The sequence below is a fragment of the Neofelis nebulosa genome, chromosome 13 (assembly GCF_028018385.1).
Source record: "Neofelis nebulosa isolate mNeoNeb1 chromosome 13, mNeoNeb1.pri, whole genome shotgun sequence".
In the NCBI taxonomy this organism is placed as follows: domain Eukaryota; kingdom Metazoa; phylum Chordata; class Mammalia; order Carnivora; family Felidae; genus Neofelis; species Neofelis nebulosa.
Window position 1 is genome coordinate 87669505 of NC_080794.1, and position 144179 is coordinate 87813683.

Below are 144179 nucleotides of genomic sequence, written 5' to 3' on the forward strand. Positions count from 1 at the left end.
CTACTCTTGAATTCCACAGAAAGATAATAAGCTATTGAGTTTTGAGGTGATTTTCTACACAGCAGTAGGCAGGCTCTATCAGGCAGGGGAAAGAGCAAGTTACTTGGAAGAAGAGAAGCAGGGCCTTTCTCACATCCTTTTCTGACTCTCTGCACATATAGCGCTCCCCAAAGCCTCAGAATCCCCCTTCAACAAATGGGAAGACTGCCATCTATTTTGCAAAGCTGCTGTTGACATTTAATGGAACAGTGAATGGCAAGTATGGGGTCCATAGTAGGTTCTCAGTAAACAATAGCTATTGGGACTTGAGTTCACAGGGCACGTGAGAGGTGGGAAATCCTATTTACGTCACCTCAGTCAAAGTCAGTGTGGTCTTTTGGTTACTATGCGATACAGTCTAACCCAACATCTCACAGTTTGAGGAGCCCCAGGATATCTGAGCTAGAAGGGATCAGAGAGCTCTTTCATTCAATGCCTTCATTCAACAGATGTGTACGCTAAGATCTGGACCGGCTAACCAGTTTGCCCCAAATCCCCACCAGGTCAGCCGAGACTGAGCCCCAGAGAGCTGACTCACAGCCCAGTGTGCCTGCTCTGAATACTGATCTTCAAGCGTCAGACTGATGCGCCGGGCACATTTTCTGTGCCTGAAGAGATTTCATTAGCTCTGCAAGGGAGCCTGTTAATTACTCCCATCAGCCATCCTCTGCTGTGCACCCACTGGAGCCCCTTCTGCGTGGACGTGCTCGGACTGAATCCACACACAACTTCCCAGATGCTATGTGGCAGAAATGAAATGAAGCTGTGCCATTAGTCTAGCCTATACCCGTTCGTCCGTGCCCACATATCGCTGTAAACAGACCTTTGCCTTTTGACAAACCCTTTCCCTGCTCTACTCCCTTCATTGCTCCTCTGCCCAACACCTCAACGGGGACCAACACGTGACAATTCACCAGGTATCAGCAAGAGTCCGTGTCCTTGACCGAGGCCCAAAGGCTCTTCCTCAGTGGTTAGGGTCAAATGTTCAACTTGGGTCAAGGGCCCAAAGAAACTGCATTCTGCAGAGGCTTTTTGAAAACTCAGAAATTTTAATGGAGTTAATCATCTCTAATACCCGAAATCAACCCAATGAAAGCATTTTTGCAATTTAAGATCTTCTAGATATTTATTTATGAAGGGTGATGAATATGATTTCTCCCCCCTTTTCCTCCCTCCGCCCTTCCCTCCTTTCTTCTTTCCTTCTTTCCTTCCTCTCCTTTCCTTCCTTCCTTCTTTCCTTCCTTTCTTGTTGTTTCTTGATCTTTATACCCCAACTTTTTTTATCTTCTTATTTCTTTTTCTTTTAGCTCGTTATTTATTCTCCCTTATTTCCTACAGCACACTTCTGGATTCATTTGTCTTCTTACTGTAGAGTATGTCCTTCAAGGGTGTTTTCAAAGAAAATCTTGCAGAACTAAGCTTTCTGACCCCTATATGCCTAAGAATATATTCTCACCTTAAAATTATAATTTAGCTGAATATGAAGTTTGTTCCTGCTCCCAGGACACTGCTGTTAGAAAATCTAGAGTCAGTCTGATCCTTATTATCCTGTGAGAGATCAGCTCTTCCTACGTAAACGCCTTTGGAATTTTGTATTTGTCTCTGATGGCCTTAAATTACAAGTATGTAAGGGGGCGCTTGGGTGGCTCGGTCGGTTAAGCGCCTACTTCAGCTCAGGTCACGATCTCGCGGTCCCTGAGTTCGAGCCCCGCGTCAGGCTCTGGGCTGATGGCTCAGAACCTGGAGCCTGCTTCCGATTCTGTGTCTCCCTCTCTCTCTGCCCCTCCCCCGTTCATGTTCTGTCTCTCTCTGTCTCAAAAATAAGTAAACATTAAAAAAAAAATTACAAGTAGGTAGGGGTTGTCCTTATGTATAGTGTGCATTCTATGAGCCTTTGCAATCTGAGATTGCTATCTGTTTACTTCTAGGAAATTTTTACTCATTATTTTTACGTATATTTTCTCTTTTATTGTCCTCTTTTTTTTCTGGGACATCTTTTGTATATATTATGCTAATATAGAGAAAATCTTTTACAACTCAACTTTGTTTTTTTCATCTTTGTAGTCCTTCCTGATGCCTTTGGGAGAGTTCCTCAGTCTGATTTTCTAGGTCACTAATATGTTATTTGCCTATACCTACTCTTCTATTTATTTCCCTGCTTGAATTTTGTTATTTTTCACCTGCAGTATGTGCCTTGGTTCTTGTTCAGAAGTGCTTGTTCCTGCTTCGTGTTACTGACTTCCCTTCTCTGTTCTTGTTGCATTGATTTTAAGTCCTCCGTCATTCTGCTCCATGAGCTCTGGCTTGTCTAAGACCTGTTGTTCAGTTTTTCCTTCCTGTTTAAGTACACGCCACACCCAGCATGGAGCCCAACGTGGGGCATGAACTCACAGCCCTGAGATCAAGACCTGAGCTGAGATCAAGAGTCAGTCTCTCAATCAACTGAGCCACCCAGGAGCCCCACTTTTTCCTTCCTTTTAATCTGAGAGTCTGCTCAGACATCTGGTTAACTTTACCATTTCTAATCATTTTCCTTTGGGAATACCAGCATCTTACAAAGGTAATTTTCACCCTGGACTATGGAACCGAGGTCATTGCTTACCCAGATTCTGGTGGGTTTAAGAAGTGTGTGTGGGGGGGTACCCAAGGACTAGAACTCACAGAGATACGATCTAAACTTGACCACCTGTGATATTGTGATTAAAATAAGAAATGTCTATTTGGCCCTCATCTGTCTTCTGGCACAGATCTCCTCAAACATGGGAATTTCCTGGAATGACTGATCAAGACAAGTTTTGCTATGCTAATGAGGTGATTTGGGACCAGGACTAAGGATGGGGGCTGACTGCCAAGGGATTTAAAGGGTTGAGTCTACCCCTGACCTTCTGGGAAGGTTCCAGGAAGTTGAATTCAGTCATCAATGGCCAATGATTTAATCACACTGGCCTACATCAGAACCCCAAATGCGGGAGTGGGGTGGGGAGGCACCTGGGGGGTTCAGTTGATTAAGCGACTGACTCAGGCCCAGGCCATGATCTCACAGTGAGTGGGTTTGAACCCCTCATTGGGCTTGGCTCTGTGCTGACAGTCCAGAGCCCACAGCCTGTTCAGATTGTGTCTCCCTCTCTCTGCCCCTCACCCACTTGTGCTCTCTCTCTCTCTCTCTCTTTCTCTCTCAAAAATAAATAAATAAACATAAAAAAAGCAAAGGGGAGAGTTTGAAGCTCTCCTCCTAGGCTGGTAAACATGTGGAAATTGGGGAAAGTGGTCTCCCACCAGAGAGCATGGAAGCTCGGCTCCCCTTTGCCCTATGAATCCCTTCTAGTTGGCTGTTCGTGAGCATGCTTTTATCATAACCTGGTAATCTATTAAGTAAAATCTTCCTCTGTGTTCTGTGAGCCACTCTAGCAAATGAATGGAACCCCAGAAGGGGATTGTCAGAATCTCTTATCTATAGCTGGTAGGTCAGAAGCCCCAGTGACAGCCTGAACTGGTGATTGGCACCTGACATGGGGTTTGGGGTGCAGCCTTGTGGCCTGAACCCTCACCTACAGAGTCTGAGCTCTCTCCGGGTAGGCAGTGTGAGAGTGAAGTCGAATTGTAACTCACACAGCTGGTGCCCAGGGAATTGCTTGTTGGTGTGGAGAGGCCCCCATCCCCAACACTGGAATTGGGTGAGTGCAACCTTTCGGGGACCCTCATACCCACAACGTCTCTTTCCCCCATCCCCTTACCACTCTCTTTAGAGAGACTTTCCCTTGTACTTTAATCACCGAGCTTGCTAAGGATGATTGCTAAGGATGATCCCGAATGCCCACCCCTGTTACAGGAAGGCTTTCCTCTGTTCCCAGATGAGGGTCCCACCCTACCCCCGTGGTGCTGGGCTTTTACAGCTGTTTTTCTGTCCCACGTTGGCGACCGGGGTGGGGGGGTGGGGGGAGGGTGTGCAGCAAAGGGATGAGAAGCAATGAACAGCCTTTGCCAACCTGCTCCCCCCTCCAGCCCGGCCCACCCTCTGCTCCTTCTCTACCTACCCTCTATTTTCTCCCCAATCAGGTCACAACTCCATCTGAGTCCCCAGATTCATTCTCCTTCTCTGAAGGCATACAGTTTCCTTTTCCCTGTTTGGCAACTTCAAGTTGGGCCAGCAGCCCGCAGTAGCTCTCTCTTCCGGATAGTGAGCATTATAAAATAATATTAACTGTGCATCTCCTTAAGTAGCTATCTTCAAGGCAAGTTATTAATTCAGCCAAGGCCTTCTGCATTGACTGGAGTGAGTACACTGATCGAGCTTCAACGCATAGAAAATCCCAGCATGCTTGTTGAAAGTTAAACCCTGCTTTTATTTACCAAGGAATGGGCCTGAACCACTCACAATTTATTCATCCAATCAATGTTTATTGAGCACTTACTAAATGCCAGACACTGGTTTAGCTGCTGGGGATACATTAGCGAACCCAAGAGTTAAAGTCCCCTGTCCTGTGGAACTTGAAATAAACCATAGACATAATAAATAAGTTTTAGCATGTTAGAAGGCGCTAAGTGTTGGTGTTTGTTTTGTTTTAGAGAAGAACCAGGAGGGAGGGTATGGGCTGCAACTTTAAACAAGGTAGCAGAGTTGTTTCAATGAGAAAGTGACATGGGCTAGACAGAAGGAGAAACAAAGACTTGAAGGAAACCTTGGGTCCCCCCGAACATTAAGGTCAACTAAGAGCTTTTACTTAATTTTATTTTTTTAAAGTTTACTTGTATTTATTTTGAGAACGACATAGAGGGTGAGTGGGGGAGGGCAGAGAGAGAGGGAGACAGAACCCCAAGCAGGCTTCATGCTGTCAGCATACAGCCTGATGCGGGGCTCAAACCCACAAACCATGAGATCGTGACCTGAGCTGAAATCAAGAGTCAGACGCGTAACCGACTAAGCCCCCCAGACACCCCAACTAAGAGTTTTGAGGATTACAAAGACACAAAAAGAGGGGAAGTAAAATGTTCAGCCTTTCAATGCTGGTGGGGTGATGGAGACCGAGGTCTCGTGTTGCGTCTCTGCCTTGTAAGGAGAGCTTCTGATGGAAGGGAGTAGAACGAAAATTTGTCAGAGTAGACTGAAAGTCAAGACAGGGACACATATTATTCTTAGAAAGAGAACACTAGGATGCTCTTAAAAATGCCAAGTCTCCTGCCCAGGCCGTCTGTGTAGTAAGCCCGTGGGTGGAGGAACACGCACTTCTCACCTCTTGCCTCTGGGGCTCCTCCCTCCACCCCCACGATGTAGATCCTGATGGGAACCTGCCTGTTGCTCTCATCCTGCAAATACAGGGGGTTAACACTCATAGGGGACAGAATGCTTCTACTTTGACCCCAGGTGGGTGGTTGTGAAACGTCTTGCTGGCTCTGAAGAAAGTCCCAGTAGAATGGAGCATTGCCTTCCACACCACTGGCCAACTCAGTAAAGCATCTTTATTCCTGCCCCCCACCCCCGGCTTTGGTCCCTTAATCTTGCTTCATGGGATCACTTTCCAATTAAGCTGCCTGCATGGAAGCCTTCATCTCAGATTCTGTTTGGGGAAAATCTAGGCCAAGACAGCACTCAGCTGGAAAGAGGGAGCATCTGGATTTGAGCATAAGGAGCCCAAGTTTACAGCCTGCATGCTTCACCACCATGGTGTGGCTTCTTCCTCTTGGGGTAAATATGGCAAATTTCTGTAAGGTTTTCAGACAGCAGAAGAAAGGGGACCTCAACATCATTCCAGGATGAGACGCTGGACAGTGTTACCAATGGGTCAACTTGATTCCATCCATGAGAGTCAGGGTGCTCAGGGCACCTGGGTGGCTCAGTGGGTTGAGTGTCTGACCTCAGTTCAGGTCATGATCTCAGAGTCTGTGGATTCAAGCCCCACATCGGGCTTTGTGTTGACAGCTCAGAGCCTGGAGCTTGCTTCAGATTCTGTCTCTCTCTCTCTCTCTCTCTCTCTCTGTTTCCCTCCCAAACTCATTCTCTCTCTCTTTCTCTCTCTCTCTCTCCCTCATAAATAAATAAATAAATAAATAAACAAACAAACAGACAAACAACAACAAAAAAAGGGTCAGAATTCTCTGAGAGAATGGTAAGTCACAAGGTCTCCATGACAGGGAGAGTATCTTGTCCCCTTGGTATCTCATGTGCCTGGAACATGGTCCATGATATTCTGGGTAGTCAGCAAAAGTTTGTTGGAGAGTATCAGAACACATTAACTGTTTTAAGACTGTCAAATTTGAGAACCTTGAACCCTTAAAATTCTTAGAGACAATGTAGAGAAATATGGTCTGGATGTCAGTTTTCTTTCTTTCTTTCTTTTTTTTTTTTTTTTTTAATTTTTATTTTTGGGACAGAGAGAGACAGAGCATGAACGGGGGAGGGGCAGAGAGAGAGGGAGACACAGAATCGGAAACAGGCTCCAGGCTCCGAGCCATCAGCCCAGAGTCTGACGCGGGGCTCGAACTCACAGACCGTGAGATCGTGACCTGGCTGAAGTCCAACGCTTAACCGACTGTGCCACCCAGGCGCCCCTGGATGTCAGTTTTCTTAAGTGATTGTTTAAACAATCAGACTCATTTAATGCTATCCTCTTTGATATTGATGGAAAGACTTCAATCAACACAGAGGGAAGTTTCTCATTTGATTTTACCTCACAATTGTATCATTTCTATCCATTTTTATCAGCTTTGATTCAGAAATTTCTATTGAGTCAGTAACTCTAAGACCTAGAGTATAAATATAAATCGCATGTTGCCAGCCTGCGGTAACAGAAGGAACAGACTAGAAGACGGGGGAGAAAGAGGAAGAAAATGATGCTTACCAAGAATTCAGTTGTTTGCACTGTACCAGCCTTATACACATTATTTCACTAAATCCTCTTGATGGTTAATAGGTGAGGACACCGAGCTTAGAGAGGTCTATCTGCTGGCCCAGAATCCACGCAGCTAAGGCCAAAGTCCCTCCTCTTTCCTGTGATCCAGTGTTTCCCAAAGGGTGACTCACCTGAGGCGTCCTGCAACAAAATCTCCAGGGGGCCTTGTCCAAACTGCAGATTCCGGGGCTATTTTCTAGGTGTGCTGAATACTAGGAGGGACAGGAGAGGGCAAGAAGAAGGGACCGGGCCACAGGCAGGCTTGTCGAAGCGGCCTCTTCTCAGCCCAAAGCCAGGACGTCGGCTTACACGCTGGGTTGTGACCTGCAGTTCTCCGCCATATGGCCTTATCTCTGCCCTCTTCTGACCTGAGACTTGGGGCTCCAGGCTTCTCAGGGGCGGGGCAACCAACAGTGCTTTGAAGGAGAGCTCCACGCCATACCTACTCTTTCCTAAAAACAGCCCTGTGAATGCAGGTTCTCTTTTCTTTGCTTCTTTGAACTCTCGACCACCTTCCCTTTTTCACAGAGGCGGGGGGAAAGGCACACCTCTCACTATGGTATATTACTTCGGTATATACCGAAGTATAGGTATATACTTTGTATAGGGCTGGAAACCCAGCCCTATACAAAGGGGCGATTGAAAATATTCAGGTCACTGTGGGAACATGAATGAGTCTGATGAGTGGGTGTCAACTCCTTTTTCAATTCAGGGGTTTCCCAAACCTTTGCTTTGAACAAAGCTGAAGGAGAAATTAACAGAGCTGGCAGCCAATAGATATTTGTTTAACTTTCGGTCACTACGATGTTTGGCGTATAATTCAGAAGTATTACAATGAATCACGGTCACGAAAACTCCTTTATTTATGTTGACAAGATCGCTCAGCATTCATATCTATTTTATTTTATTTTTAAAAATTGAATGTTTATTTGTTTTTGAGAGACAGAGAGACAGAGTATGAGCAGGGGAGGGGCAGAGAGAGAGAGAGAGAGAGAGAGTGGGAGACACAGAAGTCAAAGTGGGCTCCAGGCTCCACACTGTCAGCACAGAGCCCTATGCAGGGCTCGAACTCAGAGCTGCGAGATCATGACTCGAGCTGACGTACGACCCTCAACCGACTGAGTCACTCAGGCGCCCTGTTCATATCTATTTTAAAATAGATGCTGGGGCACCTAGTGGCTCAGTCCATTCAATGTCAGGCTTTGGTTCGGGTCATGATCTCATGGTTCGTGGGTTTGAGCCCTCTATCAGGGTCACTGCTATCAGCATAGAGCCTGCTTTGGATCCTCTCTCTCCCTCTCTCTCTGCCCCTTCCCTGCTCCCTCTCTCTTTCTCTCTCACTCTCAAAAATAAATAAACATAAAATAAAATAAAATAAAATAAAATCAGTGGTGAACTCTGCTTCATTTCTAACAATGTCATCTTTAGCCATATTCATTTATGTATATTTCAACCAATTGTAGAAATCCCTACCCATTCTACCAGAAGATGTGTTTCCAACAACATTTTATATGTTTAATTATCGCTTATTGAAATCTATACCACTTATTATGTTCTGTTGATCAATTACATATTCATAGTATTTTTAATAGCAGCTCAAGCCAGGATAAATTTCTAAACACAGTTTTAGGGCCACAAAAACGATTTTAAAATTATAAATTAAAAATAATTTTTAAATTAAATTTAAGTAGTGGCGCCTGGGTGGCTCAGTCGGTTAAGTGTCCGACTTCGGCTCAGGTCATGATCTCACAGTCTGTGAGTTCGAGCTCCGTGTCGGGCTCTGTGCTGACAGCTCGGAGCCTGGAGCCTGCTCCCGATTCTGTGTCTCCCTCTCTCACTACCCCTCCCCACCTCTCTCTCTCTCTCTCTTTCAAATTTAAATAAACATTAAAAAATTAAAAAAAAATAAATTAAATTTAAGTATATGTTTTTCACAAAGAAGCTTTAAATTGATTAAAGGGTGTCTGGGTGGCTCTGTTGGTTGGGCATCTGACTCTTGATTTTGGCTCAGGTCATGATCCCAGGGTCATGGGATTAAGCCCTGCATTGGGCTCTGTGCTGAGTATGGATTCTGCTTAAGATTTTCTCTCTCTTTCCCTCTGCCCGTCCTCTGCTCACACTTGCTCGTTCTCTCTCTCTCTAAAATTAAAAAAAAAATCATCAATAAAATACTTTCAATCATAGAGTATATTAGAGAAAATTCGGTGTCAGAAGTGTAATGAAAATGCAAGTCCAAACAGAAACATTAAAAAGGCAAAATTTCTGACCCTTAAAGCTTAGGTTGTGCATTTTGTAAATGGATGATGATGACTATCGAATCACTGTAGTATCAGATTCCACTGGATCCATTACCTAGAATGATAGACTTACATCTAAAATATAAATATTTACAAAATTCTGGAAAATTACACCTTGTTTGCACCTTTCACACATGTGATGAAAGCATTTGGAAGTTGAATTAAAAATATTTGGTGGGGTGGGGGGGTTGCCTAGGTTTCAAAGTTCTTATTTTGGAGTGAATGAACCAAACCCATGGGAGGCCATTATCTCCATGTCCAATACTCACGGCCTGTGGACCTCCGACTGCTGGAACAGTGATGGTTGAGCACCTAGGGGAGGGCGGGGAAAGGAACAGGGCACACACGCAAGACGTCCTCGGGACCCCCGAAGGTAGGTTCTCATGGCTTGAGACCTTATGCGGGAGGCCAGGTCCCAGAATTCGGGAAAGACGAACGACCAATGTTTGAAGTCCTTAACTTTAAGAGCAGTGATGTAAATCTAGGGATAGCAAACGGAAGATGTTGAAGTCACAAATACTCCAACAGAATGTGTAATAGCCGTTAAAGGGGCTGAAGAAAAAGGCGTAGCTAGAGCTTACATTTAAGAAAGTGGATTAAAATAATAAAGTGTTATTAAAATTAAATGCACATCAGAGTTCCGTCAAGTTGTAGATAGGGGTATCGTGAGATGTGCAAACTCTTCAACGTGCGGGGACACACGTTGTAGTCTAGTACACGATGTAGTGTACTACTATCCGCTTACTCTTTTCTAACCATTTTTAGCTTCTCACATGTATCATAATGCGTCCACCCAGGCGTCCAACCCCCAGGAAGTGAATTTCTCTGATGAGAAGAATTTCAGCCAGAATTCTGGAATCTCAGTGATTCCGTTTTTGCCTGGGTAGCTACTTAGAATGCTGGCAAAGCTATGTTCTGATCTAAGTATAAATTGAAAGCCTTACCATTCCAGGAAAGTAAACATAATGCTTATCAAGAAGCATATATATCTTTTGCGTGATGGGCGTGCTGCATACAGAAAGATAACGTGTCTCCGCACCTGATTTATTCTCACTTTTAGACCAGTGGAAAAAAGAGAATTTTTATACTTACAAACTCGGATCAAAATATTATTTAAAAACATCCTGGAGAGACCCATATAAAAATATTAATTGTCGCTGTCATTTTAACACAGCAAGCAGTAATGTGACCTAGAGTATTTGGACCTGAATTTTCAGATTCCAAATTGCTATCTTTGAAAAATGCATAAAATGGATTCTAATAAATCAAGGGTTATACCATGTGTCAAATATCTGTCTGAAATATATTCCTCTGGGTAAGCTATGAATCTAGAAATTGGGTCTTAACTTCCAGTGCACAGTTCCTAGTATAGTGTAAAAGGAATAGCATCATATAACTTTACTCCTTTGAATACTTTCTCTGAAATAGTGACTTTACAGCCCAAATTATTGTGTGAGTCGGTATAAAAATGCTGTGAGTCACACTGAGTCTGTCTAATGCCGTGAGAATCTTCTAATCCTGTGCGTGTACCTGTATATACTCGCCCATGCTGGGTTTCAGATCTTAGGACCAGACCTTCAAGCACTGGCCTTGCTTAAAGAAGTCTGACTAGGGATTTAAAACTCATAAAGTTCTTATTACTGACCCTTCCTTTACAGGAATCAAATCTGATTCTTCCTTGGGTGAAAGTAATAAGTGTCCATTACACACGACAAAAAATAATATGACTTTCTGTGTGCACTACTTTGACATGGAAAAATATACTTTGCCCCTGTCTTTAAGATGGATTTTCCATAGTGGAAAAAACGGAAAAAATGATTTAGATGAATGTGTCACAAAGCGTGAGCACTGGGTTCACATTGATCTGATCGAGACTTATGAACAGAGGTGGAATTTGGTCCAGAAAACAGTTTGGAAAGAAATGCACCCAAGGACTTCAGACATTAAAGGCTTCGTAGGAAATTGCTAGCCCTCTATGGACTGAGAAATGGTTAGGCATGCATGGTTTTAGAGGCCCAGTGTGGCAGGGAACTTTTGCTTTGTTGATAGAGCGTGCAAACTCAGCTTTGTCAGAAAAAGGGGGAATCTCCAACCAGCCATGGGTTTGTGTGAGTATTAAATGTTTCATCTGGAACGGAGTGCTCAATAATTGATTCCATTCCTTCATTCCTTTTTTCCTCGTCCGCACCCATTTCCCGAACCTCCCTGTGAAGTGAAAACAATTTAAAGTCTAAGTCGGTGAAGATGCCTCGGTTCTGAGTGAAGCTTTAATCCTAGCTTCCTAAATACAATCTAAATAGAGAATGTTTCATCAATTCGCAAGCGATTAAGTGGAGGAATGTACAGCTCTTCCTCGTTATACGATAAGGTCACGACCCAATAAACTCATTGTAAGTGGAAAATCTTCCAAGTCGAAAATGCATCGAATACACCCATCCTCCCAAACACCATAGCTGGGCCGGGCCTACCTCGAAGGTACGCAGAACACGTCCAGCAGCCTCCAGTGGGGCAGAACCGCCACCAAGAGCCTACGTGTAACAAGGTGTTGAACGCCTCATGGAATTCAGTGAATGAATGGTGTATGGAAAGTGAAAACGACACTTTTCAAGGGCTGGTGACCCTCGTGATCCCTCGCTCCCTGGGGACCCTAGCTGTGCCGGCCAGCACCACGAGAAAGGATTGTCTGCATGTCGCTAGCCTGGGGAAAGGCCCAAATTGTCCAAATTCAAAATCTCAAGGACAGTCTCTACTGAATGTGTATGGCTGTCCTACTATCCTCACGCGGAAAACTCGCAAGTCGAACCACGGTAAGTTGGGGACCATCTGTAGGTTGCGAGGACACTGACTGAGGACACAGGAGACCTCTGCCCCAGTCCTAGTTACCTACTCTGGGCAGCTGACTTTAGCAAGTCTTTCTCGGGGGATTCTATATATTCTGTGTACTCTAGATTTCTGTATATTCAATGGGTGACGATAATACCTGTTCTGCCTAATTCACGGGTTGTAGGTGGCTCATAAATGCACATAAATGCATTTTATGACATTAAAGCATCACAGAAAGTTTTTGCAATTAAAAATTTTCTTTCCACCCGCCTTCATCACACCTGCTCTCAACATTTCAGAAAAAAAAAAAAAAAGGTGTGATTTAATAGGAGGGGAACTGATCTGTAGCCAGCACTTAATGTCACACGTAGATAGTGACTTTTTGACAGTAAGTTTAACCTCCTTCCTCAGGTGACATTAAACTAATTTGAATCACACCTCTCACGAGGAATTACCAGGGCCATAAGGAAGATCCATTTAATCAAGATTTCTCTGTGACTGGGAAGAAATACTGCAGAAACCTTCCAGTCGCCAGATGTTGTTCAAAATCACTTTAACCTGAATTCGTGCCAAGCTCAAAGCGTCACGCAAAAAAGTATCACTTCGACTTCTGTTCCTATATTTTACATGGACAAGGACTTCCTTTTGAGTTTAAATTTTCCTTAGTCCCAATTTTTAATGGTAAAGCTAGAACGCAGGCCATTTTATTGTTAGGAAGATAATGCTTGTGATCTCTACTGCCATTACTATCCATGCTAGTTATTATTATCCTCACAAGGCGTCTGTTCGTGTGTGGATGTCTGTGCGAATATAAAATATGTGTGTATTTAACAGGAATGTCGCACTCTGGGAAAAAGTCAAGGAAGATGAATAGGGCATAACATTTCTAATAACAACAGGATATTAGAAGAAAATAGGAGAATAATTACTCGAGTACATAAGCAATATGGTTCACACTTATTATTTTGCAATTTTTGAGTCCATAATTTATGTCTTTAATAAACTTCAGCACTTTCTCTAAAGCACATCCCAGTTGTCTGTATTATCTGTGTAACAGGAAAGACTCATTATGCAATATAATTCTTTTGTATAAACAAACTTCTAATCACTGTTAAGAACTTCTTTATGAACGGTAACGCTCAAGAAATCGCAACAAGGTTAAATCCTGTGGATTGTGTCGTTTAATCTCTTTAATTCCCTTTGGTTGTATTGCCGTTCCCTATTTCTAGAAAGCATGACCCATACCGTAAGAGTCCCGCGTTGAGACGTAGTTTAACTACTTCAGAGAGGGTTCGTACCCAGGCCGGAATTTCAAATGTCATGAAAGAGAGAAATTTTAACTAAATGATGATTCAGCGTTTTCCTATAGACGCGAAAACAATATTGACTGCTATTCCAACTTGAAGAGCAATTGAGTTTATATTATATGCGAATTAAGGCTTACTAAACACATTTTGTATCTTATCAGGTATTTTATTGCTTTACACAAATCAAGTTTTGGAGAAACATATTTCCACTTACTCCATAAATATAATTTATTCCCCTTACGTAAAGACCCTGCGTGAAGGGACAAAGCTAAAGAAGGGGTAAGTGTCAATTAAAACTGCATCAGAGGGTTTTCCCAGTAGCCAAGGTACCAAGGTAGTCAAGGAGACTGCTTAACTGTGAGGATGTCCACACATTTACCACAAACGTTACCAGTCAACAAGGAGAACAAATGAAACCACATAAATCTCATGCTTTCCGAAAAACAACAAGCAAAAAGCAAGACACGCAAAAAAGCAGAACGCGAGGAGCTTCTAATTAATGTGAAAAATAAACATCAAGATCCAGCAGACCTATCTTTCAAACATTTACCACAAACCTTTGCCAGAGAATTGGCAAAGTCTCTGGAAAAAAGCTGCACAGAAACGAACCCAGGGGCTGAGAGAAATTACTATCAGAAATAGCAGGTTCACAAAAAGTGTGAAAATCCTGAAAAGGAATCCTTGCAGATAGGAAAACTGCCTAGACGTGTGTGGGCAGTTTGAAAAGTAATGTTTCTGAAGGAAAAGGATAACAAGGAAGAGAGGCTGGAGACTGGATGATGAGGGAAGAAAGGGAGTTTGGGGTTCTACAAGACGGAATTAAATAAGAAGAAAACCAAAGTATGCACACCCTCTCTCCAAATAGAAGCCACCCATTGAAGAAACTACAGTACACATAGGAAAAGCCTGCTCTTACAATCATTACAAATAGCTAACTGTGTGCACGGAGGATGGAAACATAAGAAATCTTCATCTGAAAGCTCCCCAAGAAAACAAAAAAAAATAAATAAAAATCACATGTCAGCTGATAACAATTCTCCTCCTCTCTGTCCCAAACAACCATAAGACAGAAGAAAAATGTAAGAAAAATCCCTAAACTGAATTAAATATCATTAAACAAGCATTTGGGGGACATGGAAAACCACCATGAAACAGGAAAAAAATTTTTTTTAATTTAATAAAAAAGGATGTAAAACAAGATGGGGTCAAGTTAGAAAAGAAATACGAATCAAAAATGGCAACCATGCTTCACGGTGCCCAAGAGAGAATATATTTGAGTAAAAATGTGATGAAAAGCATACAGGAAAAGGAAGTATGACATACAGAAGGAAAACGAGATTAAAAAAAGAGGAAGCAAAGAAAGAGGAGGAACGTTCAGAGGGAAAGTGTTTGAAATGGACGCCAGGTAAAAAAGCTGTAACATCCATATAATTGGTGCCCCTGATGTCTGGACAGCAAATAAGGACATAGGACTAATAGCTAAACTATAATCCAGCTCAACTTTCTGAAAGGAGAAGAAAACCTGAGTCTAAGTAATGAATGAGCTCCACAGGTACCTACTAAGACTGATCCGGAATGGTGGCCTCTGAGATACACCTAAGGGAAATGGTTAGATTTTAAAGGTAAAGGAAAACATCCGAAAAAGGTCTGCAAACAGAAAGGTCAAACTACTTACACGGGCAAAAGAACGCAACTACTCACTTTTCTAAAAAGTGTGCAAAGCCAAGTAACATTGAGCACTACTTGTAAGAAACTCAAAGAAAGAATTTGAGTCTGCCCATCAACTATCCAAGAAAAACATAGACAGATCATTTTAAACATCTATGAATTCAGGGAATTCTGTACCCATCAGTCTCCCCTGAGAAGTGTCCTAGAGAATGAATTTTCTACCAAGAGAAGACTGGGGGGCGGGGGCGGGGGGAGCAGGAGAACTAATTATGAGCACTGAACAATCGGTGTGAGACAAAAACAAAGGTGGGAAAATAATATCCAGATGTGATATGTTTGGATGAAGTAAAAACGACGCAACTAAAAATGAGGACACAGGGAAGAAGGAAAGCGAAAATAGAATAAGTTCATTTCAAATTGTATCTGTGCTACGTGACAGGCAAAGGATATTATGAAAAACGACAACCAGAGAGCAAACATCTAAGGAAAACAAGCAGGGAGCTAGGGGCACTCAAACAAAAATATAGACTGTCCTAAATACTAGAAGAAAAGAGTAATTAAAACACATTTTATACGGCAGAAAACACAGCAAATATTCCATAATACACATAGAAATTCTAGAACGTGACCAAGTGGAGACCAAGCTTATCAGTAACTGTAAATGGATGTAATTCACCTATTAAAGAAGATTTTTAATTTTGCTCACAAAGCAAGAGCCAGCCCAGTGATGTATAAACAGGACACACATAACAATACACCTGAAGCCCTGTGATTTAGGAAGGGCTCACATGGAGGGTTGGGCAAACGAATACTAGGAAATGGAAGGAATAAGAAATCGGGTTTCCCTCCTTATGTTTGAAAAAAAAAAAAAAAAGTAGAATCCAAGCTAAAAACATTGAATTTGACAAAGGACACTTTTCAGTATTAAAAGCCACAACTAATGATAAAGCCATAAAAAAAAGAAAATGCCTGTGCACCCAAACCATAAAGCAACCACATGAATAAAGCATATGCGATAAGAGATGGAGGGAGATATAGAAGGAAACACACTCATAACCAAAACTGTAAAAATACTCTCAGTACAAGTCAAGTCAAGGGGACAAAATGAGTAAGGATATAAAAGGGTGCATCCTCTGGACACCTATCAAACTTTGTCGATTAAAATAAAAAATACACCTTCTCAAATGCATAGAGAATGTGTTCCCACCGAATTCCTATGCTGCATCCCTCACTGCCAGTGTGATCGCGTTTGGAGATGGGCTCTTTGTGGAAGCGATTAAGATTGTATGAGGTCATAGGGTGGGGGTCCTAATCTGATACAATTAGTGCCTTTATGAGAGGAGACAGAAGAGAGCTCTCTGTCTCTCCTTGCACCCAGAGCAAAGGCTGTGCGATCACCCAGTGCGAAATCAACAGTGGGTCTTGCAAACAAGGAAGAATGAAAGCCGTGCTGTCACCTGATCTCAGACTTTCAGCCTCCAGAACTGTGAGAAAATAAATTTCTGTTGTTTAAGCTACCCAGTCTATGATATTTTATGATGGCGGTCTGATCAGACAAATCTAATCCACAAGCGTTAATCATATACTGGCTAATGAAGACAGATTCGGTAACTTTTCTGAGAAGCAGAGATATTACAAACAACACTGTCATCATAATTCAACAAGACCAGAAATAATATCAAAGCTTAAAAAGATCCTTCCACCTGGAAATGAAGAAGTCTTCTACAAAACAATTATTGAATGGAAATGCAAATACAGTCAGGAAGTACAGAATCTGAGAAATAAGGTTAATGAAAACACCACATATCAGTTGAGATGGAACACATTTGAAGTGGTGATAAAAGGGAAATATACAGCCTTAAATGCTTACAATGTTTAAATTAAAGGATAAAAATAAATTACCCACATTGCCAACTCAAAAAGTTGAAAAACAAGAAAAAGCAATCCATAGAAAGCATATGAAGGAAATAATAATGATAAAAACAGAAATGATTGAAATAGAAAAAGACAACCAATACATCAAATTAATAAACCAAAATCTTGTTTTTAAACTAGCTGACACACCATTAGCTAATATAATCAAGAGGGAAAAAAGAAATAACTTTACAAAACAAGGAGTAACAGATGGAAATAACCATTGAAATAGAAGTTTACAGAAGCTTAAGACATGGCTTGACTGGCTTCTAGCCAAATGAATTTAAAACCCAGATGAAATAAACAATTAACTAGGAAAATAACATTTGCCAAACTTGACCCCATTAAAGAAAAAATGCTTAATCAGAATGATATTTGCGAAAGTAATAGAAATAGTCCACAAAGAACTAACTCACGAATGGTTATTGGGATCAGATAGTTTCACAGGGGAATACTGTGAAGCCTCAAAAATCTTGAAAGAGAGAAAAAAAACAAAGTACAATATCAGAAATATAAGAGAAGCCATTGCTATAGTCGAACGTAATTATATCAAAGGAATACTGTAAGCAACTTTAGGGCAATACATTTGTCAATCAGAGGAAATTTCTTTAAAAAAACAACCTCCCAAAATTGACACACGAAGAAATTTTCAAAAACATAAACAGCGCTGTATTTATTAAATACATTGAATTTATAACAAAAAACTTTCCACAAAGAAAATTAGGCTGGGATGAATACCTTGGTGACTTACATTAAACGTTTAATAAACATAGCACGCCAATACTACACAAATTCTATCAGAAAATACAGGAGGAAAGGTCACATCTTCATTCACACCTTAACTCATTTTATCAAGCCAGTATGACTCTAATACCAAAACCCAACTTCACAAAACAATTAGATCAATATAACGCATCCATGCAGATCAGTAAATGCTACATAAAATATCCGTAATTTGAATTCGACAACATATAAAATATAATGCCATGTGACCAACTGATTAAAATGTATATCTAAATGTAGGGAACCTAGGATAGCCAAAATAATTTTGTACAAGAACCAAATCGAAGAATCTAATTTGAAGATTTACTGTAAAGCTGTAGTCATCAAGACAAACTGAAATTGCTATGGGGAATGGCCAGTGGGAAAGAGTGTAGCCTCCAGAAATAGACCCAAAGGTAGGTGGTCAGTCGATTTTTGATAAACGTTTCAAAGAAATTCAAAGAGAAAAGGATAATTTTTTTTTAAATGGCACCAAATCAATTGGTCATTCACATGCAAAAGTACAAACCACATTCTTACCTCACGCATTTCACCAATACTAACTTGAACTGCATCACAGATCTAAACATAGGAGCTGAAGCCCTAATATTTGTAGACCACTTACTAGCGTATCATTGTGACTGGGGGTAAACAAGTCAAAATGCAAAAATCATTTAAAAAATTTAGGTAGGGGCTCCTGGATGGCTCAGTTGGTTAAGCGACCGACCTCAGCTCAGGTCATGATCTCACCGGTTCGTGAGTTTGAGCCTCGTGTCGGGGTCTGCGCTGACAGCTCAGAGCCTGCAGCCTGTTTCATTCTGTCTCCCCGCCCACCCCTCTCTCTGACCTTTTCCTGCTTGTGCTCTCTCTCTCTCTCTCTCTAAGTAAATAAATAAACATTTTTAAGAAATTCAGTAAATTGGATGTCATCAAAATGAAAAGTTTCTGCTCTCCAAAATATGGTATAAGGAAAATGAAAGGACAAGTCACAGAATAAGAGACAACATTTGCAAAACACACATCTGGTAAAAAGGTTGTACGCAGAATATAAAAAGAGCTCATACAGTTCAATAATTAAAAAACAATTCAATTAAAACATAGGCAAACCATTTAAATAGACACGTCCTGAGGAAGTTATATGAATGGCCAGTAAGTACATAAAAAGATGCTCCACATTATCAGTCATCACAGAAAGTAAACTAAAACTCCAATAAGATATTACTGCACATCTGCTGGAATGACTAAAATTAGAAAGTCATAAATATAGAATATTCCTACAAATAGAATAGTAAAGGTTGGCAAGAATGCGGAACATCTAGAACTCTCATACACTGATCTTACCAAAATGAAAAATTCGTAACTGAAAGAAAATCTCCCAAGAGTTGGAAATTGAGCGCACCCTACTTCCAAGTTTTCCAAGTTCAAAGACACGTTGAGGTGGACATTGGAAAACATTTTGAACTAAACTATAACGAAAATACAACATATCAACTTGTGTAGGATATAGTGAAAACTGTTGAGAGAAAAAGTTTTAGCTATAAATGCACACGATAGAGAAGAAAAAGGTTGACAATTATATAAATCATCTTCTCAAGAAGCTAGAAGTACAGTAAATTAAGCCCAAAGAAAACAGAGGGAAGGAAATAATAAAAATCGGAATGCAAATCAATAAAATAGAAAATATACAACGGAGAATATCAACAGAGTCAAAAGCAGCTTCTTTTAAATGATGGATAAATTTGTAAATCTCTAGAAGTTTGATCTGGGGAAAAAAGAGAGAAAACATAAGTTTTCAGTATCAGAGTGAAAAAAAGATATCCTAAGGGATGTCACAGATGTTTAAATATAATAAGAGGATAAATTTATGCCAATCAATGGACAACTTTGATGATGTACACAAATTTTATGAAGAACAAGATTCGCCAAAACTCACAAAAGAAGAAATATCTGAAAATTCAAACAACCCTACATATGATAAATAAATAGGATTCATCATTTAAAATCTTTCCAGGTCTAGAGGCCTTTACTGGTGACTTATTCCAAACATTTGTAGAGGAGAAAATATTAATTTTACAGAAACTCCTTCAGCATAGCATAGATCCAAAACCCTAACAAAGCATTACAAGCATAGTCCAGGTGCAAGGCAGACAAGGAGTCCAGTGGGACAGAACAGAGAGTCCAAAAAGAGATTCATGTACATATCCATATCCATATATATCTATTATGGCAAAGGCCTCACCACAATAAGCAGGAAAAAAAGTTAGTTGGGTACCCATGTAGAAAGGAATGAGCCATATCTCATACTATATATAACATTAGTGCAAACAAAATATAACATAAACTTAATATGAGAGGTAAAGCAATTAAGCTTCCAGAAGGACACATAGAAGAAAATTGATACTTTGAAAAGATAAAGATTTCTTAAAAAGAATACAAAGTCACTAACATTAAAATTAAGAACTGTTATTATTTTTTGTGGGGAGAATGAAAGGTTTTTTTTCCCCTTTTTGCACTTTATTTTTCTTGTGTTATTTTTATTTTTAGAGTTTTTAAATTTTTATTTATTTAATTAATCAATTTTTAAATTTAAAACCAAGTTAGTTAACATATAGTGTAATAATTTCAAGAATAGAGTTTAGTGATTCATCACTTACATATGACACCCAGTGCTCATCCCGACAAGTGTGCTCCTTAATGCCCATCGTGCATTTAGCCCATCCCCCCACCCAACACCTCACTAGCAACCCTCAGTCCGTTCTCTATATTTAAGAGTCTCTGACGGTTTGCCTTCCTCTCCGTTTTTATGTTATTTTTGCTTCGCTTCCCTTATGTTCATCTGTTTTCCAACTTAAATTCCATATATATGAGTGAAATCATATGATATTTGTCTTTATCTGACTTATTTCACTTAGCATAATACACTCTAGTTCCATCCACATTGTTGCAAATTGTTAAGATTTCATTCTTTTTGATCGCCAAGTAATATTCCATTGTGTATGTATGTGTGTGTGTGTATACATATATATATATACGTATATATACCACATCTTCTTTGAACATTTGGCTCTTTCCATACTTTGGCTATTGTCAATAGCGCTGCAATAAACATTGGGGTTCATGTGTCCCTTTGAAACAGCACCCCTGTATCCTTTGGATAAATACCTAATAGTACAATTGCTGGGTCGTAGGGTAGTTCTATTTTTAATTTTTTGAGGAACCTCCATACTGTTTTCCAGAGCGGCTGCACCAGTTTGCATTCCCACCAACAGAGCAAGAGGGTTCCCGTTTCTCCACATCCTGGCCAACATCTGTTGTTTCTTGAGTTGTTAATTTTAGCCATTCTGACAGGCGTGAGGTGGTATCTCATTATGGTTTTGATTTCTATTTCCTGATGATGAGTGATGTTGAGCATCTTCTCATGTGCCTGTTGGCCATCTGAATGTCTTCTTTGGAAAAGTGTCTATTCATGTCTTTTGCCCATTTCTTCACTGGATTATTTGTTTTTTGGGTGTTGAGTTTTATAAGTTCATTATAGATTTTGGATACTAACCCTTTATCCGATATGTCATTTGCAAATATCTTCTCCCATTCCATTGGTTGCCTTTTAGTTTTGCTGATTGTTTCCTTCGCTGTGCAGAAGCTTTTTATCTTGATGAGGTCATAATAGTTCATTTTTGCTTTTGTTTCCTTGCCTCTGGAGACACGTCAAGTAAGAAGCTGCTGCATCCAAGGTCAGAGAGGTTGTTGCCTGTTTTCTCCTCTAGGATTTGATGGCTTTCTGTCTTACAGTTAGGTCTTTCATCCAATTTGAGTTTATTTTTGTGTATGGTGTAAGAAAGTGGTCCAGTTTCATTCTTCTGCATGTTGCCGTCCAGTTTTCGAACACCATTTGCTAAAAAGACTGTCTCTTTTCCATTGGATATTCCTTCCTGACTTGTCAAAGATTAGTTGGCCATATGTCTGTGGGTCCATTTCTGGGTTCTTATTCTGTTCCATTGATATGAGTGCCTATGTTTGTGCCAGTACCATACTGTCTCGATGATTACAGCTTTGTAATACAGCTTGATGTCTGGAGTTGTGATGCCTCCAGCTTTGGTCTTCTTTTTCAGGTTTGCTTTGGCTATTCAGGGTCTTTTCCACTTTCATGCAAATTTTAGGATTGTTTGTTCTAGCTCTGTGAAGAATGCTGGTGTTATTTTGATAGGGATCAGATTGAATATGTAGATTGCTTTGGGTAGTATCAACATTTTAACAATATTTGTTCTTCCAATCCATGAGCATGGAATGTTTTTCCATTTTTTTTGTGTCTTCTTCAATTTTTTTCATGAGCTTTCTACAGTTTTCAGTGTATAGATTTTTCACCTCTTTGGCGAGGTTTATTCCTAGGTATTTTATAGGTTCTGGTGCAATTGTAAATGGGATTGATTCCTTGATTTCTCTTTCTGCCACTTCATTATTGGTGTATAGAAATGCAACCTATTTCTGTGCATTGATTTTATATCCTGCGACTTTTCTGAATTCATGGATCAGTTCTAGCGGTTTTTTGGTGGAATCTTTTGGGTTTTGCACATAGAGTATCATGTCATCTGAGAAGAGTGAAAGTTTGACTTCTTCCTTGCCGGTTTGGATGCCTTTTATGTCTTTGTGTTGTCTGATTGCTGAGGCTAGGACTTCCAACACTATGTTGAATAACAGTGGTGAGAGTGAACATCCTTGTCGTGCTCCTGACCTGAGAGGGAAAGCTCTCAGTTTTTCCCCATCGAGGATGATATTAGCAGTGGGTCTTTCATATATGGCCTTTATGATCTTGAGGTATGTTCCTTCTATCCTTACATTCTTGAGGGTGTTTATCAAGAAAGGATGCTGTATTATGTCAAATGCTTTTTCAGTAACTGTTGAGAAGATCATGCGGTTCTTATCCTTTCTTTTATTAATGTGATGTATCACACTGATTGATTTGTGGATATTGAACCAGCCCTGCAGCCCAGGAATAAATCCCACTTGGTTGTGGTGAAGAATTCTTTTCATGCATTGTTAGATTCAGTTGGCTAGTATCTTTCTGAGAATTTTTGCATCAGTGTCCATCAGGGAAATTTGTCTGTAGTTCTGCTTTACAGTGAGGTCTTTGTCTGATTTTGGAATCAAGGTAATGTTGGTCTCATGGAATGAGTTTGGAAGTTTTCTTTCCATTTCTGTTTTTTGGGACAGCTTCAAAATAACAGGTGTTCACTCTCCCTTAAATGTTTGCTAGAATTCTCCCTGGAAAGCCGTCTGGCCCTGGACTTTTGTTTGTTGGGAGATTTTTGATTATTGATTCCATTTCTTGCTGGTTATGGGTCTGTTCAGTTGGGCGGGGCTTGGTGTAATGGTTCTGTTCTCCACTAGGTGGCCCTGCTCAGCTCACAGGGGCGAATCAGGGTGACATAGCAGCAAAGGTTCAGAGATTGTGGCAAATCACAACACACAGCCCACACCAGACTCTGCATCTTCGTCCCAACACCAGCAAACATGGCTGCTCTCTGGGGTCCGTTGGGACCTGTGTCTGTGGGGAGGCCATACGGCCTCTACCAAATGCTCTCCAAGCAGGGGAACCACTTCTCCTGGTGTGGCACAGCGACCCCTTAGACCCCGCTGCCTGCTCCAGAGGATTGGCCCTATTTCCTCACCAGAGGACCACCAGGCACTGGGCTCGAGAACTTCAGAGTCTGCGCTCCCCTATTTATAGAATCCCAGGGGTATAGAACCCGTCAATGGTTTTGGGGAACAGATTTCTTGTTCAGTGCCCTGTGAATGTTTTCACTCTTCCTCTCTCTTTCTCTCCAGCTGCCTTCAGGGGAGTGGTTTCCTTGCACGATCCCAATACGCCCCACTCTCCCCCTTACTCTTTCTCTGTCCTCTCTTCAAAAACAGTTCCCTCCCCTCCATGGCTTTTCTCTATTCCAGTTCACCTCTGGGATGAACTTTAATCTTATGGATTAAAGGAGAAAAGAAAAAAGAGAAAAGAAAGACATTTTCAGATAAATGTAAACTGTAAGGCTTTATCACTTGTAGAACTACACTACCTATAATACTAGAGAGTTCCCCAGGCAGAAGGAAAATGACATTGGACGCGAACAAAGACCCAAAGAAGGAAGGGTGAGCTTCGGAAAGGCAAGCATGGGGTAAATATAACTTAATATTGCCTCTGTAAAGCAGAATTCAATATCACATGGCGTTTAGAGCTTATGTAGGAGGAAATGCAATGACAACAAATAGAAAGGGTGGGACAGAAGGGAATGAGCTCAAAAGCCTCAGGGCTACTGCATTGTCCAGAAGGTATCACAGGCACCAAATGAAGGTGGGTTGTAACAAATGAATGAGGCATATGTGATCTTTAGTGTACTTATTATAGAATAAAAAGCGAATTTATAGGTAAAATCTAACAGCAGACAAAATATTCAAAGTCGATGTGTCAGGAAGTAAAGGTATATGCCTGTGATCCAGGGTGATGAAGGGAACTCTGGAAAGACCTAGAACAGAAAGCAGGACAAGAGCTCATCCCTGGGAAATGAGACAGGGCTGCAGGAGAAGGAGAAACAGTGGCCTTCCTCCTTCCAGTTCAAGAATATTCTGGAACTCTGGGCTCCGTACATGTGATACTGTGATCAAAGCATAAATTGAATGTTGCTAAAGGGATGGGAGGTGGACTGTCAGCTAAACGACAAACCAAACTTCGGTTTCCACAATCCCCTCTGAGGAAGTTGCATGTTCTAGGCTGTGGCACTGCCTTTGTGGGCATTGACTTTGAACCCTCCTATTCCAAGCGGCCAGTGTGCCTGTGACAGGAAACCAGGGAGGCACAAGAGGATGTGGGTCTGCCCAGTCAGTTCGCACCTATCAAAGTGGGAACCGGGGAGGGGTACCTGGGGTGACCTTAAACTACATGTTATGGGGAGAAAAATCTCACCTCCAGTGGATAGATTCCCAGATGTGCTGAGATCCTGGAGCCCTGAGCCAGCATGAGTAGCTTACCTGGGCAGCGATGCCCAACAGGGCCAGCAGCACCAGGCAGAGAAGCCAGCCAGCAGGAAGAATGATGCACCCGGAACACAACCTTAATTCAATAGAAGCAGGCTCGCAGTCTGAGAATCGTTTATCCATAAGGGGCAGAGGATGGGATGGTTGTGTTAGCCTGCCAGGTTCCAAGAATATTTCATTGTTTTAATTATTTTTAATGTTTATTTATTTTTGGAAGAGAGACAGAGCATGAGTGGGGGAGGGACAGAGAGAGAGGGAGACAGAGTCCGAAGCAGGCTCCAAACTCTGAGCTGTCAACACAGAGCCCAACGCGGGGCTCAAACCCACGGACCGCGAGATCATGACCTGAGCTGAAGTCGGACGCTTAACCGACTGAGCCACCCAGGTGCCCCATGAGTATTTCTAAGTGAAAAAGAATATTTTTCCAGTTGGATACAACACAGATTTTAAATCTGCAGGTATTTCGCTCTGATGGTGCTTTGGGCCACGTCGAGGCCCCTTTAGATCCATCGACGTCACTTCAGAAATTTTAGCTTCAGCTGAAATCACTCAAAGAACTCCAGCCAAATACCTGTTCGCATGACTCTCTCACAATGCTGCTGCTGGCTTCCCAGGAGCTGCACTTGGAAGGAATGTTTGGGGTTGCAGAGGTACTGAAGTGATTCATGGGGTGAACTCAGGGGTGGGGGGCACATGATAGAGGTGGGACATGCCACCTCATAGGCGTGTGTCCCACCTTAGCCCTGACCCTTAAGACAAAGCCCTTAACCCCTTGCATATCTGTTTCCTTTTTTGTAATACTTGCCCCACCTATATGACAAGTTGACGTGAGAAGAGCCTGAAGAATCGGACAGTGATGCGAGTATGCTTTTCAGAATTTAAAACATCCTAATAATTTGAGGTCACTGTTGTTCTTAATCATTTCAGTGATGATTCAAAATGCACAGGGGAATGAATATAATTAATATAAATTATATTTATAATATATAATATTCATATAATATAAAAATATGTATAATATCTGCCATATATATAGTTAATACATTTCCTTGTAGCTACTCCCCAAAATACTCTTACACTAGAGCACTATTCAAAGGTGATTAAGAGATGCACCCCGTTCGGTCTTGCACGACCAGTTGTTTTTAAAAAGAATCATGCACAGACTTGAGGGAATCTCATTAGTTGATACATTAAATCTCATTGGTTCATTTGTTAATGAAGAGCAAAGATTTGACTGGGTGTGAATGATGCCCACATCGTTCCATGATGTGGTACCATGAATATGGTACCCCTCTTCCTGAACTCACCAGATCACAGATCACAAGGCAGAAATCAAACTCTAGTTGTAGTTGACTTTTGCGAATGTCCTATTTCGCTAAGAGTGGACCTAATCTATTAGAAAATAGGGCTACCGTAACTCTCAAAACAACACGCAGGACACCAAGAGTAACACATTCATTGAAAATCAGAGATAGTCCATTGTTGCCCCAACGCTTGAGGCGTACATGTCCTAAAGAGGCCACTCCCTTTAAAACTTGCATACAGCTCACCCGAGATTCTGGCCTTTTAGAATCTCACTAAATGCTAGACTTATATGCTTTGTTCTTTTAGCCACCCGACAGTCAGAGTACAAATCATATTCTGGGTTGATCTACGGTAACACTGCGCCGTAAAGAGCTTCATGTGTGCTTCTTTAAACAGAACCCACTCTGAAGTCTGTCCTTTCGCCTTCGCAAAGGACCCGCGGGGCAGTATTGTGAGTATATATCAGAAGGAGGGGCAGTCCATCATTGAGTGAATTGTGCTTCCCAGGGTCCATTACGCCATCCATCACCAAAGCAAATTGTTGCTTTAATGACGTATTAGTGCAATAACCTGCACAGGACATACCAATGATGTATTGCTCAAGATGGCCCCACTTAGGAAAGCAAGGCTCCAGGAAGAGCCTGGGTAACCTGGGAGGCGATTGGAAGGCTTCCACCAAGTCTCAAATCAGCCAGCAAGGCACTTTCCTAGGAGCAGAGAGAAATACCGGGTTTAAATTAAACCTCCCGTCATCTTTGTGATAAATCTGCAGCCCCGTTTGACCTTGGTGTCTTGGCTAACTCTAATTTGCAGGTACCATCTTGGTCAGTGGTAAGAAATGTGGGATTTTGCTCTGGGGAGTTTCTGAATCAGAAGATGGCCAAGCCCTCCTCTGCACATCTCTCTCTTAGGAAGGCTGTGGCACAGAATACCTTAGAGATTTTCCCATTAGTTTGGAATAATTGAAATCACCTATAATGATAATCTCATTGAACACATACTTGGCCTTCTCACATGGTGTGTCATTGCTTCTCCCGCTCTATAAAAATAGATTTATTCTCCTCCCTGTTTCCCTTCCCTCAAAATGTTTCATGTTATTAAAAACAGAAGATTGCTTGTCAAGTGTTTTATTTGCCACGTGTGTGGGGCCATCGATCATCTTTACTTGCCCAGTGTGCGCATGTGCACCTCATTAGCTGAACTCCACTCATCACGCTCACGTAAAAATGCTGCTAGTTGGATTAACAGATATACAAGAACTAATTAAAACATAGCATTACATCATAATAACTGCACTTGATAAAAGAATACTGGGAGCATCATGGGAAGTGAAAAGTCCACCCTACAATTGTTCTTTATGGACATAATTGCTCTCGTGGTGGAGGTGAGATCTTTAGGCAGCATCTACAAGGGCAGAGGCATTCATCTCCATTTGGCCTTGAATTGGGCATATGGTGGCCATGAAGGAAGCATAGCACAAAAGGTCCAGTCGTAAAGGAGGGGGGCATCCAGTCTAACCATTCCCAGAGTGCTTCTGGGAGTCAAGCTGGTCTGCGCTGTCTCTCCCCAGGCTTCAGTCTCTGCCTCCAAGGGCACACAAAACAGGCTTCCTTCCCACACTTGAGTCCAGAGGATCCCTGAGCTGCGCTGGGTTCTAAGGAAAACAGGCTAGAATGGCTGACCTATTGGATGGTGCTCTAGCGTGGTGATCACAGAGAATGTTCTACGTGAGTTAACTCAAGGATAACCACGGAGCTACCCTTTCGTGCTTCAGTTTACCTGAGACAGGCACTCCAGTTTTAGAGGACTGGGAAATGATGCTCTGGGATCATCGGTATAACCTTCTCCTTCTCATCCGGCCTCTTTTCCTTTGCTGCTTAGCTTCCTCTTCCTCTCTTCTTGGCTCTCAACTGATCTCACTGCAATTTTTCGCATGGCCCGTCCTGCTCCAGACTGCTTGTCATATCTGGAGTCCTAATAAAGCAGAGATTGAGAGAAGCAGGGAACAGATACACGAAGGTCTGTTACATCCATGGGTTCAGAACCTCGCAGTCCTGACACAGGACTGGGTGAGTCCCCGCTCTTCTGCCAACACAATAACTGTGCTGCTGGTGATGCTGATGCTGATGATAATGGTGACGATGGCAAAAATAATGACAGAGGACGTGAACCACAGTGCAATTCTGATCAAGGACGCTGAGGCACACATTCAAAGAATAATTCACCTCAGGGCACCTGGGCAGCTCAGTCGGCTGAGCGTCCGACTTCGGCTCAGGTCACAATCTCATGGTTCATGGGCTCAAGCTCCACGTTGGGCTGTGTGCTGACCGCTGGGAGCCCGGAGCCTGCTTCGGATTCTGTGTCTCCCTCTTCCCCTGCCCCTCCCCAGCTCACACTCTGTCTCTGTCTCTCTCTCTCAAAAATAAATAAACATTAACAAATTAAAGGTCAAAGAATAATTCATCTTGAAGAAGCAAGAGTTATTCCAGGCAGTCGAGGATGGTTCAAAGCATGGAACACAAAAAGATTGTAAAAACCTAACAGGAAGAGATCTACTTGTGCAATGCTGGTTTGCCAAGGTATAAACTGGTACAGTTCTTTTGGATAGCAAGTAAGCAACACTTGCGAGGAGATGTCAAACTCACAGAAGCAGAAAGTAGAATGTGGTTACCAGGGGCTGCATGGAGGGAGAAGCAAGGAGTTGCTGTTCAATGGGGATAGAGTTTGTTTCACAAGATGAAAAAGTTCTAGAGATTCACGGCAGAACAACGTAAGTATAGTTAACAGCACTGTGGCGTACGCTTAAAAATTGTTAAAATGGTAAGTTTTACGTAATATGTTTTTGACCACAATTAAGAAAATGAAACCCTATTGAACCAAGTACCTCCACAGATGAACTACTCTCTTGCCACAAAATGTTTGCTCGTGTCGTTCCGGCCTCTCGCTCCCGCTGGGCGTGTCAGGTCCCTCCATCGCTGACTGAGTGGAGCCACGCGTCCCACCGTTTCACTGGAAGACTGTTAGAGCTGAGCATTGATGTGGCGTCCACCCAACAACATCCCGCCCAAGGCCATTGTTAGAGAGGTGTGCATTCACCAACATTCCATAAGTGAGGAGGCTAAACCAGTCCTCTCAGCTTCCCCCACATGCTGCACTCCCCTCTGCTTCACCTTGGCAACCCCCATATAACAAAGGAATGGAAGGCAAGTTTTCTGACCGGAGAGTGCCTAGGAGTCCCATCTTAATCTTTGAAAGCCCGATGTGTGTAACAGCAGCAGAGCCTACGCAACGCTTCGATCATCCCAGGTCACCTAGTTGTCCCACAATGGTGGGACTGAATCCTATCGGAAGGAACTGGTACATATGGTCGTTTCCCAAAAGACATCACTGGGGGCAACAGAGAACAAAAATGTGTCAACAAGTGTCTGGGATTCTGATAGCGTTTTGCTTTAATGCCCTATGAGGGAGGGGGAAGCGCCAGACAAATAAAGGCATCTGTCCGAGTTCACATCTAAGTATCTTTCAGGAGTATATATGATTAATAACAACCCTTAATAAAGCCCTTCTCCATCTTTCCAGTTGGAGAATTGCTACATCCGCTGCACTGGCTTCAGAAATTATTTGCTCGGCTTTTTATCACAGATCGTTTCACGCCCGTCCCCTCGACGGGTCGCGAACACCTTCAAAGAGGAGGCCTGGCCGCTGACCTTTTCTTGTGTGTTTCACGTATCACTCTTGGAAATGTGACGGGTGGGCCGCCCCGGGATCTGCGTGGGATCTCCGTGCCCACTTCTTCCAAGTGTGCCTCTCTTCGCTGCACGTGCCACAAAGGTAAGAGCGATCCTTTTACAGACCCCCTGGCAGCTAGAAAGGGGGGTGCGGATGAGGACCCACCAGTTAGACGCACTCGCAGGAGATGTGGACAAGAGAAGGTGGACGGAGGCTACAGCTGACTGCTTTGAGGCTCTTGCCCTGGTTAGGTCGGGTCGTGGAGACACGGAGCTTAAGAAGCAGGGAAGCAATAGCTGTCGGATGTCAGCGTCATGAAAACAGTAGTTTCAGCGACAGTCATTCCCCCTCTATGAGTCTTTATGCCCAGCTGTGGAAGCACCTGCTCCCAGTATTAAATCTCTCTCTGCTTAAGCCACCTACGGGGCTTTTGTCTTCTACACTGAACCCTGAGTCACAAATGGTAAATTAGACTTGGTTGCTCCCTCTCAGAGTTTGCAGTCAAGCAAGGAGGTTAAAATATGGGAAATACCTAAGCACCCGCCAAAGGGGGAGTGTTTCAGGAATTATGGCGCATTAACTCTAAGGAAATAACTTAAGAGATATTTTGCTGACATTAAAATTTATAAAAGTGAAGAGAAAGCATAAAAGGTATTTTATTTGCGAAGTGATGATCCGACAAATCAAACATAAAATTCTTACCATGATTACATGTCTATATTAAGTTTTATATGTGAATAAGTGTTATTAGTAAACCGAGAAATAAAATAATTGCTTTTGACTTGCGGTATCATATCTTATTTGAATTGTGGAATTTTTTATGCATTCGAAGTTTCACTTAAAGATGACATAAACTGTTTTGATAAAAATAATTTTACAAAAACAGAGGAGTCGTGGCAGGCTCCATCAGAAAGTCGTAGAGATGAAGAAATGAACTGGAAAATAAACCAGTTTAAATTTAGTTTCAAAGTTCTATTTATAAAACATTTAATATCATATTCTGCCTGTCATACATAACATTGTGCTTCTTGGCCATCGACATAGGTACCTATTGAATTGCTTTTCTTCAGGAAAAAAGCATCATAAATATATGTTCCTTGCACCAATCTGAGGACATCGTCCTGTTCACTTTCACAGATGTACTAACCTGCCTACACTCTTGTATCAGCTCAAAGTCCAACACATTCCTGCCCACCCACTTGACACAGGGCAGACAGGTCCCAGAGAGGTTCAGGAATTTCTTAAAGGCGTGCTGTTGCTCGACAGCCCGCGAGGAATTAGATCCCGGGCCTCTTGATACATCCTCTGCTTGGCTGAAAAAGTGAGCAAAGGCTTACACCATTAAAGCGCTCTCTTAGGTCAGAAATTGGGGAAAGTTCCCAATGGCAAGGGCTATTGAACGTCATGTCAAGTTATGCAAGGCAGAATTGCTAGAAAATTAAACGGCTTACAAGGAAAAACACACGTAGGGGAGAGGAAAGGAAAATACAGGAGAAGAGGCAAAAACGAAAAACAATGGAGTCTCATGCATTGATAACTGGACGTAACTAATTTAGCATTTATCGCTTTATTTTTGCCTGGAGGGTAGGAAAATAATTGCAAATCTGTCCAATGTGAAAATATCTTTTATCATTTAAAACCCTATGGCATTTCCTTACTTGGGAGTCAAAGAAAAAGGACAGAACGTTCCTTTTCTCCTTGGAAGCAGGCTAACGTACTACAGTTTTCCTCAATGTAATAAGAAACATTTCAATGTAAAAGCATAAGGATCCCCAGAGATACAGGAAATGTCTGGGCAACCAAGCACTAGCCCCTTCTAGGCCCCTGCCCTGCATCCAGCACTGGGGGTAGAGGCCCGACCGTATCAGGCAGCACTGGGGAACGGACACCTCTCTGGGCTAAGCAACCCGGAAGTGACAGGGGCATTTTCTTAGTGGCCTGTGGCATTGCTCAGACAGTCTTGGCTTGAAGAAGAACAGTAGAGCAAAGCTCTTCTCAGTGCCAAGAAGCTGTGACTCATGTCTCGAGAGTCGACTCACAGCAGCTGGTAGACCAAGAACATGAAGCTCTCCGTGCCTGAGAAGGTCTCAGTCCATAGGCCAGCTGCTTCTGGAATACAAGTTCAGGTCACCCCCTACACCAGAAGTCTCAAGCGATAGCTCATGAGCCAAACTTAGCCTGCGGACGTGTTTTGATGGACTTTCACCAAATTTCAAAATCAAGTTAGTTATTGACATTTTAAGATGTAGACTCTCACACACACATATAGTTTCCTGGCTTCTTTTGTAAGGGAGAAATAACCGACACCCTGGGCCCACTCCCCGATGGGGCAGCGATCGGCGGGGACCGAGGTGGGAGCTGCCCTCTTTGGATGGGGCGTGAACGTTTCAGTTTGCTGAAATCCTCACCACCCTCTCTATTCCTTGGTGACTTGAGATTGACTTGCCTCATACGGGTGTACCTTGCTTTATTGTGTCTTTTAGAACTTCACGAATACTGTATTTTTTTTAATACTGTATTTTTTAAAATAAATGGAAGGTTTATGGCGACCCCACGTTGGACAAGTCTATTGGCACCATTTTTCCAACAGCATTGGTTCACTTTGTGTCTCTATGTCACATTTCAGTAATTTTTGCAGTGTTCAAACTTCTTCATGATTATTTTATGTGTTATAGTGATCTGTGATCAGTGATTATGAATGTCTGAACGTTCAGATGATGGCTAGCATTTTTAGCAATAAAATATTTTCAAATTCAGGTACACACGTGGCTTTTTAAGACGTAAAACTATGGCACACTTAGTAAACTACCGTAGAGTGTAAATATAGCTTTTATATGCACTGGAAAACCAAAACAGCCATCTGACTCACTTTATTGTGGTACCATGGTGTTCTGGACCAGAACCTCAATATCTCTGAGGTATGCCTATATTGGCTCAACTCATTCCTTTACTTTTGGGTGCGAGATATTGTTAGGCATTAAGGTTTGTGACCCACACTCCTGTGCCTCCAGAATTGAATGTGCTGTATCCAGTCCCTACAGGTTGTAAAAGGTCAAAGCCTCTATACTCAGTGTTGAACAAAGTTAGTGTATAATAAAAAAAGGCAAGCTTACTGTGTAACCTTCAAGTCATTTCCGCATGTGGGTAGCAATGTGCTCATTCCCGAAATGGGGCAGAAGCCCTAGGTACTTTCTGAAGCCCCTCCTGATTCTAACATCCTAGGGGCTAAATTACCTCACAGTTCACCTTGTTCCTAACTACCAACCAGCTAGAATTCAAATGTATTAAAATCGGATTTCTTCTCCTGTCTGTGTTTGGCATTTGTTGAAATCTCTTAAGTATTTGAAAACTCTCCTGTGGGGAATAAACTTAGAAATTCCCTGAGCTTGCACTGATGGGTTAACAAGGCATAAAGAATTAGAAATCCATAGGATGAACACACCCGAGATTGGGTAAACAAGATTAGGTAAATAAGATTAGGTAAACGGGGCAAAGGCCCCCAGTATAGGACAAAGGTATAGGATACAAGAAGCTCTCCTGTAGGACTGGTGTGTCTTATAAAGAGGCCAGAGAGTCAATGGGCCTGAAAATTGAGCTTTCCTCTCTCCTTGGAATTCATTTGCTGTACGCAGATTTGAGACAGCTTGACATGGGAGAAATGGAGCCTGAAAGCCCTTCTGTATGAGTTCCCATATCCAGTGTTTCAGTTCTTCACTCGGGTGGCCCATCCACCGAGGGTTATTACACACGACCCATGGCCCTGGCGCTCATTCAGAGCACTGGGTGAGGAGGGGACACTCAGGTGACTGAGTCGGTTGCGTGTCAGATTTCAGTTCAGGTCATGATCTCCAGGTTTGTGAGTTCCAGCCCCGCATCAGGCTCTGTGCTGACAGCTGGGAGCCTGGAGCCTGCTTCCGATTCTGCGCCTCCCTCTCTCTCTCTCTGCCCCTCCTCCGCTCATGCTCTGTCTCTGTCTCTCTCTCTCAAAAATAAATAAAATATTTAAACAACAACAACAACAAAGCCCTGGGGGAGGAAGGAAGAAGGTAGAGGGCACCACTCTTTCAAAGAGCTTTTGGGGGAGGCTGCTAATGAAAAAGAAGGTTCCATAGAACATCACAGATGTAGTCTACCTCACGTAAAAACATTTTTCTGGAAACTAATGTCCTTGACTTTTTTTCCCTTCAAAAAATGCCCAAGAGTACAATACATCTTGCGGCTCGTTACTACTTACGCAGCATGTGGTAAAATATCAGTAAAAGGTATAATTCCAAAATGCACAATGGATCTTCTTTCCCTGGAATGAATTTATTTGGTCATTGCCCAAACTCAGGTCTGTTTTCAATGACTCTGGAATACATGGTTCTGACAAGGAATTGAAAATGAGACTGAGGGGCGCCTGGGTGGCGCAGTCGGTGAAGCGTCCGACTTCAGCCAGGTCACGATCTCGCGGTCCGTGAGTTCGAGCCCCGCGTCAGGCTCTGGGCTGATGGCTCGGAGCCTGGAGCCTGTTTCCAATTCTGTGTCTCCCTCTCTCTCTGCCCCTCCCCCGTTCATGCTCTGTCTCTCTCTGTCCAAAAAAAAAAAAAAAAAAAAAAAAAAAAAAAAAAAAAAAACGTTGAAGAAAAAAAAATTAAAAAAAAAAAGAAAATGAGACTGAAAAGTGCCTCAAATTCAACGCGGCGTCAAATGAGAAAATGTTTGTCAGCACTAAAAAATCTAACGAGGAGAGTGGAATCTAGCTTTGGAACTCCCATACACTTAGTTTTGCACTTAGAGTGCTGATCACTACAATATACAGTTAAAAAAAAAAAAAAAAAAAAAAAAAACCACCACAACTTAATGCGTTTATCCGTACCCACGAATCATTCTAAATGATAGTAGGTGAGGCAATTGTTTTTAAATACAAAAAATTGGAAAGTTTCTAAATATTAACCTCAGTGCACGTAACGTGTTAGATCAACTTTTTTTCTGAAGATATTTTTTTTCTGGAGAAAAATGTATAAACTACTTTGTGGCTCCCTTGCAAATGGAAATGCTTGTAGTATAAATTTTATCTACTGAAGTTATCAGGAGCATTCGGGCTAAAAATGATTTATGTCTCTTGTGCTTCTTCAGATGTGCTTGCTCTAGCTTCTGTGATATATATCTGCCTTCAACAAATCACTGGATCATCAGGATAAGGGGTGCACGGTTGCTTCTCAAAAGAAATGCTTCCAAAAACAGTATAAAAATCTCGCCTGATGCTTTAGTCACAGTAAAAGAGCTAACCCAGGATCCTTTTGCTTTAAGGGAAAGCTGAATTGAACACAGTCCATGAGCTAAGTGAAATTGAATTGAAGACAATTTTCTCCTGTTCTGCCATTTTTATTCCATTGTTACTTGATAAAAATTAGAATTGGCTGTCTGCAGAAGAGCTATGTGTCAAAGAGACAATCGGGTGTGCGAGTGGGAAATCGTCCCTCCTGGTTCCTCATCAGTAAAATGAGCATATTGGGCAAGATTATCTCTAATGTCACTTCAAGCTCTAAGTTTCCTTGACTCGCTGGCTATTTCCCTAACGTCCTCACAGTTCAGAAGAGAATTAATCTGCCTTCCCTGATACTGAAATTAGTTTCCCAAGCATTTCTTTAACTGTACCATCACCAAAATTCATGCTTCTCTAAATACAGAGATCTTACTTTTCATACACTCGATTTTCACATTTCCTCCTCTTTCAATAGTGACCTATTTTGATGAAGGGTTCATGGTTGCCTCTAGGAGTAGGTTATAAAACACACAATCTAAAAAAAAGAAATTCATTTAAAAAATTATATCGTCTAAGCACTTTGTGAGGAGTAATGAAGATGAAAATGATCGTTTACCTAATTGAGACAAAAGTGAGGATCTTGTGTGTGCATCTCGTGGGAACCCCTGGGGGCCTTTACTGCAGGAAATGCAGGTTTGGTCTGGACTCTTCCTCAATTGTCCACATTTTTAATTGTGACTGAAGAGAAGTCATGAACATGGCCTTGTTGAGCCTCAAGATCATGTCTAGATTTTTTATGGGTTTCCATAGCATCAGGGGATGGAATTGTCTCTCAAGTCCCACAAGTAAGATTACTTTCGGGAGGGTGGTCTGGATTATGCTTGACCTGGCCAGCTTGGTGATTTATTTTCTGCATGCCCAGCAGTAAGCTATCTAGCTCCAATCTGCTTATCACCTCACCTACAAGGGGCAGTGATGGTGTCATTGACATCCTGCCGCATTATTGGACAGATTAAATGAGGAATCACCTGTGAAGTGCCAGGCACATTGTTCAGCACACACATATTTCAGATATCAGAATTTATCACTGGGTGCCTGGGTGGCTCAGTCAGTTAAGCATCCGACTCTTGGTTTTGGCTCAGGTCACGATCTCATGGTTTGTGAGTTTCAGCCCCACATCGGGCTCTGTGCTGTAAGCTGGGGATTCTCTCTCTCTCTCTCTCTCTCTGTCTCTCTCTCTCTCTCCCTCTCTCTCTGCCCTTCCTGCTCTCTCCCTCCCTCTCTCTCTCTAAAAATAAATAAACTTAAAAAAAAAGAACTTACTATTAACCAACCTTGTAGGACCAAGGTCTTAGAAACCCCTTTTAAAGAGCCTAGTTCCTTCTCCAGTCCTGAAAGAAAGTCCATGAAGTGCTCCCAGTCTTCTGAACCTAATGTCAACAGCACCTTGAGGATCTTTATATGTAATGTAAGAGGCCTTTCAAGAGAGCTGTTTATTAGTCACATTTGAGATCTATTAATAACATTAATAATTATTCATGGGGGATAAAGGTAATCAGGAAACAAACTGATTGCTAGTTCTCTCAGAAAGGACACATCAAGGCCATGATGACATGAAATGCATCACCTTGTTGGGAGGAATTAAGCACCAAAACCACTAAATTAAGAATGGGGCTGAATGTTTGGAGTCAAGGGAGAGTGAAGCCAAGAGACCCACTTCTGTCCACATTCAAACCATTGAGACTTGGTCAGTTCTTAAAACCTGGCCGTGTTGGGCAGATGGGCCACTTCTGGAGTTTTCTAAAGGGTCTACCTCTCCCTCATGCATTCTCCATTCATGTGTGCACTCATTTGTTCCTTCACTCACTCAATACCTGCCAGGCCTCCAACCACAGGCCAGGGCCTATATTTTATGTTGGGAATATGGTGAAAGGCAACAGACCCGATCCATGTCTGAGTGGATAGCTTCTCCCTTCAGGAGGCTGCTATTACACAAATAATAATCACACAAAGAAATACATGGTTATAAATTACAATACATACTATCAAGAAAAAGGACAGGGTGTTACAAGATTAGCAGGGGGACTATTTCCTGAAGGAGATCAGTGAAGCCTGCCCTGAGGACTGACTTTTAAACAGACCTGAAGAAAGAGTAGGTCTGGGTAGGCAAATCTTGGAGGAAGAACATGCTGGGCAGATGGCCTTCATAGGTGGAGAACCTGATGGTTTTATTTGAGATAGAAGATTGCCAATGTGTTTGGGGCTTGGGAAAGGAGCAAGAGCTGGAGATAAGGTCACAGTCGCAGTGGTGGTTAGGAGCCAACCAGCAGGGCCTTGAGGATATGGCACGCATGTGTGGTTTTCTCTTAGGTGTCAACAGAATCAACTCAAGGAAGAGAATAATCTCAGCAGAACTGTAGTTTAGAAGATGCCCAGTGGCTTTCATACAGCATGACAAGCAAGGTTGGGGGCTCAGATTGGAGAGGAATCCAGGTAGTGGGGAATGTGCAACAGAAGCAGAAATTGTTAGTTATTATTTTTGTTTTTCAGTTCAGCCCCTTTCTAGACTACATGGGAGGGGCATCAAGGTTACCCACTGCCCCAGAGAGCCACGGGTCTAATTCTAACCAGGTCCAGAATAGCCTCTTCAAACCCCTTCTGGATTGAGAGGTTTGTCACAACCCGAGCCCTTGCAAATCAGAGACCATCAACAGGGTTCATTCAGAGACCATTCCTTCAGGGATGGTTGTTCTGTTCTTAACTCCCAACCTAGCACTGATTCACCCTTTTCCCAATTGCTCACTAACTCAAAAAAAGTGGGAAGACAGCTTGTTTCATTGGTGTCTACTAAAACAGGGCAAGTTGACTGAGGATTGAGATGCAAACAGAAAATTCAATCTACTATTCAGATGGCCTTGTCCATCAGCTAGGTCACGGTCAGGAAACAGGAACCATTCCAGTTATATTAGCAGGAGAATTTAACACAAGCATTGTTAGCCAGGTATTATAGAACTGAAAAAGGCAAAAAGTAAACACTAAGGGATAGAGCTTGAGGAACAAATGGAAGCTGTCGGAACTGTCAAATCTTAGAAGTTTGGAGGAGAGTCTTTCAGGGGATGGGACACAGACCTTTGAGGAAGAGAGTCACTGCTTGGTTGGGGCAGGTGTCCCTGAGTGGAGCATGCTGAAGCCAATTGTCTAGATGTTGGAAAAACTGCAAAATGACGTCAACTTCTTCTGGAACAAAGTAATGCTGATTGGCACAGGGAAGAGTCCCCCTTCTCTATCCCTTAGGCTTGCTGCCTCCCTCTAGTGCTCCCTAGTGGTAGTGGCCAACAGGGATCGGCAAGCAAAACAAATCTGTAGAGTCCCAGGGCCTAGATCACAAACCAGGGAAAAGAGAGGTCGTGTGGCTGAGAGACAAGAGCTCTATTACTGGCAGAGTCCCAAATGATCATCTGGCAAAGTGTAACCCCTAAGTCCAAATTTTTAAATATTTTTCATTGTTTTGTAGAGATATATGCCTGTGCATTCGTACCTACATTTTCAGACAGGTGTATAGATTAAATAGATGACAGATGATACTATGCATAAAATATTACTTTTCCTTATTCCCTAGTAAATATGCCTGCCTCCAGCAGGTCATTAAGTACCTAGAGCATATAAAGAACACTAACGACACAATAAAAAGAGAACCCGTTTTAAAAATGGTCGAAGGATCAGAATAGACATTTCTCCAAAGAAGATATACAGATGACAAACAAGCACATAAAAGTATGACCAACATCATTAGTCATTAGGGAAATGCAAATAAAAACCACTTACCTACTAGGGTGGCTAGAATCAAAAAGGCAGATATGACAGGTGTTGGCAAGGATGTGAAGAAACCGGAGCCCTTGTCCACTGGTAGTGGGAAAGTCAAATGGGACAGCCACTTTGTTTTTTTCTTTTTTCTTTTTTTTTTTTTTTTTAATTTTTTTTTCAACGTTTTTTATTTTTTATTTTTGGGACAGAGAGAGACAGAGCATGAACGGGGGAGGGGCAGAGAGAGAGGGAGACACAGAATCGGAAACAGGCTCCAGGCTCCGAGCCGTCAGCCCAGAGCCCGACGCGGGGCTCCAACTCATGGACCGCGAGATCGTGACCTGGCTGAAGTCGGACGCTTAACCGACCGCGCCACCCAGGCGCCCCAGGACAGCCACTTTGAAAAACAGCCTGGAGATTCCTCAAATAGTTAAAGAAGAGAAATACAGCATGTCCACACAAAAACTTGTACATGAATGTTTATGGCCGCATTATTCAGAAGAGGCAAAAGGTGGAAACAAACCAAATTCCCATCAACTTATGAATGGATAAATGTGGTATATCCATTCAATGGAATATTATCTGGCTGTAAAAAGGGATGAAGTGCTGATTCATGTCACACATGGATGGACCTTGAAAAAAGGATGCTAAGTGTAAGAAGCCAGTCACAAAAGCTCACATATTTTATGATTCTATTTATATCAGGTATCCGGAATAAGCAAATAGAGATATAGAGTAAGCTAGTGGTTATCTAGGGCTAGGGGTGGACCTGGGGGCTTGAGAGGTGACCGCTAAGGGGTACCAGGTCTCTTTTGGGCATGATGAAAATGTTCTAAAATTGATTGTGATAATGGTTGCACAACCCTGCATTTGCTAAAAACCATTGAATTGTACATTGTACATTTTCAGTGGGTGAATTATATATGAATAATATCTCAGTAAGGCTGCTACTGAAAAATAAAAAAGACATGAAGACCTAAATGCTTCCAGGCATGTTCATCTGAAGAGAAAAACAACAGGAAACCCAGTGATAATTACTCCGCAAAAGTCATATTTAGGCTTTCTCTTCTTTAAGTTAAGAAGAAGCTTTTAAATATTTTGTTCCAAATCCCATAAGTACCAAGGGCGGATTAAAGAGTCAGAGCTATCCAATTCCAAAAACAAAATTCCTTGATCAGAGTCAACCCCATCTTCTAGGATTCTATAGTTTCCTCCAGGGTCTCTGTGTACAGTTGGGCCATTTGTACAGGGGACAATTTTGCCCAACCAAGGGGCCAAGTGGAGGCAAAGTCCCTTCCCAAATTGCTTACCAAACTCTGATGTGCCTGGCAGGGGAAGGGGCCTTCTTCCTTGCTTCAAGACTTTATTTACTCACAGTGACATGATTTCAGTGCCTGCCCAGGATCTGTCATCCCTTGTGTTCTTGTTGTGATCTAACTTTGTTATAAACTACACAACACAGTGCCTCAATTTTTATTTTAATCAATCATGTGTTTTAAAGAAGTTAAGAGGAGGGGCGCCTGGGTGGCTCAGTCGGTTGGGTGTCCAACCGCGGCTCAGGTCATGATCTTATGGTTGGTGAGTTCGAGCCCCGTGTTGGGCTCTGTGCTGACAGCTCGGAGCCTGGAGGCTGTTTCAGATTCTGTGTCTCCCTCTCTCTCTGCCCCTCCCCCACTAACTCTCTGTCTCTCTCTGTCTCTCAAAAATGATTAAACGCTAACAAAAAATTTTTTTAAAGAAGAGGAGAAATTTTTCAAAAAATATATACCCCCATATTTACCATTTCCAGCACTCTCCATTTCTTTTCACAGACCCGTTTTCCATGTGATACTTTCCTTCAAACTGAAGAATTTCTTTTAACACTTCTTATATTGCAGTTTTGATGGTGAAAAATTCTCACACTTTTCATGTATCTAAATACATCTTTATTTGTTTTCCTTTTGGAAGAATACTTTCACTGGATACAGAACACTGGACTGACCATTTTTCTTTTGGTACTTACAAAATATCATCCTATTATCTCTTTGCCTCTATTGATACTAATGAAAAGTTTGCTCGTTTTTATATTATTGTTTTCTTGCATGCAATGTGCTTTTTTTCTCTTTGACTGCTTTTAAGATTTTCCCTTTATATTTGTTTTCTTGAAATTTAGCTATGATGTACTTAGATGATTTTTTTTTTTCGTGTATCCTTCTGGGAATTTGTTGATCTTCTTGGATCTATAGGCTTAAGATTTTACCAATTTAGAAAATGTTAGCCCTTATTTGTTCAAATATATTTTGCTCCATTCTCTCTCCTCTTTGTCTGGGACTCCAGTTACAGATCAGTTAGAATCCTTGATATTGTCTCAAAGGCCATTGAGGGTCTGTTAATTCTTTTCTAATCTTTTTTTCTTCTTTATTCTTTAGCTTTGAGAATTCCTCTCTGTTTATCTTCAGGTTTAGTGATGCTTTTTCTGCTGTCTCCAATCTGTTTTGAAACCCATTCTATGAATTTTATATTTTAGGTAGTATTGTTTTCAGTTCTAATATTACAATTTTGTCCCTTTTGGAGTTTCCATCTCTCTCCCAAGATTCTCTATCAGCACAATCATAATGCTATGTTTTCCTTTAACTCTTGAATATATCTCTAATAACTCCTTTTAGATCCCTACAAACAAATTCCAACATTTAGATCACACATGGGAGGCTCAGTTTCTATTGCCTTTCTTTCCTCTTGATTGTGAGTCACACTTTCGTGTTCCTTCCTCTATCTAGCAATTTTTTATTGTATGCTGAACAATGTGAAAACCCTGGATTTTGTTAGATTTCTTTGAAGATTGTTGATTTTTTTTTTCTCGCATACAATAAACTTGGATAAACTCCAGTCTCTGCCCTGGGGTGGGCAGGAGCTAAAATTCCCACTCATTTCTTTCAACTTTTCATTTTTTGCTGTCTGTCAGGTCTCTTGGTGTCTTTCCCCAGGCATATGTAGTTCAGGAGTCAGCCAAGCATTTGAGTGGAGTTTATGTTCAGATTTTGAGTCTCCTCCCTCTCTATTTCAGGGTATCCTCTCCTACTTTTACAGCTACCCTTGCAAGGCTAAGTTCTATTTTTTTTAATAGTCAAGGCAGTAAATCTGTGGATTTCTGTTTCACTTCTAGCTACCTCACATGGCGAGAACTAGGGAGTGCCCTCAAGTAAAAGGTTGCATTGATACCAATCTCACTCAGTGAATCCCCACTTTCTGACTTCTTTTGATCACTTTCTAATTATTCAAATGTGATTTTAAAACTATTTATATTTAAAAAATATTTTATAATTGTTATATGTTGATAAGGCCTAAAACAAGCTACCCCATAGTTATTGAAAGCAGAAATTTTGGTTCACATTTTTTAATTTTTAAAATATTAGAACACAGCCCTCTAAAAAATGGTCCTAAGTTTTCTTTGAGGATTATTGATATTTTTATATTTAAATTTTTATATTCTGAGCATCAGTAACTGAGGTTTTAGGTTTTATACTTAGGCTAGCACTGGGTACTATAAAAATTTTAACACTCAGATTTTAAAATGTTATGTTGTTACATTTATTTGCATTTCTTTAATTATACACAAGATATTCCTAAGTTACTCAGCAGACTTTCTTTGTCATGAACTCCACATTTATTCTCTTTGCTTGATTTTCCATTGGGTTGTCTATCTTTAATTTATTTTATGAGCTTTTTGTAAATTAAGGAAATTAGCCCATAATTTGCCATATGAGTCACAAATGTTTCTTCCTAATTTGTCATTAGTCTATTGACTTTACTTAAGATATTTTATCCATACTGGAAATTTAATTTTTATAAGTAGTAAAATCTCTCAATTTTCTTTTATGGTTTTGAGGTCTGCGCCCTGCTTAAGAAGGATTTCCACATAGTGTAATTATACATAAATTCGTGTGTAAGAGTTTTTTTCTTTGTCTTTTAGGGCTTTTTATTTTATTTTATTTTGCTCACTCTTCAATCTGTTTAGAAGTGATTATGATGTAAGAAATAAATAGAAATCTCTCTCTTTCTCCCTCTTTTGCTTTCTTTCTAAAGCCCAGTCTATAGTTATACTTTTTAATGAATAATCTTTCTTTTCTCTGTTTATTTGAAGTGTTTACCTATATTATACAGTAGCTCCCCCCCCCCCTTGAAACACATCCCTGATGGATGCCTGAAACTTTGGACAGCACCAAACCCTACACGCTATGTGTTTTCTTATACATATACACCCATGATAAAGTTTAATTTATGAATTAAGCACAGTAAGATGTTTACAAAAGCAGTTATAAAACAGAACAATTATAACAATGTGCTATAACAAAATATGGAGAACAAACTGAGGGTTGTTGGAGGGGTTGTGGGGGGGTGGGCTAAATGGGTAAGGGGCATTAAGGAATCTACTGCTGAAATCATCGTTGCACTATATGCTAACTAATTTGGATGTAAATTTTTAAAAAGAAAAAAAATTTTTTAAAAAGTTACGTCAACGTGGTCTCTCTCTTCCAAGATATCTTATTATACTGTACTTACCTTTTTTCTTGTGGTGATACAGGATGATAAAAGGTCTACATGATGCGATGAAGGAGGTGAATGGCACTGGCATTGTGGGATAGCCTGAGGCTACTACCAGCCTCCTGATGATACGTCAGGACGAGGGTCATGTGGTTCCAGACCACAGTTGACTGCGGGTACCTGAATCGTGGGAAACGGAACCGTGACGTGGGGAGACCACTGTATCTTGAGTTGCCTTTCGAGTTTGATCCTTTTGTTAATCTACTGCTCCATTCTGCGTTCGTCACTTTTTCATCACCAAACTATGTTCGTTATCGGGACTTCATTTAACATTTAACACCCATCAGGGCTACTCTTGAGCAGCAATTACTTGAAATGTAGTATACTTTAATAGTCCACTTCTGCGAACATCTTTCTCTGTTTCTTTATTTTAATTACAGTCATTAAGATTGTCTGGCCGTAGCAGGTCTCCGCTTTCTGCTGACAATGCTTGTGTGGCCACTCACATTTTTCCCCTCCTCTCTCGTGTCATGGGCTCTGGATCCAACTCTCAGAGCTTTCTGCCGGTGAAAGATGATGGTGACACTTTTGGAGAGAAGAACATGTTTTGGAGTACCCAGGCAAACTGCCCTCCCCTATAAATAACATCAATTACATTCCCCAAGTCTATTTTTTAAGCATAATGAAAATAATTCTAATATTACAAAAATAAAAGATTTATGGAGTCTAACTCTTGCTGTTATCTTTGTATTGTATTGTATTGTATTGTATTGTATTATTTTTTAAGTAATCTCTTCATCCAATGTGGGGCTCGAGCTCATGAGACCCTGAGATCAAGAGTCGCACACTCTACTGACTAAGCAGTCAGCTGTCCCTTCTATGGAGTATATTTCAGTCATAATACATGATCATCATCACAGTTCAGTTGAAAATAATTCAATGTAACCATAATAAACTCATTCACTAAGTAAATGAATATGACAAATGTTCTACAAACTATAATGTAGTTATAGATCAAACTGAAATGTACTAGAAATTAGAAATGTAGAGTAAAAGCGTTTTTATATGATTATAGACTTAAAAACAATATTGTTTTGTATGCATTTGGGAGGTTTCTTTTTTTTTTTCATTCCAACACAAAATGTTTGTTTGCTGACATTTATTCAGACGCAGAGGCATTCCCACTAGACAGTACAAACGAGAGGCTGGGAAAGACACAGCTAAATTAGCTATAAATGTTCAGAGAAATTTTATTTTTAAATAAAATCTACTTCTTGATAGGATGAGTGAAAACATGGAAGTTAAAAGGAACTAGAGATCAAACAAAATAAATAAAAGTACATATTGAAATCTGAGGAGGATGAGAGCCATTTTTCCTGTTGATAGTTAATATTTTCACTTTCTATTCAAACCCGGCCCCAAGAGAAAAATAAGGCAGAGTTTCAGTAGCAGCAAATAAAATGTAATAAACCCATAGGAGTGTATTAAGAGAGCAATCCACACCTGCAAAGGTGATTGATGACTGAAATCTTATGAAATCAGGAAACTGAAATGTCAAGCAATAGAACGATTTTTTTTAAAAAAACTATATATGCACAAATAAATTTATGTATATGCAAATGTACGTCTATGCACATGTCTGTGTTTATAGACATGCATGTGTATTTATAAATAGATGTGCATGCATTTTTAGTTTTATCTACTATTGCTTTTAAAAATGACCCTTCATATTTTCATTTTTCCCTAAGGGGTATGTTACCTTTTAAAAACACTTTTAGCTTTTAAAAATGACACTTACCATAATAATATCGATGTGCCAATATTACTGAAATACAACGTAAAGGCACAGAAAACAACTGAAAGCGGGAGATACTGCTTACCTGTAGATCCCTTTACCTTTTTAAAAAATCTTACCTCAAAAATGGAATTCGAATGGGGGCGCCTGGGTGGCTCAGTCAGTTAAGCGTCCGACTTCAGCTCAGGTCACAATCTCGCCGTCCGTGGGTTCGAGCCCCGCGTCGGGCTCTGGGCTGATGGCTCAGAGCCTGGGGCCTGCTTCCGATTCTGTGTCTCCCTCTCTCTCTGCCCCTCCCCCGATCATGCTCTGTCTCTCTCTGTCTCAAAAATAAATAAACATTAAAAAAAAATTTTTTAAAAATGGAATTCGAGGGGCGCCTGGGTGGCTCAGTCGGTTAAGCATCCGACTTCGGCTCAGGTCATGATCTCGCGCTCCGTGAGTTCGAGCCCCGCGTCGGGCTCTGTGCTGACAGCTCAGAGCCTGGAGCCTGTTTCAGATTCTGTGTCTCCCTCTCTCTCTGACCCTCCCCTGTTCACGCTCTGTCTCTCCCTGTCTCAAAATAAATAAAACGTTTAAAAAAAAAAAAAAATGGAATTCGAATGATTGGCTCATCAACTTTAAAATACGAATATACGTCAAGAGTGCTTTTAGCCGTTTTCTAAAACAATAGACCACAAGTTTTCCATAAATAATATTTAGGCAACTGTCTGTACAAGTGTTTATCTGTACTTCACAAAAAGTATTCAGCACCCTGAAGGGTGCCAGGTAACAGCGACAGCCTGCTTCCCTTGTATCAAGTATGATGCCGGGGCGCCTGGGTGGCTCAGTCGGTTAAGTGTCTGACTTGGGCTCAGGGCATGATCTCGCATTCATAGGTTCGAGCCCCACCTCAGGCTTTGGGCTGACGGCTCAGAGCCGGGAGCCAGCTTTGGATTCTGTGGCTTCCTCTCTCTCTGCCCCTCCCCCACCCACACTCCATCTCTGTCTGTCTCTCAAAAATAAATAAATGTTGAGTAAATATTTTTTTAAAAAAGGACGACGGCAAAGATTCTGAGAGTTACCCGTTGAGCACGTATTAGATTAAGCCATCGTATTGTAGACTAAAAAGAATACACGGCACCAGACGGCCCCCATCAGAAACACAGCTCTGTGTGTGGGCACCATTGGGAGGGAACAGAAAAGGGAGGAAAAGAAAAAGCGGAAGCGAGTGTCAGCTGGCAGTGAATGGAAGGATCTGCCAGCCTCCCGGCTTCCAGAAAAGACCCCATTGAGAGATTATAACTTCCATTGGCTGATGCTGGCCACTGGGGGCAAAGAAAGCAGATCCATACCATAGAAACACTCCAACCATACCCACTCGGCACGGGCAGCAAGAGCCCGAATCCAGAGATTACTGGAAAATCACGCTGGGGAACACGGGGAGAAATTCTGAAATAGACAGTGTTGGGGCCCCCGGGTGGCTCAGTCAGTTAGGCATCCGACCCTTGATTCCTGCTTAGGTCATGGTCTCGTGGTTTGTGGGATCAAACCCCCCATTGGGCTTTATGCTGTTGGTGTGGAGCCTGGTTGGGATTATCTCTCTCCCTCTCTCTGCACCCGCCCCCGCCCCCCAATAAATAAAAAGCATTTTAAAAAATCTTTAAAATAGACAGTGATGATCTGTTCCCCTGGGACTTTCAAATGTTGGCTTTTCAAGCAAGACTCCCTTCCCCCTAAATTCCCTTTGAAATCAGAGCGTTTTGCTGCACTACTGTTTCCAACGTTCCCCATATTATAGCATTATCCATAAAACATGAGGAAAACCTGGCCCCAAATAGAGTGATGTGTGTGCCGCTGCTATGGGGCCGGGTGAGGACTGAAGCGTTCTAGTCCTCCCCAGGGTGCTCCGTGACTCAGCAGAGGACTGATGATGAGACATCAACCACCCCACAATCTTGAAGGCAATTTCCAAGCACCCGTCAGCCACTCTTACATCTCTCCTACTTTTAAAGGTCCTAGAAGGGGGGGAAAAATGCCACTTCTTTGTCCTAGAAGTTGGGGCCGATGCAGAACCCATCCTCCTGGGCAGCTGTCCCTGAGCCATCTAGCATCTGTTCTGTTCTGCTCCTGTGTGGGTGGCTTGGCCTTCCTGCCTGGTGAGTTCCAGCCTGATTGCCAGAGAATTCCAGCAGAGACGGAAGTCGGTCCTAATGTGAAGTTTTCACAGGACAAGGGCCAGCTGGGGGGGTGGGGTGGGAGGAGCGAGGGGGAGGATGTGTCAAATGAAGCCAGAAGACACTTCATAGAAGCCACCTGAGGAAAAGGGCCAGGACCAGGAGCATCCCAGCTGGACCTGCTTTGTGTCTGCCTTGCACCAACATTTCAGAAGTGCCTCTCCCACCGTGACGTGCCTTGGCCGTATATTTTAATTCCTGCCTTCGATTAAACATTGATCGTAATGCGTCACTCCATGATGCTTCATGAAACGAGAATTCTGCCGTTACCTCTGAAAAATTTTATGACAGTCCTCTGCAGAGAAATTCATCAAACAGTGGCTCAATGGCCAGGAAGGCGGACGACTTGTAGGGGTCCCCGTATCCCGGGCATTAAGAGCTCCAAGGGAGGCCACGATTTAACGAAAACACCTCCGGACTATACCTGCTTCATCCAGAAAATAAAGCAGGGCTCGCCCGACCACATGTTTTGTCCTCTTTACTTGAATGTCAGACCTGCCCGGAGAAGCCTGGGCTTCGTTTGGTTTCTAGAAAATACACATTTTACACTCTTCCCTTCTCCGTTTGCATCAAGGTTAAACTCTATCGTTACTGAACTGGTATAAAGCACAGGACCGATTCTGACCCGGAAATGAGAGAAATCACAGAAGTTCACATGTTAAGAACTCTGATCCTGAGTTTTTAAAAGACCCATCTCATGCACCGAACACTTGCATTGGAGGATGCTATGTGGTTTCATTTATTTACCAGCCCTCATTTCCCCAGTGCCAAAAAGTGGGTGCCACTCTATTCACAGGCAAGTCCAGGAAGCTGTGTAGGGGACATTTGTGGCTTCTCAGATTTGACATTTACAAATAAGCATGCCATTCATATGGACTTGCACATTTTAGACGATTTCTGGCTTCCATTCTTAATAGAACCGCAGATTTCTGGAATCAGCGCGTAATGAATGCATTACAAATCTACGCACCTCTCAAGCAATTTTAGCGCTGATGTGACTTCTAAATTGTGAGTTCTTCACTTCTGATTCCTGTATTTGCATATCTGTTCAAATCCAAATGATTAAAAAGGAGCTATCAAGGTTGATAGGCCTAAAATTAGACTTGTCTGTTCATTTTGAACGTACACATTAATATAGATGTCTCCACTTCCTATTTTTTTCTGAACCTTCAGTGAAGGAGAATGAGGTACGTCAACAGTTTGAGACATTTTATTTCTTTTCTTTTCCGAAAGAGTCACTAACAGCATGTAAATCAATCAGTGATGAAAAGCCGCTCCACTTTAGAAACATGTACAGACATTTTTAAAACCACAATTTTAGGAAAGAGTAAATTTCTACCAACTAAATTATTGTAGGTGTTTTTAAAAATCAATTTACTTAATGTGACTAATCCAATGTAAAACATATTTGAACACTTGTCTTTAAGCCCACAAATGCATTCTGATTGTGTGTCATCATTCATGGTAATTTCCCATACATTTAGTCACCAGGAAAATGACTATGAGAAACACTTTTTTTTTTAAGTCTTCTTGTTTGTTTAAAAAGAGTAATTAGTTATTTAAAGGAATTGTGCTATATTTATGGACCCTTCTTTGAAATGCAGTGTGCAGAAATAACACGCCATAAATAATCGCAGGGCTTTTTGAAAAAAAAAAAAATTTACTTTGTTTTCCCACATCTTCAAGGCAGTGGGGGATGTGCAGGACCCGTCCTGCCTTTCAAGGGATGGGACACTGGCCAGGACTTTAGGGCTGATACACTAAGTCTGGCGACATGTGTGCTTTTCAATCATGCCTCAGATAAAATCAGAACCAGAAGGATCCAGTCTGGTTTTTGACAGCTATTTAATCAGTTACTGTCCAGGATACACGATATGGCTGTTCACTTTTTCCAGGAAGCAGCAATCTTGGAACGAGCCGAATAAGGCACATCCACCTTTTGCTTAAGCAAAGACTAAGCCCTGTGACCTTTCTTTGAGAAATGACACTATTGTCAACTAAACCATTGTCGCTGCCGCCTTCAGAGAATTGAGGTCTGTTTGGGAGGTCCCGCCTGCCCGAGCTACTGGCAGAATTACAGTCATGCACATGGCAGGAAGTTAAGACCGCAAAGGTTCAAAGGTGTTTTGGGTTGTTCATTCCAAGCCGGGACCGACCTTTGTGTTTAGTAATTTGAGCACCTCTGCTTTTAAAGAAAGGTACTTGGAAGATAAAACCATGATTCCTCCAAGGCAGATGCCGGACCCCAGGTAACTTCTTGAAAGAATTTTTGTATCCATCTTGCTTCGACTTGATGAGAGCCCTAATTATCCCCACCCGCCTTGAGTGATTAGTTGTTGGAAAGGAGAATCCTGCCATCTGGGATGTCAGCTCACCAACAAAGAGTGATTCTTTAGGGTGAGCAATTAAACTGTGGCCGTGTTCAAGCCTCTCATTCTCTGGTCTTCCGTACCATCAATTAAGGTGACTTGCAGATTAAGTTACCTGGCTAGCCTGTGCTGAGGGGCTCCCCATTAGGGACAAATGAAGTAATAACTCCCCCAAAGTATCCGACTGGGCTATTAAGTACTTGGAAGGTGATGCCAGCTGCTTCCTTAAAACAAGGCATGTTCTGGCATCTACACCCTGCTGTGTCTTTCCAGAGAATTAGACAAAGAATCTTTCCCAACAGCACAAGAGGGATTCTTTTTCCACCCATATCCTCCACCGTGACACCCAGTGTCTGGGAATTCTACCTCCCTCTAACAGTAGGTTACAGACACTCAGCTCTATACACTTTTTGGTTCCCATGCAAAATCATTCTCCTGCTACTTAATACGGTAAAGTGATCCTTGGGTCCTAGCTCAGGTAGGTGTTGATCGAATGTTTAGATCAGCTATTTTACAGGAACGGGTCAGAAGATATGGTCGCAACACTTGCTTTATAAAAATACAGTCACTTCTAGCAGGTTTTGAAGCTTAGATAGGCAGGGATGGAGGGGCTGGTAATTAACGCAGGGGTGAGGTGTGGTAACTGCTGAGAATAGAGTCCCCAGTCGCTTAAAGGACTTTCATGATAATTAGTGAACTTTGCTGATCCTTACAAAGCATTAGATTCAACATGTTATTGGAAACAAGCCAATGCATCCTGAGAATTGAAAGTACCAATTACTGAGCAAGGCAGAGATGACGTACGGGACTAAAGATAGACGGGTGGCTTGAAAATCCATATAAGAGAGTAATTACAGCTCTCAGTCCCATCTGGTGTTTCTGAGATGCTAGACCCCTAAAAGAAAGGACATTTAACTTCTTTTTTTTTTTAAGTTTTTTTAATGTTTTTATTTACTTTTTTTTTTTTTTTTTTTTTTTTTTTTTATTTATTTTTGGGACAGAGAGAGACAGAGCATGAACGGGGGAGGGGCAGAGAGAGAGGGAGACACAGAATCGGAAACAGGCTCCAGGCTCCGAGCCATCAGCCCAGAGCCTGACGCGGGGCTCGAACTCACGGACCGCGAGATCGTGACCTGGCTGAAGTCGGACGCTTAACCGACTGCGCCACCCAGGCGCCCCTGTTTTTATTTACTTTTGAGACAGAGAGACAGAGCATGGGCAGGGGCGGGGCAGAGAGAGAGGGAGACCCAGAATCCGAAGCAGCTCCAGGCTCTGAGCTGTCAGCACAGAGCCCAACACGGGGCACGAACTCACGGACCATGAGATCATGACCTGAGCGGAAGTCAGACGCTTCACCGACTGAGCCACCCAGGCGCCCCATGGGACATTTAACTTCTGGAGCAACTAAACCAGCGGGTCTCAGACTCAAGAGCCTCAGGCACAGAGGGAGATGGGAGTAAAACGTCTTACTCAAACCAGGCAGCTGGAAGGAAATTCTTACAAGATGAACACTGAGGCAGGAATCCTTCCCTCTCCCAGGCCCACAACATCACAAGGAGGCTCTATACCCAGGGGGATCACTAAGAAATTTGCTGTCTAAGAAATTTGCTTCCATATCATTTTCTGAGTCGACATTCAGGGATCAACTCCAAAGTTGCCTTGGTTTTGCCTGTGTGTACGTGCACCACACCCGTGCACACAAACAAGTTACCAACCAACTTTTTTATTGCCTCACTCCTAAATATGAATGGTTCCACCAAGAATCACTAGACCTTTAATGACAGACCCCAACATGAAAGATAAAGATTGAAATGGTTAAAACATATTAAGTGAACTCAAAGGAAAGAGAGGCAGTGCAGGGTGCAGAAGACAATTTCAAAATAATTGTAGTTAATATCCTAAAAGATGTAAGAGAGAATTTTGCAACCATAAAACAAGAACAAGAAGCTATAACAAAGAAGAGTCAACAAATAAGACATTATCGAAAATGTCGATGAAAACTATACACTAAAAACAAAATAAAACAAAACAAAATAGAATAATCGCAACATAAAGTCAAGGAATTCTCCCAGAGAGTAGAACAATAAGGGGCGCCTGGGTGACTCCGTTGGTTAAGTGTCCGATTCTTGGTTTCAGCCCAGGTCATGATCTCATGGTTTTGTAGGTTCGAGCCCCACGTCCAGCTCTGCACTGACAGCCTGGAGTTTGCTTGGGATGCTCTCTCTCTCTCTCTCTCTCTCTCTCCCTCTCTCTCTGCCCCTCCCCAACGTGCACTGTCTCTGTCTCTCTCAAGTAAGTAAATCAACTTAAAACAAAAAAGAAAGTAAAACAATAAGAAAAGAGTTTGAATATGACAAAGAAGATAATAAAATAATAATAAAATAGCAGACCAATTTAGGATGTGCAACATCTGTCTGTCGGGCATTACAGAATGAGTGAGGAGAAAAGAAGAAAGTAAAAATTATTAAAGACAATGGCAATCTATTCTTTTCCACGGGCAAGGGACATGAGCCTCTGGATAGAAAAGCCACTGTGTGTTCCAGGTGATGAACGAAATAGAAGTCTATAATCATGAATCTTCAGGACCCTAAGAACAAAGGGAAGATCTTAAACACTTCAAAGGAGGAAAAAAATAGATCAAACCCCAGGAATCAAGAGTTTTAAATGATTTTCTACTTCTCAGTAGCTTTGGCAGCTGGAGTGTAATGGAAAAATATCCTCAAAATTCTATGTCAAATGATTTCCATCTATAAATCTATACTCAGATAGACTACCAATCAAAATGAAGGTAGAAATTTCAATATATAAAATTCTCAAAAACATGCTTCCCAACCATCCTTTCCTGTAAGGCAAGAAGAGGGGTCCTACCTTAAAAGAAGTGAATAATCCAAGAAAGAGAAATATATGAGACCCAGAAATCAGGAGATTCGAGAGAGAAAGAGGAAAAAGAAATTCCCTGGACAATCACAAAGGAAACACCTTATGAAAATACAAAGCAGGAAGTCTGGTTTAGAGAAATCAATTAAAAGAAGGACTTAAGAAAGACGATTTCTCAGACACATACACAAAATTAGGTAATTTGTTACCTGACAAGTTAGACTTTGTAAAGAATTGTTTACAAAGGCTCTAAAGAGCCTATAGAACATATTGAAGGAAAGACTTGGATGTTCAAAGAAAACAATGTAAATTTTAAAAACTGAGGCAATCGTTAACTCTCGGAAAAGTACCAATTTACATAGAAGAAAATGTCATCAGACCATTCTGCTGGGTCAGCAGTGAAGGAGAGTTAACATAAATAAAATAGCTAAACCACTGGGAATGAATTTAAATAAAAATTAAGACACTATGGGCTGGAAGATTAGATATAAGTGAACGAAAATCTCATCTCTTTTAAAAAGAAGACAATAGATAAAGCTAAAAATTGACGAATTGGGAAAAAGCAGTATCTGCATATTATTTCAATGTGGGGGGAAAATTTTAAAAACCAGGCAATAGAGTTTACAAGTTATTACTTGTATGGAGCAGAATAAGGTAGGGGGAATAGGAAAGCAAGTAAGGTCTTGCTATAAGCTCTCTGTATTGCTTTGATTATTTTTTAAATGTAAATTCATGTTAGTTAGCATACAATGTAGTCTTGGCTTCCGGAGTAGAACCTAGTGACTTATCCCTTACATATAATGCCCAGTGCTCATCCCAACAAGTGTCCTCCTTAATGCCCATTACCCGTTTAACCTATTCCCCACCCACCTCCCTCCAGAAACCCTCAGTTTGTTCTCCGTATTTAAGAGTCTTTTAGGGTTTGCCTCCTTCTCTGTTTTTATCTTATGTTTCCTTCCTTTCCCCTTTGTTCATCTGTTGAGTTTCTCAGATTCCACATATGAGGAAAATCATATGATATCTGCCTGATTCTGACTGATTTATTTCACTTTGCATAATACCCTCCAGTTCCATCCATGTTGTTGCAAATGGCAAGATTTCATTCTTTTCCATTGCTGCATAGTACTCCTTCATAGATTCATACTTCGATTACAAATTAATTAAAAAACAAAAATGAGTGCCAGCCTGTACTTTAGAGTTATGGGAAAACTTCAGAATGCCTAACGCAGAAAAAATCAAAAGTAGTCACCTCTGAGGAATAGGGAAGGAAGCCCAGAAGGCGTATGGGGGAGGAGATTTTTATGTTTTGCTTTAACTCATTGAACATCACACACGTTACTTTAATAAGTAACAAAAACCAAAAACGACAGGATTAAAAATTAACATATTTAAGTTCATGATAGTACTTTAAAAAATAGAAGTCAAAATATCTAGTGATCCAGGGGTGCCCGGATGGCTCAGTCAGTTAAACGGCCAGGTTTGGCTCAGGTCATGATCTCGTGGTTTGTGGGTTCGAGCCCCACATCGAGCTCTGTGCTGACAGCTCAGAGTCTGGACTCTGCTTCAGATTCTGTGTCTCCCTCTCTCTCTGCCCTTCCCCAACTTGTACTCTCTCTGTCTCTAAAAAATAAATAAATAAACCTGCAGCATTTTCAAGTGACACTTCTGGTCACGACCCTTTCATAGAAAGTGGAAAGGGGCTTTCTCTTCCTTAAAAAAAATCTAGTAATCCACCAAAAGGAAGATGTCCTATCTAACAAACACTGAAGGCTTACTGAGTGCCAGTTCACTGAACTAAATGCTTTTACATGAATTAATGCATTCGGTGTTTAAAGTGCTAGGAGGTAGTCACAGCCAACTTAACCCCATTTTAATGTATAAGGAGGTTAACATTTAACAAGGTTAAGTAACTTAATTACTTACAAGCCATAGTGGAAGAAGATTCAAGACTAAGTAATCCCAAACTCAAACACTATGGTTTTTAACCACCATATTGCATTACCCCCCTGCGATCTGAAGTCTCCAACTGGGCTCACGACCCTTCTTTTCCTTGTGTCAAAATGGCAGCAGCAGTGATTAATGTTTGGAAGGCATTTACAGCTAGACTTTCAAGGCTTACATTCCTCTTTTGCTAAAGTTCTTGTTCACATCTTTCATTTATGCTGAAACATGTTTCCCCCTAGAACTCGGATTCTGGGTCTGTGTTAGAGTATAGAGCTATGTTAGGCTATAAAAAGAAGCTCCAGTTTCGGAAATATGAGCTCTCAGGGAAGAAAATGTCAGAGACTTGAAAACTCAGTGACATGAAGTCACACAACGGAGCCCCTTGCCAATGCAATTAGGGTTCAGAGCAAGATATTTTGTTCGTGGACGTATCCATTACAAACCCTGAGGACAAAACCTTATACCTACCACCCCACCCAAAGTGTACTAAGTCAATAAGATGAAAAAGTTGGACATGTTAAGGTGTGGTGGGGACCAGGGCGATTGGAACTCTCACACAGGGCTGGTACGTCAATTGGTGTAATCTCTTTGGAAAGTTATCAATGTGTCATAAATCTACGCATATACATACACTACGAGTAGGCAATTCTACTCCTAGAAGTTCTTCTATCTTCGCCAAAAGATTCGTATAGGATATTCATAGCAACTCTGTAGCTAATAGCCAAAATACCGGAAACAGTACAAATATCCACCTATAGGAGGGATGGATAAAATGGCCACATAATGGAATGTATTACAGGGAAAAAAAGGAACTATAAGTACTCGTAACACTATAGCTGAATTTCATCAGAAGAAATGTTGAGTGACAGGGGTGCCTGGGTGGCTCAGTTGGTTAAGCAGCCGACTTCGGCTCAGGTCATGATCTTGCAGTTTACGAGTTCGAACCCGGACTCAGGCTCTGCGCTGACAGCTCAGAGCCTGGTGCCTGCTTCAGATTCGGTATCTCTCTCTCCCTCTGCCCCTCCCCCCCTCGCGCTCTATCTCTCTCTCAAAAAATACATAAATAAGAAACATTTAAAAAATTAAAAAAAAAAAAGAAACATTGAATGACAGATCTCAACATAAAAGAGCACACAGTCATGATTGTATTCATATAAAGTTCAAAACCAGGCACAATTCATCCATTTTTTTTAAATTTTTTTTTAACGTCTTATTTATTTTTGAGACAGGGAGAGACAGAGCATGAAGGGGCGGGGGGTCAGAGAGAGGGAGACACAGAATCTGAAACAGGCTCCAGGCTCTGAGCTGTCAGCACAGAGCCCGACGCGGGGCTCAAACTCACGGACCGCGAGATCATGACCTGAGCCGAAGTCAGCTGCTCAACCGACTGAGCCACCCAGGCGCCCCAATTCATCCATATTTTAAATCACAATAGGAGGTGCCTATGGCTAGGAGGACAGGAGGGCCATCTGGAATTCTCTAATGGGTTGTAACCTTTTGGGTGCTGATGGATGAATGATTCACTGTGAAAATTCACCAGGCTGTATACCTGACTTGTGGAACTCTTCTGTAGAAATATCAATAGCATTCATCAAAAAATACAATGAGGCAGAGAAGTCTTGGTGCATTTGACACATTCTTAGGCTTGTTTACCATCAGTTTAACCTGACCGCGTTATAAAATTCCTGGCTTAGAGGAGAAAACAGTGCATATACACATCATTACAACAAGCTTAGGTATCCTTACCTGCTCCAAACTTTTGTCCCAGGTTGCCCTGTCTTTGAGCCTTTGCCCTTTGCAGGCCTTTTTTCCTAGCACACACTTTCTTCCCTCCCGATGCTGCCAACATCACCGCAGCGAACCAACATGGTGCCCTTGCATCATCCTGGCCTCTCCTGTCCTACTGCACTTAGATGCTTGCCTCAGTCCTTCCTCACGGTGTCCTTCCTTCTAGACAGCTCCACGCCCGCACCACTTAACACAGATCCTGCCATACGGTTAGGTGTTGAGTAAATTCCTGTTGACGAAGCATTAACACACGTCCTTCTGGTTACTTGTGAGAACTCTAAAGTGTGGCCAAGGGGGAAGAAAAATCGCAGGAACTGCCATAGCCTTGCTCCGTGCACTTTCATACAGGTGACATCTTGTGAAAATCATGATCGTGGACAAGCCTCGAGGAAAAAGAGACGATCCAGAAGGGTACTGTGCAATCAGAGGTGGAAGAGACAGGTACCGTTGAAAGTGAGGAAGTCAGTTTGTCCTTCTGGGAGTGCTTTCTGGAGGAGTGCTTTTGAACCCGTGCTGAGTGCTCCCACAGCAACCTCTGACGGGTGGAATAAACCTTAAACCTTAAACCTCAGAGACTTTACTCACCCACCCCCGGTTTCTGTGTTCTTACCTGCATAAAGGTGATCACTCTTCCTACCTCGTGCATTACTGGAAAATCTCAAATGAGACCTCTGCCAGGGTGCTTTGTGTGTTCCAAAGGCCAAGCACATACGATGAATTATAATCTTTTGCTGGCAGCATGGGCTCAGAATCATACCATTAAAAGGAACACGGCAACGGCCAAATAATCCAACAGGTCACACCTAATTAACTGGCAGAGCGTGACTGCCTAATTAGGAAAACCGACATTTCTCTAGGTATTACAAAAAGAGAGGATTTAGCACAGGGAATTCAGTGACGAAATGACCGGATAGAAGCGATGTTACAATGACCCGGAAGGCTGCCACATCTCTGCGGGAGCCCGCAGTCCACGGCCTCTGCTCTCCTGGGCAGGACTCCGGACGCCAGCCTCCGCTGGCCGCCACCTCCCTGGGAAGAACTCGGCGTTCCTGCCACCTGCAGCAGGTGCTCCTGCCAAAGCGTGCAGCTTCCCATAGTTCCCCGCTGCTGCCCCTGACCTACAGCCCCACGTGGGCTGGAGGCACCGCCCGGCACAGAATGGCTCGTGCCTGCCCCTCCCTGATGCAACCTTGCATCTGCAGAAGCGAACAGGAGCCCTGCTTCTGAAGGCTCCTATCCTGACAGAGCAAAAAAGCAGCTAGAGGTCTAGAAGGGCAGAAGCGTAAAGGACTGCAACAGACAGCATCTGGCCCTGTTTTCAATGCTCGTTATTTTGGGGGCATCTGGGCGGCTCAGTCGGTTGAATGTCTGACTTCGGCTCAGGTCATGATCTCACGGTTTGTGAGTTCAAGCTCCATATGGGGTTCGCTGCTGTGAGCTTAGAGCCTGCTTCAGATCCTATGTCCCCATCTCTCTGCCCCTCTCCCCGCCCCCCCCCCGGTCTCCCTCTCTCTCAAAAATAAAACATTAAAAAAATTTTTTTTAGATACTTGTTATTTTTCAGAAGTATCCAGCCCTGTTCGTTGTAACCACATTGGCATCTAAGGAGAAATGGATCAACAGGTTAGAATTAGCTTTAAAGGTCCTTTTTTCACAAATAAATGGTAAGGATATTTCTGGTTTTGGAGAGGCTTCATTGAGCATAACTTCATCTTAAAATGTGTGCATACTTAGCTCCCAACAAAGCGTTTTCTGTAGAGAAAATCCCACCATCAGCTTGTACAGCACATTGCAAATTTTTCTGCATCTTTTTTTTTGAATCCTTCACGAAACCCTTGTGAGAAATGGCATCTGTTACGGATGCAGGCATCTGAGGCTGGGGGAGGTTGAGGGACAGGTTCTGGGGGCGGGGATGGTCGGTGGCCTGAGCGTTGAAGGTGATTCACCTGCTCCCCTGACCAGCGTCCTTCTCTCCGCAATGCCTGTGAAGCAGTCGGGTATGGCAACCAGAGGAAGCTAGACCGTGTGGGCAAAGAAGCCAGACAGCTAGACCCGATCTGTACCGACTACGTAGGGTGTCTGGGACCCAGCGCCCCTGTGATGCCTCAAGGTGCCTGAGCCAACCGTGAGCGGATGCCCTGCTCCGCCATGCCCAAGAGACACACAACTAATTATCATCGTGTAATTGCATTGGTTCCGTGTTTTTAATGCAATTCTCTATAGACGTGTAGCCAAACGAAACAGATGTTGGGTGTTTGCCTCCATGTCTGCCGAGCTGCGTTCCGTGAGGAACCTTCTAAAGGTGGCTGAAGACACAGGGGATGGTTCTAAAATGCTGAGGAAAATTACTTCTTTTCCACCAGGCCCTGGGAGAATCTGATAGAAACAGAGCAAATGCTCCGCCATTGGCTGGGAAGAAGGCAGTGCCTGGAATGGCATAGAGTTCGGGGTGGAAGTTCTTCGGGCACAGTGCACTTCACGTCAGTTCCAGGTCATCATAGACGGTGCTCGAGCCGAGGGGGGCACAGGGAACCTGCAGATGAAGTCCACGGGGGTCAGAGGGTGTAAGCCCTGGTTACCAATCCGCTCCAGAAAGCGCCGATGAAATTGATGAAACTGCAGAAATCCGAAGGTTTTAAAAAATACTATAAGCAAGCAAACTCCAAGGGGGTAACCCCTGAAAAGTGCTCCAATTCTGGAAAGCGCAGCAAGGGGATGAAAAGCCAGCATCATCCGTCCGATACGTGGATGCGGCAAAAGCTAAGGACAGGCAGCCGTCATGTGGAAATGGGAACGCCCTTCCTCCAGCCACGTGTCCCAGAAAACCAATTACATAAACAAATACATTAAATAAATGGAATTTAACATATTCGTATTATACTAAATAATGTGTCTTTAATCCAATAGTTTAATCTAATTTAATATATTATTAGAATATATAAGAAGTAATACATATTTTATTATAGGTTATATAATATATTAATGTAGCAATTATGCTGTATGTTGTATATGCTGTTCCATATATGTGATTGGAACATTATTAATATATTAATATATAATTAATTTGATATTTATAATAGTTACTCTTTAATAATGATGTATGAGCACTAAACAGGTGCTTCTCATGCTCACTTGCCCCCCATGACCCGGTGAAGCAGATACTATTATTCACAGGGAGAATGAGGCTCACAGAGGTTTGCTAACTTAGACAAAAGAACAGAGGAAGGAAATGGGTTCCAAGACAGGACCACCTACCTCCAGGGTCCACACTCCTAAATGCTAATTTCCTTGCCACTTAAGCAACATCTGGGCTCCTACAGCCTTTGTGGAATGAGCATTCGTGGCTCCTGCTCTGAGTCGGGAAAGAACAGTGAGAGGCAGTCTGAGCCTCCACAGGATCTGGAAAACCACTCAGGCCTTCCTCATTTCTGGAAGGGCAGCAAACTTCTCTGTGTGACCCCTCAACAGACCAGACAATGACACCAGAGAAACTGTGCCCTTCCCCTGGGTGTTTCAGATCATTTCCACCTGCATCTCAGGCGAGGAGCCAGGAGCCCAGCCCCCTCTACCTGCCTGTGTGTGCTGCTGTGCAACGCAACACTGAACCAAAGTGGTCAGGAATTAGGGGGCCTTGATCAAGCTTGAGAAATAAAATGACAAGAAATTGAAAATAAAATGATTTTGTGATGTTTCCTCAATGCGGGACGTAGCCAGAATTGCATTGGGGAGCAGCAAGGAGGGAGTGGAAAAGCCCTACCAGTCAAGAGCATCTTAAGCTCTATTCTAGTCTATTACGTGCATATTACTGTAAACATTTCATAGGAAAAGATGACTTCAATGCTCACACAAGTGGCAAGTTAGAGTTGTAAACAGCAGGTCTCATTTATACAGACCTGATCATTCACACCTGAAGCTTGGATAGGGACTCTGCCCAGCCAAGGTCACACAGCGGGAAGGGAACAAACCAGACAGAAACTCCAGTCCACTGACTCCCAGGCACTTCCTGCCCCCCACACGAAGCTGGATGCCCTTAGCTTCATAGTCAGTGTAACTTTACATTCATTCCAAATACATTTTTCTTTAAAAAAAAATCAACAGAATATTCATGGTGTTTAATTTCAACAAGTCTTTCTCTTAAATAAAATTTCTGCACCTATTATAACATCCTGTGTATTTACTAGAATGTTTTTTTTAATTTCAATAGAATTATCGTGAAAATTGGCATTATACTTTTTAATTCAAATTTTAAAAATGTAAAAGAAAACTTTATGATAAAACCAACTTAACCACTTTGTAAGACATCTTTCTAAAGGAAAGATTATATCCTTAAAATTTCCATTCAAAAATATCTTTATTGATGGCTATGGATTCTGAATATTTCTTTCCTCTTAACTATTTCACTACTTTCTAACAAGGAAATAATGGAAATTAAGCTACCTATTATGTGACATAAATGAGAGGTTTTTCTTAACAAACGGGTCTACTTGAGGAAATAGACTGTGACTTCCCACTAGATGGCATTACAGCCACATAATTAAGGACAGGACTGCTCCCAAGAGGACTGATCAACACACAAAGCCACCATGTGGTTACAAAGAGGGTGACTTCATTCTTACCTCAGCTGATTGCAGTTTGCTGTCTATTTATTGGCTACAATGAAGACAAGGCATACTCATTACAAAAGAAAAAAAAAATGTTACGAAAAAAATAAAACAGACTAGTGAAGAGAAAGGTATGCACCCTTACTTGCCACCCTAAGAACAATAATTGATCCGTCTTGTGCCAGGAAATATGCAAAGTGCTTTACGTGCTTGATTTCATTTTGCCCCAGTGGAGCAGGGAGGGCCTGGGACCCAGTTACTACTGCTTTGAAGATAAGAAAACTGAGGATCGAAGTTAACTCATTCAGGCTCACACAGTAACTGGGCAAGACCAAGATTCAAGCCTGAGTCAATGTGACACTTCGGGCTGGCCCGTCAAACTCAGCCTGATTGCCAAAGCCAACCACTGTTGACATCGTCCTGCTCCGTGTCTACAAGTATACACCTGTCTATAGAGATACAAGGCAAAAGTGTTGCCATAAAACCTAGAACATCCTTATGTGATCCCAGTGGTTGCCATAACTTTTAACATTCAAGTAACCCTATGCAAATTCTATGGCACCTACTTACTACATATATGCATGAAAGGAAATAAATATCGCACAGTTAAGTTACCAAGTGTGTTTTCCAGCTTCGTGCCTCTCAGTATATTCAAGCCTTTAAACACACGTGGAATGAAATGAGAGGAATCTATCTGCCAAAACAGCAACAGACCACACGGAGGAAAGAGACATTTCAAGTGACTTTATAACACACTCCCTTGACAGTACTTCATGAACGAGATATATTTTAAGGATAAAAAAAGAGCTCCAAAGAAACCTTAAATCTCATTCAGTAGTTGTTCTATTAGTAATTATGGTGGTATAGTTGTTCAAAACCATAGAAGTACACTGTGAAATAAAGCAAGAAGTAACTATGTTGATATTATCAGGAATCAGATTTCCAGTGTAAGAGAAATGAGACACAGGTATAGAGTAACAGCTTTAAAAAAAAAACCTGTAAGTTAAATTCAAAGAAGAAGTATATTAATTTGTGATTTTTTAAAAATATATTTCTTGGGGCGCCTGGGTGGCTCAGTCGGTTAAGCGTCCGACTTCAGCTCAGGTCACAATCTCGTGGTCCGTGAGTTCGAGCCCCGCATCGGGCTCTGGGCTGATGGCTCGGAGCCTGGAGCCTGTTTCCGATTCTGTGTCTCCCTCTCTCTCTGCCCCTCCCCTGTTCATGCTCTGTCTCTCTCTGTCTCAAAAATAAATAAAAATTAAAAAAAAAACCTTAAAAAAATAAAATAAAAATATAGTTCTTAGCTCTGTCCACTGAAATTTCTAGAAATAATGTTATCCTTTCCCCAAGAAGCTATTCTACTCCCTATATTTAGGATTCTTACACTATTGCCTCTAAAAGAGTACCAGTGGATCCACAGGAGAAATAGATGATTCAAGATCTGGGTCAGGGAATGTACCAAATGATCCTGGGACATCTTGTGTCGGAAAGAAAGGAAACGTTCAAAGACTAGCAGGGCCATGTCAAAAGGACACAGTGGCCAGTTCAAAGGAACTCCCAATGTTCCAGTTTGGGGACAGTACAAGCATCACAAAAATAATTAGAATTTATGAAAACATTAAGTACGTAAAAATTCCTGACTCCGTGGTGGTACTCCAAAAAAGAGAAACCCAACAAAACTTGTTGTTTCCAATTAGGATGACTGCTTCCCTGACACCTGACTCTTAAAACTGATCAATACAGAGAAAGAATCACATTTTCGTTTTTGCCTTTTAAATAGGAACTATAGTTCGGGGAAACCACATAAGTCTGGTTGATGACAGAGAGCTCTATTTTACAGAAAAATGACAGGTAGCTAATGTCAGTGGAGTGACCAAATTAGAAAATTTCCAGGTTGCAACACCCAATGGCTTCATTGATTCAGGCAGTGACCACCAATGGAAAATAGGACCCACAGCAATTCTCACCTAGGGATCCTTTTACCAGGGGAACTGTATTTTTTCTTGTACTGGAGCATCACTCCACGGATTAGTTCTTAACTTCCTTTACAATGGGGAGCTCGAGCTGTCACTTCCTTAACCCAGTGATCAAAATCAGTCAGTGATAGGGGACCAACCTGGCATCGTGTGCCTGTGGACATGACGGGGTAAAACGACTTAAACAGAATCTATACCAACCTTGAAACTTAACTTCCAGCATAGATGAAATGGAGGGGATATGTTATTACTGGAGGAAACAATCAGACAAATCCAGATTGGAGGACCTCCCACACATCAACTGGACTGCTCTTTTTAAAGAGTCGGTACCTTTAAATAAAAGCTTTGGGGAAGGGAGGCACGAGGTAGGGACTGTTCTAGAATAAAAGAAACTGAAGGCACATCACGAATACATGAGAGCTCTCATATGTACACATTCTGATTTGAAAAGGAAAAGGCTAATGAGTTATTTAGGAAACAATGGGGAAATTTCAATATGAAGTGTTTATTAGATAATATTATGGGATTGCTGCCGATTTATTAGCTGTGATTATGATATGGTGTGTTGGAGACTGTCTTCTTTTGAAGACGGATGCTGACATGTTTAAGAGTAAAGAATCAAAAGGTTTATCATCTACATCTAAAGGCTTCAACAACAAAATACCCACGTACACAGAGGTGAAGCAAAGAGCAGTAATTTACAAACTTTAATTCAACATTCTTGTCTGGAATAAAAGTTCAAGTATACAACATGTTAGAGTTTTAAAATCCGTCAGATGTAACTTATTTATTATATTTCAGTATAGCCAGGTCTTTCTTTAATAATTGGAAACGAGGGTATATCTGGAGAAAAAATGTCATGACTATAAAACCTTTCTTCAGTTACCTATCAAGAATATAGAGAACATAGTTGAGTGTATTTAACTTTTGGAGAGAGACAAATGCTAGCCTCAAGATTCATTCCCTAGAACAGCGGATGATCGATTCATTGAGAGCGAGAGAATACCAACAGACAGTATAAAGCAACCGATCACTACTTAATGCTTACATGTTTTACACACATGATGTCATGTAGTCTCCACAGGAACTCATGATATGGGTACTATTGACTCCCCTCTGCAGATGAAGAAACTGAGGCTTGCGGCGGGGGGTGGGGGCGGCTAGCAGTCTACCTGTTCAGGTTCTTGGGACTACAGCCAACACTCCGATCCCGGTCTATCTGTAGCTGAAGTTATCACCGTCTACATAATTTGCCTGAAAAAAAGTTTGGGCAATCTGCACAGCCCTAATGTCGCTTTAATCTTTTCAGCTAATAATTTCAGGTATGAACCACCACAGGGCCGTGATGACACAGGTTATGTATTAATTGGGAAACCTAATAAGTCAAAGCACATCCAGCTGGGGCAAAAAGGAACTCAGAAGGAGAATCACTGACCTAAGGTCTGTAGCTGGAGGCCAAGGTTGGGTTGACTCCCTGCCAGGGCTCCTGGCCACAGTGGCCCCTGGCCTGACCCCTTCTAGTGCGAGAAACTGGAAATCCACACATAATTCCAGAACTTGGGGCATTCTTTGGAAGACAAGGACGACAAAAGTCAAGGACAGCTTTTGTGGTTGCCGTAAATGATCCATTCAAAGACCCCAAAGTCCCTGGAGTTCTCTCCAATTTCAAATGTTTTAAAAAGTTAAGTAGACACCTCCAACCAAGTGCTGTCCTACAAACCAGCCTTGAACAAAAGTGGATGTGCCTTGCTCGGAGTCCCATACAAGGGATGGTGAGAAGTAAGGGCACAGGTGCATGGCCTTGCCCTGGGGAGGCCCAGGCCCTGTGAGAAGTGGGGGTCCTCCTTCTCACTGCAAAGGGGAGTCACTGAATTAGAATGACAGGGTCTTGTTTGTCTTTGCTTCTGTCTCAAGTTTTCTCTTGCGTGTGACAAATTGCCATAACTTAGCAGCTTAAACAATAGGTCAGGTGTAGGCTGGTGTTCTGCTGAGGCTTAACTCAAGGTGTTGGCTACTGTGTCTGGAGCCTCGGACCTCTTCCCAGGTCATTCCCGTCACAGACAGAACTCAGTTCCTTGCGGTTATAGGACTAAAGTCCCTGCTTCCTGGATGGCTTCAGCCTGGGGCCCCTCTTAGCTGCTAGAGGCTGCTTCCAATGCTCATGTGTGAAAGGGGATCAATTCAGTTTGGGACATGCTGAGTTAGAGAAGAGGACATCCAAAGGTCTGACCAAAACGGCAGAATCTTTAGTGAATTCAGGAGTTCGCAATTGGGGGTGATTTGGCCCCACAGGGGACAGTTGGCAATGTTATAAGACATATCTGGTTGTTCCAACAGAGGGGAGACTGCCACCATCCAGGAGCGAGACATCAGGGGTGCCACTAAGCATTCTACGGTGCACAGGCCAGCGAAGAATTATCCCGGCCATTGTCAGTAGTGCTGAGTCTGAGAAACCATACATTTACTGGCTGGTACTTAAACCCCCAGAGTGAGGAGACGAGTGGTCCTAAAACAGAGCTCTAAGAGGAGGGCAGGCTAACCCAGGGCCTGAGAGAAAGCTGGGAAATGGGAGAGGCAACCCAGAGAACAGAGTCGAAAGCAGGTAGAGAAAGGGGGGTCGGCTCTGGAAAACCTCAAGAGCTGCTGAGGGTCAAGCAAGGAGGAGTAAAAGTAATCACCTGATTCAGGGAGACAGAGGCCGCTGGAAACTGTGCCTGAGCTGAGTGAGCCGTGTGTCCTCCAGCCTGGAGGACTGAGCAGCCAGCAGAGGCAAGGGAGAAGCCAAGAGAGGGAACAGCATCTGGAGAAGACAGAAGACACTTGTCAGCACGGAGAGGACTAAGGTCTGTAATGCGCTGGTGGAGGAGGGGAGGGGAGTGACCACAGGGGGAGGGCTCGAGGAAAAGAGTGAGCACAAGAACTGGGGAGCACAGCACCTCTCACTCGGGGCCCTGCCGGGGGCACCTCCCTAAATGGTCCACTTCAGGTGGTCCTCGTGCCCCACCTGGCCCCAGTCCTGCTAGGAGAGAGATCGCTGTGACAAAGAGGGACACCTTTCCCACTGTGGCCAGAAGGAAGGGAGACAGGTGTGTTTAGCTGCAGGGGGGCTCGGAAGTTTTGTGGAGGAATGTTGGGGAGATGGATCCTGGAAGTAGGCAGTGGGGTCACTTTTGAGAATAAAAGGGAAAAGGGGCCAGGGGGTTGAGGAAGGGGTCTAGGTCTGTCAGTCAGGAATCCCGGGCAGGGCCAAGGGCTCAGGGGGAGCTGGGTACTCGGAAAATGAAGACTTTTCCTTCTTATTTCAATTCCCATGAGGGGTTTGGTTTGTTCATTTTTTTTCCTCTTGGAAAAATTCTCATCAGATTTCCATCCAAGTCTGGCTCAAGTGTTAAAACATTTCTTCCCCCAAATGACTGTATTCTATCTACTGATACTCATTTTATGAGGCCAATCTGTCGAAAGATGCGGAAACTATTATAGTCAATAGAGATGGAATGTAACATTGGGCTCAGAAAGCAAAGAACAGTGATTAAAATGGGGGCATTCCTGTACACATTGCAATGATTTTTCTAAAGCGAAATTGAGAGAAATTACATGAAGGTTCATCTGATCTCCTTAGAAGTCCTGAAACTCACAAGCGTTAAAGAATTACAATATTAACAGAAACAGAGGCTATTAAAATTAAAGGGGATTTGTTAAGAGCTATCATCTTTTTTCTTATTCCTTTTCATTGTAAGAGATGAGCCACGATGTTCTTTAAAATTCAGTATCTCCGATTTTATTATCACAGTAATGCAGTTAACTGCGATAAAATTAATGCTTCCTCCCAAATCACAAGCCTCCACCAAGATAAATGTCTTCTACATTCAGAGCCTTGGCCAATCCAATCCCTCCCTTTCCCCCTTCCCTCCCTCCCCCCACCCCCAGGAGTAGAAGCTTCCAGACTCTTCTACAGAAGCTAAACATCTAAAGGGAAGGACCGACCATAGGTCCCATGGATGCAGGCTGTACCCCCACATGGTTGCGGTTCTGATCCGGACGCTCTTTCTCCATTACCCCCATAGTTTGGGTCAAGACCGAGCTGTGTGGCCTCTGTGATGCCCCAGCCTCATGACACACGGTTTCTGGAAAGCTATCTCCTAACCAGTAGCCATTGCAAAATGTCAGGTGTGGAAACCTGCTTAGACTCTCAGCCAACTAAGTGTTGTTAAGGAGGGCAGGAAGGGTGTGTGCGCGCTGAGACCCAGTTTGCTCCATGATGAACACATCTGAGTTGCACTTTAGAAGATATTCGCTGATGGAAAGACTTCTTTTTTCTTTAAGCTGCAGCTTGCCGCATCTATGGAGAGCAGTCCAGGTTTAAAATTGGGAGGACGTACTGAAAAACGCTAAGGTTAGAGGCAGATGGTTCTGGCTGCTGGTTTTTATTTTTGTTTTTAGTTTATTTATTTTTCACACACACACACACACACACACACACACACACACACAGAGAAACAGAGCCTGAGTGGGGGAGGGGCAGAGAGAGGGAGACACAGAATTCAAAGCAGGCTCCAGGCTCTGAGCTGTCAGCACAGAGCCCGATTCGGGGCTCGAACCCACGGACCATGAGATCACGACCTGAGCCGAAGTCGGACGCTCGACGGACCTAGCCACCCAGGCGCCCCTCTGGCTGCTGTTTTTGATGGAAGCAAGAAAAGCAGGTGGTGTTTTCCATCCTGAGTACTCCCATCCCCCCTCAGCTGTCCCTGCAGCTATGAGGGGGCCGTGGACCCCCACAACCTGTACTCCTTTAACAACAATTAGAAATCTTTGGGGAAGGCGGAGAAGGGCAGGCGGGTACATACTGGCTAAGGAGCCCACCTCAGTGAACCAGCTCCAGCTTCTTCCCTGTCACTGGTTGAGAGACCAGAGTCCCCGGCTTCTACCTTCTAGAAGCCTTAACAACCCCTTGAACCGCCTTTAGGTCACCCATCACTTAAAGGGCAGTTACTTTTAAGTGGAGAAGCCTCTGTGGCAGTAGAGGGACTCTCTCTTCTGCCGTTTGTAAAAACCTTACGTGAATTGGTTGTTTTACATAAAATTTGCAATTACAACCTGAGAGGCCTAAGGCCACACCGACCGTAAATGGCTGACTCAAACTGGGACCCTTAATTCCAAAGTCCAGATCTTTTCCTCCATCCATCCTCAGCCCCAATCCCCTGCCCTCCCCTCTCCTCCCCCTCCCCACCACCAAAAAAAAAAAGGAAAGGAGACAGGCGGTAGGATTGAAACTTTGGTCTGCTAAATGAATTTCAGTGTATCTGCTTTGATGATCCACAGACCCCGGATGGAACTCATCTCAATGATGGGCTCTAACGTGGCAGGTGCCGAATTTCCTGGCGACGGGGCCCACCCACTATGCCCGAACCTTGATCACCGGACGGGAACGTTCGCTTCTCCAAGCGCCGGCAAGGAGTGGAACTCGAGTCCCGGAGGCCTCCGCTCTTTCCCAAACACCGCGCCCTATGGGGCCTGGCGCCCCGGGGAGCCCGGAGAGCTGGTGGGGAACTGGGAGGCCGGGAGCCAGGCAGCACCGGGAGCCGGGAGGAGCCGGAGTTGGGGCAGACTCAGCCGGGGAGACTGGCGAGTTTAGGGGTGCGGAGGGAGCTGCACGGGTTTGTGATGTTGGGCGCACACAGACGTCCCCGTCTTTTCCGAGTCCCAAGAAAGCCAGTGGAGGGTTTTGCTAACCACTCACCCTGTCTGTGCCCGAGGCCACTTGCGGGAACAAGCGGCGGGAGCGGCGGGGGCGGCGGGGCGGGGGGGGGGGGGACTTCCTAGGCAGCTGGGGCGTCCGGATCTTCCAGTGTTTCAACTCTTACCGCGGTCTGGTTCGCCTCTGCGCGTTTTTCGCGCGGGGACTCCTTAGGACTCCAGTGCCACTGTCCTGGCCCAGCCAACCCTGGCCTTGGGCCCTCGCGTCTTTCACCGCGGTGACTTTCCTCGTGGTCCCAGCCCCTAGACATCTGTGGGCTCCATCAAGACTCCTGGCCCAGCACAGCGGCCCTCTGCTCCCTGGGGCCCCAAGGACACCAAGTCGGGGGCACTAAGTCGCGTCAGGACCAGGGAGGGGCTGAAAGCTGACCCCGGGGCGGGGACCGCCCGGGGGTGCCACTCTTCCGACGCTGTCGGGGGAAGGGAGGGGGCTCGCCACACACACTCACCCGGGAGTGCCCCCGCCTCGACGGCATTTAAAGGGCGGAGGGCGGGGCCCCGCGGGCCGCACCGGGGAGCGGCGGGCAGCCAAGCTGGATGGGGCGCCCATGAGCTTCGGCGCCGAGCTTCCCGGCCAGGCCCGGGAACGGCCGGACATGGCCTCGTACCGCGACGGCTCGGGTGCGTGTCCCGTCCCGCACGGCCAGGCCGGGGCCACCGCGCACCCCGTGGCCTACGCGCGCGCGGATCTGGGCGCGGGGGCGGGGGCCCAGTGCCCGTGGCTGAACGCACCGGCTCTCAGCCCCGCGCCCTACACCGCCGGCCCCCGGCCCGCGCCCCCCTACGCGGCCCCCGGCCCGCTCCTCGGCGCCCCGGGCGGCCTGGCGGGCGCAGACCTCGCGTGGCTGAGCCTCTCGGGCCAGCAGGAGCTGCTGAGGCTGGTGCGGCCGCCCTACTCGTACTCGGCGCTCATCGCCATGGCCATCCAGAGCGCGCCGCTGCGGAAGCTGACGCTCAGCCAGATCTACCAGTACGTGGCCGGCAACTTCCCCTTCTACAAGCGCAGCAAGGCAGGCTGGCAGAACTCCATCCGCCACAACCTGTCGCTCAACGACTGCTTCAAGAAGGTGCCCCGCGAGGAGGACGACCCAGGTAAAAAAAAAAAAAAAAAAAAAAAAAAAAAAAGGCGCGCCCCATCGTCCTGTCCAGGACTCCGCGGATGCCGGCCCCCCGGCCGCTGGCACTTAGGACCAGCGTGGCTGGGGGCAACCCAGTCCCTCCCGCACCGCACAGCTAGGGGAACTGAGGCAGGAGGAAGGGGAGGAGGGCAGCCTCCTAGACGACCCCGGAACCCGCAGACCCTGGCTTCGGGTCTACTGCTCTGTGCGTCTTGAAAGCTCTGTGCGCTCCAGCGAAGGAAGAACCGGGAAAGCCGGTCAGCTGGGCCAGCCTTGGAGTTAGTCCTCTGGGCTCCAGTGTCCTTTGCTGTGAGATGGGGAAGACCGTGCGTACCCCAAGAACTGGAAAGACAAATGGCATGCCAATCCGGGAAGCGCTGGACACGACATCGGGGCCGGGCTCCACTGGAGGAGCGACAGCCCCCGTCCAGGTGGCTCTGCTCCCCATGTCTTCTCCCTGGCCTTGAACTTAAAGGGGCTCCGTATTTCTTGGTTGTCGCCCTTCCCAGGCCTTTCTGGGATGTCCACGTTCTTCCCAGTCCGACTGTGGAGGCCGTCGTGGGGGGGGGGGGGTGGGAATGATGGAGGGACCGGTGGGGGTGATCTTTTTGAAGCTGACCTCCATTCCTCAAGCGCACACCATGGTCCCCCAAACCCCGTATTTTCCGAGCTGAGCCCTCTCTTCTTGCGCAGGTAAAGGCAATTACTGGACCCTGGACCCAAACTGCGAGAAGATGTTCGACAACGGCAACTTCCGACGGAAGAGGAAGAGGAGAGGAGAGGTGAGCGCCGCCGCAGCCTCGCGAGCCGGGAGCCCCGGAGGAGCCAGGGCGCCGGAGCTGGAGGCCCTGGGCGCCGCCTCCCCGGACCTGCAGGCCCCGCCGTCCCCGCCCGCGCCCGAGGCGGCCACCTGCCTGTCCGGTTTCGCCTCGGCCATGGGCGCCCTGGCTGGCGGCCTCGGTACCTTCCCCGCGGGCCTGGCGGGGGACTTCTCAGTCGGGAGACCGACGACGGTCGCCGCCCACGGGCCCCGGGCCCCAGGCCCCGCACCCGGCTTCGGTGCCGGACGTCAGACCCCCGCCTTCCGCGTGGACCCCTTCGTCTACCGTCGGGAGGGGACCGAAGTGTAGGGGGGCCGGAACGTCCCCAGTGCTGTGCGGACGTGCGGAGCTCAAGCCCGCTTCCCGCCTGCTTGGCGCCGCAGAGTCAGCGCCCCAGAGCGAGCGCAGAGCCCCCGGAGCCGCCGAGAACAGACCGAGGCGAGCGCGCGTCATCCCCTACCCCGCCCCGGTGGCCCCGCTGTCCTGACTCACCCTCACCCGGCGACCGTTCAGATGGGGCAAATGGGCCGCTCCCTGCTCCCCCTGTTCTTCCAGCTGCTCTGGACCTCGAACCTGTGCTCTCTGGCATCTGCCTTAAAGGGGCGACAGGCTGGCGCTCGGCTCCAGCTTTTAGGAGGGGAGCCTGGCCCGCTCCAAAAAGCCTTCTAGGTGCTTGCGGGAGGGTGGCCCGCGTTCTACCCGCGGCCCATTTCCTCCTCTTCCGGCCCAGCCTGGTCCACCTGGTGGCGCAGGGCCTTCCTTCCTTTTAGGGAAGCGGGCAGGGGGGTTGTGGCGGCGCCGTGGGGCCAGGTAGCTTGTCTTCACCGTCACCAGCACTGTGGCAGCGAGGGGAAGGGAATCCAGACTGGGACGCGGGTAGGAGGGACTTTCTAGTGGCTGCAGCTGTGGGTGATGGCAGGGGAGAGAGCTGCAGGCGGCCAGGGGACTCCAGCGCCTTTCCCCGATGGTGCCTGGCCGTCATCGACCCTGTCCTGGGACCGGGAGCCTCAGGGGACCGCAGGAGCAGTGCCTAGCACCCCAGAGTCACAGGATGGGCTCCAGTTTACTCCCCCACCCCACTCCCACCGGCTCACTCTTGCTCCTTATCTCCCAGTTTGGGCCCAAGCTGCCCCCTGCATGCAGAGGGAAGGGACAGCCTCCCATGTATAAGTGAGCCCACTCTCCCACTTGCTATTTACCCAAAGGGTTCTCTTGGGAGCCTACAGCCATTGAGAGGAGAACTTTTGGCCTCGTACCACACTTGGCCTGGGGCGCCAATCATTCCGGCACCTCCAGGCACCGTGGGTGCTTGGCAGGTGCACCCCCTTTCCCTGAGCCCAGGTGGTTGGAGGAAAACAGGGAGAGAGGAGTTACCTTGGGAGGAGGGTAGCAGATTAGTGAGCCAGACAACCCCCCCCTCCTGGCTGGCAGACTGAATTCAGAATCCAGCTGGCCCCTGGATGCTGCAGAGAGGCCAGAGATTGGGGACATGGATACAACAAACCAAGAGTTGGGGTGAATTTGGACCCTGGGTCACGTCTCCCTGAGCCTTCCTGGTGGCAGACACAGACTTGCTAAGGTCTCAGCATCGCAGGACATCTCGCCGCGGGCTGTAAGAAGGTAAGCAGCACCGACGCCAGATCTCTTTTGGAGAAACACTCCCCAAATGTAATAGACTTAAGACCAGAAAAGAGAAAGAAAATCCTTACCTTATAAATTGGAGAATTTTATCTCAAGCCTATTTTAATAAACTAAGATGCTAAAAACAAACACCAGTATATGTAACTTGAATGTTGTATATGCTGTTTTTTACATTAGAAGAGTTCTACTACTGTTCCCAGCTAACCCCACCAGAGACTCCCGAGTTTGCAGGAAACTTAGAAAGAATTAACAAAAAAAGTTTGACCGGGTGCCGGGGTGGTTCAGGTGGTTGAGCATCTGACTTCGACTCAGGTCATGATCTCGCGGTTCGTGAGTTCGAGCCCCGCATCGGGCTCTGCGCTGACAGCTCGGAACCTGGAGCCTGCTTCGGATTCTGTGTCTCCCTCTCCCTCTGCCCCTCCCTCGCTTGTACTCTGTCTGTCTGTCTGTCTCTCTCAAAAATAAATAAACATTAAAAAGAAAAACAATTAAAAAGTGTGGATTTCAAGATACGGGTTTACATTTCACATATTGATTAAATATGGAGTATGTTCATATGTGATGGGTTTGCACGTTAGCAGCGCTGCCCTGGGGAATAAATGTTCCACTTTCAATCTTTAATTTCCTAAGTGTACCCACTGCAGTCAAGTGGCATTTTTCATTCAGGGAAATAACATGACAGTAATTATTAGAACTCTTCAGTGAAGCAGGAAACGGAAGTTGATCGCCATTTTTGCTGCTAGAAAAACGGAGTCAGTGGGCCAACTGGTCTCTAGAAGCTCATCTAATGAGAGCTAAAAAGGACTCTTGACAGGCATGCCACCTTCCTACGGCCCACATGCAGAAATGCCCCTTCATCTGCACACATCTGCGCACACACCCCCACCACACTGTCACGCTTTGGCTACAGTTCTCCAGCAAAAAGCCATAGAAGACAGTGCCTGGCCTTGGTACACAAAGGCCTAGTATTTTCGACTGATACTGTGAGAATATCAAGTCTGCATCCAGGGTTTGAGTTCAGACGGAGATGAACACGTGCAAACGTCACAGAATGCAACAGGGGCCAAGTTCCACATCCTAATAAAGTGCAATTATTTCAATAAACCTTTTTGGGTGCCAAATATGTACCAGGCTTTGCATTAGTCCCTTCAGTGAATAGCCCGGGCCCTGTGCTGCCCTCACAGAATCTCCTTCTAGAAGGCGAGACAGAGGCAAAGGAGCAATTACAGCCTGGGTCTTGGTTATTTGGCCTCAAGACGATGACTTTATCATCAAGTCAATCAGCCGTCTCATTTGTGAACACACAATCTGAGTTAAATACACCTCACCGTGTTTTCCACACTCTTAACTCGGGGTGTGTTTGCCTGATTTCTGTTGCATGACTTGATGGTGATAGAGGCCAGGAGTTGAGCCCTGTCCCAGGCTGGAACCAGTCCCGTTGGCTCCCTTCTCTGCAGCATCTTTTAGGAACCTCATCATAAAACCCGTGCTCTTACTAGAAGATCTATCGTCTGCTAGTGACAGAAGGCAGCAGCTGTGGTGACCAGAGCTGGCCCTTCCTCAGGGCTCCTGGGTACGAGTTCCTTTCATGCATCCCTGCATCCATCAGTTGAAATTCGGGGAACGCTTTCTCTTTTAATCTAATATACAATTTTCTAAACAACATTATTCAAGGCAAATGGCCTGGCACCTACCATGGGCTGACTTATTTCTCTGATCAGCTATCATCAGTAGCTGAACACAAAGAATGTGAAATATTTTTAGTTTCACTCAGCTCACAGAGGGTAAATGAATAGTATATTAAATTGGATTTTCATTTAAAGAAATCAGATTTGTATCCCTGCCTTAATATAGAGCATATTGAACTGCTGAGTCATTGAGGCTTTCTGTAACCCGCAAGAACCACCCATCCGTCCATCAGACATCGATTGGACGTCAAGGGGACAATCAGTCTGTTAGCTGCTAAACGGACATGATCTCATGAAGCCTTTACAGCCACCCAGTGAGGCAAATGTGATTATCCCCATTTTCCTGATATGGAAATTGGGGCTCTGACCTATTAAGTGACTTATTTCCCAGAAGCTACAGATCACACTGAGGGGTGTCAGCAGGAAGCTACCGCCCCTCCTCCCCTGACTTCTCTGCCTCCTCATTTCATCATTCAGGCTCCAGAGAGATCTCACTTTTCAGGAATCTTTCCCTGGCGTCTCTTCCAGCCCTGCTCTGCTCCTACAGCCTGTGGAGAGGTTACTCCACACACCCGCAGATTGTGGCCTATGTGGGGAGCAGCCTGGCCGCTTTATTTCGCAGTAATATCCCCAGCATATGCACCCAAATGGTAGCATTTGAATGAACGAATGAATGAGTGACTATGTGAGTGTAGGTGTCCCCGAAGCTTTCCATGCATTCTCCATCCCATCATAGACTCCTCCCAACCCCCATCCCCTATGATGAGCCTGATTCCTCCCTACACAGGGTCAGGCCTTCTTCTGGACCCTCCAGATACAAAGATGACTGAGACAGTGCCCTGGGGACACCTGCCATCATGCAGAGTGAGCTGTGCTGCAGGGCTTTGTGTGGAGAAGGCGTGGAGGTGGGGGCGGGGGGGGGGCGGGTAGGAGAGTTCAGAGATTGTATCTCTGGTTAGTTAGTTTGGTGAGTCTGCATGAGCTTCCCTCTTGAATCATGACACAGATGACGTTCCAGAGAATACAGCTGACACTTGGTGGCCACACCTTGATCAGAGGTTAACCACCCAGTCCTTTATGGGAGGGCCGCTTCCATATTGGCCAGTGATGCCCAGGCATTTTCCAGGCCGCTCTTCCCTTTCACCTCTGCTCCCCCCAGAGCTAAGTCTCCTTGTCCAGCTGAGCAAGGCTCAGCTCCCAAGGTGGAAGGGAGAATTGGAGGGCGGGAATCGCGTGATGCTTCTGGGTTCCTTCCACAGGGTCTGGGCTTAACAAGACTGAAAGATGGGGAGAGGTAAAGAATGTGTGTGCAACAGATAATTTTCACTACCTACTTCTAGAAGTGTGCAGAGGTCTGCCTGCCTCCTGGCCCTTAATCGGTTCCAGCAATCCATCACTGTGGCCGGCCCGCACGTGTGCACGCACCAGCAGTTTGGCTCTGCCTGGGGCGAACATTAACTTCTGCACCTGACCCAAGCAACCTGGTCCCTTTGACTGGACCTCACCTTGCCGGGTCCACTTTACTCCGGGAAGCCTGAGGGCAGGTCGGCGTAGGGGGAGATGAACTTCGAGAGTAGAATTAATACTTTAATGGAAGGTTTCTGTTTCAGGGTTCTTGAGAAGTATGGTGTTTAATTCTTTATGCTGTATTTTTTTGTTTGTTTGTTTCGTTTTTGTCTTTGTCATCCTGAGTGGAAGAGGACAGTTCCGTTGCTTTATTACATTGCCTTTTTTTTGATTTTTTTAAATTGTTAAATTCCTGCTAAAAAGAATAAATCCCATCATATATTTTAACTGGAGAATATTAAAAACCATCAGTCGCATTAAATAGCACAGCATAAGAAAGAAGTTATTTTAAAAAAAGGAAGGGAGGAAAAGCTTTTAAGTGATCATTTGTTATAAAATTCCTTTTTGGGCATATAACGGACATATAACTGTATCCGTTTCAGGTGTACAACATAATGATCCCCTATTTGGGTGTATTTTGAAGTGATCACGTTAAGTCTGGTTACCATCCATCACTTCACATAATTAACAAACGTTTTTCTCTTGTGATGAGAACTTTTAAGATCTCCCCTCTCAGCAACTTTCAAATAGACAATACAGTATTATTAACTATAGCCCCCATGCTGTATGTTACATCCCCATAACTTATTTTATCTCTGGAAGTTTGCACCTTTTAACCTTCTTTATGCGATTCTTAAGAGATTTATTGCTCCTAACCTTTTATTTATTTAATTTTTTTCGGTCATTTACTATTGCTTTAATTTTTTTCTGCAGTGCCCAGTTGGTATCTGTAACGAATGGAAGATACGCAAGAAACACAAGAAGTCCACATCGATAACCCTTCTTTATTAACCAGATTTCTTTTTCATCAGTGCCAGGAATATTTTTTCATTTCCAAGGTTTCAGAGCATAAGTCTGTTGGTACACATCGCACTATTTATGCGTTTATTGCAGGCACAAAATTAAAATGAGATTTATAACAGGAAAAAGTCATACATTTTCAGGTAACTAAGTAAGATGGATGTTACCACATTCCTCTGACCTCTCAGGAGGGACCCCACTCTTGGGCTCAGGTTTCACACGGACTCATTCATACAGCAACCTCAAAGCGCCCTTGATGGCCTAATGGGGCGTCCTGAGTCCAAAGGACTGTCCGCGTACGCGAGCGTGAGTGACGAGCATTCGCTGGGACGGCACACTCAGTTCACCACCTGCTGGACCAGCCTTTCACCAAAAACCAGACAGTCCTGTGGCCATTGGGAAATAGAGACGTTAGGTTTAGAGGTGACCAAATCAAATGCTTCGTAAATGCTTCCACACAACAGACTGAGTGAAATCTCCATGGGAGGGCAAAAGTGTAGTGCCGGGCTCTGGAATTCAAGAACACAGAGCCCTGCAGTCGGAACGAACCAACTTAGATGCAATGATGGGGGCTCGGGTGAAGTTCATGGTGGTGCTGCCAAGAGCTCCATCAGTAGGAGCATCATGGACATGTGTCTCCTGAAGGCTCATATGCAGGGGAAGTATTGTTAACTCAGCTCTACAAACGAAAAATCTAAGGCTGGGAGAGGCTCAGGGTCTTGCCCACAGCGGGTGGGGCGGGAGGCCGAGGTTGAAAGCCACACATGTCTGACTCCACAGTCCGTGGTCTTCCCATCATCTGCACTTACCTTTCCTGTAACAGACAGAGGTGGCTGAGAATTTCAGTGTCTGTGGTCCTTAAGCTCGGCTCCTGAGAACTGAATCCCTTGTGTCCCATTCCCGTGAAAGATCAGGCACAGGACAGAAACGTGACCAACCTTCGGACTTCATTGTGAGAGACACGAGCCAGTAGGCATGCTCTTTGAAAAAAAAATTAAAATATGACCACGTGTCTTTACTATAAAATGTAATATAGTAGGTATGATTTTTAAAATTAAGGGAAATCACTAAATGAATAGAGATATGATCTATAGCTTCCAAATAGGACGGAAGGAACAAAAACATTACAGACGGCAGGAAGTTCCAAGTTATTTATCATATCTGGCCCACCACCTGCTTTTGTGCAGCCCATGGGCTAAGAGTGGTTTTTTCCCCATTGGTTAAAAAAGAACACACACACAAACCAATGTGACACGACACATGAGAATTACATGAAATTAACATTTCAGTCCCCCTAACTACAGATTTATTGAGCACAGCACGCCTATTTGTTCACATGCTGTCCATGTGGCTTTGGCAGTGGAGCACGGAGCATCGCAGACCACAGCTGCATTGGACACGAACACGGCTACCGTGACCTCATGCTGCAAAGCCCAGGGACAGCCCCAGCGAAGCCTCTTGACCACCGCCTGTGTTGACATGCCAAGACTTTTTTTTTTTTTTTTTCCCATTGCCAGTGCAAGCCCATCATATGAAAACAAGAAAAGAAGACAAGAGTGGACTTCAAATGCTGAAATTTTAAGGCACGGGAGCTGGATTATTCCGCTACTGAGTTGCACGGCGAGGCACCTGTGGGCATTGTGCACTAACGCCATACATGTGCTGAGGACACACTCTACACCAGAATCGCTACGCACAGCACTTCCTCGTGCAGGACGGCTTTGCTCAGAAGAACTGGAAAATTCACAACAGGCCCTATCAGCACAGCCAAATTGCTTCACAAAAATAAAAGAAGATGAAAACAAGGCTGCCATCATGCACGGTAAATTTCCGAGTGTCTCATTTGTCACACGGGCAAGGAAAGCCATTAAGTCACGATACATTCATTAAAGGGGATCTGGTGCAACGGTTGAAAAATGCGCCCACAAATTATGTCCAGAAAAAAAACCTAAACTTGTTTAAGACGATTAGCTTTTGCCATCAATTGTGTTCTATTATAATTATTATTATAATTTGAATGTCATCAAAAACTTTGTGGAAATTTGTTTTCTTTCTTGTTATAGAAGTATCAAAAAATACCCTCAGTTTTGCCCCTTGGCCTGCAAAGCCTAAAATGTTTATCGCCTGTCGTTTACAGAGAGCAGGTTGTTCACACTTGATTTATCAGATAATAGGAAAGGAGACTGGGAAAGAATCATTAAGAGCAAACACAAAGTCAGATATAGACATAAGCCCAAATATGTGATCAATTATAATAAATGTAAAGGCGAAACTGTTCCAATAAGGACAGAGGACTGGATTTATTTTTACTGCTGTTGCTAAGAAGTGTACATAGAAAAACCCTTACGGAAAATTAAAAGTGAAGAAAGTAAAAGACGTAATGGCCATATTTTAACCAAAAGAAAGCTGGAATGGTAATATTAATACAAAATAGAATTTAGGTGAAAATATATTGATATGGGTAAAAAAGAAATCTACATAGTAACAAGTCCACGTCAAGAATTTATAAAGGGGCGCCTGGATGGCTCAGTTGGTTAAGCGTCCTACTCTTGATTTTGGCTCTCATGGTTCGTGAGCTTGGGCCCCAAGTGTGCCCTAACGGTGCAGAGCCTGCTTGGGATTCTCTCTCTCCCTCTCTCTCTGCCCCTCCCCTGCTCATGCTTTCTCTCTCTCTCTTTCAAAAACAAATAAACTTAAAAAAAGAATTTATAAAGAATATAAGTCAATGACAGTATTTTCTCATAATTCATTAAGAAAAACTGACAGGAAAAGACACATTTGACAATTCCACAGAGTAAGTGATCTGACCCACTTCTACCTAGCTCAAGCAGACACACACACACAGGTTCGTACCATTGTGGACTTGAACATCAAAATTACCCAACCTGATATAACATAGATAATAGAACCATATGCTAAAAATGAAGGTAGGCATCTAACGCACGTGTTAGTTTATCAATTAACCACAGGCTCGATCTCAGAGGGCAATTTCCACAATGATAGAAGGACTTTGTCACATAGACCATGTTCTCTGACCCTGACGCAACTAAATTAGAAACCAGCAATAAGAGATCGTTAAAAAACTGTCTGGATATCAAAATAAATTCTTAAAATTCTTAAAAATTTCATGTGTTTAAAAAAGAAATTGGGGGACCTGGGTAGCTCAGTGGGTTGAGCTCCTGACTCCTGATTTTGGCTCAAGTCATGATCCCAGGCTTGTGGGATCAAACCTTGTGTCAGTCTTTGAACTGAGCATGGAGCCTGCTTAAGATATTCTCTCTCTCTCTGTCCCTCTCTCTCTCTCTCCCTCTCTCTCTCTCTCTCTTTCTTCCTCCCTCTGCCCCTTTCCCCTGATTTTTCTCTTTCTCCGTCTCTCAAATAAACAAATAAATAAATAAATAATTTTTATAAAGGAAATTGAAGTGAACAATCCTGAAAATGCTTGAGAGACAGTCGTTAAGATAAATGTTTGGCATTATCTATTTTTGATGAATTTATTTAGAAAAACAGGGAATATAAAAATAGTTGAGTTATGTGTTCAAAAAGAGGCACTAGAAAAGAGAAAATACATTAAAGAAACAAGAAGGAAGGAATCATAACAGTAAGACTAATGAAAAGGAGAGAACAAGAGAGGTAGTCAACAAAACCAGGCCTCAGTTCTTTAAAAAAAATCATATGGATAAAGCGGGAAAAATGTTCACAAGGCGTATCAGCCAGAAAAGAAAAAGGAGGTGTCTCACCAAGCCATCCTAGGAAGCATGGGCACTGCCCGTCCGTTTCTCCTCCTTACCGGGAAGGTGTGGTTGTCCTCTGAGGCCCAATCCACGGGCCTTCGCCAAGGTGCTCCCAGGGACCTCCCTGGCTCGAGACTGTTGCCTCACTGCCTCCAGACAGGTCATGTGGTGTTTGAGTCTGCTTCTTCACACTTGACATCACTCCTGAGCTCCAAACATGTACATCCACCTGCCTCACGGCCATCAGCATATTGATGACCTCCATGTACCTCAAGTCCAATGTGTCCCAAGCAGAACTCATCATCTGAGAGATAAGACTTTCAGCACTGAGACAGGAACTGTATGGTTTTTGGGGGACTAAGAGGTTGCTCAGGAGCAGGGAACGTTGGTCCGGAGGAGACAAAGACCATGACCTCCTTGGAGACTCAAAGGAAGGAGCTGGGGGTCAGGGGGCAATTCCCATGGGAGGCTCTATTTTCTCTGAGAAACAAAAGATGAAGCCAGTCTGGTGACAGGTAGAAGTAAGGAGGGAATGAATGAGTTAAGCAGGAAGTGGTCTTGAAAGGAAAGGGGCCAGGGTGCCTGGGTGGTGAGTCAGTTGAGCATCTAACTCTTGATTTCAGCTCAGGTCATGGGTAGGTGCCAAAGAATACAATGGCAAATAACAAAAAGGAGATAAGTAAATGTCCCTGAAGGTTTTGGGGACAATCAACAAGATTTCAGATGAAGGCGGGGACAGGTTCCTCAGGTCTGAATCCCGGTATCAGACAGAGAGACAGAAGCGTCAAGGTCCCACCCAACACCTAAAGATCTATGTCAAGGATCCTCAAATAATTTTTTCCAGCTAAAAACTTAAAGTTGTATTGGTTTAAAGTAGTTTAAAAATTCAAGCATTTTAGATCCAGAAAGACCCTTGAGATCATTCTTTCAGGGGCGGCTAATACATTGTGCTCCTTACTTCCAGGGCAGACATTAGTAATCACGGGGCTCTTATCTTCTCCGTCTGGACTCTTCTTCAGCATCTTTCTCATCATTGTCCTTCAGGAAGCCATCAGGAAGCCATTAGGAAGCCTTCAGGTAGCCAACTCTTCCAGAATTCACAAGTGGAGTTACGCTTGTTTTCAGCCATGATAACACAATGCATGGATTCTAGGTTTCTCAGCTCAGTCCGCCATTTGTCATGCTAATGTACTGTGGAAAGGTAACCTACCCGCCCCAGGGAGTGGTCATTCATCTTGTCAAACATTTTTCTCTCTTCCACTCAAAAAGATGTGGCTTTTTTTTTTTTTTCGTTTGGGAGCACGTAACCCTCATCCACGTCTTACTGTCCGACAAGCTGGAAGTAAACAACAAGCAATAAATACTGATTTCTGCAACAAGCACCAATACGAAAATTGAAGTGTTTGATTTAAAATTTTTATTGCACAGATGTTGCTATTATAGAATGGAAGAATCTGCCCTTCTCACTGACTTTTATCTTCATGTAGGCCTGGAGGTGACCTGGCTGATTTCCAGGTTTGTCCCTGTTCACTTGATGTTCTCATCATGGCCTCATCGAGTACACACTAAGTACACAGTCAAATGTTGTGTTGACCAAACATATAGGTTAGGAAAAGTAAACAATCCCATGCATCTTTAAATGTTTGTTTCATTTCACATGTTTTCATTTCTTGAATATATTATCTGACTTAAATGTTTAAGGCCCAACGCGAAGGAACCCCAAGTATTCACTGAGGAAGACAATAGTGGGATAAACAAAATCTCCATTAATGTGTTTTAAAATTGACTCAGACACGCCTCATAAAACAATAGACAGCAGCTTCTGGTTAATTAAGCTGGAGCCATGTTACTTTTTAAATAGTTGAGAGGGGAAAAAACCAGGCAGATTCACTACTCTTTCCCTGAATTGATGTTGTTATATTGGAGGGGCTTGGCTAAAGTTTATCAAAATTATGAGCAGGTCTATATATTTCTTCTCTCAGCAAACAATGACTGGGTACTCAGCGTCTACTTGGAAGTCTACAAGAGTTGCATGCAGGAGAGTCAGGAAAGGGATTAAGTAAATCAAGAGGGGCCATGAACTGGGGAGACAGGGTTATATCCATCTCCATGGCAGTGTGTGGCCCAAGAAATACTTCATTATGAGGAGCCCCAACTCATGGACCCTGGAAGGTTGAGTAGAGGGTCCCACGTGAGCTGGGTGGGAGGCACTTCTGGTAGCAGAAGCTAGGCAAGCACAGACCTAGGAATCTGGAAACAGCAAACAGATATAGGGGGTGGCTTTAGTCAAAATCTTGGTTTCGAAAAGAATCAGAAATCAAGTCCAAAATGGTGTTGCTACTCAACGGGAGGAAGAAGTCAGGTTAACCACTCAGGAGAACTTCTCAGGGAAAGGACTGATGGAACTAGAATTCCATCCCATGTGAAACTTGGCACACATGTGTCCGCCGTGACCCGAAAAGACCGCTTTGGGGTCCAAGCTCTGGCCGCAGCTGGAGACGTGCCATGCCTGGTCTTTTAGCCGAAATGACAAAAGTCCTACTGACTCCTCCCAGATCCACTGGTGGAGCGGTCACTCAGTTCAGATTTCAATCAGTGGTTCTGTTCTTCTGTGTTTTAGCAGAGGCACTTTCTGTGGCTTCCCCAAACACCTTCCATTAAAACATCTGCCTAACAGCTCCCCACTGTCCATGTGTGGTCTCTGCAAAAACAACCAGAAGCTCGAGGCACCTGAGTCCAGGTAAAGAGCACCTCTGTGACGTGTGACATAACAAAAGGCAATGGATGTCCCCCAGATCGTATGATGTCAATGTGTTCATATCACATGTCAGGTCAGGTCACCTTTTCTGGGTCCCCTTTTGCAGTGAATCCTTCCCCCATCAATGGGACACAATCACTTACTTCGCTATGACCCCCTTTGCCCCCATGTGCCTGTCCCACCATACTGAGACTTAATTGTTTATATACCTGCTTCCCTAGTCGGTCATTTTCTTGCAGGAAGAGCCTAGAACTTGTGCTTCTCCATCAGCCAGCATGCAGCTCTGTCCCTGGCATCCAGAAGATACTGTAAGGGTTTATTTTGGACTTATCTTACCTGCCACCCTTTTTCTTTTCTTTCCTAAGCTGAGATGTTTCTGACTCATTGCTGTATCTTCTCTGCTCCTGCCAAACACCTTGGGTCCCCCCACAACTGAGCATCTCTTCATTCCAGGCCCCAAACTAAAATTCTTTCTTCACCAGAGAAGCCTGCTACTGGAAACATGACCCCGTTTCTAGAGAATTAATATTTTAATTCCACTGTCATTCATATTTTTTTTTTATTTTTATTTTATTTATTTTTTTTTTTTTTAAATTTTTTTTTTTTTTTCAACGCTTTTTTAATTTATTTTTGGGACAGAGAGAGACAGAGCATGAACGGGGGAGGGGCAGAGAGAGAGGGAGACACAGAATCGGAAACAGGCTCCAGGCTCCGAGCCATCAGCCCAGAGCCTGACGCGGGGCTCGAACTCACGGACCGCGAGATCGTGACCTGGCTGAAGTCGGACGCTTAACCGACTGCGCCACCCAGGCGCCCCTGTCATTCATATTTTTATTTTACCTCAATTTCAACTGGGTCCAGGCAATTTTCGCAGGTGTGTTTATTCTGTCTGTGGACTGACACGCGGATTTTCTGCGAATAATGAGCCGACAGTCAGATGCCAGATAAATACTGTTCTCTTTTTGATTCACTTCACCACTCGGGCCGTGAGTGGCATCACCATGACCTGGCTTGAGCCCACCTTTCATATATTTAACTGAAGATAATCGTGATGTTGACCTTACAGCTTCTAAAGGTTTACAGTGATCAAGTTTTATTGTTCTCTTTTGAAATTAGAAGGGATAAAAAAAAAATGAGACACCATTTCTCCCGATGTCATTTCTCTGGGGAAATGTCCTTCATTTTTACTTAGAGATAGGTTGATAAACAGCGGAAATCAGACGTCCATGACTACAAAAACCTCTTTTAAACTGAATTTGCATGAAATGCTCGGGGTAACGCTCTGCAGCCGCACTGGCTGAAAACCAGCCTTCGTCATCTTCTTGCTGGTCTAAACAGCAATGGCACGTTCCCAGAGGGTCAGTCCGATGGTGATGCCATGTGCTGGTGACAGGCACAACTGGTGTGGGGGATGCACTCACGTTGAAGGCTGGTTCTCTCTTCCCTGCAACCCAACTTCCCTCCATCAGGCGAGTCCTCAGAGAGCTGGGGTCAGGGTGTTTCTATTTCATTTCCCTCCCCAGCCGAAGGCTCTGTGAGTCACGGGTGCACTGTTCCAACCTCACTGGAGCCCACAAAGAGGAGCATTTCATTCTAACAAGGGGACTGAAAACAGCGTTTGCTGTAAGATGCCAGGCCCACCACCTATAGGCACCGCAGGGTGAAATTTCAAGAAGGTCCCAATCTATCCAGTCGCACAATCATCCATAAAGTGTGCCTCTCTCTTGACGGTCTTTGTTCTCCCAGGCAGGTTGCAAATGGCCCTCTAATGAGCACAGAACGTGAGGCAGCACCGACTTGGTCTTTCTCCTGTACCCCGTTCGGCATCCTACTGACAAACCTCTAATTTTGGAGAGAATACATTTCCGAAAAGCATAATCAGAGGAAGGTTCAGCTGAATCATGCACATTCCTGCACACTTCGCGTAAGATCCAGAAGTCTATACATTTTTATTCACTGTGCGTCTAACCGAGTCTTTGAAAGTTTTGTACAATAGGAACACAAAACTGGGAGAAGTTTTTTAATGACCTCTTGCTTTCTTTTGAGCATCATCAAACACCAGTTTGGCACAAAGTTCCTTGTTGGAGCGAAAGAGAAATTTGTCATTATTTTCCCTTGAATCATTACTATCTCTCAGTAATGAATGTGAGTCATTATCGTTGAATTGCTCTCGTCTCTCCAGCTTGCTTGGGCCTGGCTAATGACTGCAGCACTCAGGACAGAGGCTGTGTGGCAAGGAATAGAATAAGAGAGGAGGGAGTCAGTCCCACAGCCAGCCGGCAGGTAACTAAGCTAATCAAGATGCCTGAGATGTCAGCTCGAGTCAGGTGGGTGCTCTGCCCCACCAGCCACATTTCTCCCTCCCCCGTGATTTGTACCATGGCTGAGGCTGGTTGTCCCAAACAGAGGTCACCTCATTCGCCTCTGGAAATACCTAGGGGCACCAGCAAATGGAAACTTTGCCTAGAACTCAAATTCCCCTGGAAGAAGCAGGAAAGCCTTTCCAGCTTCAAGCACCAAGGCCCTTCCTTGGGAAGCTGCTTTCCCATTAATCCATCATTCCTTCTCTTCCCGCAGGGCTTTCTTCCTAATCCCAACAGTTAGCCTTGTTTCGTTCTTCCTTGTGTGTTGACTCCTTCCTGTCTCCCTGTGTTGAGCCTTCCTGTCTCCCTAACGGGATTGCCAACTCCCTGTAGACAAAACTGGCCGATTCGTCTTCTTATTCCCAAGACCCAGGTATGGTGCCTGTTGGTGGGCTCTTAGCAAATACGGGACAAGGTATCTAACTGTGTAGTGTTCATGCCAAGAGTAATCGGGCACCAGCGGAGGCCCTGGACACTCCCTTTGTATTAACAGAACCTTGCTTTTCATCTCTAAGTTGATAGGGAAGAGGGGGTCCTTGATTCTTCTTTGGAAGCTCCCCTCTCCCCAAGTAATTCTCTTATAAGGAGATGTCTGGGGACCACCACTCAGACATTCTGTGTGGCCTCTAATTTGCCTAAGAGGGGCTGGCAAACTTCAAGGTCAGTGGAGAAGGGCGGTCCCCACCCTCTGTCTCCTGTACCCCTCCCCTGACTCCCTCCAGCCCACCCACGTGGGCAGCTCCAGGTTGGTGACTCCTGGCACTTGGCTTAACACCCTTCAGTACCTCCTTCTTCCCCTGAAACCCAGTTTGCTGACTCCTCCTATAGGATTCTGTCTTTTCTCAGGTCACGCTGGCATGCCTTAGTCTATACGGTACAGCCAGGCAGCCATGCTGGACCTACTCTGTCCATTTCTCTCCTGCCTCACTGACTTTGCACACCAGCTTTTTCTACCTGAACCCCCTCCCTGGCACACCCGCTGTGGTCCTCCTCAAGACCCCACTCACTTCATAGGCATTTACACCCTCCGGGAAGCCCCTCTGGGTTTAACCTGTTCTTTCCCTTCACAGCCATGACTTCGTCTTGTGGATGGCTCAAGAGACACTCCGTTGCTCTTTGAGGGTGGGGTCACGCTGGGATTTTTCATCACAGTATCACCTGGAAATACCACATGAGCCAAATCCAGTCTATGGTCTGCTTCTGTACAGCCCTGAGCGAAGAATGACTTTTACGTTTCTAGAGGGTTGGACACAAAGCCACGCAAACAAACAAGCAAGCCAACAAAAACAAAGAATGTGCGGCAGAGACCGTGTGGTTCGCAAAGCCTAAAATATTGACTAGCTGGGCCTTTACGGGCTGTGCCAGCCTCGGCCGAGGACACTGGTTACTCATCCAGGTCTTGCTTGACAAATGACTATAGCTGCGTGCAGGTGGGGCTGTGCTTTTGGGGGTGGGGGAGGCCCTTTAGTTCTCAATAGTAGCTTGGCAATGATTAAGCTTAGATGCTGGGAGTGACAGTTGGAAGCTTCAGGAAGCTGTCTTTGACACAGGATGAAAGTATTTAGGGGATGGCAGAGAGACACCTATCTTGTAAGTTTGCATTTGAAACCACCAGAGACATTTTCTACAAGGTGCTGGGGGTGGGTGCATTTTCCTGTTTCTAGGGAGCGCCTGGGACAGAGTCACATTTTCAGAGGAAAAGAGGAAAGGGAGAAGGGTCTAGTGCATTTACTTATTTATTTATTTAGAGCACGAGCAGGGCAGGGGGTGGGGGGGGGGAGAGAGAGAGAGAGAGAGAGAGAGAGAGAGAGAGAGAGAGAGAATCCCAAGCAGGCTCCACACTCAGCTTGGAGCCCAACTCAGGGCTCGATCCCATGACTGCAAGATCACGACCTGAGTCAAAATCAAGAGTCCAGCGCTCAACGACTGAGCCACCCAGGCGCCCCTGGTGCGTTTATTTCGAACTCGACCTCATTATCACAGGCATCTTTGGTGAACTACCTCTATACATCCTGAGATCCTATAATCAACATTTCCATGATTTCATATGGTTTTTCTAAAACATGTTTTTCCAGCTTCAGAGTTAACATAAGCCTTTGCTTAAAAGGTTACGTTCCTGAGAAATTAAAACAGGCTCTGCGGTAAAATAATTTGACATTTCAGGGAGCCATTTCTGCTGCACACAGAATGTCAAGAAACACAAAAGAGAATCTCTAATTAATGATAAGGAACAGAAAACAGCCACGTTTATTTTTAAGTCCGATGCTGCAAACCTGATTAGTCAGATAAACAGCTTTCGAGTTCAGCTCACCGGGTGATGAATATTCTGTCTCCTTGTCTATTTTTCCCTTGCAGGGAGAGAGAGCTATTTTCCAACACGGCTCACTAACAAACAAAATAAACGTTGGTCCTTCGGATAGTTTTCTAGGCTTTTGACCGCGTTTCATTGTGACTTATCATTTTGTTCAAATAAAAAGCTAAAGAAGAATACAGGAATAGCTCGGGCAGCGGGAGCATACGGAGGCTTGGAGGCAAGAGAGAAGCTGGCGTGTTTTAGGGAGATGAAAGGTTGGTTCGGCATGGCGCCCAGCGTGGGGGCAGGATGAACGGGCTGGAAGGCTAAGCAGGGGTCGTGTCCTCTCCACAGTCAGGACTTGACCCGGAAGGCAAACCAGCAAAGGAGCGGATGCTTATGGTAACCGGAGGGGCTGGTCTAGTGAGGAGGGGAGTGTGAAAGTGGTTGTGCTTCCTTGCTTTTGCAAACAATTATGGTAGAGAGGAAAGGGTGTGAGCGTTGACTTCACTGCACTGGCTCTATGTTTACAACATCAGGATGACTTTGGGGCAATTGTTGATTTCATGAACATTCTGCCTTGCAGGTTTTCTGGGAAGGATGCACAGGGAGCTGTACTCAAAGTGCCCGGGAAATGCTTGGCATCCCGCAGAGGCATAGCACAAGGTTCTATATCCTGAGGTTCCAGACCATCTCTAAAACTCCCTCCATTTGTAACAAGTATAACTAGCATACTAGGTGCCAGCCTTCATTCTAACTGGTGTTGTTTTACCAATTAATTTGTGGAACCCTCACACCCTATGAACTTAGGACTTATTGACTCTTCGTGCATGAGGAAACTGAGGCACGGGGAGGTTGAGTAACTTGCCCCAAATGATGCAACACCTAAGTGTAGAGCTGGGATCTAAACCCAGATGGTCTGGCCTGAGTCCTCCCACAAGCACTAAACCGGTTGGCCATGGTTCATACGTGACCCCTCTGAGCTCCACAGACAACCTCTAAGGGAGATACATTGTTTTCATCATGATTTTTCACATGGGAAAGTTGAGGCTGACGGCCTCAGTGGCTGGTCCCCACCTGACCATTTCGCAGAGACGAAGCCACGCCAGGACTTGGATCTAAGCCAGAGGACAACTCTTGGCCCTTCCCACCGCCCGGGAGGCCTACTTTCCTAAGAGGAATCAAAAGCAGATTCTGGTTTAATCACTAGAGTAGACGTCTGTTCGCCGGTCTGCTAAAACATGGTATCACTGAAGGATATTTCAAGAACATCTCTCTCTGAGCTTGGCGTCTATTAATACCTCATGGTCTCCACGTATTCCAACACTTACAGGTCACAGGAGCTGTGGCTTATGCATATGATTTATACATGTATTATTATTTATACATATATTACAAATAGGCTTGTCTATACCACTTACACATAATGTTTGATAATGACTGTGAATCTCTAAACCAGCCTCGTGTTCGAAAGAAAGAACACAGCAGTACGTGGTGATTTATGAGCCAGAAAAGATAGAAGACAGATAAAATATGTGTGGGTGCACACATATATGTGTGTCTTCTAACCCTGGAAAAAATGTGGTCTGAAAGGACACAAATATTAACTGCTCGAGTTCTCTATAAGATGAGACACCGAACCAGGGGCCACTAATGCCATTAATAAATTATAGAAGTGAAAAGGCAGGTGTGGAAACCCCTTGGAACCAGGCAGGCCTGTGGAGAGCTTCCTCACCCCCTACCCGTGTCTGCCTGTCTCATTACTACTGTATAACCTGACCTGTCTTCGTGCTTTAGGACTGGGCTTAGCACAGAGCCACACATCACCCTGGCTGGACAGTTACGAGAGATGCTCTCAAAGCTACTAATAACAAAGAGGGACACGATGACCGTAATCATGCTGGGAAACCAAAATCACAGCTCTTTCTTTTCCAGAAGATATCTAAACCATGCCCCAGCAGCTTCCTACTGACTTTAAAGTAACCCAGTGTGAAAGCTGTGAGGAACCCGAGCTATTCCACGCTTGTGAAATTTCCCACCCTTTTGATGGTGAGAAGAGGGCGTATTTGCAGAGTTTTCCTTTTATACCCCCCAAACTTCATGCTGATTATTTACCAATTAAATGCACAAGAAAATCAATTAGAAAGACAGTCATTCTGAACTATCGAGTGTCAGTGTGGTTCAGTTACACTACATCAAGACCTTTTATATAGTTGGAGGCAAAAATTTCTAACGAGCCCTTGATGTTTTTCAATGCTTGTGAAAATGAATAAGAGACATACATGTAAAGAAAATGAAACCTTGTAAGTACAAGACAAAAACATGAGTGACTTTGCCTACCACACGGGTTGATACAGGTTGAGTGGGGAAAACCCCAATCCAGAATCAATAGCGAAAAGGCTGACGAATGCGACGTCACAAAAAAGTTTTTACATGGCAAAAAAAGTAAGCTCACAGTGTGTTGATATACAAAATATTCTCCTTCGTAGTAAGGCTCTTTGCCTTTAAATCTGTTTTGTGCGATATTAATGTAGCCACTTCTGCTGAAAAGTTTTCATAGGACATCTCTTCCGGTGTTTAACTTTCAGTCTGTGTGTGTACTCAAAGCACATATCTTATAGCTACAATTATAGAGCTGCTTCTTGAATTTTTAACCTGTATTTTGATGAGTTTTCAATCCATCTGCCTTTAATTTAGTCATTGATTGCCTTTTCACTATTCCTTTTTATTTGTCTCGTCTATTTTTCGTCTCTTCTGCTATTGTTACAGATGACATCTATAGATGTGATAAACCCATCCATTCAGTGATATTGGATTCACTTCAAGAGGTCACATATTGTTTAAGAAAGTTAAGAGAAAAAGTACATGAAAAATATTTATATGTGCCCACGTATTTAACATTTCTGGGGCTCTCTATTCCTCTAGTAAATCTGAGTTCTTTGTGTTATTTCCCCCAAATTTTCCTCGGCACTTTTTGTAAACATGTCTGTTTCTGATGGATTCTCTGTTCTTGTTTATCTGAAAACTTTCTTATCTTGCCTTCATTTTTGAAGGATGACTTCGATGGATAGCAAACTCTTAATTGACAGGGTTTTTATCGTTTTTATTATTATTATTATTATTCAGCATTTTGGATATGCTGTTCTGATGTCTTTCAGTTTCCATGATTTCGAATGAGAGGTTGCCATTAATCTCGCCATTGTCCCTCTGTGTGTGATGTGTTTCTTCATTTCTGGATATTTTCAAGATGGTCCGCTTATCTTTGTCTCCCAGAAATTTGTCTATGGCATGGTTAGGAGCAATTAATTTCTCTGTGTTTATACTTCCTAGGGTTTGTTGAGATCCTTGAATTTGTAAAATATTGTTTTACACCAACCTTCGACCATTATTTCTTCAAAAAAATATTTTTTTTCCTGCCGCCTCTCCCTTTTCTTTCTTGTGATTCCAATTACACATATGCGAGGCCACTTCATATTTTCCATAGGTCTCTGATGTTCTGTTAATTTCTCTACTTATTTTATTCTCTCTTTTGGTCAGATTAGATCATTTTTATTGATCCATTGTCAAGTTAACTAATTCTTCTGCTCTCTTCAAAGGGATGTTGCAGTTGGCCAGGGAATTTTTATTTCAGTATTGAACTCTGTAACTCCATTGTTTTCTATTGTTTTCGTTTCTGTATTGAGATTCTCAATCCAATCTCTGGTAGCAAAGCTTCTCCAAGTATTTGAACATTTTTCTTTTAAATTTTTTTTTTTCAATGTTTTTTATTTATTTTTGGGACAGAGAGAGACAGAGCATGAACGGGGGAGGGGCAGAGAGAGAGGGAGACACAGAATCGGAAACAGGCTCCAGGCTCCAAGCCATCAGCCCAGAGCCTGACGCGGGGCTCGAACTCACGGACCGCGAGATCGTGACCTGGCTGAAGTCGGACGCTTAACCGACTGCGCCACCCAGGCGCCCCAGAACATTTTTCTTTTAATTCTTTGGACATACTTGTAGCAGCTGCTTTGAAGTCTTTTCTGCTAAATCTAACAAGTGATTCTGCCTGAAGCTTATTTTTATTGACTGCTTTTCTTCCAGAGTATGCGTTACACTTCCCTGTTTCTTTGTACCTCTGGTAATTTTTGGTTAGGAACTGGACAATGTAAATTATGGGTGGTGATGGCTCTAAATTCTGTCATATTCTTCTGAGAATTATCGGCCTCTTGTCTGGATTCAAGCAATAAACCCTGTCTCTCACTAGCTGGCCTCTGCTGGTATCTGTTCTTAGGACACCCTCTGCTCCTTTCACAGATTGGTCCCGCATAGTTCTCCCCCATGCTTGTGAAATGTGGTGGTTAGCCAAGAAACTGAGCAGATGAGGGCCAACCTCTGTGTTTTCTTTGCTTTTAGAAATTTTTCTCTAATTTTTGGCCACTCTGCTGGATTTGAGTTCTGTACTCTGACACTTTAAACTCATTCAGCTCCAGTTTTCTGCCACTCAATCTTCTCATGGTTGGAGAATGCATGTTATTAAAAAAAAAAAAAAAGGGCATCAAACTCACTGATCTGTCCTGAATAACATTTTTCTCAAGAATCTATTTTCCTCTGTTCTCTTGCTGCCTTTCAAGGGGTTTCCCCTACAGCTCTGTGCTTGACTATCAGCCAGGGTTTTTAGAGTTTATTCTCTGAATTTGTGTCTTATCCTGAGTTCTCGTATTGCCATAATTTCTCCTTTCAATTTTCAGCTGCTTTCCCAGCCAGCTCTGAACTCTGTTCCCTGGAAGTAACATCATATTTTGTCCAACCAACATTTCTTACAGCCATAGCCTTGGGGTTGACCAGCATCCTTTCCAGCGAGCCACAAACAATTTTTATCTCTTCCGTTTGCAGTCTTTTGAAATTAAACTTCTCTAGCTTCTGTTTGTTGTTGGATGCTTTCCAGTGTCTTTAATAGTTGGTTATTTTATTTTGCCTATTTTTTATATTATTATCTGCAGAGTTTCACACGACCACTTAATTTCTCTGCCAGTAATGCAAATTGAGAAATTTTTCTGAAGTTTTGCTTCTTTTGTTATTATTTATTATTGTTTCCTAGAGTTTTTTAGTTTTCTGGCTGTTAAACAATTACAAGTATATTTCATTATGTCAGAGGGTCTGAATCCACTCTACATTTTGGAAGGAATTTGTTGAGACGTTATTTGGAACCTAAGATAGACTCAGTGTTTGTTAATGGTGACCCACAAGCACCGGAAGAAGTAGATGTATTCATAGCTAGGTAGAATGGAATAGAGTTTGATACGGGTATTAGGTAATGTTATCAGTTACATTTTGAATTTGTCCATCTCATCTATTATTGTTTGTCCTCTAGGTCTGCATTAGTTTGTTAGAAGTTACGGAAACCTCCCATTGCAAAAGGTGTTTCTGTCCACTTTGTTCTTTCATTTCTTGGAATTTACATTTTATGCATATTGGTGCTACTATCATTATACATTATGTGCACGCTGATGCTAATAATATTGTATATTATTTGGTATATAAAGACCATGACAGCTCTAGCCTTGAGGTACAATGTACCTTTAAAAGACATCCCAGTAACTCTTTCCAATCATGAATTTTTTATTGTATTACACATCCTGGCCATTTGACATCATTTCGGTTGCTTAAAACTAACACGTGTGTTCCTTTTCTGATCCAAAAATATCACTAAGTAGGATTTTGCTGCAATAGCTATAGGAACATTGGCAAGATGGAAAATACTCTACGTCCTCTTCAGCTATTCATCCCTTCCAAATTCTCTTGCATCTAGAACTAAAATGTATGTCAGACATGGCACATATCCCAGGAAGTGAGCTGCTCAGCATCACTGGACATCACATGAGTTCATACGACCCATCTTCTCTTATTCCATGAGCTTTCCTATTTAAGTCATGTTACTCTTTACTCAGCCCTTCCCACGAGCCAGGAGCCATGATACACACTGTAAGAGTCAGATATTATTGAATCCCTGCCGCGACTCTGTGAGGAAAGTATTATCAGCACCAGTTGTACAGATGAGGATACTGAGATGTAGAGATTGGTTTTCCCAAGGTACCGGTACTTTGAAGGTACTTTTCAAAGGTTATATGGCAGGTAGGTCATGCATGCACTCATGAGGGTCAGAGCCAGATGGATAAGACTTTGAACTTCAGACTATCTTACTCCTCCACCTATCTGTATCTTAACCATCATCTACCTTCCTCCCTGTCATACCACTTCCCAAAGAGAAGCTTTGAGTACTGCAGGGCTCTGGTAGGAAACCTCCATGAATGGTGGCCTCCTGCTGATGCACCAATTTCTGCTTTGATTAGCTTTGGTTGAAGTGCCAGGGAAGCACTCACACGTGGCGAGTAAGCACAGCAAGATAGGCCAGGAAGAATCACTGGGGACCATCTTCCTGGGAAGAAAGCAGAGTTACTAGCATCCATCTGGAAGGTGCTAGAATACTTATAGAGCCTTCCTATGTAGTTCATGCTACCCATTTTCAGACCCTTTCATTTCATTGCTTTACTGCCTACACTGTGACCGCTCTTCCGGGACGGTGTCCTCCTTTGGCAACTTCATATTTCCAGAACCCAGCACATGTCTGTCCCAGAGTAGGCACTCAGTGCCTGCTTGTTGAGTTTTAAATGCAGTGTGGCATCAGAATGTCTTTTCTGTACAAGAAAACTTCACTTACTCAGATTAGCTGAAAGAAAAGCAAATATGAGTTGTTTAAAACATTGTGTTATAGACTTTTATGCTTTTTTGGTAAATTCTCAGTCTAGATAATAGCTGATGACTAATGATAATAATAGCTGATGAGAATTTATGTCAGGGCTTTTTAAATGATACAAATGAATAAACTTCAATAAGCACAACTTTTAAAATAAAGATGATGCTGTCAACACACAAACGTAAAGAGATCACTTTTCAAATAGTTGCATACACTCATTGTCATACCATTGCACCTTTGGGCTGAAGTGTTGGATTTGATGTTTTAGTGACCATTTTAAACGACAGCATTCTACTACGGATTTCCTTCCCTTAATAATTTTCTCACAAGAGGTCACACGGAACGTAATAAATCTTAGATATGAAGCGTACACATCATGTGTTTGAAGAACTTCTAAAATTCTTTTTAAGCCAATATTTCCTTTTAAAAATGTCCAGCCATATTACCCAACCTATTGAAACTCTCTTTGCGTATATAATCAAATCATGACAAAAATGCCCCAAGTTTTACTTTCATATATTTTTAAATTTAGTGGGTTGTATACTTTGAGTATATTGGTGATAGACCTCCATTTTTCAGTGTTCATCAATTAAATGCTTCATTTTAAAACGGAGATAGTTAATTGCCTTCATAATGAGTAGTCTCTCCTCTTTCTTTATCTACCAGATATCAATATTATTGGGTGGGAGGGTGCTGGAATACTTACTCTGTGATGCTGCTCATAGCAAACCTGCCAGTTTCAAACCTCCATTGTATCATCAGGAGTTGGCTCCATTCACTCATTCCTTCCTCAAATGTTTGGTGAGCACATGTGAAGCGCTGTCCTTGGTGCTTAGAGCTTCAGTGACGAGCAGGGACAGGCAAATCCCGTCGTCACATCACTCAGGCAACTTGTGTTGGCAAAGAGAAGATGGCATATCTAGGGAGATACTAGGGGGGAGGGAGATACTCCCTCCCTAGGGACATACTGCATAGTGTTTGATGCAGGGATGTGGGAAGGAAGAAAGGAGAGGCATTGAAGGGGGTAGGGGAGGAAGACCTCCTCATCTTCCAGGAAAACAATAACTTTTCACACACACACACACACACACACACACACCCTCCAGGCTAGCTCTGCCCAGGGATGCTGGTCCTGTTTGACCACTCAGAGCCCTTGGCTTCACTTCAACTAGCAATTTGCATACAACCAGAGCACTCTAGTTGTCCTTGTTCACCCCCTAACCCAGTATTTACCTACAAAGCAAATGTTATTTACTGATACTTTTCAACTGAAACTTGATGCCCACAGGCGCTTCCGCCAGGAGTGGGGAGTCCTTCTGTCTTTGAAGGACTTCAGCTTTCATTTTTCAGTGCCAATGATTGGCTTCCGCCTCTGGCTGAGCCTCTTTTGGGGCACCTGGAGGACAAGGAGGAGAAATTTCTTGCTGTCATGGACAATGTTTTCTGTAAGTCCAATACATTGGACATCCTTTCTCTTGAGAACATTCCCACGCTTAGTGATAAACATTTGCTCTTCTTAAACTTTCACACCAAATCAATAGTGTGAAAAGGTGACAGCCGGTAAAGGAACACTCCTAATCTACATCTTTGCTCTAGAAAATGTCAGAGCATGAGGAGAATCAGGCACAAACCAACTCCTGAGTCCACAAAAATAGCTGAAGCATTTCTTCTGAGACCTTAAAGCCACGTGCCCATTTTATGATTTGAGAGTCACAAATACCACCGAGGAAGAGGCTTTGATCATTTTAGTGATTGTCAAAGATGGTGAGGAAGGGGGAACACACGTGTGAATGAGGTCAGCTAAGCCATGTGTCTCTTCAATGTAAGCTAAGTTTTCCTTGCTTATGTTTTCCTTTCATCGTAACCGAAGCTGTAGACGCTCAGTCTCTAGGTTCGGGGGTGAAGAAGGTTCTAGAAGACTAGTTGGTCTAACAGTGTCTTTTCCCTTCTGGCACTGAACTTCCTACCACTCTGATAGTTACTCCACTTGGTCCAAACCATGTGTCTCTCTACATCCCAACCACACCTCCACCAGCCGCTATTTAAAATTTAACATGGAGGCAATCTGTCTTAGTTTAGCAAGTCCTGGATGGGGCTCAGGCCATGGGGTCTAGTTCTGGCTCTGCTATCCACTCGCTGTGTAACTGGAACCAAAGTGGGCCTCTGTGGGTCTTATTTATAAAATGGAGAGAACTAGAAAATATTATTTCTAAATTCCCTTTGTCTCCGAAGGATGTCACCTGGTTGATAAAATAAATTATTGATGATTAAGGAACGTCTTGAGTTATGGCACCAGATGATGTCTGCTTTAAACACAGTGCTCTGAAGAAATGGAAGGAGTGGGGAGATAGTGGGTTCACTACAGGGACTGGGGGATCCTCATCTTCCAGGAGCATAGTGGGACCTTCCCACTGGAAACTGCCCAAGGATGCCACACACCTGCTGTCCCTTCTGCCCAGTGGAAGGAGGGCTTGGGTTAGTAGGACCTCCTTGCCTGCAAGTGGACAGGAGGCCTTGCCCCTCCGCCCACCCCACCTTGGGCCTCCAGGCTCAGGGCTGTTGGAGCACATCAGGGAATCAGCCAGTGTCCTTCAGTCACAACCCTGGCTGTGGGTTTTGGAAAGCTGGGGACTTGGAACAGGCATTCGTTGGTCTAAAACGCCCGGTTTTGGACTCTTGTTGTTACTTTTTGTTTGGTTTTGTTTTACCTCAAGTTGATTTCGCAGAGAAACTGGTGCTGTGCCTCACAAGAGAAAAGCAGCCCTGGGAACTTTTTCTTCTCAGGGATTTTTGTCCAAAGGCTAAAACCACACTCAAAATTGCTGAGACAGGTTGTTCCGCGGAGAATTTGGCAGCTTCCCCAGAAACACAGAGAAGTTTATGAACTCGACAGGAAACGAAACGTGAAAAGCAAAACTCTGCCGTTTCCTCGTGCCTCAGTGAACCAGGTAGATGGTGCAGGAGAGAGAGGGAGCTCCATGCCTCTACCCAAGACATGCTACTCCGTGCTCCTACCCAGGAGTCCGCACGCTGGCTCCTGCTTCTGGCCTGGGGAAGAACAGGCAGGCACCCTGGACAGTGACAGGGCAGCATGGTCGCACCTCAAGGCACAGGGGAGGGATCTCCTCTGTCGCCCCCGGCAAAAAGCCTGTTAAGGAGGCTGTGGGGGCCTTCAAGATGTCCTTCTCATTCAGAACAGAAAGTGCCCCGGGATGGAGAGGGAATCAATCGCTTTGCATGAATGGTTTTACTGTTCAAGCTGTGGAAATACTTCACACTTTCAAATCCTGCTGCCAGCCACGCAGTGGCAGCAAAATCCATGCACATGGTGATTGCATCATGTCAAATCATCGATCAGACTCACAGTCCTCCAGCATTCGATGCCTGCCAATATGCAATTGCAACGGACGCTTCAAAATAATCTGTTTTCGATTCTGGGGACTACTACAATGGCTTCTCAGAATGAATTGGTTTTGTGTGTGTGTGTGTGTGTGTGTGTGTGTGTGTGTGTGTGGAGAAGTCACCAAATTGATGCCAAAGATGAAGGAGCACAGCAGATTCCACCCAGGCTGTCCCCTCAACCAAGTCTTCTGCAAAATGGGGTTCCAGAAGACTCGTACCCTTTGGGGGGCTTCACCCCCATGTCATGAGTTCTCATCGAAACCTGCCTGAGCCCTCCCTGGCACCTTGGCTGGCCGCCCTCTAGACTGCTCTTTTCTGGAATGTAAACTGATGGTGAATTTTATAGCATTCATCAAATGGCATCCTGTCAAGTCTCACGTTGCAAAGACAAAGAAGAAAACTCCATAACCTCACATTTGCAAGCTACATATTTGATTGCTTTGTTCTGAGTTTCCACCAAACCTTGATCCTCTGTGTTGTTGGTAGAATAATTTACATTATTAAAATAAAATTGTCCTCAAGACGTTTTTATGCAGTATGATGATGTATTACTTTGATGGCAGAAAATGCACAGATATTGGAGCCCTCCTTTCAGGTTCAAATTCATTCCAGTGTGACCTTGGGCAGGTTACTAAACATCTCTGAGCCTCTGGATTCTCATCTACCTATTGAAGTCCCTATCACGGTGCCTAACAAATAATATGCACTCAAACGGAAAGTTCCTTTCTCTTTATTTATTCATTTCTAGATAGAAAAACCACAGTCCAGAAAGTCAAGTAATTTGCTTAATTGTTTGAATAATAATTATTGCTATTAATTAATTAATACTGTTGTTGTTTTCATTATTAGGTTACATTGCACCCATAATCATAGCTAACATTCCCAACACTTATTTCCCTCCCAGACAATATGGTCAGTTACCCACGTACATCAGAAGTATGCAGAGGGCTGAATGATCTGAAGTTTCAAAGCTATTTTATAATTAGGTTTCAAAAACAAAAGCGAGCAACAAAAGAACAAATAGATAAATTAGACAGCCACAAAACAAAAGACTTTTGTGCTTCAAAGGACACCATTAAAGTATGAAAAGAACCCACAGAAGGACAGAAGAATTTCGCAAACAATTATGTCTGATAAGGGACTTGTTCTGGATTTTATAAAGAACATTTGCCGCTTAACAATAAAAAGACAGCCCCATGAAAAATGGGGTAAAGGATCTGAATAAAGACGTCTCCACAGAAGATGTGCAAACGACCGGTAAATACCTGAAAAGATGCTCAGAACCATCAGCTCTTAGGGAAATGCAAATGGAAACCACAAGGAGATACCATTTAGCACCCGCGAGCCTCGCTAAAATAAAAAAGAAGCGTCGTAAGTATTGGCAAGGATGGGGAGAAAACAGAACCTTGCACACCGGGAGTGGGAATGTAAAGTAGAGCATCCAGTTTGGAAAACCGTCTGACAGTTCCCAAAATGGTGAAACGCAGAGTTACTAGATGACCCAGAAATTCTATCCTAGGCACGTATCCAAGAGAAATGAAAATGCATGTTCGCATCAGAACGGGTACAGGAATCCTTACAGCAGCATTATTCATAAGAGCCAAAAAGGTGGAAACAACCCCAATATTCACCAACTGATTAACGGATAAATACATGCGATATATCCATAGGATAGAATATAATCCGGCCATAAAAAGGAATAAAGTACCGATACGTGCTGAAACGGTAACATTCTGTAAGTAACAAGAGCCAGTCGCAAAAGACCACGTTATGTGATTCCATTTATATGAAATGTCTAGAATAGGTAGATTCACAAAGAAGGAAAGATTGGTGGCTGCCTAGGGCAGGGGGTTGGAAGGTAATAGTGAGTGACTGCTAACAAATACAGGACGTTCCTCTTGAGGACACCACAGTGTCCTAATACTGACCACGGTGATGGTTGCACCTCTGTGAGTATCCTAGAAGCCACTGAAGTGCACACTTTAAATGAGTGAATTGTATGGTATGTCAATTCTATCTTGTCCAAACTATTATTTTAAAAATAAGCAAGTATGTTGATGTTGGGGGGACAAACCGTACTCATAGTCTCTTAAGCTTATGTATTTATTCTGAGATAGAAGGAGGGGAGGGGCAGAGAGAGAGAGCGAGAGAGAGAATCCCAAGCAGGCTCTGTCCTGTCAGCACAGAGCCCAGTGCCGGGCTTGGTATCACGGACCGTGAGATCATGACCTGAGCCGAAACCAAGAGTTGGACGTTTGACTGCCTGAGCCAGCCAGGCGCCCCTGCACTCGTTGTCTTAAGGCGGTCTGTGGTCCCTGACCACCCTCCGTTCCTTCCCACCCCCGACCCACATCGTGATCAGGGAACCGGCCAAGAGGCTTTGGGTGACTGCCCGGGACGCCAACCCCATCCTGTTTCTTGAAGCTCCCCGGTGCGCCAAGGAGCCCCACCTTCTGCTCTGGTGCCATTCCGGCCAGGAATGTCCTTCCAGCTACATCTCCTGGTAAATGTCGGTGCTTTTTGTAGGACGTAGTTTTGGGGCCACTCTCTCCGGAGCCTCACCGGGTTCTTCCGGCAGGGTCGGCCACCCTGTTATTTCTCTGCTCGCAGACGGGCCGCGCTGCATCACCGTCAGGTGGATACCTATTTACCCCCTTCCCCATTGGCCTTTCACCTCCTCGGGGTACGAATTGGACCATGTTCATCTGAGTGTCCACATCACCTGGAAGTGCACAATAGAGAGCGAGCGAGAAAGTGAGTGAGTGACACACTTACTGTGTGTCAGACACAGCGCTGCAGGGCTCATACGCACTGCGGTGTTCGATCCTCCCCGACGCCTGCAGGAGTTAAAATGATAAAACACGCTTTTCCAATAAAATCCTTGAGGCTTGGAAAGGTCAAGTAACCTCTTCAAAGTCACAGAATTAATACATAGCAAACCCTACATCGAGGCTAGGCCACGTCACCTTAAAGGCTACAGCTTTGACAAAGAATTCAACCACCTCTTAGATGACATCTGTGGGCCTGCTTGCCTAAAAACTCTCTTTCTTCTTCTAGCTGCTCCTGCTTCCTTTGTGGTTTCTCATCCTGTGGCAGAGGCTTCGGGACCTGGCGCTGGCTCTTGTTTTTTGTGCTTTGGCTTAAGATGGACTTCGTCTGGGGTGTATGACGAACGGTTCCTTGTTCTCTTGGGCCAAATCTATACGTTTTCAGTGGAGAACATCCTAACCTTTTGCCCTGCCTGGCTGCTAAGCTCATCTTCCACAGGGTTTTGACCGACCATTATTTTTTGTGTTGTTTGTGGTGGTGGTTGTTTTGGGGTAGGTGGGGGCGTTGGGCGAACTTCCCAAGTCTGAGCGTTCTTGAATCTAAGAGGCACACTCTGCCTGAGTTCTCTGGCCGACGTTTTGCAAGTGCAATGTCAGGTAGAAATGTCCACTGGGAAATAAGCCTCCGGACGCTTTGAGAAATGGTTCAAGCACAGCCAAGGTGGTGGTGCTGAGAGACGCGAGCATCTGGTCGCCATGGTGACGGCAGTTGCACTTCTGACACAGCCTGCTGCCCGGTAAACACCAAAACGCTGTCTCATTTCCGGTCGAGAGACAAAACAACCTCCCTAAATCCATCCCGCTCCCTCGGCGTGAACTCTGATATGACAAAGAGGCAGGTCGGCGTGGTCTCATTCCTTCATCAGGGTGTCTGTCTGGAAACTGAGGCGTTCGGCTCTGCAGCCCCTGAGATTTCCTTTCAAGACATCGGGGTTGGAGTTTCCATAGACTTCCTTTCTTCCAAACGTATGCCAAGGGCTCCTGGGACAAAGGAGAGTTTGACCCCCCTGTAGTTGCCTATCTGGGACATAATTCTTGTAATCCGGCAGAGAACCCAATTTCTTTTTCGAATGTGTGTAGAAGAGAGGAAGCAACCCGAATCATTTACAGTAAATATTATTTTTACGCCGGTCAAAATAGCACCAAGGCACCTGCCTTCTCTGGCATTCTAAACAGCTGGGACAACTCTCCTCACTGTTGACTGTCAATACAGTAGACAAAAACAGGAGGGTGCTTCCCAAGGTCACCTCAGGTGGGCATAGTTAGGAACTTAGATTCCAGAGGTTGTACTCAGACCACGGGGGTAGTCAGAAAGTCCAAAAGGTGGTCTTTCCTTCTAGAAACTCCGATGGCATTCCTTCCCAGATATCTGGGGGACCAAACCCAGAAGTGGACTGAGGTATGGAGGAGAAAGGACACCAGTTAAGGAGACGAGATTGGGACCATTGCTGTCTTGGGGCTTTTCTGAGAGAGGGGAGGGCTGGAAATCCATTTATTCTAGATTCCAGAAGATGGGAAGAATATGCAGAAATGGATAGCCCGGGGTGCCTGGGTGGCTCAGCTGGTTGAGCGTCTGACTTCTGCTCAGGTTATGGTCTCCTGGTTCATGAGTTCGAACCCCACATCTGGCTCGCTGCTGTCAGCACAGAGCCTACTTTGGATCCTCTCTCCCTCTCTCTCTGCTTCTCCCTCACTTTCTCTCTCTCTCAAAAATAAATAAACATTAAAAAAAAAAAAAAAAAGAAATGGACAGCCAGTCAGAGCCCTGGTTCTGTGTGGGGCCTGAGGACTTCTGCCTTCTCTCGCTGATCACTTCGCTCATCATTGGCCATGTGGCCCCTGATTGGCCAGACTCGCCTTTTCCTCTGCAAACTCCTTAGCAGGGCCTTGGAGCCTCACTCCCCAGCTTGTGAGCTCTCTTACCTGCAATCTCTACTTGTCTCTCAGTAACCACAGAATGCTGGCTCTCCAGAACCTTCCCGTCCAGGGTGGCAGGCCCCTGGTCAGAGTCCCCCACGAGGCAGCCCATTATTTGGATGGTATTTATTATTTGGACCTGAAAATGTTGCCATAGGAAAAAAAAAAGATTAGTTTCCTACTGGGTAGGGATACTTTCTTCTTATTTTAATCCTATGCACTAATTCCATATTCTGCCCTCGGTAAATCTTCTAGAGCTGAGTGACTGATCTGGGACGTCTCCACCCCTACCCACATTTGCTCTTCTCCATGTGCACGTTTAAAACGCCACCTCCCTCCTTCCCACACGCTTCCTGCTAAGCAGCCCTCTCTTTTTCAGCCGGTGTTGGTGGGCTTGTTCTTCCGCTGTGTGCTTTTTAATAGACTCTAATGTTTCTCATAAGATTCCTTTTCTTAATTACAGCCATGAAACCCACACTCTCGGAAAATGTAAACAAGCATTTTTTTTTTTTTTTTAAATGAGGTTAGTTATTTGCAGTTAGCTTTACTCTAAGGGATTCGACATGTACCCTTGGTTTCCTTAAGAAGGGGTTAGCACAGGGGTACTTTGCCGCCGTGGTCTTATTGACGTCCTCGCCACACGAAAGGTGCAATCCGAAGGGAAGAAGGCAGGACAGAGGGAAAGAGAGGAGGTGTTTCTATACCTAACTGTCCCCAGTCCCGGCAGCAGCCGGGAGCACGTGAAGACTTCCACGGTGAGATCTGTCTATCACATTTACTGCAGCTTCGCCCACCCTCTGTTCCTGCCCAAGACAAATTCCAACAGCTCTGTTGGTTTGCAGAGAAGATGAAAACCACCCCAAGCTGCCCTTTCTCGCTCGTGTGAAATTACTGCAGCGACCCGGTAGTGTCTCAGGGCCAGCAAAGCTGTCACAGCCGCCAGCTCCCAATTAGCTCTGTCTGCCACTGACGCATCGGACAGTGATGTGGAGACCCGGGCACGGGCCGAGCAGACTTCCCCGGCTGCAAAGCTGGGTCTGATTCTCAGATGGAACCCATCCCATTATCGTAATGGTAACAATCACAGCAATTAGCGACGAGCAGGGCTGCCTGGTTGATGTGCGGAAGAGCTGGTGTGCAAGGCTGGCCTTTGGAAAAGAGGGAGAAAATTCACCCAATTCCGAGCGGCCGCGAATCTGCTGTTGGGATGTGGGGAAATGGGAGCCTGATTCCAGGCAGGAAGGGACACATCGGGCCATCTGTAGGTGCCCAGTGCAGACTTCCAGGTTCACGATCTGACCAACATGCAGGTCGAGACAGTCTTCACGTTTGGGGATGGGGATCAGCAGTCCGTCGGGCCTTTCCCACAGGGCCCAAGTGGCTTTGTCCACCTCACCTTCCTGTCCGAACCTCACTCTCCAGCCACGCACGTGCCATGACTTGTGGCTCTGACCCCACCCCTGCTCTTGTGGAACCCGTATGCCTTCTTGCTTGGGGTTCCTGCTGCCCGGAGTGCCTTCTCTCTCCTTCTTTACTGATGGGTGCCCACCTGCCCCTCAAGACCCAGCTTCAATTTCACCTCCTCTAAAAAGCCTTCCCTGACCCCAAGCCCAGCAGGGCTGGTACCCTTTCCTCTGTTCCCCTAGAAGAGTTTGTGTCTTGTCGCAGTTGTAACACTTAGCAACCTGATCTACAGCTATTTCTTCACAGATATGACCCCCTCACACACACACTGATTACAAGCCCCATAGAAGGTGAGGACCTCCTTTTGTTTTGTTCTTCCTTGTAACATCTGCGGTGGTGTTTAAGATGTGTGTTGAATTAAGATGATTGGGCCAGTATAGTATGTGGCCTTTATTATTCCCGTTAATACTACATCGTACGAACTCACCGTAGGAGGGAAGTATACCTTTTTTTGACCCTGTGAGTTGTCTGGATGGTTGGATCGAAGTACATATTCTTACTTTGCTCAAAGATACCATGACGGGGCGCCTGGGTGGCTCAGTGCATTGAGAGTCTGACTTCGGCTCCGGTCATGATCTCACAGTTCATGAGTTTGAGTCTCGGGTCGGGCTCTGTGCTGACAGCTCGGAGCCTGGAGCTCACTTCGGATTCTGTGTCTCCCTCTCTCTCTGTTCCTCCCCTGCTCGCACTGTCTCTCTCTCTCTCTCTCTCTCTCTCTCTCTCTCTCAAAAATAAAGATTAAAAAAAAATTTTTTTTAAATCATGACAGAGCCCCGCCCCCCAGGCTCCATGGCTTGCCTGGTACAACACTGGGAACTTGCCATTCTGTAGAACATAATGTTTCCAGGAGAAGAATCTCAATTACTTTTCCACATCAAATTCTGCATCTGCTCTTTGCAAAGCAGATGGAAAGAAGGCATTAATACTTGACATACATTATAAAACTAAAGAGACAAGAGCCAGCCCTCTTGGCATTGTGACACACATCGGCCACCGACGCTCAGGCTGGTATGTAGATGGAGCGGAGTTTGTGGAATCTTCGATCTGTGCTTCCCCTCCCACTCGAAGGTCAATGCTGGCGGGAGTTTAGGGGACGAGTACATGGGGGAGGGTGCACTATACCTTCTATGAAATGTGAATCGGTTTGCCTACAAACCTCTGGAGTTCACTTCCATAGGATGGCCCCAAGTTCCCGAGCAGAATTCCAGCCATTTCTGAGTCTGAGAAAATGCACAATTGCAGGGGGAGTCTGCTTGCCTTTTGTTCCATGACAATGATTAGAGTTTGGTCCATAGCAGCCTACGTAACTCTGGAGGGGAGCAGGTAGACTCTGGATTCTCAGGGGGAGGTAATTACACAGAAGCATCTATGTTGGAGGCACAGTGCGCAGGTCCCAAGGCTGAGTGGAGACACAGCCGGTCGGGTAACTTGTTCCACAAGTAGAACGCATGGGGCTGCACAACAGGGTTTGCAAGGTCCCCGCTAGGGCTAGCCTTTTATTGGCTTTACGCCTCAGACCTGCATCTAGTTCGCTTCAAAATTCGAGTGCCCCAAACGCCAACAGAAGCCTTGACATGACCATGGGGACATCTATCATTGAAACTCACATGTCACCCGCTCAGAGAGGCTCCTGACCCCCTTCTCTGCTTAGTTTCCTCTGTAGCACGTACCACCACCTGCGAGATGACGTGCTTTTCTCATGTTAAAGAACTGGTAGCAGCAATGACTGGTTGTCTACACCTGACCTCGTTCCCCGCACGTAATAGGTGATCAATAAATATTCGGTGAGTGAATGGATGCCCTTCTGCTTTGAAAAACCTATATTAGCTCAGGAGCAAATGATGAGGAAAACACATTTTTTACCTCAACAGTATCGGTTACTGAGCCAAACCTTCAGGGATTAAATTCTGGGGAGAACAGTGTGAGATGGCAATTACTTCCTAAATAGTGTGGAAAAACCTGAAATAGTCCCTACAGAGGAGGAAACGAGGTATAGGGTAAGCGAGGGTGTGATTGGACTATTACAAATAATTGAAAAATGAGCCCTTTTCTGCTTTGGTCAGTTTCTGGAAGAATCGATGGGTAGAGCTAATTCAAACACTTAGGAGCACACCCAGATCACTGTGTCCCGTGGCTCCCACTCTTCCTGGGGCTATAGCTCTACCTGCCTGCACTTTGATGTTAGGTCTGTGCAGATGAGAGAAGGATAAGAAAGCAGATAAAAGTCCATTTCTTGGTTCTCCCAAGATCCATGTGATGACTCGGTAGGCACACAGCATGATCCCTTTAACATTATCTACATGCTACGCACCCCACTGTGGTGCCAGCTTGCATGGACCACAGTGATGCGGGAGACACCAGAAGTCACCTCGGAAATGGGACCTTCTGCTTCACGAGTGAGGCAGCTCCCGACACTTTCTGTGTCACTAGTAAACACTCCTCCTGACAGCTAAGGACCATTCCCACTTTGTCATTCCACATACCCTCAGTGCAGTTGGATCGAAAACCATACCAGGAGCTACTCAAGCTTATGTGAAATGAAGACATTCAGAAGAAACACATGAGGCACGGCGGTCGTCAGTCATAGCGGTTGTCGGTCTTCGAGGCCCTGGGACCTTCAGTTGGTAGACACGTGATATCAAATCTTTACTAGCCAAGTGCCCAAAGCCCAAACTCCAGAAAGCTGATCTCTGGTTCATTTTAAATTGTTAACTTTGGTAGGTGTGTGTGTGTGTGTGTGTGTGTGTGTGTGTAAAGAAATTGAAAGGACCCAGGTGATAAGGGGGAGGTGGCCATGTACTAACATTGTCTTATTTTCACACCCATGAAACACCAGCTCCGCAGCCCTGCTCACCAGCCCCAGTGAAGTTAGCGCCTGTGTTGTGAGCCAAGTTGTATCTCGAAGGAGGTCACCGAGAGTAACAGTTGAAAGTCCGGTCTGGTCAATTAGACATCTGGGTCTGACTGTAGGCTCTGGTTCTTAGAAGCTGCACAGTCTTGGGCGGACTATTTAACCTTGATTTTCTCAACTATAGAACCAACACAAGACAGCGCAGGGAAAGCACTTAGCTCAGAGAAGTGGATTTAGGAAGCACTCGGCGAATCTCAGCTCTCCAGGCTGTATTTAGTGCTGGAAGCCAAGGGACTATCAGCCGGAAAAAAAAATCCCACATGACTTCCCAGGCAAGTCGCTCAGTCTCTTCCTGAATGATAGTATCCTCCCACTTCCCCTCTGCCTGTCCAGTTTCTACACATCCCCCAAAGCCCTGCTCAGGTCTCACGCTTTCTCCGTGAAGCCCCTCGAACGCCACGCGTGGTGCTTTCCCACCCCAGCAAACTGGAAGCACCTGGGCAGCTGCTTGTGAGTCCAGATCCTTCTGCAGAATCCTGCCACAGCCATGCAGCAGTTCAGGAAAACCCTGCGATCTGTGGACAGGTAAGATTGGATGAGGAAGCCCTCGTGATACTCAGACCCTTAAGGAGAGGCTAACATTCAGGGGTCCTCATCACTGGTTTAGCCAACACGTCAGAGGGGACGAATGTGGGTGACCTCAGGCGAGGCCAGCGCTGGGCACACAGACCACAGTAGCACGGATGTTGTCACCTTTGTCACCATGCCTGACGCGCAGCTGGTTGGTGGGTCTGTGTCTCTGACGGGGGCTCCCACACCTCTCCATGGCCTCATGCCACCGTGGAATCTCTCCAAACATTGTGGAAATTTACAGCCCAGAACAATCAGTTCTGTACTCTAAAATGAAAAATACCTCCCATCAACACAAAGGCAAGTGTGACCTCTGCTGGAAGATTCTTGAGACTGACCATCATTAGGAAGGAGGGAAGGAAGGAAGGAAGGAAGGAAGGAAGGAAAGAAGGAAGGGGAAGGGAGGGAGGAAGGAAGAGAGAGAGGGAGGGAGGAAGGATTGGAGGGAGGAAGGAAGGGAGGGAGGGAGGAAGGAAGGAAAGAAAGAAGGAAGAAGGGAGGGAGGAAGGAGGAAGGGAGGGAGGAAGGAAGAGAGAGAGGGAGGGAGGAAGGATTGGAGGGAGGAAGGAAGGGAGGGAGAGAGGAAGGAAGAGAGAGAGGGAGGGAGGAAGGATTGGAGGGACGAAGGGAGGAAGGAAGGGAGGGAGGGAGGAAGACGGGACCCGACACCAACCCGGAGCCCTTTCTGTGTGACATGCCAGGCTGATAAAGCCTGTCTGGTTGTCCCCCGGCCCCCTGGCCCAGGTCTGCTCTCACGGTGCCCCCCAGCGTGACTCCCAAGGGTGAAACACGCCTTCAATCACCCCCAGGAAGCAGAGCTTCTGTAAGCTAATCCTTAGCCATTCCCTATTAACCGTTTAAAAACATGTTTTTCCAAATAAGATTTCGGGGAAAATCATTTTATGACTGCATGTTGGAGGCTTGGCATGTAATCAGGAAAGGCAGCCTTTATGTGCTGAGAATTACGCTAACTTTTTGAAGTTTCTTGTCAGCACACCTCCCGGGGCAGGGGTGTGTGGGGCGTTTGCTTTACTCTGAGAAATTCGATCTTCTTACACAGCTCTTCCCACTCGTTCCCCACACGATAAAGTGGCAGGTTAATATAAATGCCACGAGCACTACAGAGACCCTAGGCTCTTAGACACAGCCCTCGCTTCCTCCATCAAGGAGACGTCGGGATTTCCCGGGAGTCCATCAGTCAGGAGCCCGTGGAGCCTTGGATTCAGTCCCACTTTCTGGTGCAGAGACAGTAGCCCCAGGAAGGCATCTTTTAAAAAGAAAATCATTCCCTATGGACCCTACATAGACCTCACATACCTTCCGGGTCTTTGGTGTCTATACAACTGTCCTCTTTGTTTGTGTTTCCATGCATATCGATTTAGGCTTGCTGTATAGCCCTACTTTGACCGGCAGCGAACGTGGGCACGGAAGAAGCGGAGAGGTGTCGCTGCAGACCCTTGAAAGACCACACTTTGAAAGGGGACTGGCGTGCAACTGTGGAAGCTTTTACTGGCGAATCCCCCCTCCGTGGTGGCAGACAGGCTCCACTGGGAGATATTTACTTGCTAACATGAGGGGAGTTAGGGGGCACCACCTGGAAGGTTCAATGCTCCCCAGATTTTCAGGGGAGTATAAATTGGGGAGGTTGGACCCGTGTGGCTGAAACAGAATTTCTCAACTCCGCCCGAGGCTCAGGTGTCCCGGCTGACAGCCTCCCACCCCCCGACGTGAACAGAGCAAAAGTAGGCAGCCAGAAGAGGTGCCCCCATCCCATAACCTGGACCCCACGGGCCAGGGACTGTCACACGCAGGCCACCCTCCCACTGTCGCCTCCTGCGGATAGGTTACGTCCGCGTCCATACGTGCTCCTCCTCTCCATTCCCAGGACGAGGGAGTGGGAGCCGTGAGAAGACGCACCACGTCGTATCTCGAAGGCAGCAGGGCCGAGGGGCCTAGGACACAGGGGCACCAGGGGTAGAATAACTTGGGGCACGCTGCCTTTGCTCTCCCAGCCTCAGTTTCCCCTTCTCTCAAATGGTGGCAATCATAGCCTCTATGTCGAGGGGTTTCCTGAGCACTGATGAGACCCTAGTCATTACTTTGATTATACATTTCCCATATGCTGAGTGCTAAACGAATACAAACCATCTTGGTTTTGTTCTCATTAACCTTTGCATCTCTTGCAGAGTCTAAGCCCTAAGCTGTTCAACGAGTGTTAAAAACACGAATAAACGGGGCACCTGGGGGGACCCCGTTGGCTGAGCACCTGACCCTTGGTTTCAGCTCAGGTCGTGATCTTACAGTTTGTGAGTTCAAGCCCTGTGTCCGGCTCTGTGCTGACAGCGTGGAGCCTGCTTGGGATTCTCTCTCTCCCTCTCTCTGCCCAGCCCCTGCTCTCTCTCTCTCTCTCTCTCAAAATAAATAAACACTTAAAAAAAGAAAAACATGAATAAACAGACATTTAGATTGAGTCAGGGACAGAAGAGGAGCCTGGGAAATGAATCTGTCTTCCACACTCTGCCTTAACAGCCCGTGTTCGATGTGGCCACCTCCCTCGTCCCCCCACAAGCTCCTTGAGGGTGGACGCTGAGCCTCAATCCTCCTGTCTTCACCGCCCCTACGTAGGCCCAGGAACAGGGGGCCTTCCTAGGTGCCCAGTAAATGTTTATGAACTCAGCTACGTTTATCTGCAGCCATTTTTCAAACTTTAGAAACAAAAATAAAAGCAAGTGGAGAGAGGTGACTCACCTCGCTGGACAAGAGCGAGGGAAAGGCAGAACAGAGACCCTGGCCTCTGAGCACTCCCAGCCCACAGGTGGGGGCATGTCGCCGTCGGGGCGGGCATGGCGAAGGGCTGGAGGTCAGAGGAGTGATTAAATTCTGTTTCCTGGGAGTGCAAAATTGATCACCAAAATAGCTTCATTTCTTCGCGGCACGCACCAAAAAGTGTTTGTTTACAGACAGCCGAGGGGCTACTAATTACCTCCTGACACCCTTTGACAACGCTCGTTCCTTCTCCGGCGGCCACCGAGTGAGTGCCTGCCACCCCACGCGTCCAGGTAGCAATTTCCCCGGTTGGGGCTGCCAGCTTCGCTCCGCTTTGAGTGACAGAGACCAGGGTGCTCCTCACCCAGGCAGCCCGACCCTCACACGACCTAATCCATTTTTTTCCGAAGAGTCCCTCCAGCTAATGAGCACTGTGTTCTTCGGGCTGCGGGTTCCAAACTCTTGCTGTGTGATTGCATATCACAGTCTCTGGCAGCTCATCATGGGAAGGACAGAAAAAAAAAGAAAAAAGAAACAAACTCAGGATGTGGGTGAGCCGCACATCAGGCAACTCTTGGTTTAATTGACAGGTGGGAGACTCCCGATCTGCAAGCTGTTTCTCTCGGTTTAAGGTTGTAATTCTCCTCTGAGCCAATGTATAACCTCGCCAGTGTTAGCATCCTGCCCCTCATCTTTGAAGTAGTTGATGGAACAAAGAGCAATCCAGGTGGGCAGGGGCCTTGAGCAGTCCCACTTGCTTCCCACCTAAGCAAGGGGTGCACAGAGAACTCAGGTAGATCGAATGCCCACCGTGGGCCAGGCGTTGGGTGGCACTCGGGGGATCTCGTGTCAGCCTTCCGACTTGCACAGTGCGATTGGAGGGTGTCTGGGCTGTTATCTTTTTTAAGTTCGTTTACTTATTTATTTTGAGGGGGAGGGGGGAGGAGTAGAAAGAGACGGGACAGGACAGAGAATCCCAAGCGGGCTCCACGCCATCGGCACAGAGCCCAACGCACCACGAGATCATGACCTGAGCCAAAATCAAGAGTCACGCGCTTAACCGACGGAGCCACCCAGACGCCCCATCTAGATCATTTTGAAATACGCCCCACTCCCACTCCCATGTCACTGATTGTTATACGAAAGTGTGCTCTGGGCCGGTGCTTAGAGTATGTTAGAGTCGAGATGTTTTTGTAGACCTTGGTTATATGTTCTCTTCTTCCCTTGAAGGTCATTCAGTCGTTTCCTTACCATATATTTATTAAGCACCTGCTGTGTAACCCACACTGTTTTCAGCACTGGGGCTCCAGCAGAGAACAAATCAAAGTCCCCACCCCGAGCGACCTCGCAGTCTAGAGACCAGAAGCAAGCATAACTGTGCAGATCCTATAATGTCAAGAGGGAGTCGGTGTTATGAGGAAAATGCAGCATGTCAGGAAGACCAAAAACGCGTGAGAAGGGAGTGTTAACACACCAGGAGTATCCCACAAGGTTCTGGAAAACAAGCAGGCAGAGCACTCCAAACGATTGATTTGGAAGCCACTTAAGGGAGGAACGGGTATGGAGGTGTGTGTGGGGTGGGGGCGGTGGTTAAGGGACCACCAAGAAGGTTGAGGCCCCAGCAACTAGCAACAGTGGGAAGCCAGAAGCTCCCTGGGCCTGTGGGGCTGGGGAGAGGATAGAATTAGCAGGACCAGAGAGGAAGTGGATGGTGGAGGAGAGAGCCCCCGAGGTCCAGGGCAAGCACACAGATTAAGGCCCACGTGTCTTTAAAGTGATGTATCAACTTAACAAGTTATTAAATAAAATGTGTTCTATCCTCGTGCTATGATGCATTTATCTTCATGATGACAACGTAGAAAAATACATGGAAAGGTATAGTTGTATATATCTGAGACCAACAACATACCAGTGAGCACTGAATTTAGTTATCTGTCTGGGTATTCTGTTGATAGGCTAGCAATATTTGGACCAGTGGCAAAATGCGTGTTTTATCCATAAGTTTCTATAGTCGGAATTCACAAATGTATTTTCCACACCTTCATTGCAGGACAACCACCGATCGTCCCTTCCGTCAAGACTTTCACATACTTTGTATTCTATTGACAGCAATGCCAAATTAGGCGACCTTTCTGGAGTTACTGTGACTCTTGGTTATGTCTTACGTTCAACTTGAAGGAAGCTTGCCCCGCTGAGGCAGTAGTAATTGGAATTGGCGGTAGAATTTAAGCAATGCTTAAGTTCACCAAGGAACCATAAATTTCAGAGAACATACTTAAAAATTAGAATGGGGTCTCGTAAGATAAATGGCTGTTACAGAAAACAAAAAGCAACTCAAAATATGTTGTCTACCATATAAATCATAAAGCCATGAAGCGATTAAATTAAGCAATTTCACCGTCTCATGAGCAATATCCAGATATGCGTTTTATCAAAATGTTCCGTCATGGGCAGACGCAGACAATACCGTTTATGACGGTAGAATGGGGCCCCCAACACGGCATGGTTTGGGCAAAGTTGAGGCCATGTCTCAGGTAACAGGTGTGTCCGCGCCTGCCATGTGTAGCCCACGAGGGCTGAGAGTGGACCAGGAGGCGAAGTGAGAGAATGGGGTCAGGGCACCACCGGTGACCGATGCTCTGTGATGCCGGAACTTCCACACTGCTGTCCTCGAGGGGAAAGGTTAGACAGGAATTCATCTGTCTTTTTTCCGAGAGCTTCTGCCACTCAAGGCTGCCCCGTTCTCCCAAATAACATCCGTCTCCACCTTGGCTTTGGCGAAGCTTGTAAATCCAGATGGTGGAGGCCATGGCTGCCTTCCACTGTGAGAAGGGATGTGGAGATGTGTCCTCTGGGCCCGGGGCACTTGGTCGTGGGGACAGATGCTCGTGGGGACACTAGTGGAGGGGACATCCCTGCCCCTCTACCCTCCTTGACTGGGGCCCACAGTCAAGCTGATCAGCTCCGGAGAAAGTGTTCTGGGACCAGCCGGGGAAGGTCCGAGTAGAAGAGTGTTGCCAGGGGAACAGCCCACGAGGGGAAGAAGGAGAACCATTGCCAATAGAAGTTAACAACCTTTGTGGCACCCAGGCTGGCCCCTGAGAGTTTTCAGGGATGTCCTGGGTTAAATTACTCAGAATGCTACAGATCAGCCTCAAATTACCCCCAGTTCCTAACAGCACAAATGCAGGGGTGCGAGGGGGTCTGAGTTTTTCTCACAGAATGTGCCTTGATGGAAGGGAGGTTGAAGGCTTTTATTTTCGCGTGATTTTGTAAATTATACGCATTTTGCCAATTTGGCTTAAATTGGTCTTTTCCTCCCCCGATCCGTATTTCATTTAAAAATAGTCACACTTGACATGCTACTCTGGGTTTTTCTGACTGCTTGAGGAAAACAGGTTTGACTCTTGCCCAAACCTCTTGCTTGTAGATTCCCACGACCCATGCAATCAGTGGGCACCATTTGTATGCTTCCGTGGGAAAGACAAAAGCCCCCTGGACTCGTTGATGGCTTTCAAAGTCTCTTTTTAATTTTTTTTTAATGTTTATTCATTTTTGAGAGACAGAGAAACAGAGCACAAGCAGGGGAGGGCAGAGAGAGAGGGAGACACAGAATCCGAAGCGGGCTCCAGGCTCCGAGCTCTCAGCACAGAGCCCGACGTGGGGCTCGAACCCATGAACCGTGAGATCATGACTTGAGCTGAACTCAGACGCTTAATGGACTGAGCCTCCCAGGAGCCCCTCAGAGGCTCCTCCATCATCATTGAGAGGGGTGATCCCAAGGCTGCACCTTCATTCAGGGTCTTCCGTGTGTCTGAGGAAGTCGGCTGGGAAGAAAGACTTGTCGACATGCTGCAGGGCCCTAAAAGAGGCCTGGACCTCATGGCCCGCCGTGCGCTGTAAGGCCTGGCATTGGACTCCCTGCTTTTTCAAGGTCAGGGGTCTTGATTCCGTGTTCTCCAGCAAGCCCTGAGAGCCACCTGGGACGGTGACAGGCCTGTAGCTAAAACTTGCAGACTGTTGGAAAATCAGGCTCTGATGAGACCTTCGTGGCATCCGTCAACACCATCCCGGGTACGGGTCCGAGAGACCAGGGCCCCTCGGTCTGAAAGAGCCCTAGACTGGTGCCCATATTTGCTGAAGGAGCAGATCAGGCGGGCTCAGCCTAGGGACACGCACGCTCTGAGAAAAGCCCTTTCCCGGGTGCGTCCGGCCTCAGTGGCAGCTCTGATTTGCTTACACACACCTGCTTGCCTGGCACCTTTCTGCCTCTGCCCATGTGTCCAGGTGCCTGGTGAAGGTCTGGAAAGAGCAGCACCCAGAAATCCAGAGGAGGGGCACGGGGCGGGGGTTCCTCTGACCAACAACAGAAAGCAGGACGGTCTACTTTCTTGTCCATCCTTACAACACCCCACAGATTGGTTTTCGGGGCGCCTGGGTGGCTCAGTCAGTTCAGCGACCAGCTCATGATTTCGTTTCAGGTCACGATCTCTCGGCTCATGGGTTCAAGCCCCCGCATCGGGCTCTGCTCTGACAGAGTGAAGCCTGCTGGGGATTCTCTCTCTCCCTCCTTCTCTGCCCCTTCCCTGCTCTCAGTCTGTCTCTCTCAAAATAAATAAATAAGCTTTTTATTTATTTATTTATTTATTTATTTATTTATTTTTTAAAGAGCCTGCTTTATAGATGAGGAAACCAGAACTCAGAGGAGCAACTCAGTCCGGGCCAAACAGTTAAAACGTGGTAGAATTAGGACCCAAACCCAAGCTGGCCTGGCTTCCCAGCTCCTGTTTCTTTTCTTCTGTATGGAAACGCAGCATCTAACCCTGGCTCGGTGCATGGTCCATTCCTGCATTCATTCGTCCGTTCCCTCAGTTCCCTCCATCGGTCCCCCACTCCCCGCCGAGCCGGGCGCTGGGAGACAGTGGTGCACAGAGCCAGGAGGACCCATCTCACAGCACTGACATAACGCAGCCCCATAGAGTTATTTTCCTCTGCCTGGGGGTACGAGAGCCCTTCACAGGGGCCCCCTCCCAGTCCTGGATGGTCAGATTATGCTTCCCTGAGGAAGTGACTTTGAACAGTCACGTGGCTTCTGGTGCCTCTGTTTCCCCGTCTGTAAAGTGGGACTAATAATTCCCGTTGTGGTGCCTGGAAGGACTCCAGGAGCGTCTTCTGGGAGACGACTCTAAGGGGCTTTGCAGGCAACCTCAGGCCCCCTGGAGGAGGAACTGGGAGGCTCAGAAAAGAATGCAGGATCGGAGCCTCATACCGTCTTCTTCAAGGCCCTTCGAAACGCTTTCCTGTGGCTTCAGAGGCTGGGCTCTCCCCACGCGTCTCTGTGAGGATCCCAGACCCCAGCTTCATCCCCACTGTCCTCCGTGTGATCTTCAGGCCCAGCTTCCTGCGATTTACTGCTCCCTTTCTTTCTGTCTCAAGCCCTAGCTGCCCTCAAAATGTCCTTTCCCACATGCATAGAGGGCCCGGGGGACCCTCTATCCTGCTGGGGGCTCTCTAGAGCCTAGAAGGGAGGGGATCCCAGGAGCCGAAGTGGCTGGTCCTTTGCCATCAATACCACTGCCTTCAGCCCTGTGGCCACCAGGTCAGTGCCCTCCAGGGGGAGGTCAGCTTACATCCCAGGTGCCCAAGCCAAAATTTGGGAGACCTCCTACCAGTCCAGGGGTTCTAGACACACGGTTACAGGCTTCCCTGAGAGGCACCTTCTCTTTGATAAGCAGGGACGGCCACCTGGGAGCCAAAGCTTCAGGAACCCTGATCCCACACATGCCCTCCTTCCGGCTGAAGACCCGAACCTCATAGGTTTGAGTTTTATTTCTTGAGCTTAAGAATTTATTATCCTTGTGGTGGTTTTCAGCTATGTCCACAAGTTTGTTTACATTCCTCTCTTCAAGAGGTGGAGCCTCATTCCTCTCGCTTCGAGTGTGGGCTGGACTCCATGGCTGGCTCTTAATGAATAGACCTGGTGGATGTGACCAGGTTATAAAAGACATCAAAGATTTTCTTTTTACTCTCTGTTGGATCACTTGCACTGGGGAAGGCAACTGACTTGAGTTTGAGGGACTCAAGCAGCTCTATGGAGAATTTCAGGGGGTGAGGAGCTGAGTCTTTGTGCCAACAGCCATGGGAGGGCGCCATCTTGGAAGCAGCTCTTCCAGCCCCAGCTAGGTGACAACAGCCCCCTGTCAGTCCCTGAAATCTCTGTCAATCTCTGTAAATTCCTGCAAATCTTGACTGCAACCTCAGGAGAGACCCCAGGTTAGAGGCATCTAGTAAGCAATGACCAAATTCATGACCCACAGACACAATGTGAGGTCTTGAATACTTTATTGGGGTGTAAATTGCTCCATTTGAGGTCAATCATGGATATAGTACCAACTTTTAAAGAGCATCTGGTCAAAATTAGCCTGGAACATTCCTCTCAACATTCCTTAAGGAGGTGCCACATTGGATATGAGTATGCCCTCTCCCTAAAGTAATTCGGCATTTCCAAGTTCTTGCAGGAGAGGTGACAGAGGGCTGCGTCAATGTCTGAGCGCTGGTTGAAGTAACAACCTTATGTTTCACAATGCCACATCAAACGACAATGCTTCCACGTCTTCACAGACTAAAATCCTACGGCTCTGCCCCGATGAGGGGCCGGCAGGTCCTTGGGTTGTCTCACTGCCCACACTCACTCTGGAGAGCACACTTGGGAAGAACCTTGGCAAGAGGCATTACTCACACTATCTTTCTCTCTTAAAATATTTTTTGATGGAGTCCTTAGAGTTATAATCCATATAACTTAGCATAAATTAAGTGCTTGCTAGAGATTACTTAATGGCATCCAAATTTAAATTTAAAATGTGTTTTAACTCTTTAAAATGATGTAATTTATTTATTTGCTTATGTATTTATTGTAATGTTTTATTAATCTTTGAGAGAAAGGGAGAGACAGAGCATGAGCAGGGGAGGGGCAGAGAGAGAGAGGGAGACACAGAATCTGAAACAGGCTCCAGGCCCTGAGCTGTCAGCACAGAGCCCGACGCGGGGCTTAAACACATGAACTGTGAGATCATGGCCTGAGCTGAAGTCGGACGTTTAACCGACAGAGCCACCCAGGTGCCCATCCACATTTTATGGACTAAAATCTCAACTATTATGAATATTCACATCAAAACTTGTTGACTAAGTCCATTTTTGTCAGACAACTGGCCAATCCAGTTTTTAAAAAATAAATTATTAGAGGCCATAATACCATTAATGATAATAATCCTAGTTAACGTTCACCGCATGTTTACTTTGGGTTGAATATGCACTTGGGGTTTGCAAGCATTACTTAATGTTGATAGGCAGTTTTTCTTTTCTTTTTTAAGTTATTTATTTACTTGGAGAGAGAGAGAAAGTGGGGGAAGGACACAGAGAGAGGGGGACAGAGCGAATCCCAAGCAGGGTCCACACTGTCGGCGCAGAACCCGATGTGGAAGCCGTGAGGTCACGACCCGAGCCAAAGTCGGACGCTTCACTGACTGGTCTACGCAGGCCCCTCAGTGCACAGATTTTCTTTGAAAAGACTGCTCTGGAATATTTTCCGTTTCCTCTCGGCAAGTTCTTAAGGCAGTTTGGGGGCAGAAAGTGTGTTTCATTTTGTTTAACTTGCTGTTGTCCTCAAGACCACGGTTTGGGGGAAAAAGAAAATGATGTAGGACCCAAACACTTTGCAGCTTCACTGAAGGCTTTGCTTCATGTCAAGTGGTATGGGCTTTAATAGAATGGATGGTACGTTTAAAAAGCAAAGAGAAATTAAATTATAGGCCAATAATTTTGGAGACGGCCCGGGCAAGTTTTCCTTGTCCAACGGCAGAAGCTGAGAGGGCAGGTGGCCCATGCCAGGCGGCTTAGCAGCAGCTTAGCATGAGGTCGATATGGACACCCGCCTCCCGGTCACAGCCCGACTCTCGGCTGTCCCCGGGGCCAAGAATAGGGGCTTCCCTCTGAGTCAGCTGACCCCGGGCACTTGGTGCCAGTGTTAAGTGAAATGCCGGGCGCCTGGTTAAATTTGAGTTCTGATAAATAACAAATAATCTTTAGTGTAGATATGTCTCAGTTATTGTTTATCTAAAGTGAAAATTTGATTTGGCCTCCTCTGCTTTCATTTGCTCAATCGAATAACTCTAGTGCCAAAGCCCTGGCTCGCGAAGGCCTCCAGAGACTTTCCAGCTGAGCTGCTCAGGATGTCACGTTTCCACTGTCCTCTGTCCCCTGACCAAGGCACCATGCCTCAGACAAGACCCAGACATCAGCCCCCAGGGATCAGGGTTAAGGACAAAACCTTCACGCAACTATTTAAGAAGATTTATGGCACCTGCCTGCACACCCACTCCCTCTGGTAGCCAGACTAGTCATTTTTTCTTTAAACAGCCACTTGTATTCTTGGGCAATAGCACAGGTTTTCTGCGGGACCCTCCCCCGCCCCCCGGGAGCACAGAGAGGCCTGTGTCACTACCCACCAGGCTCAGAGCCCGGCCAAACTCATCCCTGCAGAGACAGGTGGCTGATCCCACCAGGGACTGTGGCCCTGAGTCGCCTTCCAGGCCCTGGGTGGGAAGCCTGTCCGCCCTCTGGGAGGGCTCCTTAGAGAGAAGAGGCCAGTGCTATCTGCCTTCCCACCTCTACGAGGGGCCCGGCACCCGGCCACAGCAGTGCTGATGGCCCACCCACACCCTGAGCCCCTTGTCCCCGCGCCCCTGGAGAGAAGGAGCCATCTCTTTTGCATCCTGGTGTCGGGCAAAATGCTTGGTAGACAAGGGGTCTGTGATGTGCAGCTAGGTGCCAGATGGATCAATGAGAAGAGCCTTTGGAGAGGCATCTGGGCCTTCTCACCACCTCCCCTCACCCCACGCCCATGTGCACACTGTGTAGTCCCTCTTCAGGGCCAGGACCGAAGGTTCCCTCCCCTCTGAGTCTCTGGACCAGGTCCTCAAAGAAGATGCAGGAGCTAAGAAAGGCTGATGGAAACCCTCACAGTCCCTTCCTTCACCTGTTGATGGCGCCAATTTCTGGCTTTGTGGGGGCCAAGCAGAGACTACCACCGGAAGCCTGTCTACACTCACTGCATGATCCTGAGTGCATACACCTGGCTCCCAGGACCAGGAGGCTGAAGAATGATGGCCCAGAGCCTTCCTTTTTGGGGGTGCAGATAGGGTCAGCCGGCCACATCCCTGAGGAATGGAGACTTCTCTCTGCCTCCAACGGATGTAAAGGAAGGAGCCATGTCCCCGAGGCAAAGTCTCCCTCATTGATCAGGAAAGTGGGGTCAGGGGCTGCAGGAAACTGGCTGGGTGGGTGAGGGCCGGGGACACAGACGCAGCTTCCTGGGAATGACCCACAGAGCCCCCTGAACTCCTGGATCTTCAGCAATCGGCACTCCTGTCACCACTGTCTCAGTGACTCCTGGACCAGACGGGGGTCCGGGAGAGGGACTGAGCGGGGCAGCAGGCAGAACCCCGAAGGTAAAGTGAGGACAGCTTCTTCCAGAGGAGTCGTTAGTCTTTCTAAAAACACCAGCTGTCCACCTGTCTGGTTAGGTAAACAGGAAAAAAGAAACTCCTGTGCTGAGAACCACTATCCCTCCGAGGATCAGATGGCTTGGAATCGATGCCCTGGAGGGCTCTCTGGGATGTACGTGTGGCCGCGTGTCTCCCCGTCACCAGCAGCACACACACAGTCCTCTATACCAGTGGGCCTCACTCGGGGTGACTTCACCCCTCCGGGACATGTGGCCGGGTCTGGACGCATCTCGGGTGGTCACAACTTAGGTGGCGGGAGAGTGTTACTGGCAACCAGTAAGCACGGTCAGGGACGGTGGCACACAGCCTATAACTTGGGACAGTCCCCTCCCCCTTGCAACAAAGAATTCTCAGACCCCAAATGTCCACCGTGCTGAGGCTTAGAAACCCTGCTCTAAAATTATGAAGCTGCCTCCAGACTTCTGGTAAAAGACCAGCCATGTCCCTGTGGGCTTTGCAGGCTGGGCCAACCCAATGCTGTCAACCATCCGTCTGCTGTTGGGGTCAGTTAACACTGATACCCACGAAAGCGGTCTGTTTTTTTTTTTTTTTTTTAATATTTATTTATTTTTGAGAGAAAGAGAGAGAGAAAGAGAACAAGAGGTGGGGTGGGGGGAGGAGGACAGAAAGAGAGGGAGACAGAATCCCAAGCAGCCTTCTTGCTGTCAGCATAGAGCCCAAGTGGAGGCTCGAACTCATGAAACGGTGACATCATGACCTGAGTTGAGATCAAAAGTCAGACTCTTGGGGTGCCTGGGTGGCTCAGTCGGTTGGGCGTCCGACTTCGGCTCAGGTCATGATCTCGTGGTAACTCGAGTTCAAGCCCCACGTCGGGCTCTGTGCTGACAGCTCGGAGCCTGGAGCCTGCTTCGGATTCCGTGTCCCCCTCTCTCCCTGCTCCCCACCTGCCTGCACTCTGTGTGTGTGTGTGTGTGTGTGTCTCTCTCTGTCTCAAAAATAAATAAAAGAGTTGGACACTTAACCGACTGAGCCACCCAGGTGCCCCGAAAGCTGTCTGTTTTTGGTGAAGCAGCTCTCTGTGTTTCATCCACTTAGTAAGTAAAGATTCTGTAGGGACACACACACACACACACACACCCCTTTGGCTATGCTGACAGTTATAGCAGAGGCACATTTGGAATGCTTAAAAGCTGCCAGTAATGAAGGAAACCAGGAACATGCATGAGAGGCCCATGTGTGAGGACATAACCGTATTAGCCCTCACACGCAGACCAGAAACAGGAACCTGGAGTCCACACTTGGTGTGCAACACGTTCACCAGTTAATACCCCCAAACTTGATTTTTTAAAGATATTTTTATTTATTTTTGAAAGAGAGAGACAGACAGACAGACAGAGCACAAGCAGGGGAGGGGCAGAGAGAGAGGGAGACACAGAATCGGAAGCAGGCTCCAGGCTCTGAGCTGTCAGCACAGAGCTCGATGTGGGACTCAGACTCACGAACCGCGAGATCATGACCTGAGTCGAAGTCAGACACTTAACCAATGGAGACACCCAGGCGCCCCGATACACCCAAACATTAAAAGACGGATGACAATGAAAAGACAATTGAAATGTCACTTGACAGATGGCAAAATGTGTCTTTTCGGTAATTTAGGCTAAGTTTTCACTGCAGTCACACTCTGCTCTTGTGGGGACCCTCACAGGAGTCTCCTAGCTCTGAGTGCCCGTGACGGACACCAAGCAGTTCTGTGCTAAGGGGAATATTCTGCCTTCTTAGAGGGGGACCCCCCTCCTCATATACGTCTGAGATCCCAGAGGAAAGCAACGATGAAGAAGCATACAATTTCCTGTGCCGAGGTGACAGATGTATTTTAAAAATCATAGGAGGGCGTTTAATTTGGAGACGTTTGGAAGAGAAATTCAATTCCTCCTCATTTCTGCAGGCTGGAGGTGTAGAGTATTCCTGGGGACAGATGCTCAGTTGGACTGACGGAGGTTAGTGATGATTGGTTTTTGTTGAAGGAGATACACCATAAAGGAGCCTCCAGTCTTTCTCATTTTTTTTTTTACTTTTCTTTTGCTAACAGGCTTTTCAAATTCTCAAGATAGCAGTTGAGAAATGTTGATGAAATTGTCCTACTGAAATTGTGCCACAGAAAGTTCCTCGGACACCCGCCCCCAGCCGTCCCTTTTCGGGAAGGAAACGGCTCCTTGGCTAGGTATTTTTCTTGGAGCACAGGGCGTCCGAGGAAGTTGTGTGCCCTCTGGGGTGACAGGAGGTGCCGTCGGAGCGGGGCGAGCGGGAGGGCTGGCGCCCAGATGGAGGATGGAATGACTTCAGTTCGAAAGGAACGCTGGCCCGCATCCCCACAGCTGTGGTGTCCTGTGAGGGAGCTGTCTGGATCTCCTTTGAGGCAAATAGAGGACTCAGGGAGCCCACCGGGTTGTCAAAAGGTGACACCTAATAGCGACGAAACCAGCCCACCCTGTTCCGCAGCCGGCGGGGTCTGCGTCAGCCCATCCCCTTCTGTGGAACAGGTGCAGGTCTCTGCCCATCCCCCGCGGCCACTCTTCTTGCAACACTGTGCTCTGGGCAGGACGTTGGCTTCTGCTCTTGTTTTAAAACGTCTCTCATTCCACAGGTTCTTAGCTCCAAAGTATTCATATCGATGTCCTAATGCTAAAAACCTGATCTTGTTCTGAAATAAAGAGGTCACTGCTCTGCGAAATAGTTTTCTTAACGCAATGTCTCAGCAGAATGATCTTCACTCAGGAGAGCTTGGAGTTGGAAAGGTTGGCTTCGTGTTTCTTTCTCTTAGGATGTGTTAGCTGTGATGAGAGAGAGAGAGAGAGAGCAAGCACCAATGGGAGAGGGGAAGAGAGAGAGGGAGAGAGAGAATCCCAAGCAGGGTCTGCACTGTCAGCACAGAGCCGGATGTGGGGCTCGAACTCACACACCATGAGATCATGACCTGAGCTGAAACCAAGAGCTGGAAACTTAACTGATTGAGCCACTTGGGCGCCCCTAAGTTTAAATGTTTTTGAAACCTCCCTAGTCTCTCCATGTGTAACAGGGATAGCAGAGCATGTCCTAAAGATTGAAACAAGAAAGGACATGGAATTATCGGCCTAAGAGGGGTTATTTTTATTTCAGTGTCAACGATCCCAACATTCAGATGAACGTGTTTCTTGTCAGCAGGAGAGTGCAAGCTGGGAAATTATGTGAGGAGTTACCATCAAAAGCTTTGTTTTGGGGGCTCCTGGGTGGCTCAGTCGGTTAAGCGACCGCCTTCAGCTCAGGTCACGATCTCACTGGTTCATGGGTTCGAGTCCCATGTCAGGCTCTGTGCTGACAGCTTGGAGCCTGCTTCTGATTCTGTGTCTCCCTCTCTCTGTCCCTCCCCTGCTCACACTGTCTCTCTGTCTCTCTCTCTCTCTCTCTGCCTCTCTCTCTCTCTCTCTCTGAAAAATAAAATAAACATTAAAACAATTTTTTTTTAAGTTTTATTTTATTTTGTTTGGGAGGGCTTCAAAAAGTCCCTTAGCAAGGGCAGCCGGGATAAGCTGGGGACCCTGCGCGCTGAGTGATTCTCCGGCATTCGCGGAAGACAAATGAAGATTGATGAGGTAGGGCCGGCAGGTCCTGCGGTCAGGTTGATTTAAGGTGCCACGCTGTGGCCTTTCACCAGGCGGCCAGGTAAATCAAAAGGCACAGGTCGATAAGGACCTCGGAGGGCTTCCCTGGCTCTTCATCCAGAAGCCATTTGTCTGGTAACCGCACCTGCCCATCAGTGCCACGGGAGGTGTTATCAGTTTCCACAGCTTTTAGTTGGGTTTATTTTCTAAACCTTATTATGTAAATAAAACTTCACTCCCCCAGGACTCGGCTGGAGCGCATTTCCATAAGCCTTGTGGCACTGAGGATGCCATTGTCGGGCAGACGGGTCATCGAGGGTTTTCTCGGGCTGCCAGCACATCTAAATAATTAGGAAGCCAAGCACCCAGGTCCGTCACGGGGGGCTTACTCAGCTCAGCAGAGTGACCGAGGGGAAGGAAGGTGAGTTGTTCCAGAACAGGAAGCCGAGAAAGAAGGCTGGATCCCTGCCACCTGCTTTCGGTCGGTATTTGCCACCTCGCCCGAGCAGTACCTGCTGTGTCCTGAGGACCAGGTGGGGAAGGGGTCCCCCGGGAGCATCTGAGAGCACCGAAAAGGAAGCACTTTCGGATTACATCCCCAGGATTGGGGCTCACGCCTTCGAGAGAATATCAGCCCCGCACACAAGAGCTGCTCACCTGGGTGGCGATCCGGACTGGGCTCCGGAGCTCAGGAGCGGGTCTGGGAGTGAGCGCTGCTCTGGCAAGGGCAGCTCCTGACTGCTCTGGAATGACATTCGGGGGAAACAGGGCGTTTGCTGCAAGCGAGAATATTCCTTGGAAGGTGTCATGTGAGGTGTGTATGCTGTCAGCAACCAGGGGCCACACACCTGGCTTTGAAGGTCAGCTGCCCCCGCCCCCAACGCCTGGCCCCGGCCCCAACCCCTGGGGCTGACTTCAGGCCCACCACGCCCCCGGAGCAGAGGAGAGAAGAGCTGACCTTCTTTGGTTGTGTTTTGCCAAAGGCATAGTTTGGACCAGATCCTGGGGTGACCAAGCCAGTTTAGATCAATAGCTTTCAAGGCAAGCGGGAGGTCCCTGGGGAGGTGGTGTGGCCGGCCAGAGCCTGGGCAGTGGGTAGGCCGAACACGGGCCCCTGCAGGAGCAGTGAGCAGGGGTGCAGAAGGGCATACGAGGCAAGAATCAAAGATGGCTCTGGATGGGGAGCCTGGGTGGCCCGGTCGGGTTAAGCTTTCGACTGTTGGTCTCAGCTCAGGTCTTAAGCTCAGGGTTGTGCGTTCAAGCCCCACCTCGGGCTCTGCACCGGGTGTGAGGCCTACTTAAAAAAAAGAACAACGGCTTTGGGTGTTCCTTGGGTGTTCCCTTGGATTCACTCCAATGCTACTCCTCCCTTGCCTGTCACCGCTGTGGCTCCTACAGACAGAGCCCTGCAGACTGCCTGCTGTTGCTCTGCTCCACTGCTACCTGTGTGGAGGCTGTGTGGCCCTTGGCAAGCTACTTCTCCTCCGTAGGCCTCAATGTACCCATTTGGGAAGTGGGGATACGTAGAGCATGTCCTTCGCATATAGCACCTAGGTGATATCGTATATAAAACGCATAGGACGGTGCTGGCCCTTGTAAGTGCTGTGTAATTGTTGTCAACCGGCATTAGTTTGATTTAGTGGCATCAACCAGACAAGAGCACGGCCCTGCTGAAACTGACCCTTAATGACATACAAGGAAAAATACACCAGAACTGATGTGCCTGAGGTTTCCGGGTTGGGTAGCCGGCAGAGCGAGGCCAGGAGCCAGGCTCAGGGACCGTCCTGGACCTTCCCAGCATGGATGGCCTCCTTCTCTGCGCCAAAAACCCTACCCGGGTCCTCCTGACCCTAGAAACGCTCTGTGGGAGCCGGCAATATCTTTGGGCAAATAGCGCCGAGATTTTAGAATGGTGCTTTCCCTACGGTCACAGGCCCCGTTTCAATTCATAGACCACTCTTTTCCAGGTAGATGACCCACAGTCTCCAAGAACTCCGTAAACATCTGCTTCTCTCTGGGGATTTTACCTGCAGCTAGCATCAGGGCTTTGGGGTTCAGGGCCCGATTGTAAATATCATCCCATCATCAAGCTATCAAGGTGATAGCTTCACGGGAATGAAAAAAAAAAAAAAAGCCTGCTTTCAGGAGTTGGTGAACCATCATCCTCGAGTGTCGTCCTTCCGGGAGGTGGTCACCCGTGGCTGAGTATCGTGGTGTGGGGAAGCCACACAGGTCCTGTTGAAGATGGTGTGCGCGTTCAGCGGTGTTCGTACTGAGAGCACCTAATGTGACACACCTCCCTCCCACGGCCTCGTGTTTCTGCAGCACTTGGATGCCAGTGGGGAGCACACGGAACCTTCCTAACTGAGGTCTGGCTGCGGGAACCTGACTTCAGATGTGCGCTGACCTCAGTCCTGATCGACCAAGTCTTAGGTGTTGAGGAGCGCTCCTCCGTCTGAAACGTCACTTTTCTCCTTCTGTTTCTCGACTATGTGTTTTGGAAGAAGGAAGACGAGGGTCCCAAGATCGAAATAAGTGTGGCATTTGGAAACGCCATGATGTAGGTGCAGTCTTTACAGTTACGTCTTCTGGGGAACCCTGAAGTGACTCGTAAAACAGAGTGCAGAGCGCCTACGTACGTGTCTCTGTGTACTTTTGCAAGCTCTGCCTCCTCAGAGTGCTTTTCCATTAAGACTTTATTCTCTGGCTCTGGTGACCTCCGTGAACCTGGAAAGGCGGTGAGCGTGCAGAGGGTGAAGGCAACTGTGTGATGCCATAAGGTCCCCGGAAGAGAAGTCGTGTCTTAGTGCGTTGGTGTCCTCCCTAGTACTGCGTACCCAGGGGATGGCCCTCAACGAAGGGTGAACACACGGAAGGTTCGTTCCCTCTGAAGTATGTCACGGCTTCTCTGGCCAGTCCGGAGGACACAAGGGGATGAGCGGAGGGCCCACTCATCTGTGCTGAGGGCTGAGAGCCACCTGATGCTTCCTTGGGAACTTTCCACATCCCTCCTTTGCTCCATCCTAAACCCTGTGTTGGGAAAAGCCCTGGAATCCTCAGCACCCAGATCAGAGCCTGCCTCTGGCTCTTCTCCCCACATCCTGCGGTCACGGGAAAGTCAGTTACTTTCCCGGGGCTTGGTGCCTTCCCTGTAAGGTGAAAATAAGCCTGTTCTCGGCTTGCCCACTGGATGGGTCTGGCAATCTAGATGGCTGAGCTGAGGACAAGGGATGGTTTCTGGCTGTCGGTAGTGTGCATGATACGGAAGTAATAAACTAAGTGCATGAAAGCATTTTACCACCCCACATGCTGCCTGTGATGAGATGGGTGGGAAGCAGGGGGCAGACAGATCATGGCGGTCCTTGTCAATGGGGCCGGGGAATTAGGGAGTGGGGAGGAAGCTGGTGTCCAGAGAGCACCCACGCCTCCCCGCATCATGCCTGCCCACAAAAGCCACTTTGGGCAGGGAGGTATCTCCACGGCACAGACCCGGGGCCCAGGGCTTAGCTGGGAAACGGTCTCAGGAACCAGAGTTGGGGGTGCTGATGGGCTGCCGGGGCCATAAGCTGGAGGGCAGGGGCTACGACCTGCCCCTGGGTTTTGGAGGTGTGGCTCCTTGGGTCTCTGTGGTGGACTCAGGGGTGAGGATCCTCAGGTGAATCTCTGGAGAGCTTGATGGCATATCCTTTGAAAATGTGAAGTGTCTTCCCAGGTCCAAGATGCTAGTGAGAGCTGGAAGTCCACAGGCAGATGGGTCATCCCTGCTGGTTGACCTTTTAGAAATACACCGCCCCAGAAGTTCAGGCAGACACGCTCCCCCACACTGGGCATCCTCGGGGTAAAAGCAGTCATCAGCAGAGTCCCCACGCCCACAGATACATATGCACAGATACATACAAGATGGCGGGGGTGCCCCGTGTCCAGCCACTGCTGTCCCCAGCAGGGTGTCTCTAACAAAGTCCCCAGGGGCCTTGACCAGGAGCTGTTACAGTTTTGAAACAAGTGGTGGGTGACCTGCCTCATCCCCGGGAAGCCTGGGCTGACCACGCTTGGCCTTGTGTCCAGCAGGCTCAGTTGTGGAAAGACATCTCAAGCCCAGACAAACTGTCCTCTGTGGGGTGGTCCCCAGTCAGCTCAGCGGGGTGACCCCTTCAGGGGATGGTCATGAAAGAGGTTGTGGCCATGTCATGGGAAGCCCGGCAGAGACCCCCCTGAGACACTGCAAACGTCCCCTGTGTTCTCTATTCCCTGATGGTGAAAGAGAGGTACTTGTGTCCCAGGGCATCCCGCCTGGTGGAGGTGACAGAGGGCTCCCTGGGGAGGCCGCCCACCGGGAGCCCAGACACCCCGCAGAGGGAGCCCCCACCCCGACTGAGTTCTACAAGGCATTCTGCCAACCTGAGAGGCCACCAGCTTTCTCCCTCCCCAGCTTCTCCAGTGCTGTCACTCCCAGGTTCACTGGCCTGATGACCAGTTGACTGTCCCTTGGGTACAAACAGTCCTGTAATTGCTCGGGGACCAGGCCACGTCTTTATCTTTCTCTGGAAAACAGGACAGCCTGTGTGCGTGTCCGTTTGTCCACGACCAAGTCTCAGCACTAGACCCGGTGGGGGCTGCAGATGTGCAGGTCCGAGCCTGGAATCAAGTCCGTGTGTGTGTGTGTGTGTGTGTGTGTGTGTGTGAGAGAGAGAGAGAGAGAGAGAAACAGAGAGAGAGATGGGAGCTTCCAGGCACCCAAGTCTCCCCCAGGAAAGGACAAAGCCCCAGGCTTCTCATGTCTCTTGGGGCCTTTTAATCCCTGTTGTCTTCTGCTTAAATGAAGGGACAGCAGAGGAAGAGATTAGTGGGGTATTCAGGGCCCTGAGGGTTTCTGTTGCCGGGTAAACAAGGAGAGATCTCTATCACGGCCTGTCAGTCGTCCATTGGGCACTCAGTTCACCAGGTATTGAAACTGATCCGGGGAGATTTTCGGATTTATCTTTTCAGGGAGGTCAGGTGGGGGGAGAGGAGGCGCCCAGCACTGGGAAGTTCCTTGGGGGCGGCAGGGTGCCCCCCACCCCCTGCCCCCTACAGTGTCCTGGGAGGACTGCCTTCTCGCGGTCTTCTTCCTGTCACCTGTGTCCCAGACACCACCCCCCACCCCATGGAGCCCCTTACAGCTCCTTTCTACCCGAATGCCTTTCCCTCCCTTAACTGCCTGGCTAGTTCCCGCTGGCCTTCAGGTCACCACCTCCTCGAAGCCTTCTCTGATATGTCCCTCCATCCCATCCCACCCTCCTTTTCCCCCAGTGATGCTTCACTTTTCCCGTTTGTTCCCTAAAGGGTAGCAGACAAATCCTGCCCCACACGCAGTTCATCTAAGTGGGGGCTCACACACTCAGGCCACAGACCTGCTGCTTCTCAGATTGGGAGTCAGGGACCCCATGACCATGTCTCGGAGGAAAAATCCACCAGAGTTAACATCACTGCAGCCTACAGGATAACCATGTTTTCAAATTAAACATTTTAAACAAGTTATGCATTTAAGAGCATAGCTGAGACCCTGGGATAACGCGTGTATATACGTGCGTGCACGATGTCATTTTATATTTGCATATGCAAAAATGGTTTGTTACAGCCCATCTGTATTATATATTACCTATATACTTGTACATAATATAAACTTCATATATGTATGAATGTAAATGTAGTACAGGCATGTGAGAAGGATGAGCTGCCGGGAGCTCCGGCTTCGAAAACCACGGTTCTGACGTCTTGTGTTCCGTCACCTAAAAGCCACGTTCTCCGTGGAGCACCTGCTCACAGTGGAGCTGGGGGAGACGCCGTGTCCCCGCATCTTTGGGAAATTCCACCCACTCTTCTCAAACTTCAGTGTCAGGTGCACAGACGGCTTTTGTTCAGCAATTGTTGAACCCTATCTCACTCAACAAGTGACGCTTTGCCCACTTCCTTCTAATAAACTTTTTTTGGAATCCACCTGCACGGGAAACCGGGAGGCGCTGCCCCACGGCACAGCATCCGCCGGGCTGCGTGGCGCTTGGGCTGGAGGGCTGCAGCTCCACGCCTCTCCCCTGGACCTGGGGAGCAGGAGCCCATCACCCCCACAATCCGCCAGGGCCCACGGTCGGCTCTGGAGCAGCTAACCAGGCACCTCCTAGGCCTGCAGGGCAGACCCGGGATGCCACTCCGCTCCCCGGAGGTTCAGAAGATGCAGCCCAACCTGAACCAGACCGCAGACCCCCTCTCGTCCCCCATTCACTCCCGTGGCAGCCTCTGTGGGCACCAGCCACGCCCTGGGTTGTAGCAGGTGCATTCAGCCCTGGGTCTGCCCTCACGGAACTTAGTTCTAGAGGAAGGTGGAGGAAGGTGGAGACGGGAAAGCAGACAAACCAAGAAAGAATGTGCTAGGGGTTCAGCGAGGAGGGGTAAGGGACTGTGAGCAAGTGGGGGAGGTTTTGCAGGTGGGGAGGGGAGGGGAGGTCTGGGAGGAGGCGCATCTGCCCCGAGACCTGACCGGGACAAGCACCCAGCCCGTGGAAGGGTGAGCCCGCAGCCTCTGCAGGAGTCGGTCCCCACATCCCCCCGGGGCCAGCTCGGTGACCTCTGATATTCACAGCACGTGGATTCGAATAAGACATTGGACTCCAAACAGTGCGGAGAAACACACAAAGCCAATGCCTTTCCCATGCTCAAGGGTCGAACGAGGATCTGCTCCAGGACCTCAGTGCTGGCTCCACGGGACCATTGTCTTAACCCACCTGTTAATTCCCACCTATTAATTCCAATAAACCAAATACACACGTTGAACATCCAACAGGAAGAGCACCAAAAAGAAACAAACAAACAAAAAAAAAGAATCCACCTTCCATCCTACAGTTTCTTTGAGAGGAGGATAATCTCATTTAGAGACTGATAATCTCCAAGAGTGGCACCTTTATGGAAGATCCCTATTGAGAAAGAATTTCAATGGCCCGTGAGAAATCATTTTTCAAGGAGAAGAAATGTTTCTCCCTCAGGCCCCGGGATGTTTCTGAGCTGACCCCGCCAAAGGCCGCTGGTCAGAGCCTCTTAAGTGAAATGGGTCCTGGGCGAGCTGCGCTAATCCCATCAAAGGGGGACCGGGTGGAAGGAGGCAGCGTGACCGCCCTCCACCCCGCCCCTCAAGGCCCAGGAAGGAAGTTTGCTCAAAATGCAAACAGGTCTCCACTCTAGGAGGGATTAAGCGGCCTCAAATTAACCTCAGCTCACACTCACCTGCCTAGGGCTGCTCTGATCTGTTCTAGAAAGACTGGCAACGCCTCTGAGAACATTGCATTCAGGGAAACCCCCAGCTTCAGGAGATTCTTCCTGTTTGCTTTCTTTAAGAGCAATGGATTAATTATAAAACAAGGAGACAGGACGCCTTGACTCCGAGAAATCTCCAGAAGGGCCAAGACACTGATCCCTCCCCCCACCCTGCACCGAACTTGCCACAATCGATACGGAGTGAAAGCTCGTTCTGAAAATAACCTTGACAACAAATCCTGTCGGCTGGCTGTTGTTCTTCTCCTATTAAGCCCAATAAAATAATCAACGTTTACATCTCAATTTCTACCGCCAGAGAGTTTGCTTCTTCTGGCGATGCCCTGGCTGGCGGGGGAGATCTGTAGCAGAGGGGGTGAGATCCTTGAGGCCGAGCGGCCGCAGGCAGGGGCTTTGTTGAGGGTGAATATGCTTCTCGGGAGGCAGTGACCTCAGAGGCCAGAGGGCCGGGTACCAGCCGTGGCCGCCACTCTTCAAGGCAGAGGAGAGAGGAGTTGTTATGAACGTCACTATCTGAGATGGACAAAGAGAACATTCAAAACTGGGTGTGAGCTTCAAGCCACGGGTTCGGAGCGTGCACACTCAGAAGTGTGGTCTGTAAAGCCTGACTGCTCTGTCACTTGTTGTCCGAGGGGCATAGTGGGACCTGGCCAGGTAGGGGGGCACACCTCAGCTGGGCTGGATGGTGGGAGGTGAGGGCGGTAAGTCCCTGAAGGCAGAGCTTTGGAAGTAGCGTGTTGGGCAGGCCGTGCAGATGAGGAGCCAGCCTACAGAAAGTCTCAGAGGGACAGCCACAGCCTCCAGACTGTCCCCAGGAGCACCCTAGGGGCTGTAACTAGCGATGAGGCTCAGGGAGGGAGAGGGAGAGGCAGATAGGATGGTGACTGGTCCAAACCAGTGTTCAGAGTTGGGAACTCTTGGGTGGCTGGAGCCCAGATGGCCAGGAAGAAGCAGGGGTAGAGGCCACAGGAGGCAGTGATGAGGAAGCTGTGGGATCTCTGGTGGAGGCAGGGCTGTGGGCAGGGCAGGATGAAGGCAGGAGGGTGGCTCATGCCCCTTGAGGGGGTGGGGGGGAGGGGAGGGCATGAGACACTTGCCTTGAAAACGGAAGCTGGAGGACGCTGAAAGCTGGCGTGGGAGCCACTAGGTGGGGAGACATAACGGTTTCGGGAAAGAGGAGGCTGGTTGGACAGATCAGGGTCTGTCGGGGGCGCAGAGGTTGGCTCACCTTTCCAAGACTCCTCTGATCTCGACTTGGAGCTGGGAGTTTCTCCAGAGGAACAAGAGGTGACCGGCCTCTGCTTCGGTGGGGATGTCCAAGGAGGTGCAGGAAGGCAGGACAAAGCTGTGGTCAGCAAGAGGGGTCACAGAGGAAGACGCCAGGGCCTCCTGGGAGAGGCAGGCAGGACCAGGCTGGGGGTGGATGGATCCCCAGACAGGAAAGTGGCAGGAGAGAGGCCAGGCAGGGAGGGAAGAGAGCTGTCCAAGAGAGAGGAGCCGGATAAAGACCAGCTGAGACCCCTGCATGAGGCGGGGTCCGTGCAGCTCCGGAAAGGGAACCTACCCAAGGGGAGGTTGTCCAGGTGGGAAGGGATGAGGGCCTGGAAAGGAGAGCCCAGTGCATCGATGCACACTCCTGCCAGGGTCTGAAGACCACCCTTCTGTTGGTTGTCAACACCCGGGCTGCTTGTGAGCAGCTGTGAGGATGTGTCCCTGCTCAGAGGTAACATGGTTTCAGGGGAAGCAAATGATATCATTGACGCACGCTTCATTTAACCCACTTACCCTGTGCAAGACGGATCCAGTGCCGGGACCCTCCATGCTGGCCAGGTGGGTGGGATGACAGTGCCCAAGAGATGCAAACAAAATGCTGAGGGAGTGCAGCACAGGGCGCTCTGGAGGGCTGCATGAAGGAGGTGGCTCGATCTCAGCCCTTGACCAACGCCACGCGGGTGAATTAAATAGCTTATGTTGTTAGGGGTCGGCGAGTGAGGTTGGGGGGTGGGGGGGTTTCCCACACTTAGCCCCTCCAAGGGTTTAATAGACATGGAAGTTAGAAAGGGTTTCAGCAGATGTCAAAAGTGGGGTGACAGTCATCGGTGAGGATGGGGACTCTCGTTGGCCGGGGGTCCACTGTGGCGGGTGACCTTCCGCATCATGGAGGTGTCAGGTGCATCTAGCCCCATCAAGGTGCATCAAGGTGACATTGCCAGCATGAGGGCAATGGAGGCTTGCGTTTTCTTGGGGCAACATTCACCAACTGCCCTCGTTCTACTGCCGGGGGCCATGTCCTTGGACTGCTGGGGATGGACAGGGCCCCCAGCCCCCAGCCCAGAAGCCCGTGGTGCAGCGGGGAGATGCACAGCCTCACGTGGAGAGGAGGGGCCAGGCACCGTGTGGTTTGGGGTCTCTGTGTTTCTTAAGTTACTCTCTTGGGTGATAGTTTTTTAACATTCCGGCTGCTTTGGTCGGTTACCCCCCGTTTCCCCAGACAACTAAGCGACCCCCAGAAATCAGAAGCAAACTCACCCATCATTATGACAGAGGAGGTCCCAGTACATTGAGAATCCCCGAGCCCCACTCTCCCTCTTAGAGCACACCCCTTTGCCCCGAGTCTGCTCCCCCCTGCTTGGGGAAACCCACTCCCGTTATTGGTAAAGATGGCTTGAAAATGAACAAGGATCCAACTTTTTGAAAAGGAGCAGCCCCCAGAATGCTAAGTCAGCATTTACCAACGCTTGCTTCGCGGTCGAGGTAATGGTCACACGCACATAGGCTCGCACAGAGGACCCGAATGTCAACTAAGTTGGAGAAAGGATCAGTTCAGCTGAGTGGGCAGATTTCTTTGTTGCCTGAATTCTTGGCACCTTGAGTAGGCAAATGCGTGCCTTGCCTGCAGGAAGGAATGGGGAAGACAGAACTGTTTGCAGGAGCCTCTCTGAGGATTAGTGTGTCCCCAGAAACACAGCACGGGGGGGTGGGGGGGGGTGGGGGGCAGGAGACATCCAAATATAGGCAGGTGTCCTTCTGCTCCCGCCTCTGTCTCACAGACTGGAATCATCCCTCCATGGTTTGAACCCCCCGCCCGGAGACTCCTGCCTAGAGCTCAGAACCAGGCCACAAAGGTTCTTGGAGCCCTCCTGGGCCCCGCGTGGGTCAGCAGGTGCTTTCCCCGGGCTCCAGCCGCACACGCAGGCGTATGCTGCCCTCTAGTGGTGTCGCATTGAAACGGCCGCCCTGATGCTGATGCGGAGTCTGGGCTGCGTGTCCCCTAAGGACGGCGTCCCTGCTGTCTCAGAAGAGATGCCCCGGTTTTATAAGAAATACTCTTTAATAACTCCGTAATGGCGTCCATAGAGAATATCACCTGCTCATGCTCCAAATTTCAAAAAGGTAAGCATGATGCCTTTTTAACTCTAATATAAAGAGGGACTACAAGAACTGAAAGGAAAGTAATTTTTTCCCTTTTTTTTAAAAACGTCTTAATTTTAATTCCAGTTAGTTAACCTACAGTGTTATATTCATTTCAGGTGTACAATATAGTGATTTAACACTTCCATACGTCACCGGGTGCTCATCAGGACAAGTGCACGCCTTAATCTGGAGATTAACTATTAACCTATTTAACCCATGCCCCAGCGGAATACAGTGTTATATTAGTTCCAGGTGTACAACATAATGATTCAGCAATTGTATTTATAGAAGATATTATAATGGGTATTTCATGGGCTCAGCAGACACGCAATCTCCAAATTGCCCGCTAGGAGACAGTGTTGCTCCTATTGAGAAAGACTCCTCTAGAACAGGGGTCAGAGTAAATACTTACGGATTTTCAGGCCAAAAGCTGTCTGACAAAACTATTCAACCCTGCCAGGTGCCCTACGGCAGCTACAGACAATGCATAAAAGCACAGGCATGGCTGTGTTCCAATAAAGCTTTGTTGACAATAGCAGGTGCCTCGCTGGATTTGGCCCACAGAACGCAGTTTACTGACCCTTGGTCTGGGGCAGCCCCTTCGGTTTACAGGTAAGGAGACTGGGGCTGGGGAGTGCAGGGGGTGGCAGAAAGTGGCCAAGGCTAGGAAATGAGATCCTGACCAAGTAACAGCAAACCCACCTACTCTGCCTGGCTCCTTCCCTAGTCCCCAGGCTGTCACTTCTCAGCTGTAGGTAGGGGGGATGGGGTAGAGGGGGAAGGACAGGGGATAGGAGGGTGCGAAGAGAAGGTGCGTGTTCAACTCTGACACCTCCAGTTCCCCTCCATCCCGCCTCAACACGCATTCACTCATTCATCTATCCGCTCGTTCATTCTGGCCTTTGTTGACCCTATGCCTGCCCCACCCCACAGCCTTCCCGCTTGGCGTGGAGCCTCCCGAGGGCTCTGCCAGTTATCCCAGAAAGGCACCACAACAAGACAGCAAGCCATCCTGGCTTGCCTAACAAGCCACGCTGGGCAGCTCTGGGTCTCTCTTTTTTGTGTCTATTGATCCCCAGGGTATCTACTCCTTGTTTGTGTCCAGGGTGGGCCTACGGCGGACATTCAGCACCAGGGCCAGCGGACAGAGCCCGATGGGGCCAGGCCCTCCAGTCTCAGCACCAGGGACCCCTGAACCTCTGGGATCTGCTTGCTCCTGGCCCTGGATGTGAGACCAGTGCCTCCCAGACCATCTGCGGTTCGGGGCCAGTTTTGTTTCTTTTTTTCAGTTCATCATGGGCTGATAGTTCTGTAAAATACAGTAAATATGGAAGTGGGGAAATGGAGACGAAGAGACGTGTAACGAACATTATTAGATTCAACGGTTATACGCTTGCTCTGCCGAATGGCTGTGAAGGCTGACAAACTCTCAGCCCCACTCCCCGCATCATGGTGGATGGAGGCAGCCTGCGCCCCCGAGGCTGATGTGAGCCTGGGTCAAGCCTGCCTCAGTGTTAGCTCCAGGGTCAGCCCAGCTGGCTCTGGGGGCCCCCTGGGGTCTGGGGCTTGCCACCTGGGGCTCAGGAGGCTCCCAGGAACCCAGGACCTCATGTCCGGGACAACACTTCATGCTGCGACTATCCTTGACATCATAGTTGCTGGCTCTGCGCCTCCCCTGCTGTGAAGTGTGTCCTCGGCAGTGGCCGTGAGACATCACTAAGCTCCCAGCCCGGGGTCACAGGGACGTCGGCCCTGCTGGAGCCCCCAGGACATACTACATGAGCACTACTAGGGTGAGCAGGGCCCCAGGCTCAGGGTGGAGGAGTCTCCTGCCAGATGGAGGCTCATCAAGGACAGGGACCTCATCATGGGGGCCAGGAGGCCCGAAGGTCCCAGCGTCCTGGCTCTTCACACCCTCCTGGTCTCAGGGGCCTGGACAAACCCTGGGGCCTGTTTCCTGGGAAGAGAGGGGGCTGCAGGGGACCAGGAAGCACGGAGATGGGTCCTGCAGGGGCTGGGACTGGCTGACGTAGGGAGGCTCCTTGGGGTCATGGGGTGGGCTCCTTCCACGAGCCTCGGAGCCTCCTAGAAATAACTAACCGGTGTCCACAGGCCTGGTGGTACTTGTCTGGACCCTAGATTTAGATGCTGTGATAAGTCTGGAGGCTGAGGGGACTCAGCTCTGTGTCCTATCACTGACAGAGCCTCTGAGAGAGAGAGAGAGAGAACGCACACACAAAGGTCTGTGGTAGCAGAATCCTAAGAGCACGTCTCTGTGGCTCTCTGAGGATCCCGGGGTGAAGCCAGGCTAGGTTCATGCAGACTGGGAGTATCCCAGGGTTCGGAGCAGGGGGCAACCTAGAACATCAAAGGGAGGCCAGACCGAGGTCCAGGACCCCGTGCTCAACAAAGAGAAGGGAGGGTCCTTCTATGACCCCTCCAGCTGCTGGTGGCCCCAGGGGTCCCTTGGCTGTGGCCACATCACTCCAGTCCCTGTCTTGTTTCCACATGGCTCCCTTCTCCCTGTATGTCTGTGTTTTCATGGCAAGTCTCCTCTGTGTGTGTCTCTGTGTCCAGATTTCTCTCTTCTTATAAGGACACCAGTCATGTTGGGTTAAAGGCCCACCCTGCTCCAGTCTGACCTCATCTTAACCGACTACACCTACAACGACCCTATTTCCAAATAAGGCCACATTCACGGGTACCCGGGTTAGGACTTCAGCCTATCTTTCTGGGGGTCATAATTCAACCTGTAACAGGGAGGGTCTCACCTAGATCGCTCTCGTTGAAGTGTGGCTGGGTTCTACGGCCACTACATCATCCACTAAACCCCGTGGCCTGAGATGTACCAGTTAATTTGTGTGTCTGTTCCTGGATATAAAGAGCATCTAAAAAAAAAAAAACCTGCTATTTTTCACTATTATGGGCCAACTTTCAGTAAGAAACAACTCAGCATCAGTTAATAAATAATTTCATGCTGAAGGCAAGGGCCAGATGTTGTTCATCTTTGTGTGTCCCAACACTTCGCAGACGATGGGGCCCCAGAAAAGCCAGTGGGCCCAGCGGCTCATCCCTGAGGCTCACCAGCTGGTTTCTCAAAGCAAGCAGCGGGAGGAGGGCGTCTGGGGTTGGAGGGATCTGAGGCTCCCTGTGGCTAGCCTTCCGGAAGAGGTTATCCGTTGACTTGTCCCTTTTTTTTGGCAACTATTTCATGGTTCAGCGAAGGTCCGTTTTCTCCCATGATGCAGTGTCTGAAATTCAGAGCACCTCAGCTCCTCTCTGCTTTTCATCCTTTGCCAACAAAAGTAGTAACATTCTCAAGGCTTGTTGGGAGGTTGGTGACATTTGCAGGCCTGGGACGTGAGAATTAGTCGAGTTGTGCTTCAGAAATCTAGACCATCTGCTCGAGCTGTTCAGACTCGCCATTTTTCACCTGTTAGACAAGGACTTCTAAAATCACCTTGGGAATATACACTCGCTTCCTGGGAAATACCAGAGGCGTTCTGAGATCTCTGCATGGATCGTACTCGCTATTGATGTTACTTGTAACATTCTTTTCATGGAAACAGATCAGTGGGATCACTTGTGAGGCTTTCCCAAAGAAGCTTGCCAGGAAAAATAGGGAATGAGAAAGTGGGTTTGTAACCCAGAGAGGGAACCATAGCATCTGGCCTGGGTCAGCCTGGTTCTTTGACCTTGGGTAGCTCAATTTTGACCTTTATGACCTCAGTTTGCTCATCTGTCAGGTGGAGGTAGCAATGGCGTGGTCTCCGAACTTTCAGGGTGGTTCAATGAGAAATGGAAGAAAAGGGGACGGGGCCACATGGAACAGAATCAAAAGCAGACTGGAAGGGAAATCCGTGCTCACGGTGGCCTCAGTGACACAGGAGGGGGGGGCAGGGATGGAAAGGGGACCTTCACATGTTTAGTAATGTTTTGTTTTATGTGAAAAATATTAGAAAACAATGTAACAGACTTTTAAAGTAGCTTTATGGAGATATATTGCACATACTATACAATTCACCACGAACGAGTCCAATTCAGTGGTTTTTAGTGTTTTCCCAGAGATGTGTAACCCTCACTACGGTTAATTCTAGAACATTTTCTTCACCTCAGAAAGTGCCTTCGGCTACCACTCCCGATTTTCCTGCACCCCTTCCCCGCTCTGAGAAAACACTTTGTGTTTTTCCTGATTTTCCGATTCAGGACATCCCATATGAATGGTGTTACACGGTATGTGGGTTTTGGGGTCTGACTTCTCTCACTGAGAATCACGTTTTTAAGATGCATCCACATTACAGCAGGTGTCAGTACTTAATTCTTTGTTTTTTAAGTCTATTTATTTATTTTGAGAGACAGAGAGAGAGAGAGAGAGAGAACACGCAGGGGAGGGGGAGAGAGAGAGAGAGGAAGAGAGAATCGCGAGCAGGCTCTGTACTGATAGCCCTGCCCAACACGGGGCTCGAACTCACGAACCGTGAGATCATGACCTGAGCAGAAATCAAGAGTTGGACGCTTAACCCCCCCACGCTGAGCCACCCAGGTGCCCCTGTGGATTCTTTTTTATGGACTGCTAACATTCCATTATACAGATGAGATGTATGTTTTGTTTATATGTTCGTCAGTTGATGGATATTTATATGCTTTCCACTTTTTGGCCGTTATGAGTAATGCTGCCATGGACGTTCACGTACAGGTTTTCAGTCCTCTTGGAGATAGATACGTATATATACGCGTATATGTATACACATACGCGTATATATACGTATCTATATATCAGCGCTAGAACTGCTGGGTTGCGTGTAACTGTTTCATTGTTCGAACAACTGCCAGACTGTTTTTTTCAAAGCGGCTGCACCATTTCACGCTCCCGCCAGCACCGCGTGAGGGCTCTGATGGCTCACGTCCCCAGCAACACTCCCTAGTGTCTGATCCCTTGGATTCCAGCCGAGCTAGAGGGGATGAGGGGGTCTCGCAATGCGGTTTTGGTTTGTATTTCCCTGACGAGTAACGCCAGGGAGCAAAGACTTGTAACATTTTAAGTTCTGAGTGGTTAGAGCAGGCACACGCCGCACACTATTCCCTTTGTTTTCTGTGTGTTCATACTAAAACTGTGTTGCTTAGGGGGACACCAGGGGGGCTCAGGCGGTTGAGTGTCCGACTCTTGAGTCTGAGCTCCCTGTTGGGCTGACAGTGTGGATCCTGCTTGGGATTCTCCCTCTCTTTCTCTCTTTCTCTCTGCTCCTTCCCTGCTCCTGCTCTCACTCTAAATAAACAAACAAAAAAATGAATGAATGAATGAATGAATGAATGAATGAATAAAGGTCGCTTACTAGCTTGCTTACCAAAGGCTCTATGCACAGCTTGCCCTTAGAAAATGGGGATATGGTGCATTACCCGTGGAGGAGCTGGGGTCCGAGCAGGCTGACCCCCACACTTGCCCCCAGCAGATCTTCACCGAGGAAGGCCAGGGCAGCTCTCCCCGGGGACTCCAGCCCCGAGAGCCCCCCGAGCGGCTGTCGTCCTGAGACAGGAGGTCATTCCTTCAGTTCCTGTAGCAAGACTTCCCCCGGAAGTTCACCAGGACGTCATCAAACATAAGGATGCTTAGTGAGGCTTTTGTAATGCCCAACGGCACCTGCCGGCTGCGTCTCTGCCCTGCCCCCACGGGCCCCGCGGCCTGCCCCAAGCCACAGGCATGTAGGGAAGGACGATCCTTTGGCAGCCGGGGCTTCGGCAATCAGGAGCCAGCACTACGGTCCTCCCGCCCTCCTCAGGCAGCCCCCGCTTGGGCTCCCGACGACGTCCGGCCCCAGCCCCCCAGAGCCCCGGCCCCACCTGGTCCTGTGTCCCGCCCTCCGTCTTTCCCTGCTTCCTTCCGACACAGACCCATCTGGAAATGAGTCAACTGGAGGCTCGCTGATTCACACGAGGAGCTGCTGTGGTTTCCCGTGATCACGTACGGTGGTAACAACAGTCCCGCCACGTCATGTGCCGGCCACGGGCCAGGCCTCCCCGTGGATCATCTCACGTCACCTTGTCCGACGCACAATGTTCCGAGGAGGCCTGCCGTTGCAACCTCTTCACAGACGACGAAAGGGAGCCACCGTGGCGGAACACCAAGGGCATCCCTCTGGGACCTCCCAGGGTTCTCGGGGGCAGAGCCAGGGGTCACAGTCAGAGCTGCAGAACCCCAAATTCCGGGCGATCAACACCCACCTCACTGTTTGCTGTATGTCGGTGCCAAAGCCGGCACAACGCTTTTTTGAAAATGTCTTGTTTCTCTTTATTTGTTTGTTCCAAACAACACTCTTGGCCCCGCGGTCCAGCTTCGACTGGAGAACCTTGACAAGGCCCATCACCTCCCCGCTGAGCCTCCCCGAAGGGGATGGAGGGCAAGGCAGCCGCTGCACACAGACCCCCAAGAGCCTGCCCACTGCGGGGGCCTGCTCCAACTAATTCCGAGCGGGACGTCCGTGGGCGCTGGGGCTCCGTCTGTGGACGCCTGGGGAGGGGGTGCAGAGTGGAGGTGGTCCCTCGGGGCTCCTCCAGTCCCGGAGAGCCCCTGTGCCATCTCGGGTCGCCGGAGCGAATGCACATCAGGTGGGTCCTGCGGGGAGAGCGTTGGCCATCGCTTCTTCCGAGTCCCTGCACAGGAGGGGAGTGTGGGAGTTGTGGGGCAGTCAAACACCAGCTGTCACAGCCACAGACAGGCCTGCTAAATCTGCCCCTCGAGCCTGGACTCCACCTGACCTTGAAGGGCAGGTGAGCATCACGTGGGGATGAAGTCGGGCCGATTGGGAACACCCCAAATTGTAATTGGCAACCCTCCACCTGACGGTAGGTCTTGGGCAGGGAAGCAGGACTACCTCTAGGAGCAGGTGTCCTCAGTGTCCCCAGGCTCTCATTCATTCACATCTGGGGTGGACAAGCTCTTCCCTGTAGAAAATGCCTCCCTCTGCCACCACCGTTGGTATCGTGGTCCCTCAAAGGCTGTGGCTGTCTTTTCTCATGTCTAGCCAATGGTGACCCAGACATGTAGTCTCCTTCGAAAGCTCTTGCCAGATTTCCTTTCTTCGTGGGTTGGATCCCAGGCAGTCACAAGCCCTGTGCTCTGCCCTGTTCGCGTGCTCACAGCTCAGACAAGTGGTCTTTGCACACTTCTTATCCTTATCACTCTTCTCCTGACCTGGGCACCGACCGCCCTTCCTGAACCCGTGCTGAGTTGTCGGGGAGAGAGAACAGTACCCAGATGTGTTCTAAACGACCCAGGCGAGTCCGTGCCAGCCTCCAGACCCAGGGGATGTGCTGCTAGCCTTCCATCTATGCATCTCATTTTCTTCTTCCTTCTTTGCTAGAATCTGTCCATCTCTGGAAGATACGCACCTGAGCTTAGCTCCCTTCCTCTTCCTTCCACCCTACTCAAGGGTCACTGGCCGGTTCACTACTTTCCTGCCCCTGCAGCTACTTACTTTTCCACTGGTGCTTATGGAAAACAGTTACCTCTGAGCCTGTCTTCTCCTCAAGTTCCCCATGGCTCCTTAGGTGAGCGGGTCCTGCCGTAGCCCGCTAAGGCTGTTGCACCAACGTGTCACAGACTCGGGGGCTGAAACAGCAGACACTTAGTCCTCACAGTTCTGGAGGCTGAAAGTCCAAGATCAAAGTGCCTGAAGGTTCGAAACCCAGCCTAGCTTCCTTCAAAACCTTCTCTGCAGTTCAAGGGGACAATGAAAACAATCCTTTCTTTGTCATCTTCATTTTCCTGCATTTAAAGATAGAAATACAGAAAATTGTGGATTACCTCAGCCTAAAACTAAACTTACTGAAGCCAGAGGCTTCAGAGAACATTCCAGAGCAGATTTCCCTTAAGACCAAATGAAAATCTTGTGCCAGAGGGTCTTTGGGTGAACCTCCCAGAGGGAGCATCTGTTCCAACAGAAAATGACTTGTGATTTTCAAGCCTAAAATCAGGTTTCATGTGTGAACCACAGCTTGCTTCTACATCACTAGATATGCTTCCCATGAATTCACGACAAGTTCCTTAAGACAAAGGAAATATGATTGAAAATATTTTGCAAAACCACGAATTTTTGTAAAAACACAATGAAGCCCTCAAAGACAAAATTAATTCTAATTTACAGAGCAGGGCCTTGGGTGGTAAACACACAGAGATTGACAACATCCTGGAGGCAGACCCACCCACAGACTCGACGAATACCTGACCCACTGGAAATGTTGACTTCCAACTCCCTTGTTGAGAACTCATGAAATGATGAGTTGATTTTCTCTAAGTCAGTGACCAACTATCCAAATCCTTGTTTCATGGACATATAAACTCTGAGTCATCAAACTAACTTGAATTCTTGACTGCTCTCCATGGATCACCCTTTAGGGAAAGGGTCTTTGCCCAAAGGCCCAAAGATGCTTACCCGCTGGGAATTGGACAGTAACAAACTAAACAGAAGATTTTCTTAAAGATCCAGAGCCCTTTCAGCTCCTGGAAATCAATCCTACACTGAAACCTCATCAATGGAAAGACCCAAATCAGGTGTGTGGCCCTTCCTTAATATGTTTTGTCCAGCTCACTTATTCTCAAGTGGCAGGGTTTTGACGGGAAATATAAAGGGTGATCCCAGATTCCTGGGGGTTCCTGAGACCCCCGCGTGAGGTCTGCGAGGTCAGGACCACTTTCATTACAACACTAAGATGTTATTTGCCATTTCTACTGAGCCAGTCGATGCTTGGGCTGATGGTGGGAAAGCAACAGTGGGTAAAATTGCTTACAACTTAGCGCGAACCAAGGTGTATGCCTCAAACAGCACTGGGTATCCTGTGGTCTTCACCACCACAGGTTGGCAGTGGGGAAAAAAAGGCCAGTTTTCATTAGGACCACCTTTGATCGAAACAAAGACGTGCTTACAGCCTGTGTGCTGCGTGCTGAAGTGCGTGGTCGTCTCCGGGAACGGCACCGTGGGATTGGTTGAATCGTGAGCTCTGCTGTCTTTTTCGTGAACTCCATTTTCACTTGGAAGAATGACAAACCAACTATGGTTATTCAGCATGGAGTATTTGGCAACATTTTCTCAAAAAGGAATAAAGTGAGTCTGTCACTTCAAGGAAAACAACTGACAGTATTTGTTGCCAATGATAAAATGTGAGCTTTCGAGTGAAGATTGGAATTCTGGAAAACTTGCAATATCTGCCATCCAGAGCTCCCCGGCTCCCCGATACGTGCCGCCTTTTCTGACGAGACTGGGGGCAGTATTCACGAAGGTGAATTTTCAATGTTTGTAATGAATTTATCATCAACTTTGGGAAGATCCGCCCAATTCAGGGAACCAGTATTTTTTAAGCGACCAATATTTGATGTTCCAAAGCCACACATGGGTGAAAGGTCCCGTCACAGCATAAGAGACTGATACAATGTGTTAACGTAACAGAGAACAATTCACTCACATAGTTTCCGATTTCACATCACAACTGACCTTTAAGCAATGACACTTTGTCAAGTTTTGGTGTAGTGTCATAGAAGAATATCTATGGTTTTCTAAAAAGACCATTAAAGCGCTCCTCCCTTGGGGTGCCTGGGTGGCTCAGTTGGTTAAGTGTCAGACTTCTGCTCAGGTCACGATCTCGTGGTTTGTGGGTTCGAGCTGTGCTGACAGCTCAGAGCCTGGAGCCTGCTTCGGATTCTGTGTCTCCTTCTCTCTCTGCCCCTCCCCTGCTCATGTTCTCTCTCTCAAAAATAAACAAACATTAAAAAAATTATAAAGAAATGCTCCTCCCTTTTCTGACTATATCTCTATGAGTGGTCAGATTTAAAACAACTTATCATGGGATACCTGTGTGGCTCAGTTGGTTAAGTGTCCGACTTCAGCTCAGGTCATGGTCTTGTGGTTTGTAGGTTTGAGTTCCATGCCGGGCTCTGTGCTGACAGCTCAGAGCCCGGAGCCTGCTTCTGATTCTGTGTCTCCCTCTCTCTCTGCCCCTTCCTCCCACTCATGCTCCGTCTTTTTCTCTCTCAAAAATAAATAAACAATGAAAAAATTTTTAAACAACTTATCATGACAGATGGAAGACAGAGCAGACACGAGAATCCAGCTGTCTTCCTTTAAGCCAAATATTGATGAGATTCACACTTTTTGGTTTAAAATTTTTCATATTTTTCATTAAAATGTTTTATTAGCCTGTAATATGTTTAGTTATCTTTAAATACGTAAATACATTTTATTGTGAATACTCATAATTTTAGTTTCTAATGTGGTACCTATTGGCAGAATCAG

The 144179-nt window shown here is 46.3% G+C and overlaps 1 protein-coding gene across 1 annotated transcript; it reads left to right on the forward strand.

The window, feature by feature from the left end:
- The first annotated feature begins 69192 nt into the window (after positions 1 to 69192).
- FOXI2 (forkhead box I2) lies at positions 69193 to 71991 on the forward strand. Its single transcript, XM_058696070.1, has 2 exons — positions 69193 to 69736; positions 70456 to 71991. The coding sequence occupies exons 1-2, from the start codon at positions 69193 to 69195 to the stop codon at positions 70890 to 70892; spliced, it is 981 nt and encodes a 326-aa protein (XP_058552053.1). The 3' UTR covers positions 70893 to 71991.
- The last annotated feature ends 72188 nt before the right edge of the window (positions 71992 to 144179 follow it).

What these genes read in the sequence shown, in the direction of transcription:
- FOXI2 (XM_058696070.1), top strand. Translation starts at nt 69,193, where the DNA reads ATGAGCTTCGGCGCCGAGCTTCCCGGCCAGGCCCGGGAACGGCCGGAC. An exon ending in CCGCGAGGAGGACGACCCAG is followed by an intron (nt 69,737 to 70,455) that starts GTAAAAAAAAAA and finishes CTTCTTGCGCAG; the next exon opens with GTAAAGGCAATTACTGGACC.